The sequence below is a fragment of the Homo sapiens genome, chromosome 1 (genome assembly GCF_000001405.40).
Source record: "Homo sapiens chromosome 1, GRCh38.p14 Primary Assembly".
Classification (NCBI taxonomy): Eukaryota; Metazoa; Chordata; class Mammalia; order Primates; family Hominidae; genus Homo; species Homo sapiens.
The window spans coordinates 151466279-151588174 of record NC_000001.11 but is presented as its reverse complement, the minus strand read 5'-3'; the positions used below and the strand labels follow the sequence as shown (position 1 = coordinate 151588174).

Sequence of the window (121896 nt, the reverse complement as noted above, 5' to 3'; positions counted from 1 at the left end):
CTCGGCCTCCCAGGGTGCTGGGATTACAGGCATGAGCCACCGCGCCCAGCCTTTTCCCAAATTTTTAACCAACTGTTCAAATACCTTTTTCCCCGTTAAGTTGCAATGCTGCTTTTATCCTTTTTAAATGCTTATACTGTATAATTGAGTCTATTTCTGCCTAGCTAGTCTCTTAAATTGATGTATAAGCTATATAATGTTTTGCTATTTGCCAAGGCTAATAATCCTCCCAAATTAGCTCTGCCTTCCAAATTTTCTTTACCATTTTCCCATTTATTCTTCCAGATGAAATTTTAAAATAATTATATCCAGTTCTAAAAAGACTCTATTGAATTACAATGTAACTCACTGTAATTACACAAAGCCTAAAAATAAAGAATTGACATCTTTACAATTTTAATTTTCCATCCAGGAAAATTTTTCTTCATTGTTTTCCCATCTTTCTCCACAAAATGTGGTCATTTTCTTCACATAGGTCATTGACATTTCAAATGAAGCTTATGCCTAGGTATTTTCTATCTCTTGTTATATTTTATGTTGTTTTCTAATTGAGATACTGCTGGTGTGTGTAGGAAAACTTGCTACTTGCCAAGACAGCCCACCCTCCTCGAATTGTCAATGGATTCTTTTGTTTCTTGGCTATCTCCCTGCAACCACCCCACACCATCCAGATTCTGCCCTCTGGAGCAAAACTGCTGCTGCTCCTCCCAAGAGACCAACCTTCATCTTTTTGGAAACTGCTATCATCCTCCTTTTGTCCTGGCTAAATAGCCCTGACTGACAGAAAGAACACTGCATTCCAGGAAGATTCAAATGACAGTGGTGGGGAGGGTAGATGTGGGGCAGGTAAGAGGCTAGAGGTAGAGATCAGCAAGGACTGGCTTCAGTGGTCATCTAGGCTTCAAGAGATGAGTTGAGACTGTCAACATGGGAAGGCACACTTCTGAAATATATTCTTTTTTTTTTTTTTTTTTTTTTTTTTAGCAGAGTCTCGCTCTGTCTCCCAGGCTGGAATGCAATGGCGCAATCTCAGCTCACTCCTGGGTTCAAGCGATTGTCCTACTTCAGCCTCCAAAGTAGCTGGGATTACAGGCGTGCGCCATCACACCCAGTTAATTTTTGTATTTTTAGTAGAGATGGGGTTTCGCTGTGTTGGTCAGGCTGGTCTTGAACTCCTGACCTTAGGTGATCTGCCCGCCTTGGCCTCCCAAAGTGCTGGGATTACAGGCATGAGCCACCACGCCCAGCCCCTGAGAGATATTTCAACAGAGGAAACGTGAGGACCTGTTGACAAACTGGATATAAGGGATAAAGGGACAGGGAGCAGTTTGGAAGGAAGTCCATTTTGGACCTCGATCCTGAGATTACAATACAGCCAAGGACAGAGGTCTGTCCTCTAAGCCAGTGTTCTTCAGATTTGTTCCCACAGTAAGAAATATATTGTACATAGCAGGCCAGTTCACACACAAGCACATATGGACAGATATAAAACAGACACAGGGCCGGGCGTCATGGCTCACACCTGTAATCCCAGCGCTTTGGGAGGCCGAGGAGGGCAGCTCACCTGAGGCCAGGAGTTCAAGGCCAGTCTGGCCAACAGGGTGAAACCGTGTTTCTACTAAAAATACAAAAATCAGCCAGGCATTGTGGCACACACCTGTAGTCCTGGCTACTTGGGAGGCTGAGGCAGGAGAATTGGTTGAACCTGGATAGCAGAGGTTGCAGTGAGCCAAGATCATGCCACTGCACTCTAGCCTGGGTGACAGAGTGAGACTCTGTCTCAAAAAAATAAATAAAATAAAAACAAAACATACATAGGAGGATAAAATTCCTGCAGACATATACAAGTTTGGGCCTGGAATCCTAGTGGGAGGAAGGGCTGGGTGTGTAATCAGCACTGAATTGATAGATTAAGTCACGAGTACTCATGACTTCCTTTCCCTCAGCTGTCTGAGGTCCTGTGGTCTAAGACTTGGCGACCAACACCTTTTAGGAAATTAATTATCCTGCTACTATCTACCCTCAATTCTGTGTCTCAGGGGGCTCCAGGAGAAGAGAAATTCCAGCAGAAAGGCCACACACATTTTGTGTTTAAAGTAGGTCTCACTGCTACAGAGCATGCTGTGCTAGAAATTACCTTTAAGAAACATCTTTATCTTCAGCCTGGGTATGGATTTTCCTTGGAGAAAGAGGGAATAGAGAATATTTAGGTCTCCAACTTTGGAGTTTCAAGGCCATCCTGCTTAGAACTTGGACAGGGAAGACAGGAAACAATTTCTCCTTGCAAAGCTAAAGTCTTAAACTGAAATATGAAAAAAGAGGCCAAGGGCCCTAGGCTAACACCTGTTGTTGAGTCATAGCCTGAAGGAGCTCAGGCCCAAGCGCAGTGATGCTTGGCTCTCAGGAATGAGGAAGCCAGGGGATTATTAGAGGCCCTGCAGAAAACAGCAACACACACTAAAAAGCTGGTTAAAGAGGGAAAGCTGCTTGCTTTTCCAACCCAAAGGCTGTTACCCTCCTCAAATTAAGTTGCTTTTCTTTTGTGTGTGTGTGTGTGACGGAGTCTTGCTCTGTCGCCCAGGCTGGAGTGCAGTGGGCGATCTCTGCTCACTGCAACCTACGCCTCTGGGGTTTAAGAGATTCTCCTGCCTCAGCCTTCTGAGTAGATGGGACTACAGGCACCCGACACCACACCTGGCTAATTTTTTTATTTTTTGGTAGAGACGGGGTTTCACTGTGTTGGCCAGGCTGGTCTCAAAACTCCTGGCCTCAAGTGATCCGCCCACCTCAGCCTCCCAAAGTGCTGGGATACCAGGCGTGAGCCACTGCGCCCAGCCTAATTAAGTTGCTTTAACTCCTGCCATGTCAGAGCACCTTTCCTTTCCAAAGTGGAAACACTTCCTAGTGGGACATATCATAGCAAAAGGTACGTTTAAATAGAGATGAAAATGAGCCAATCAATTCTTGGCCTTAGAAATTTAGTTTGAAAAAGGTTCCAATGCACCATTTGGTTGAAATACTGTGTCACTGCCAGGCTTTTTTCTGTGCAGGGGAAAGAACAGACGAAGATGGGGAAGATGGGGCAGTTGTTCGGCAGGCAGGGTGCTGCTGCTTCTTTTCCCGTGCTGGGCTGACGCTCCAGGTTTACAGGACGCTGTTGATGACGGCTGCATGTCTGAGCAGCTCTCAACACCCAGCTCAAAGAAACAGGCCTTCATGGCAGAGGTCCCAGGGAATCAGACTCTATCCTCCCTCCACAAAATATTAAGGCAGCACAGAGGAGTTGGCTTAAAAATGACAAAACATAGGCAATAAACAGGCCACTAAAGCCAAGAGCCTTACTCGCCACACCTTTTCTTTAGGCCCTGAACACCATCTCATTCTCCTCCAGTTCCCCATTCTCCGTCTCTAATTGACAAGATCACCAAGATACAAACTGTATTTCCCTGACTACATTCCCTTTCCAAACCTGTGCCCCCCGCTCCCCTGTGTCATGCCCCTACTCTCTTTGGTTGTGGCATAACTAAACTCTAGGAAATATACACCAGTGGCATGTTTTTGTCCAAGGACTCTCTTAGACCCCTGGTTCGAGTCTCTGGAATGCCTCCAGACTGCTCCATTATCTGCAACCCAAATCTTGGTTCCTCCCACTGAGCACAGGAGGCCCGGCGGGAGCCTCCCTTTCATGTATGGCAGCACACTCACTCCAGTATTCCTCCAGCCCTGTGAGTCTTCTTGGCACCTTGGTCAACCCCGCCCTGCTTCCACCCTGTTAATATTCTAAGAGCAAGTACAGTCTAGATCTAGCCATGCCAAACAAGACTGCCAGAGAAAGAAGAGAGCCACGGGTGTCAGAAGACAAATCCGGGTCTGCAAAGGAAAGAGGTTTCCAATGTGTTTGAAGCCTGTGGTGTGAATTGGCTGAGAAGCAGGAGAAGGGGGAAGAAATCAGAGAAAAATGTACACTCTTTCAATTGAAGAAGAGAAATGGGAGCTAGAAAGGAAACAAGCCAGGGATGAGGGGTTGTTGTGTTTCTGGTTTCTTTGGCCCAGAGAAGATTCATGTAAATTCAGCTATGTCCCCATTTGGCCCTGCAGTCAACTGCCTTCTTGGCAGAAAGGAAAAAAAAAATCATGAGACTAATTGAATGATGCCCAGAGACAGCCAGAAACGAACCCCCTTGAACAGCTGCAGTCAGCATTTCCAGAGTGCTTTTCATTTCTGCAGAAGGCATGCAGTTACTCATCTACCTCCAGTGCTGCTGTTCTATCTCTATGTAATCACAGGACTCTACCTCTATCTCTTCCAAATGAGACACAATGCGGCCAGGCTTAGGGATCCTACAAGGCCATTGCTCCAGAGAGGGTCAAAGCTAAAGTTAGGGGCTGCCTCCTACAATCACGACTCAGAGCACGGAGGTGAGCTTCTTCTAATACCTCTATAAATGCCACAAAGTCCTCATATCATGGCATTTGGGATGTTTGGACCACACCTCCCACATGTGGATAACAGGGTGCCCATCTTCCAAGAAGCACTAAAATGTTCTTCTTTCATCCTCCCTGAAAAGTGAAAGGAAACCAGACCAGGAGGTCAAAGAGACACATTAATATAATTTATTAAATTCGCCATACAAAGAATATGCCACAGACAACAATATCAGAAAGGGAAGAAACATGGATATCACCTGCTCTGACCCCCTCATTTTACAAATGAGGGAACTCCCTGAAATCCCAGAGCATTGTTATGGACAAAGCCAGAATGTGAGCCCAGTCTTGAGACACAGAAACACACAGACTTAAGGATTCTGGCTGCGTGAGCCACATAGAGCCTAAACACTTAATCCACATTTGTTTTGAATTTTTCTGATTCCTATAGTACCATACTCTGATGCCTATCTACTTCTCAAGGTTGTAGGAAGAGCCCTAAAGAAAAACACCATGGGCCGGGCGCAGTAGCTCAAGCCTATAATCCTAGCACTTTGGGAAGCCGAGGTGGGTGGATCACCTGAGGTCAGGAATTCGAGACCAGCCTAGCCAGTATGGTGAAACCCCATCTCTACTAAAAATACAAAAATCAGCCAGGCGTGGTGGCACACCTGTAGTCCCAGCTACTCGGGAGGCTGAGGCAGAAGAATCGCTTAAATCCGGGAGGCAGAGGTTGCAGTGAGCTGAGATCGCGCCACTGCACTCCAGCCTGGGTGACAGAGTGAGACTCTGTCTCAGAAAAAAAAAAAAACAATAAAAAAAGAAAACCATGATGACCTGCAGGGTCATTCAGAGCCAGGATAAAAGACCAATTATGGAGCAAGGGGTTCAGAAGGGCTAGTGAAGAACTCATCTGGGTCCCAGAAGAGTCCTGATTGCCCTCTTTCTCCAAACAACATATACTCTGACCCCAAAGCCTCAGGGAAAGTAGACTCACCTTCCTTAGCTGCAGAGCAAGTTTGAAGGAGAAAGAGAGAAGAAACAGGCAGAGGAAAGGGAGAGAAAGATTCATAATAGTGTCACTCTGACATTAACAAGCCTAATGGGAACAGTTTTCCCGGTTTCAAGCAAATCCAAATACTGCAAGAGAAGGCTATAGAACTTTGGTATTATATCAATCATGAGATGTAAGCAAAACCACCAATAACTTAGCAAAATAAATACAAAGAGGATTTTGCTGGGACTGGTGGAACCCAGTGAAAACAGTTTTCAGGCTCTGGGTCAAGAAGACTGAGGTGTGCCTGGTGGTACACCTTAGGGAAAATCCCTAAAGAGACTCTGGGAGTTTTCACAGCAGAGAGAAGTCACACATGACTGTCTGTAGCCCTAGAGAATTTTTCCGCAAAAGGCTACTCCCTGAATGTACATTCCCTCCTCCCCAGAAAGACAAGGCCACCCAGTCAAAGCTTAGGTTCACTGGCTCTCACCAGGCCTTGCCAGGTAACCCCACTATCTGTCTGCAGGAGGCCAGGGCAGCGTAGGCTGCAGATGGAGCAAGTAGAAAAACAAACAGTTTGTTGCTAAGAACTGAGCTGTGTTTGTGGAAGGAACTTCATTCCCCCAGGACATTCTCCAATCACTCTGGACATCTGTGTCTCCAGCTTTTAGGGCTGAGGCAAATCTTGTCACCTCTCCCAATCTGATGAAGGCCTGGCTTATGGCACAGCCAGAGTCCAGTCTACAACAGAAGGGAGGCTCTCTACAGAGAAAAATAGTCACTGTAGGAATATAGATATTGCCCTGGCTCCTGCTTGCAGGACAATGTCTTCCAAAGGGCTGCAGTGCCTTGAATAGGTGCTCGTGCTCCGTCTGCCCAGCTTAGAGTGGCCAGGGGCTTGGGAATGGTGAGACACAGGAGCCCGAAGTCCTGGGTGCAGCCAGGGGACAGTCAGGAAGTCAAAGGCAGTGTTAACAGCCAACAGGGGCAGTGGGCTTCTCCGAGGCAGAGGCAGCAGCAATGGCAGCAACCATCTCCAGGCAGCTCAGGTTTCCACCACTCGGATGACAGGCATGGGCTTCGGGCTAGGCGGCTTGGATATCCTAATACTGAAAAGAAGGTTGGAAACACTGAGTTGTGCTGGGAACAGCTGTGTTGTGGCCCACCCTTCACAGAGCCCCTGGAATCTTCACATTGGCCTCTGGAATCTTACACTGCAGTGCTGGCTGATCACTTGGGTTCCAAGTGCTTTAAAACAGTAATTATCAGTGACAACTAGGGGAAGATTTGGGGCATGATACATGTGTCTTGTAGCAAGGGTGAAGAAAAGAGAGGGGCAGTTAAACAACTGAGAAGTGGATATAGCTGTGATTCTCGATTTTGTCAAGATCATGGGTCCTTTTCTGAATCTCTTAGAGGCAAAATACCCTCTCCCTAGAAATATGCAAACATTATAACTAAATTTTTCCTACCATTTCAGGTGGTTCATACATCTCTAGAAGCCATTCATGGACCTCCCTGGGCTTGTGTTAACAGGTTCTACTCTAATTGGGCTAGAAAATGGTTCCGGCAAACAGTGGGTCAGACTGAGGGAGGAAAGTTGGATTTAAAGGAGCCTTGTTCTTGCCTTAGCACTAAAGGTTCTACAGAGCTCTGTCCCTCCTTCTCCCCTCCTCCCTGGCCCCATTCTATCTACACACGCTCACTCACCTGCCCGGGTTCTCTGTCTTGGCCCGGGCCTGGGTGCTGAAGTTGCCATGACTGATTTGTTTTTCTATCAGGTGTTCCATCCGGTCATGCATCTCTAAATTCTGTAACACAAGCTTAGGGGTTAGAGTTGGCCTTTTTCTGGCTTCCCGGGTGCCACGTTCAGCTAGTGCATTCTGGTCTCTCTGCCTGTGTTTATGCTGCTGTTGCCTCTACCCCCACCATGCGTGCCACCACCTGGATACCCACTTGCCTCATCTTCATTACCATAGATTGCGCTTATCCTCCAATACCTGCTCCTCCATAACTCTGTACAACACTGACAGACTGATGGTTTCCTATATGTCCTCTACATACAGTTCTTTTTTTTTTTTTTTTTTTTTTGAGATAGGGTCTCACTCTGTTGCCCAGGCTGGAGTGCAGTGGCGTGATTATAGCTCACTGCAGCCTCGACCTCCTGGGTTCAAGTGATCCTCTCCTTTAAGTCTCCCAAGTAACTGGACTACAGATGCATGCCACCACATCTGGTTAATTAAAAAAATTTTTTCTTTTTCAGAGACAAAGTCTCACTATGTTGCCTAGGTCTTGAACTCCTGGCCTCGAGCAATCCTACCGCCTCAACCTCCCTAAGTGCTGGGATTACAGGCATGAGCCACTGCACCTGGCCCCTATATATAATTTTTTGTCCTCAGTTGAGATACTCACTTGCCTTTGTTGATACGCTATTCTATAAAGCATTCTTTGGTCTTTTTAAAAATACACATTTTATCTCTGACTATAGACTGCAAACTCTCTAAAGATAACCCTTTCTCCCATTTTTCTCCCTCACTACAGGGGATCTTCACAGAGCGTTCGCAAAGTGATCTTCAGGTAGTCAACAGACAGGTAGGGCCCTGTGGCAAAGTGGAAATTAGACTAGGAAGGCAACTCGTTACGTAATCTAGCCCTGGAAAAGGCTCCATCTGTATGAATGCCTCCTCCTCCTTCACAGCCCAGCACCACTGCCAGCTCCTTTGCAAAGCCTGGAGGGTCAGAATTAGCCGTGTGCAGCCATGGCATGTGGCTTGCACCATGATGACATGTCCGTTGAAGGTGGGGCCAGGGGGGTGGTCATCTCATCATTGTTAGCAGCTTCCTGAAGGTTCTCAGAAAATGTTTATTCAGCTGAACTGAAAGTCAACCAACCACCCTAGGTATTCACTTCAGAGCAACAGCAAGACATGACAAAGACCCCTCCCATAACCTCTGTCTCCCTTATGTCCACCTTCTCTTCAAGAGTCCTGTTCCCCTGCTGGGCTGCCCAGCACACACACCTCTGCCTCCAGATAGGCGATTTTCTCCTTGAGCTCCTGGATGGTGGCGTCCTTTGACTGGATCACAGCTTTTGAATTCTGGAGCTGCAAAGGTGTGGGAGACACTGGAGCTCATTTTGCAATGACTCATTACACACTCACCAGACTTCACCCCAGCTGCTGGGGAAGGCAGCAGAGCCCTGCAACTCCATATGACTTCATTAGCTTTTCTACAAAGGCCTCCTTTCAGTCAATATTAGACTCTTGATTATCCCAGGGGTGGGAGTGAGGAGTGTGTGAGGGGAATACCACCCTGAGAATCCAAAATAATGAATGACAAAACCCATTCCATATGGCTTTGGAAAATACAAATTATTTTTTCATTCAAGACATATTTATTGAGTACTTACTATATGACTGACTCTGTTCGAGATAATGGAAAACAGCACTAAATAAAACAGACACTAATGGAGCTGACATGAAGCACATACAGCCTCCCAGTTATGGGGCCTTAGGCTCTCAAAACAATTCTGCAAATAGACAAATCCTAAGTATGCTACCCTCAAGCTCAGGTGGGGTAAGGCAGGAAAGCAGCCATGAGGCTCAAAGACTGATAATCTGCACAGATAACAGAGTTTATTATGACTCAACTACTCATTTACCCACACTCTTCACAGAGTATATGACAAATTAACCTTTTCCTTCCTTTCCTATTGGAAAGCAGAGGCCAAATGGCAAACAAACAAACAAAACAGTAGGGGAAAGATGGGAGAAAAGCAAATCCTAATAACCTGAACCTGGTAATTGGTAGCTATAAATGTTTGACATGGGAAATGCATGAATATAAGTCAAGCTCCCTAGGAAACAAATAAGAGCATAGACTTGGGGTGACTCCCCGAGGGCAGGTTACAAACCAGCCCAACTTACCTGCTCTATCATTTGCCGGACTTTCCGCTGCTGGCTCTTGAGCATGTCATCCAAGTGGTGGATCTTCTCCCGCAACCCGGCCACTTCCTTTTCCAGGGTAGCAGCCCTGGGGATAAAGACCAGAAGGCTGAGGCAATGGAACAAGATCACTTATTTACCCAGTCACAGGAAGAGCCTTGAGCTTGGGAGGTTCCCATTAATATGATTCCCTTTGCCTGATTCCCTGGTAGGCTGCTCTGAAGAGTAGGTGGTGGGTACCTTAGAATATCACATTGGAAGCACTGAGGTCAGGAGTTCAAGACCAGCCTGGCCAACATAGTGAAACCCCACCTCTACTAAGAATACTAAAATTAGCCAAGTGTGGTGGCGTGTGCCTGTAGTCCCAGCTACTCAGGAGGCTGAGGCACAAGAATCGCTTGAACCCAGGAGGCAGAGGTGGCAGTGAGCCAAGATGGCGCCACTGCACTCCAGCCTGGGTGACAGAGCAAGACTTTGTCTCACAAAAAAAAAGAATATTACATTGGAAGCATCATCAGGGATCACCTAGTCTAAGAGAGGAAACTGAGGCTCGGAAAGGTTAGAAGGGATAAGTCATTCTGGATAACTCTGGAGGGTAAATCTAGAAGCAACAGGTAGATGGTTCCAGGGAAGCTGTTTTTATATTAACACAGGAAAGACTTTCTTAGTATTAAAGCTGTCAGAAAGTGGCCAGTCTCATGTGTAATGAACTCCTCGTTACTGGAAAGATTCAAGTAGAAGCTAGGATTTCCCTCTCCGACCTTTTCTTTTTTTTTTTTTCCGGAGACAGGGTCTCACTCTGTAGCCCAGGCTGGAGTGCAATAATGCAAACATGGCTCACTGCCAGGTTGACCTCCTGGGCTCAAGCAATCCTCCTACCTCAGTCTCCCATGTAGCTGGGACTACAGGCACATGCCACCACATCTGGCTAACTAAAAAAAAATTTTTTTTGTAGAGACAGTCTCAGCATGTTGGCCAGGCTGATCTCGAACTCTTAAACCCAAGCAATCCTCCTGTCCCGGCCTCCCAAAGTGCTAGGATTACAGGTGTGAGCCGCCATGCCCAGTTGGAGCTGGGATTATTATACTCAACACCATCAAGCTGTTGGCAGGGATTTGGAGGAGAAAGACAGAATTTGAGGCTCCTTAAAGCCTCTTCACACAATTTTGTTTCTAGGTCTCCTGATTCCCAAACCACTGTTGCTTCCTTTGCATCTTCTAAGCAAACTGAGCCAAGATCCCCCAAAGGGCAGTGTAAAATAATAAGAAATATATAATGGGTCTCTGTCCCGGTTCCTGACATACAGCACCTATGTTTTGTTATATTTGGTCACATTCCCTGGTTCCTGAGCCTTTGCATCTCCAAGACTGATGAGTGTCTTTTTGTATGCTAATGATGACTGGTGGCTGGGGTCCCTAGATAGCTTCAGGATGGGGCTAGTGAAAAGACCAAGGCATGATTAAAGGGTTGAAACTTTCAGCCCCACAACTCCCCCTAGCCTCTGGGAAAGGGACAGGGGATAGGAGCTAGAGACTAAACTAATCACCAGTGGCCAATAATTTAATCAATCATGCCAATGTAATGAACCGCCACAAGAACCCTAAACAAAGGGGTTCAGAGCTTCCAGCTTGGTTAATGCATCCACCTGCTGACCTTGCCCTATGTACCTCATCTGTTTGTTCATTTGAATCCTTTATATTATCCTTTATCATAAGCCAGTAATAAGTGAAATGTTGGCCAGGGGCAGTGGCTCATGAATATAATCCCAGCACTTTAGGAAGGCGAGGTGGGAGGATTGCTTGAGCCCAGGAGTTCGAGACCAGCCTGGGCAACATGGCAAGACCCTGTGTCAATGAAAAACTTTTTAAATTAAAAAAATAAGTAGTCCAGGCGCGGTGGCTCATGCCTGTAATCCCAGCACTTTGGGAGGTCAAGGCGGGCAGATTGCTTGAGGTCAGGATTTCAAGACCAACCTGGCCGACATGGTGAAACCCCATCTCTACTAAAAATACACAAAATTAGCCGGGTGTGGTGGCACACGCCTGTAGTCCTAGCTACCTCCTGGGAGGCTGAGGCTGAACCCAGGAGGCGGAGGTTGCAGTGAGCCGAGATTGCACCACTGCACTCCAGCCTGGGCGACAGAGTGAGACTCCGTCTCGAAAAATAAATAAATAAATACGGAAAATGTTTACCTGAGTTCTATGACAGCAAACCCATTACAGCAAGTTAACAAACCTGAAAAGAGGATATGGGAACCCCCAATTTATAGCCAAGTTGGACAGAAGTGTAGGTACCCTAGACCCCACTACTTGTGACTGGCATCTGAAGCAGGGGCAGTCTTGCAGGACTGGCCCTTAATCTGTGGTTCTGCACTAACTCTGGGTCGTCTCAGAATTGAATTAAAGTGTAGGGTGCCCAGCTGGTATCAATTGAGAATTGGAGAAGTGCTTGGTATGGAAAACCCACATATTTGGTGTAAGAAGTGTTAGGAGTAGAGGAACAGTCTTCTTCTAGTCAGGCTACTTGGGAGAGTATCCTGGGGTTTGGGCCCCTGAAGAATCCATCACTCCCCAGTTCTGCCTGAGGAAGCTGACAAGCGCATGCTGCTTGGGGTACAATGCAACATGAGCTACCCCTTATCCTTCCTAAACTCCAAGCATTCTAAATTTCCACCTTCAGCTCTCCAATGCCCTACTTCTCAGTCTCCTTTTAGGTAGAAAATCAGCACGTACATGGCACAGCTGTCACTGCCATTCCCAAACCCTGGCTTCCGATTATCTAGTCCTTTTGGTCTCTCTTGCTCTGCCCATGCGCACCTACCCACCGAGGAAGGAGTGCTGACTAATTCTGATATTAATTCTGATATAAAGTCCAGTCAGAAAGGAGGCTACAATATGACACGTGTATTTTCCATGCCAGGAAGGTCAAATCTAGGTTATCCTAAAGGAGAGAAAATGCCTCCAAGACTGAGGGGCCCTGAAGGGCAAGAATTGTGTCTGTTCATCTTGGAATTCCTTAAAAGGCCCTTCAGATAATGTCTTGTTGAACTAAAAAAGGTCCACCTTACACAATGAAGATCAAACCAAATATGCTGATGTTAAATGTGATTTACCATTTGAGGTCTTATTTATTAATTGCCAACAGCATAACTTCCAAATTCCTGAAGTTCTAGAAGGCACAATCTTTGCTCTGTAGGCTTCATTGGTTGTCTGGGGCCTCTGATTTCCTCTGATCAGAGGGAATTTGCAAAACCCTCTCACCTTGGAGGTAGAAAGGATCTCAGTGATCACCTACGGGACCCTGCTGACAGGTGGTTCTCAGTTTCTATCTGCATTGCTTCAAGTAACAGGAAGTTCAGTATCTCCTCATGAAGCTGCTCATTCCATTTTTCATCAGCATGACTGTTAATCAATTTTACCCTCAAACAGTTTACAGTCAATTTTTGTTTCGGTGGGGAGGAAACGAAGGCATAACATATCCACTGCACTAATCTGTGGAATGACACACAGCAACAGCAGATGCTCCACCAGCTCTTGCTTGCCCTTGGCTCTAAAACTGTGAAAGCCTTTTCTTTAGGTTATTACCCCATGGAAAATGAACTCCCTGGAGATGGCGGCCTCCCAAATGGTATCTCTTGGGTGGGGCTCCACCCTGAGCAAGCTCACGGTGAGTCAGAGCTGGAAGATCTGACATCAGCACCAGCTTCCTCCCCAGACCAGGCCACCACAGGAGCAACAGGCTGTATGGCCTGCCCTCCCCTCCCTGCAACCCAACTTCACCGTGAACAAGAGCCAAGCCCTTACTTTTCTCGTTCTGCTTGGCAGTCAGCATTGTTGCTCCGAAGTTCCTCTAGGGCCACCTCCCCTTCCCTCACTTTCGCCAGTAAGGCCTGATGCTCCTGGGTGGGCCACAAAAGAAAATCTAGGATGAGAAGATGGCAACAGTTTCTGCGTTTGGGCTAAGATGGGCGCCAGGCTGGGACTCAGCCCCTACTGGGCCTGGACAGCTGCCAAAGAGCAGCAAGATGAGCTGGTTTGATGGGGAGCCATCCCTTGATGAGGAGAACCCTTCCCACTCTCACTCAGCCTCACCCAGCTGCCCTGAGGCAGAACCCAGCCCTGCATCATGCAGGCCCACTCGCCAGCTATGGCTGCCAGTCCCTGAGAAACCAGGACTTCAAAAGGGGCATCTGTACAGGAATCTAATGTGGAAATAGGATCAACTCTAGTTAGGGGGAGGCTAATTCCTTGAAGGCTAAAATGTATTCCAAGGGATCTGCCAAAGGAAGGTGCGAAGTGTGCTTTTCTGGAGAGGCTTGGAAAAGAAGGGTCTCGGCAACCGTTTCGATCCACCTGCAGGCCCCTTCCAGCCCAGGAGTCCAGGCACTGACAAGCAAGATCCCCCGGTTACCGTCTCCATCCCTAGCAAGCGCCTCTGCAGCTCTCCGACTTCTGCCTCTTTCTGCTCCACTCTGTCCTCCTCTCTCTGAAGGGCCACATTACTTTGTTCTGCTTCCCTCTGGTACCGGCTGAGTGTGACCTAAAACACGGAGCAGGAATATGTTAAATGGTGTGGAAAAAAGAGCAAACATGGAAAAAAACCTTAGAAAAGAACCCAGGAACCTGGGCGGCTCTGGAGCCATGACGGGAGAAAGGTGGTGACACTGATGGGCTCACCACCACCTCCCCTTCACTGCACAGGACCACCTCAGCACTCCAGCAGGGTGTCTATTTCCAGGGTTAACTGGCTCACAGTTGATTGAGGTCCACTTTAAAGTGACACCTGGAACCCACAAGCACCACTTTTCAGATAGGTGACTCCTTCAACATCCCCATGAACCCTCCACCACCACCCAAGCTTAACCCAATGTTGTGGCTTTCCTACAAATTCAAAAGCAAATAATCCCAGGGAGGATACCTCCAGTTCCTTTCTTCTGTCTCCTCAACACCTCCCCTCTCACTTCCAGCAATAGAGCCCACACACAACAGCCAAAATGGCACCTGGAAGGGCTACTAAGCATCAGGAAGAATTTGTCTTATTTATTTATTATTATTATTTTTTTTTGAGACAGAGTTTCACTCTTGTTGCCCAGGCTGGAGTGCAATGGCACGATCTTGGCTCAATGCAACCTTTGCCTCCTGGGTTCAAGTGATTCTCCTGCCTCAGCCTCCCGAGTAGCTGGGATTACAGGCATGTGCCACCACGCCCAGCTAATTTTGTATTTTTAGTAGAGACGGGGTTTATCCATGTTGGTCAGGCTGCTCTCGAACTCCTGACCTCAGGTGATCCGCCCGCCTTGGCCTCCTAAAGTGCTGGGATTACAGGAGTGAGCCTTTTATCAGAGATGAGAAACCAATTTAGAGGATAGAAGCAGAATGTTAGAATGAGAAAGCAAAGAACTTGCCTCCTTTCTTCCAACTTGCATCTTTCCAACTCCTACTCATCCTCCAGGTCTCACTTAGATGCCCCTTCTTCCAGAGAGCCTTCAGAGCCTGGGGGAGGAGCCCTTCCTTTGTGTGTCCAGGGAGAGGACATACAAGGAACACACGGCCTTCCCTCTCATAGCATTGAACAGATTTTGCCCAGTCACTCTGTGCACCCCGAAGTAGACTGTCAGTGTCCTGATGGCACAGACCTGAGCACCATTACACTTCCAGAGCTCCCACAGTACCTCATATGCAGTAACTACTCAATAAAATAATGAGTGGAACTGACGTTCTTCTAATCCAACCCTCTCCTTTAACAAGTAAAGGTCAACTGACCTAGTCAAGGTTACACAGCTAGTGAATGACAGCCAGTGCTAGCACCCAGATACTTCACCATCCATTTCAGTGCTTCCCAGGTGCCTCACACTGACTGCTCATCATTTATTAAAAAAGAATCCAGGTAACTTCTGGAAAGCCTAGCAGCCAGCCCTGGGAAAACAGAACATCAGCAGCCAGTTCGTCCAGCCCCTCCCAAGGTCAGAACTGGGGAGGAGAAAGTACGGCACAGGTGATGTGTGATGGGACGTGTCCATGCTACACACCAGCCATGTCCAGAGCAAACTCACTCTCACTGCAAATCCTTCTTGACAGCAAGCAGCCAGTAGAACAGGAAACCCATGCTTAATGGCAAGTTATTTTCATGGTAATTGATCATCTTGCCTTTCCTACCCATAGGTTCAGAAAAGTAGACCAAGGAGTCCAATTCACTAGGAGAGACTGAGACAAGCCTTCATATGACCCATATTAACCTGAAATAGGCCATCCCCATAGGCAGGAACTTAAAAGTAAGGCCTTTTAAAAAAATTTTATTTATGTACATTTATTTATGTTTATTTATGTACATTTCTGTACATAAATAAACACTGCACCTAGGTTGATGTGAGCTCAAGCACAGTGTTAATAAGGCCATGGTCTGATTCTTGCACCCCACTGTCGGAGCAAAAGGTTAAAAAAAATAGACTCCCCTTCCACATTTGACTCTGTAGCTCCAGCCAACCCTGCCCGCAAGGGAACCTCTTAATTATAAAAAGGTGTGCCAACCTAGCCCAACAGTGGGAATGACCCGAGGAGCACCTCCTTTTTTAAAAAAAAAATTATTTATGTACCATATTTATTATTTTTTAGACAAAGTCTCAATCTGTTGCCCAGGCTAGAGTGCAGTGGCACAATCATAGCTCACTGCAGCCTCCACCTCCTGGGCTCCAAAAATTCTCCCACCTCAGCCTTCCAAGTAGCTGGAACCACAGGCATGCTCCACCACACCAGGCTAATTTTTTTATTTTTGTAGAGATGAGATCTATGCTGGCCAGGCTGGTCTCAAACTCCTGGGCTCAAGGATCCTCCTGCCTTGGCCTCCTGAGGCCTCCTGAGGCCTCCTGGCTCACAGGTGTGAGCCACAGCGCCCAGCAAGAAGAAGCATCTCCTACTGCTGCAGGTGGTCCTGCATACTATGGGGTTAAGAAAAATAACCCCTTCTAAATTCTGGGCAGTGGGCTATAGCTGTCAGGGCACTTTTGCTCAGGCTCTGAAATCCAGAGCGGCAGACTCCTCCATGTGTGATTAAAACCAGCAAATATTTCTATAATTTCCACAACTTCATAATGTCTCTCAGTGCAGAAATTTTTTTCCAAAATTCACAACCTGGTCAGTGCTAGAGCCTCAACCTTCCTTTCTTCCTGTTTTGTTTGGAAAAGGTAGGAAACTGCTGGTCACCAACTGATACATCACCAACTAAATTATACAAATTGTGGAATCTGAAATAGATGCAACATACCTCTTCACCACACAGCTACTTTGTTCTGAGATGACAAACTAATTTTAATATTACCCTAAGTCCAAGCTATTAAAATAGGAAAATCTCCTTGTTAAACTGATTGCTAAGAAAAATATAGACTATTTTATATTTCTAAAACCCTTCAGAATAATAAAGTGCCCTCACATATATTACCTCACTCGATCTACACAACAAACTTGTAAGGTGTATTTCATTAACCCTTTTTCCAAAAGTTGAAACAGATGCTTGGAGAGGTTAAACTACTTGTTCAAATAATACTTCGGCTAACATAGAAGCAGTTTATCATCCTTGGTGCCCTTCCTCCTCACCGCCAAGCCTCTTCTCAAAAATTCTCCTTCTCAGTTCCATGAAAATGAAGAGTTCAAGCTGGCCTTTCTCTTTTTACCAGCTCCTAGCATGCCTAGGCAGGCTATAACCCTATCATAACATATTTATAACACAAAGAATACATTACTTGTGGAAGAACAAAAGCAGGTAACAGATGGTTAACCTCACACAGAGCAGTTGGAAAACTGCCCATGGGCCAGGTGTGGTGGCTCATGCCTGTAATCCCCACATTTTGGGAGGCTAAGGCACGCAGACTGCTTGAGCCTTGGAGTTTGAGACCAGCCTGGGCAACATGGCAAGACCCTGTCTCTACAAAAAACACAAAAATTAGCCAGGCATGGTGGTGTGCACCTGTTGTCCCAGCTACTCAGGAGGCTGAAGTGGGAGATGGCTTGAGTCCGGGAGATGGAGGTTGCATTGAGCCAAGATCATGCCACTGCACTCAAGCCTGGCAATAGAGTGAGACCCTGTCTCCAAAGACAGAAAGAAAACTGCCCATGTACCTTGTTTTATACTCAAAGAATTTTCTAGAAAATATGGAAGACCTCACATATAGTAGGGGGCTTTTACTCTCCATTTATAGATTTCTGTATTATAACAATAATTAATATACTCATTCCAGGCCGGGCATGGTGGCTCGTGCCTGTAATCCCAGCACTTTGGGAGGCTGAGGCAGGTGGATCACAAGGTCAGGAGATCGAGACCATCCTGGCCAACATGGTGAAACCCCGTCTCTTCTAAAAACACAAAAATTAGTTGGGCATGGTGGCGCATGCCTGTAGTACCAGCTACTCGGGAGGCTGAGGCAGGAGAATTGCTTGAATCCGGGAGGCAGAAGTTGCAGTGAGCCAAGATTGCGCCACTGCACTCCAGCTTGGCAGCAGAGTGAAAAAAAGATACTCATTCCAGACCACAAAGCTCTGCATAGCAAAGCTGAGTTTAGAGCCCAAATCCTCCAACTCGATGGGTACAGTTCTTTCTACAACAACACAGATTTAGTCACTCATCCAGTCCACGTTTATGAAGCACCTATCTAATACCAGGTATTGCACCAGACACTGGAGACTCGGGGGTGACATGTCAGCAGCAGTCCTTGCCTGCACGGAGTCTCAAGAGCCCAGGGATTCTTACCACGACACAGACAGAAATGACTTCTGAATCACCGGCTGCCCCAGATGGGCACCACCCTCAAACTCATCAGAGCAGAGAATCCCGAGCTGACCTTTGAACTATGGGCTGGCCTTGGACAGTAAACAGTGTAAACGTCCAGGAGAGGGAAAAGCAGACAAGCGTTCCAGGCTTCACAGCCTTGCCTTTCCAGTTTGTGGCACTCAGCCAGAAAGACAGGAAGTCCAAGCTGAGACATCACTGGCACCTGTGTTCAGTAGCCCATCCCTTAGGGCACCTTCTCCCCAAATCCCAAATCTCACCTCAAAAGCCACACAGTCTGACTGGTGTTGCCGCTTGGCCTCCTGAAGCTTGGCCAGCAAGTCCTGCACCGTCTTCCTCAAGCTCTCAACATCCTCATTTATACAGGTGTCCACCTACAGCCAGAACAAGGAAGGGAAGGGGAAGCCCTCAAGTTTCTGACTCAGTAAGAAAAGGTCCCCCCTCCCAGGCACACACTGGTTTGGACCATCTCGTCCAGACCACCCTCAAAAAAGAACTGTCATCACACAAGGGGAGAGTTACCTTAGGCAGCCAGGAATTCTGAGTTATTCAATGAAACATTGTCCCTTCATACCCTAAAGAACCCTGCTAGCCTCAAAACACCCAATTATTTTAGGACATGCTCAGTAATATTTCATGTATGTATCCACTAATCGATTTCTTGGTGAATATGTGGATGCTGTCTGTAGGTGTGCATCCTGCTTCCCTCTATCTGCCTACAGCTCTCTGAGAGCAGAGACCATGTTCCCCTTTGGACTAGAGTTCCCACAGGACAGGGACTATGTCGCGCCCATCACAAAGGGAGTGGTCCAAAAGCACATCCTTTACCATTCTCAGCTTTTGGCACTGACAGCAGCATATAAAGGGTTACTGATGGATGGACAGGTTTAGGGCAAAAGCATGCAATGAGTCCACGAATCTGATTCGATGTGGAAAAAGGTGTCTCATCGAGGTAACTGCTCAGTCTCTCCCAGACACACCCAACTGTGGGCTGGTGGTTAGAGATGAGCTAACATGTAGGGTCTCACCCCCGTCTCTGCTGCACAGGCACCAGACACTGGAGGAAGACAGTGTCCCAGTCTCTGCATCATCATCCTGTGGGTGATAATGAAGAAGTGAAGTCCTGTGGGCCTTCATTTCTTTATCTGTGAGGCAGTCAGTACACTCCCTACCACACCCTGCCTTACAGGCTGCCTCAAAACTAGGTAAGATAACATCCGGTACAGCTTTGAGCTTGTGAGAAGAAAGAGGCCAAACAGATATTACCAGGTGTTATTATAATTTGTTGCCAACAATGTATTTGCCAAATATGGTGATTCAAAAGAAGGAGAAAGTCCAAGCTGCCCATCTAAAGCAAGTGGTTAGAATCACAGCATTCCAAATCTAGATGTCATGAGTTATCCAGTCAATTTCCCTAAATCCTCACCTGAGCCAATGGCCTTTAAAAGGTTCCTGGAACACAGCTATTATGCACTTATTTCAAAGAGTGTTCTCATAAGACTGTTTAATGACATGGAAAACTTTCATGAAAATATTATTTCATCATATGATATAACATGAAGCAAAAAAGTAAGTTATAAAAGTACATGTAGGAGGCAGAAGCAATGAACTAGATTTTAATACAGCAATGTAGATAGATCCTAAAAAACACGGTACCAGGGAAAACAAGAACAAAGAGGGAAGAAGATATAGCACAAGTTCATCATGTATACTGAACATTTTACAGGCATATTTAAAGCCATATATTGAATTCATTAGAGTGAGTTTCTCTTGCAGGAGGTGGAGAGGCAAAAAAAACAAAAAACAAAAAACTGAAACCAGTGAGAGGCCTTGACAGGACCCATGAGGATGATGTGTCATGAACTAATGGGTGGGTCTGATTCAACCTATACTTGAGGGCCAAAAACACCGAATGCAAAAACATACCCAACTAAAGAAACAAAAAAAAAATTATAAAGAAATGCTACATACTGTACAATGTATTCACATGGTAAATATATATTTGCATTCGGGGAAAGATGAAATTTCACTGTGGTTTTTCTCTGAGTAGATTACAAGTGATATTTGTTTCTTCTTTCACTTTCCTGTGTTTCTGAATTTTCCAAATTTTCTACAATATGAATGTTTTGTATTGTATAATCACAAAAAAACATAATAACACACTTTTTAAAAATACAGTAATGGTGGCGGGGTGCAGTGGCTCACGCCTGTAATCCTAACACTTTGGGAGGCCAAGGTGGGAGGATCACCTGAGGTCAGGAGTTCGAGACCAGCTTGGCCAACATGGTGAAACCCCATCTCTACTAAAAATACAAAAATTAGCCAGGCGTGGTGGCTCACGCCAGTAGTCCCAGCTACTCAGTACGCTGAGGCACGAGAATTGCTTGAACCCAGGAGGTGGAGGTTGCAGCGAGCCAAGATCATACCACTGCACTGTACCCTGGGTGACAGAGCGAGACTCCATCTCAAAAAATAACAAATAAAGTACAGTCATGGAGGCCAAGCATAGTAGCTCATGACTATAATCCCAAAACTTTGGGAGGCCGAGGTGGGCAGATCACTTAAGCCCAGGAGTTTGAGATGAGCCTGGGAAACATGATGAGACCCTGTCTTTACAAAAAATACAAAAATTAGCCAGGTGTGGTGGCACGTGTCTATAGTCCCAGCCACTATAGTGGCTGCCACAGTCCCTCCCAGGCTGAGGCAGGAGGACTACCTGAGCCCAAGAGGTTGAGAATATAATGAGCCATGACTGCACCACTGCACTCCAGCTCAGATGACATAGGGAGACCCTGTCCCAAAAAATAATAATTATAAAAATTTAAAAAGTAGGCTAGGCACAGTGGCTCATGCCTATAATCCCAGCACTCTGGGAGGCGAGGCAAGCAGATCACTTGAGCCCAAGAATTCAAGAGCAGCCTGGGCAACCCCATCTCTACAAAAATTAGCCAGGCATAATGGCGCGTGCCCTATAGTCCCAGCTATTGGGTAGGCTGAGGTGGGAGGATTGCTTGAACCCCGGGGGTCGAGGCTGCAGTGAGCCATGATTGCCACTGCACTCCAGCCTGGGTGACAGGGTGAGACTCTGTCAGTCAGTCAATCAATCAATCAATCAGTCAATCAATCAAGTACAGCCATGGAAGGAAATACTATGTAGTTATTCAAAAGAATGAGGTAGATCTATATGTACTGACATGGAAAGAAGGTTATAATATACTCTTTAGTTAAGAAAAAAAAAGCAAGCAAAGAATAATGTATTTACCATGATCTTATAGTTGAGAAAAGCACATGTATATTATATACATATATTTATCATGTATATATGGTGTGTATATAACATATACATGATATTTAAATATGGTTGTCTATGTATATAAAAATATTCTAGAATACTGGCACTCAACTTTAGCTAAACATTAGTATCACCTGAAGAGCTCTTAAAAGTCCTGATGCCCAGGCCACCTATTGGAACAATGAAATGACAAGCTCTAGGGATGGGACCCAGGCATCATATCCTTTAACGCTTGCAAGGCCATTCCAATGAACAGCTGAGGCTGAGAAGCACTGCCCTAGAAAGATCCACCCACTTCAATCTGTTAACAGTGGATACTCGCAAGGAGAGAGATTGGGGAAGGAGAATTTCTACTCTTTGTATTTCTCTGTGTTTGAATTTTTATGTCAACTACTACTCTTGTATTTAATGAGAGAGAGAGAGAGAGAGAAAGCAATAAACAAAAGGATGGGGAGGAGGCAATCCTGCCCCTGGCTAAGCGGAGCCACCATGGTGTCCTCTGTTACCTACCTCAGGTGGGCTGCTGTACAGGGCTGTGGGACTCTGACTAAAGCCATTTGGCTTTTCTAGCACCACCTGTTCAAAGAAAAATAAAATTGGTAGTTAAAACAGATGAAAGCAACCAACTTTGAAACATTATTCTCCTAACACTCAAATCTTAGAAAGAGAAGGACAGGGAGAGGGAGAGGAAGGTGAAAGGGAGGGGGAGGGAGAGAGAAAAAGAAAGGGAGGGAGAAAAAGGAAGGAATGAAGAAAGGAGAAGAGGAAGAAGGAACGAAGCGAAAGAAGAAAAGATTTCTAGCGTTCCATGAGAAAATAGAAACAAGAGGGGGTGGAGAGATGTTATGCGGCCTTGAAAGGGCCTTGAAAGTCTTGTAGGGAGGATGAAAAAAACCTCAGGCTAAAATCTTTCAGCAGATGGAAAAGTATGTGTAGCCCATTCTTCTTAGCCAGGGAATACATGCAGCTGCCTGCCACAAACAAAGAGCTTCCCTTGCCCCCAGGGATCCTGATAAAGTTTGACAAAGCAAAAATTACAAAGGGAAGATCTTTTTCAATTATTTCTGACCCAAAGCCTGATTATTCATCATATGACAGCCGGTTTGTGCAAACAAGGGGGCTGGACTTTGGGCCAGTCTCTGCACACATTAGGTTCTTCTGATACCTGACAAAGTAGCTCCCACCAGCCAGATGTGAGCTCAAGCACTGAAAGACCTACCTTCAGCCAAAGCAAAAATTAGGTAATTTCCACCACACAAGTGCATGCCCAAGACAAAGAACTTTCCTTGCACCAGCTGCTGGGCCACTGTTCCCCTCAAGGGAATGAAGGCAGGGGCTGCTGCTGGAGCAAGACTCTGCCTGAACCAAAATGCAAATCAAGGATACAACTCAGAATCTAAAGGATGAGGGCGAAGTCACAAAGAGACAGCTCTGCTCTCCTGAGGACATTTCTGTCCTCGAGTTTTGGAAAAACTGAAAAGCAGGATCCCAGGATTATCCCTCCCAGGAAAGACTTACCCAATCTGTTCAGTCTAACAAACATTTACTGATGCCTTCTACATCCCAGACCTGGGGGGAATGGGAGGGTGAGGATACAGACACGAGGTGGGGTGGGGTGGGGTGAACTCCTAACCTTGAGGAACTTCCCATCCCAGGTTAGACATAACTATATACAAGATTAATAACAGGCTAGGGCACGGACTTCAATTTACGCTACAGGTATCACCCAAACTAAGCAAGATCAGCTTATGAGAAGTGTGGATTTACAGGTGATTGTCTGCTTTACAAAATTCTATTATTATAAGAAGCTTGATCACAGAATCCTTATAGATAAGAGGTTTGCTAACAACTGATGATATTTAATTTATATAAGTTCAATTTCTGTACAGTGTTTCAGGAGCAGGTGTACTTATGTTTAAGCTGACATGTGTAAATGTAAGTGCTCATCGGCTGGAGAGTCCTAACCAGATTGTGAGTGCTCCAGAGAAGCCAGCATCACCTCTATTTTCTCCATTCCTGGCAGGGATGCTAGATTTAGCACACACTGGGTAATTGGTAAATGAGACTGCCTGGCACAACCCCACCTCCTCGGTGGGGACCCAACCATGGACCATTTCCTATTACCTGTATCTCCTGTCGATGGAGAGAATCTCCTAGGTTCCTGTCAAGCTTGCTACTTATATCCTCCCGGAGCTTCTGTAGGCAGTTCCTGGCCTGGGAGGGGAGGGGAAGAAACTTGAGCTTTAGGGTAGAGAAAGAGAGCATGCCAACTCACCCAACTCTGTGCCCCATCCCTGGCCTGTACTGCGAGTCAGGCACTGTCCTAACGACTGGCTGCAGGATGGAGGGAGGGACCTTGGTCAAGTGGAGCTACAGCTGACATTCTTGTTGGGGAGACACAAGACACAAAAGACAAATAAGTAAAATGTGTAATATGTTATATGGGCATAAGTGCCAACGAGAAACACGAGCCAGGAAGGGAGTTAAGAAATGCTGTGAAAAGTGGCTGGTAATTTTCGATAGGTGGCTGGGACAGTGCTGGGCCCATAGTACTTAAGTATTTGTGGATTAATGGATCAGGTATGGTCAAAAGTTATATATTTGACACACGGGAGGGCATGGTGGCATTTCAGAGACATAAAGGAAAAAGAAGGGGAAAAACCAGAATCCACAAAAGAAGACAGTCACAAAAAATGTGAGATTTAGAGAAATGACCTAGGCACTGCGTGAGAGGTAAGGGGTGCCCACCTCCTGGATGTACTGGACCTCACTCTTCAGCTGGTTAATATTCTTCTCGTGAATCATCTTGTCTCCAGACCTCCCCTTCAAGTACACCTGAAATAAGAACACCATTTAGTTAAGAAACCTCAAATTAAATTAACTATACAAAAATAGGCAGCTTCATATAGTGCTGGTGGGAGGGTAAATTGTTACCACCAATTTACTGGGTGGAATTTGGTGATTCGGATCAGAAGACCTAAAAATATATTTACTTTTTGGTCTATCAGTTCTACTTCTGGAAATTTACCCTAATGCAATAAATTTAGCTCAATGCTATATAGCTGTATTGGCATAAACACTCACATATATACAGTCATGCATCACTTAATCATAGGAATACATTCTGAGGGATGCATCATTAGGCAATTTCATCCTTGTACAAACATCACAGAGTGTACACACACAAACCTAGATGGCATGGCCTCCTACACCCCTAGGCTGTATGGTGTACCCTATTGCTCCTAGGCTACAAACAAACCTGCACAGCATGTTACTGTACTGAATACTGTAGGTGATCGTCACACAATGGTAATGTATCTAAACCCAGAAAAAATACAGTAAAAATGGAGTATAATAATCTTATGGGACCACTGTTGTCTACGCAGTCCATCACTGACCAAAACGTTGTTATGCAGTTTTGTTATGCACTGACCAAAACTGTAACTGAGTCAATCATGTGGTATGGGATTTATATCTAAAAAAGCTGTTTTATAAAAAAAAAGAGAGAGAGAAATAACAAAAATCATTTTATTTTTTAAAAAATAAGTTCCATCAGCCAGGTGGGCTGGTGCACGCCTATAATACCAGCATTTTGGGAGGCTGAGACAGGACGATTGCTCGAGCCCAGGATTTGGAGACCAGCCCAGGGAACAAGGCGAGACTGTCTCTACAAAACTAAAAATATATAAATAAATAAATAAGTTCCATCAGGATGAACCCATTATAGGAAAACATAAGTTCCATAAACACACCTCCTACCTGTCTCCACAACCTCTAGCAGCAAAACATGGTCAGTGGATAGGCCCCTAGTAAGGTCATCCAGTCCATCCCCTTGCCTGGGGCCAGGCTGCACCAAAGTTGCTAACAGGCAGACTGTAGTCTCCTGGTATTAATTAAGATATTTCTAGGAGATTGCCAGGAACTAGCAGCTCAGGTCTGGTTCCTTCCATCAAACCACAAGCTCCCTTTGGCAACAACATCAACTGCTCCTTCTCATATACGTGCAGGGAGGAAGAGGACAGGGAGAAAAGTTGGAGGTGAACTAAGCTTACCTTAATGATCTCCTCATGTCCATCATGGGACTCCACCAGTTCTGAAGCCAGAGAATGACCAGCTGAGTGGCTGGACACCATGGCATAGGTCTTCCTGCCCGCCTGGCCAAAGAGAGATGAGAGAGAGAGAGAGAGAGAGAGATGGCTCAGACACCACATGGCAAGCCCAGAACTCCTGCCCCTCAGCTAATGCAGAAGACCTGTTTCTCAAAAGACTTGAAGGATTAGTCTGACTTTCCTCTCCAAAAATTCGTTTCCGAACTTCTAACAGAAGCCACACAGCAGCAAGAACACCGGCCAGGGAGAATGGACAGAAGTAGCAGTTTAGTTTTAATTTTAGTGGGGGACTCCTCCTGCCCCAAAGCAGTGCAGAAGGCTGAGGCAAGCTGGATGTTGCTGAAAGGAGGGGCTCCCACGCTCGCATCACCAGAGTCGGCTCCAGGCAGTACTTGGGTAAGAGGCCAGCAGCAAGGAAGCACTGGTGTGGGGAGGGGGCCTTGCCCACCAGAATTCCGCAGTACCTTCTGGGCTATGTGTTCAAGTTCATCTCCTGTCAGTTCACCCTGGAGAGTCAGCCTGAGAATGTCCACGCTGCCCTAATAATGACAATGACAGCAACAATAACCCCTCAACTTTACAGTCTACAGGTACAAACTGCTACCAGTACAGGGGTGCTTCTGCCAGCTCTGTGGAGCGGGTCTTATCATCACCACTTCACAGACTAGGAAAACTGAAGTCCAGGGAGGCAGCATTACCTTGCCCAAGATCAGGTGTTTGGGGTGGTGACTCTGGGACCACCCAACAGTTTTTTCTTTCACAACAAAGATTACCTGGCACATGGCTCTGTAGAGCTCCAGCAGGGCTACCCTGGTTCTTGGACTACAGGGAACACATTGCATGCATTCTTCTTTCTCTAGTTGTAGAGAGGTCATTCCTGGACTGCTCATCCTCAATCCAGAATTTCTGCTCCTGACAACCAGCCAGCAAGTTATTGATGCACTTTACAAGACTAGCATATTCTTCCTGAACTAAACTATAGGAAAGTACCTGAATTCAAACTCCCATTTCTATGAGCCACATGGAAATTATCCAAGTGAAAACAGGCAAGATAATAGGTATTCATCTAGAGATCAACCTAATTTCAAAGAATGAAGCAGGTTTTCTTTCATAAGTCAAAGAAGTGTGTGTGTGTGTGTGTGTGTGTGTGTGTGTGCGCGCGCGCGCGCATGACTGCAGCCTCAACCTCCCAGGCTTAAGTGATCCACCCACCTCAGCCTCCCAAGTAGCTGGGACTACAGGCGCACCAATATGCCCATCTAATTTTTGTATTTTTTGTAGACATGAGGTTTTGCCATGTTGCCCGGGCTTCAAAGAAGATTTTTTTAAAAAGGCCGGGCACGGTGGCTCACGCCTGTAATCCCAGCACTTTGGGAGGCCAAGGCAGGTGGATCACGAGGTCAGGAGATCGAGACCATCCTGGCTAACACAGTGAAACCCCGTCTCTACTAAAAAATACAAAAACAAAATCAGCCTGGCGTGGTGGCAGGCGCCTGTAGTCCCAGCTACTCGGGAGGCTGAGGCAGCAGAATGGCGTGAACCCGGGAGGCGGAGCTTGTAGTGAGCCAAGATTGTGCCACTGCACTCCAGCCTGGGTGACAGAGCAAGACTCCGTCTCAAACACTCACACACACACACACACACACACACACACACACACACACACACACACAATACTTTGCAGGGAAAATTAAAAACCTGAAAGGAAAAACGTGGTAGGAGGGAAAAGTAAGGGCCTGTAGATTGGGAAGATGATAACGTTGAGAGAAGGCTAACAAGGCAGAGTAAATCACCTGCACTATGCATGGAAGTGAATGAGGGGCTTAGCCACTATGGATCTCTGGTTCCCACTGGAAAAATAAGGAAGTTGGACCAAGTATATCTCAGGCTCCTTCTGGATTCCATTCTGTGACAGCGTGAGGATGGAGTATATGCCTCTCCCAGACAATGAAGAGAAATAGGTGCTGGGCTATCCAAGAATGAAAGTGATCTTGAGGTCATCTGGTCATCCCCTGCCTTGAGGCCCAGCTGCATAAATGACATCTTACTGGTAACAGGTTTTAAGGAACCCTCTTAACCTTCCAAATGTCTAGAGAAGATAACGTTCCAACTTGGTGGAGAAGAAATCAGTCTTTGGTGAGATACTTAACTCTTGATGTTTTTATCTGTAAAAGGGGTATATTACCATCCAACTGAGGGTTTTTTGTTTGTTTGAGATGGAGTCTTGCTCTTGTCTCCCAGGCTGGAGTGCAGTGACACGATCTTGGCTCACTGCAGCCTCCGTCTCCTGGGCTCAAGCAATTCTCCTGCCTCAGCCTCCCAAGTAGCTGGGATTACAGGCATCTGCCACCACACCTGGCTAATTTTTGTATTTTTAGTAGAGACGGGGTTTCGCCACATTGGCCAGGCTGGTCTCGAACTCCTGACTTTGTGATCCTCCCGCCTCAGCCTCCCAAAGCGCTGGGATTACAGGCGTGAGCCACCGCACCCGGCCCCCAACTGAGGGTTTTTTTGTTGAATATTACTTAAAAATATTGCCGGTGTGCTGGCTCATGCCTGTAATCCCAGCACTTTGGGAGGCCGAGGTGGGAGGATCACCTGAGGTCAGGAGTTCGAGACCAGCCTGGCCAACATGGTGAAACCCCATCTCTACCAAAAATACAAAAAAATTAGCCAGGCGTGGTGGTGGGCGCCTGTAATCCCAGCTGCTCAGGAGACTGAGGCAGGAGAATCGCTTGAACCAGGGAGGCGGAGGTTAAAGTGAGCTGAGATCGCGCCACTGCACTCCAGCCTGGACGACAGAGTGAGATGCTGTCTCAAAAAGAAAAAGAAAATGAGAAAATGTATGGAGGTTACTCTCTGCCACACAGGAGGGTGGCACTGAAACATCAGCATCCTCCCACTTTTTGGATTGGGAAGACAGAAGACACTGTCACAATGGCCCTTAAACCTTCCCAACCCTAGCAAAGTAGCTGGTTTTATGAAAACACTTAATTCCTATGAAATAAAAGCCACATCCTTAGAGTGGCATGCAAGGCTTTCCACAGTCTGGGTAAACTCACACCTCTTGCTACCATCTCTCAGTGCCCTATCCAATACATTCCATGGTTTCCAACTTCAGTGCCTTTGCTCCCATCATTTCCTGTGCCTTAAATATCTATTCTTCCCATTTTCACCTAAGGCGTCTCCAAGTTCCTCAAGTTCATGTTCAAATGCCTCATCTTCCAAGATGCTACCCCGCATCCTGTGGGAAACACATCTTCCCCTCCTTGAGCTCCCACAGCGTCACAAGGCCTCCCATGGCATCTGCCTCTCAGTTATTTGTGTTTTGTGAAGAATTACCCCTTCTGTTAACTCCTCAAGAGCTGTTGTATGCCACAGCCCTTAGCAAAGGTATTTTCTGAATGCACAGAGAATGCTCCATGACATCTAGGTCAAGAAAATATTACAAAAGAAAAAAGAGGAAATGATTTCAAAATAGCCAGAATGGCTGCCAAATTCTTCCTTCCCAGGACATACCTGCACTTTTATTAAAACAGTATCTCGACCAGGGGCAGTGGCTCATGCCTGTAAACCCAGCACTTTAGGAGGCCAAGGTGGGTGGATCACCTGAGGTCAGGAGTTTGAGACCAGCCTGGCCAACATGGTGAAACCCCGTCTCTACTGAAAATATAAAACTCAGCTGGCTGTGGTGGCAGGCACCTGTAATCCCAGCTACTAGGGAGGCTGAGGCAGGAGAATCGCTTGAACCTAGGAGGTGGAGGTTCCAGGGAGCCAAGATCATACCACTGCACTCCCGCCTGGGCAACAGAGCAAGACTCCGTCTCAAAAAGAAAAAAAAAAAAAAAGGACACTATCTCCCCATAGTGTTCTATGGAGGCAGGCTGGGAAAAGGCAGGGCATCCTTCAGTCAGAACAAAGGGGTTATTAGCTAATGAAGGTCAAGTCTGGTCTGTTTCATAAACCTACGCATTCCAATTGGAAGAGCATAGACAACTAGGCTGGGTTGGGGCACTGAGAGATGATTCCATCCAGCCATCAGAATTCCAGGTAGAGAGGAGAAAGAGGGTCAGTTGAAAATGTTCTCAAAGAAATAATGACCAAAAATTTTCAAAATTTGGCAAAAGACACAAATCTATAGATTCAAGAAGCCAAGCAAACTTCAAACAGAATAAACATGAAATTCATGCCATGATAGATCATAATTAAATTTCTGATAACTAAAGACAAAGAAAAAGTCTTGAAAGCAGAGAAAATAACCTTTGAGGGGATCCCTCAAAGGTTATTTTCTCTTCGGAAATGACAGAGAGTAGAAGGAAGTGGCATACTATTTTTCAAATGCTGAAAGAGAAGAACGGTCAATTCAGAATTGACAAAGGAAAATATCCTGTAACAAAGGAAAATATCCTTCAGAAATGAGGGGGAAATCAAGACATTCTCAGATGAAGGAAAACTAAGAGAATTTCTCACCAGCAGACCTACACTAAAAGAATGGCTTAAAAAGTTCTCTAAACAGAAAGGAAATTATTTTTTAAAAAAAGGAAACTTGAAATAATGGGAAGAAAGAAACATGAGTTGAAAAAAGATGGGTAAATACAACAAGATTTCCTTCCCCTCTTAGGTTTTCTTTTTTTTTTTTTAAGTTTTTTTGCTGTAAGTTTATTCAATGCAAAATAATCCTCTCCAATTTTACTGAGGTGGCTGACCACATCCTCAACCAAATCCACCTCTAAACTGGAATTCGGTTGCTGACCCAGCCCCAGCCTCAGCTTTGCTGTCGGCACCAGGCGGCACAGCACTCCGTCTGTAGGTTATCTCTGTCCGCTTTCCCTCTTGTGAGTCTTGCAGGTCGCTCACCCTTCAGACCTTTAGGCTGAGGACTTCCAGTCTCTGGACGGCTGCAGCATAGAGTGGCAGGCACAATCTCCGGGGCAGATGAAGGTAATCACGGAGATACTGGATGCCCTCATTGGTAACGTACCAGTGGAAATGTCTCCAGGCAAACTGTTCCTTCACGTAGCCTCGGGACTTGAGAGGCTGCATGGCCTTCATGACATGAAGATTGGGCACATCCTTGTCTGCCAGCTCCCGGTGCTTAGGCATGTGGACATCCTTCTTGGCCACCATGACTCCCTCCTTAAAAAGGAGTTCATAAATGGCAATCCGGTTCTTAGGCATCAACATCTCGGTGGCTGTAGGGGCCGGGGCTGGGGCTGGAAAGCCCCTCTTAGGTTTTCTAAGTTACATTTGATGATTAAAGCAAAAAGTATAACAATGTCTGATGTGGTTCTAAATGTATGCAGAGAAAATATTTAAATATGATAATATTATACTATTAAATATTTAGTATCATAAATGGGAGAAGGTAAAGGGATGTAAAGGAAGGAAAGGTTTCTCTTCTTCACTCAAACTAGTAAAATGCCAACACCAGGAGACTGTGATAACCTATGTATACATAATGTATAATACCTAGAGTAACCACTAAAAAGTCTATACAAAGAGATAACACTCAAAAACATTATAAATGAATAAAAATGGAATCCTAAAAAGTGTTCAGTTAATCCACAGGAAGGCAGGAAAAAGAAAACAGATAAATGAAAAACAGAACCGGGCATCATAGCTCACATCTGTAATCTCAGCATTTTGTTTGGTTTTTGAGACTAATTCTGTTTCTGTCACCCAGGCTGGAGTACAGTGACGCAATCTCGGCTCACTGCAACCTCTGCCTCCCAGGTTCAAGCAATTCTCCTACCTCAGCCTCCCACGTAACTGAACTGGGATTACAAGCTCCCGTGACAATGCCTGGCTAATTTTTATATGTTAATATAGAGGGGGCTTCACCATGTTGGCCAGGCTGGTCTCGAACTCCTGACCTCAAGTGATCCATCTGCCTTGGTCTCCCAAAGTGCTGGGATTACAGGCGTGAGTCACTGTGTCCGGCCTGTAATCTCAGCATTTTGGGAGGCCAAGGTGGGAGGATTGCTTGAGGCCAGGAGCTTGAGACCAGACTGGGCAACAAAGTTGCCCCTCTCTTCAAAAAAACATGTTTTTTTCTTATCCAGGCATGGTGTTGTGTGCCTGTTGTCCCAGAAACTCAGGAGGTTGAGGTGGGAGGATTACTTGAGCTGGGGAGGTTGAGGCTGTAGCTAGCTGCTATCATACCACAGCACTCCAGCCTGGGCTACGGAGTAGGACCCTGAGGAGAGGAGCTGGGGGGTGGGAAGGGAGGAGACGGGGAGGGGGAGGAGAAAGGAAGGGAAGGGAAGGCAGGGAGGGAAAGGGAAAAGGAAGGAAAGGGAAGGGAAGGGGAAAGGGGAAAGGAAAGGGAAAAAGCAGCTTTATTTGTAACAGCCAAAAACTAGAAACAACCCAGATGCCTTCAGTAGAGAAATGGTTAAACAAACTGTGGCACATCTGTTATTGTGGAATACTACTCAGCAATAAAAAGGATCAAACTATTGATACATGCAACAACACTCTCCAGAGAATTTGCTGAGTGAAAAAAGCCAATCACAAAAGTTTACATGCTCTATAATTTCACTTGTGTAACATTTTTTAAATAACAAAGTTATAGAAATGGGAAAAGGACTGGTGGTTACTAGGAGTTAAGAAGAAAGTGGGGGGGAGGAGGGAAATGAGTGTGGCTCTCAAAGGGCAACATGAGGGGTGCTTTTGGTGATGGAAATGTTCCATAGCTTGACTGTATCAATGCCAATATCCTGGTTGTGATAGAGTACCACAGTTTTGCAAGATGTTACCACTGGAAAAAATGGAATAAAGGATATGGGGGAATTCTATTATTTCTTATAACTGCATGTGAATCTATAATTATCTTTTTTTTTTTTTTTTTTTTGAGACGGAGTCTCACCTTGTCACCCAGGCTGGAGTGCAATGGCACCATCTCAGCTCACTGCAACCTCTGCCTCCTGGGTTCAAACGATTCTCCTGCCTCAGCTTCCCAAGTAGCTGGGACTATAGGCACCCACCACAACGTCCGGCTAATTTTTGTATTTTTAGTAGAGAAGGGGTTTCACCATGTTGGCCAGGTTGGTCTCAAACTCCTGACCTCGTGATCTGCCTGCCTCGGCCTCCCAAAGTGCTTGGATTACAGGTGTGAGCCACCATGCCCGACCTATAATTATCTTTTTTGTTAAAAAAAAAAAAAAGGAATTAATATTCCTTCAAGTACTTGCAGGGACAAAAAGAATATACTGAAGAAAATAAGCATTTATAATCCTGCCACCCAGAAACAGCCACTATTAAAATGTTAGTGTATGCCTTATAATTTTTTTTTTTTTTTTGAGAGGGAGTCTCATTCTGTTACCCAGGCTGGAATGCAATGGCACAATCTTGGCTCACCACACCCTCTGACTCCCCAGTTCAAGCAATCCTCCTACCTCAGCCTCCTGAGTAGCTGGGATTACAGGTGTGCACCACCATAGCTGGCTAAGTTTTTGTATTTTTGATAGAGACATGGTTTCGCCATGTTGCCCAGGCTGGTCTTGAACTCCTGACCTCATGTGATCCACCCGCCTCGGCCTCCCAAAGTGCTGGGATTACAGGAGTGAGCCACCATGCCCGGCCTTAAAATTTAGAACTTTTATTCATCAAAAGACACTGCTAAGAGGGCTGGTGTGGTGGCTCACACCTGTAACCCCAGCACTTTGGGAGGCCGAGGTGGGTGGATCACCTGAGGTCAGGAGTTCAAGACCAGCCTGGCCAACATGCTGAAACCCTGTCTCTACTGAAAATACAAAAATTACCCAGGAGTGGTGGCACATGCCTGTAGTCCCAGCTACTCAGGAGGCTGAGGCAGGAGGATCGCTTGAACTCTGGAGGCAGAGGTTGCAGTGAGCCAAGACTGTGCTATTGCACTCCAGTCTGGGCAACGGAGTGAGACTCTGTCTCAAAAAAAAAAAAAAAAAAAAAAAAAAGGGGGCCGGGCACAGTGGTTCACAGTCCCAGCACTTTGGGGAGGCCAAGGTAGGTAGATCACGAGGTCAGGAGTTCGAGACCAGCCTGGCCAACATGTTGAAACCCCATCTCTACTAAAAATACAAAAATTAGCCGGGTGTGGTAGCACGTGCCTGTAGTCCCAGCTACTCAGGAGGCTGAGACGGGAGAATTGCCTGAACCCGGGAGGCAGAGGTTGCAGTGAGCCAAGATCGTGCCACTGCACTCCGACCTGGGCAACAGAGCAAGACTCTGTCTCAATAACAATAAAATAAAATTTAAAAAAACACTGCATGGCAACCCACAGAGCAAAAGAAATTCACTATATGTATATCTGACAAAAGATGTCCAGAATATATAAAGAATTCCTACTAAACAAAATGATTAACATGGGATCCTGGACTGAATCCTGGATCAGAAAAAAGATATTAGTGGAAAAAGTGGTGAAACCCAGATAGTCTACAACTTTGTTAACAGCATTGTACCAACATTAATTTCTTTATATGACAAACGTGCCATGGTGACATAAGATGTTAACATTGTGGGAAAACTGGATGAAGGGTATATAAGAGTTCTCTGTACTACTTTGCAACTTTTCTGTAAATTTAAAATTATTTCAAAATAAAATGTTTACTTAAAGAAAGAAAGGGAGACAGCCAGCCAGACATGCAGCCCAATAGAAAAACAGGCAGAAGATGCCAACAGACACATCATTGTGAGGATACCCAAACAGTCATTAAACATATGACAAGGGGTTCAACTTCATTAGGCATTATCAAAGAGCTGGAAAGTAAAACCACAAAACAATGCCACAAAATACCTATCAGAATGACTAACATGAAATGGATAAAAAAAAAATACGAAGTGTTCAGCAGATGTGGAACAACCGACACTCTGAGACACTGATGCTGGGATTGCGCAGCAACACAATCGCTGGAAAATTCAGAAGCATGGACCAAAGATAAACACAAAAGTACTCTAAGGCACAGCAATTCCACCACTAGTTACTCTACCCAACAGAAATGCAAATGTAGGATCTCAGAATATGATACCCCAAAATGAAGACCTCGGAAGAAAAAAGTTTTCTCTGACTTTCTCCTGACCTCTTTTCTGGCCTTTCATTCCTCCCCTCCCCATCCCGGGGCTAGCCATAGAAACTAGAATCCCTCTTCTCAAGGTGGGTCATAGAAACCAGAACCCCTTTTCCCCAAAGCCAGCCATAAAACCTAAAAATATTACTCTGACTTTCCACCTCTCTTTCTATTAAAAGCTAGCTATAAAGAAATTATCTGGCCGGGTGCAGTGGCTCATGCCTGTAATCTCAGCACTTTGGGAGGCGTGGGCAGATCACGAGGTCAGGAGTTCGAGACCAGCCTGGCCAACATGGCGAAACCCCATCTCTACTACAAATAGAAAAATTAGCCAGGCGTGGTGTCAGGTGCCTGTAGTCCCAGCTACTCAGGAGGCTGAGGCAGGAGAATTGCTTGAACCTGGGAGGTGGAGGTTGCTGTGAGCCAAGATCGTGCCACTGCACTCCAGCCTGGGGACAAGAGCAAGACTCCATCTAAAAAAAAAAAAATTATCTGACCCACCTTGCTTGATCTGAAGTCATAAGACCCCCATTCCAGAGAGGGCCCTGTCTCACACCTGGAAGGAATGCTTAGAGAGGTCAAGAAGAATCTAGACAGACAGGCCTTGCTGGGTTTCCCCATTTAGTCTCTCAGCATTAGATCATACCCTTTTTGTCCAATCATATTTCTACACAGCTGCCTATACTTTTTCAAATCTAAGAATGGACTGCTTCTGATTCAGTAAGGCTAGCTTTTAAAAAATAATAAAAATTGAAAATTTAAAAATAATGGACGTTTTCCTCTGTATATTTGGGTCTTCATTCAGAAGGTTCCTATGTCACCTAAAACTATGATCAAATAAATCTGTATGCCTTTTTTTTTTTTTTTTTTTTTTTTTTGAGACAGAGTCCCTCTCGCTCTGTCGGCCAGGCTGGAGTGCAGTGGCACGATCTCGGCTCACTGCAACCTCCACCTCCCGGGCTCAAGCAATTCTCCTGCCTCAGCCTCCCAAGTAGCTGGGATTACCGGCGTGTCCCACCACACCCAGCTAATTTTTGTATTTTTAGTAGAGATGGGGTTTCACCATGTTGGGCAGGCTGCTCTCGAACTCCTGACCTCAGGTAATCCACCCGCCTCGGCTTCCCAAAGTGCTGGGATTAAAGGCGTGAGCCACCGCGCCCGGGCCTTTTTCCCTATTTTCTTTTGTCAGTGATTTTCAGCAAAACTTCCGAGGGTGAAGGAGAGGCTTTCCCTTTGCCCTGGCACATACATATGTTTCCCATAAAAGCATGTATACTAGAAAGTTCACAGTAGCATTTTTCAAAATAGCCTCAAACCAGAAATTACCCACATGTTCAGCAAGAGTAGAATAAATTGTAATATATTCATACAATGGAACTTTGTACAACAATGAAAAAGAATGAAGCACTGTACATGCAACATCAGTAAATCTCACAAAGATGTTAAGCAAAAGAATCCAGACACAAAAGTATACTGTATGATTCCACTTATATAAAAAGCACAAAAATAAGCAAAACTAATATAATTTGCACTTTAGAAGTCAGGATAGTGGTTACCCTTGAGGTGGAGGTAGGTGGTAATTAGAAGGGGACATGAGGGGGCTTCTGCAGTGCCCGTAATGATTTGTTTCTTGATCTGGGTGCTGCTCACAGGAATGTGTCTAGTTTGTGAAAATTACTTGACTGGACATTTGTGATGTACATATTTTTCTGTATATATGTTACTATTAAATGTTTTTAAAAACAAAAAGTCAAAAACTCCTTATTATGGTATTAGAGTCCCCTTATGATCAGGACCATCACAGTTTATACCACATAAAATGTTTTGACTCCCTCCAGTACCCCAATGTACCCTGCACTCTATCCCCAACTTTTTCCTGATCCAATTGTAGAAGGCATCCAAAGCCAAGTCTGTTTCTGCTAACGGGTCTTCCAGTGCAATACGTGCTCCCACCTCCCCAGAGGTGCGCATGTTGCTTTCTCCGACCGGGGTATCCTCTCCTCCCTTGCCTCCTTGGAGAATTCCTGCTCAGCCTTCAAGGTATCTCCTCTCTGAGGGTCCGACCCTTATCCCAGCACTCCTCCCTCAGTCAGAGCACCTACTGCAACCTACATATCCTGCACTTTAACAAGGAGCCCATTCTTTTGTAACAATTCATTCATCTCCCCCGAGAAAATCATAAGCTCCTTGAAGACATGGATAGCTTATTTAGTACAATGGCTGGCCTAGAATAGGTTCTCAAAAAAATATGTTGTTGCATGAGTTCCAGGTGATATGTTCAGGGATTTTCCCAATTCCCTTTGAGAAACTCCAGCTCTTCAGTTTAGAGAAGCAGTATGGAATACTAGAAAAAGCAGACACAGAAAAGTAGCAGAGGAAGGTCAAGGAAAAACTGAGCAAAGACTAAGAAGGCAACTCTAAAAAGAAATAACAAGTGGCTAATGGAATAGGAAAGATGCTCAACCTCACCAGTAAAGGAAAAGGCAAATTAAAATGCTAATGAGCTATTTTGGGGGGATTTCATTACACTTATAGAAATATAAAGATAAGACATGTAGAAATATGTTCACAGTAGCATTGCATGCAATGGCAAAATACCAGAAACCACCCAGATGGCCCACTGACAAGAAAACAAATTTTTAAATTATATATTATTTTTGAGACAGGGTCTCACTGTGTTACCCAGGCGGGAGTGCAGTGGCATGATCATGCCTCACTGCAGCCTTGACCTCCCAGGCTCAATTGATCCTCTCATCTCAGCTTCCTAAGCAGCTGGACTACAGGCGTGCACCACCGTGCCTGGCTAATTAGAAAATGAATGAATAAACCCTGACATATTAGTACAATGAACTACTATTCAGCTGTGAAAATAAATGAACTATGAAACATGCATTGACATGAATAAATCTCAAAATAAGTGTTAAGTGAAAAAGCAAGCTGGGGCCAGGTGTGGTGGCTCACGCCTGTAATCCCAGCACTTTGGAAGGCCGAGGCAGGCAGATCACTTGAGGTCTGGAGTTTGAGACCAACCTGGTCAACATGGTGAAACCCCGTCTCCACTGAAAATATAAAAATTAGCTGGGCCTGGTGGTGCATGCTTGTAATCCCAGCTACTCGGGAAACTGAGGTGGGAGAATCGCTTAAACCCAAGGGGCGGAGGCTGCAGTGAGCCAAGATCACGCCATTGCACTCCAGCCTGGGTGACAGAGTGAGACTCTGTCTCAAAAAAACAAACAAACGAAAAAACTATTTGGGCCAGGCACAGTGGCTCACGCCTATAATCCCAGAACTTTGGGAGGCCAAAGCAGGTGGATCACCAGAGGTCAGGAGTTCAAGGCCAGCCTGGCCAACATGGTGAAACCCCGTCTCTACTAAAAATACAAAACACTGGCCAGGTGTGGTGGTGGGCACCTGTAATCCCAGTTGCCTGGGAGGCTGAGGCAGGAGAATCGCTTGAACCTGGGAGGCAGAGGCCCCAGGGAGATAAGGAGAGAGGTGCAGTGAGCCCTGTGACACTCCTATAATAAAACATATAAAGAGAAGGAAAGAAAAAGTACTAAACTTGGCTAGGCATGTTGGCTCACGCCTGTAATCCCAGCACTTTGGGAGGCCCAGGAGGGCAGATCACCTGAGTCCAGGAGTTTGAGACCAGCCTGGGCAACATAATGAGACCCTGTCTCTACAAAAAGTACAAAAATTAGCCTGGTGTGGTGGTGCACACCTGCAGTCCCAGCTACTAGGGAAGCTGAGGTGAGAGGATCAATTGAGCTCATAAGGTCAAGGCGGCAGTGAGCCAAGACTGTGCCATGCACTCCAACCCAGGTGACAGAGCGAGACTCTGTTTCAAAACAAAGTACTAAACTTGAAGTCAGAGGCAGGATGTCTGAGTCCTGATTGATGACCATTAATCCTTGAGCAAATCACTTAATCTCTCTGGGCCTCAGTTTTCTGTCTGTAAAATGAGGGTGATAATTTCACAACCGACATTTTAGGAAGAGTAGATAGATGTGCAAGAATGATGTAAAAGTGATTTGCAAACCATACATCTCTTCACAAGGGTGAAGCAGCATTACTTTCCCAAGTAGCTCTGGAAAGTCTGCAAGGGAAGAGGGTGGATGAGGTAAATTGTCTAATGGAGCTGATGAAAAACTTAGGGCTCTCTCTGGCACCTCATCCTCCAGAACTGGAGAATGCATCTTAGTCAGCAAGGCCACAGACCTCGGCCTGCACCCCCAACCCAGAGTCAAGGAGCAAATCCTGGGGCTCCTCTCTGCCTGGTGCACTTAGTTGTTTTCTAGAGCAGGCTTGCATTTCCTCAGGACTATGAGCAGGCTCCAGGGAGCTTTAGGAACACCCCAAAAATATCCGGCAGGGGGGTCTCTACTGGGTACTCTAAAAGGCAAGATGAGAAGTGGAGCCTTCTTCTCTAGGGAAAAAGGAGCAGTACTAATCACAAGGTAAGCAGCCTCTAACCTCATAAACATTTTTGGGAGAAGCCCAGCTACCTCCAAATTATAGGCAGCCTCACCACTCTGTTCAAACAAATCTCCAACCCTGACTCACTCCTCAAAGCAGGGAGGGGGTAAACACATAGCTGAGGGGTTAGAGATCAAGACGCCACAGCAGAGATAAGGAGATAAACAGGGAGGCCCCAGGGAAATAAGGAGAGAGGTGCAGAGTTCTCACACCACAGGCTCATGTGAATAGGGAAAAGCCTGCGTTCCCCCAGCTCTCACTCCCCAGGTTTTACAGGGGTCACTAGGACTGGGTAGGAGTCAAGTGTAAGGTTCTTTCTAAGAGGAAGTAAAGGAAGTGGAGATTGCCCCTGAGCTGGAAACCAGCAACCTTAATTCATCTTCACCCTGTATCCCACTCTTCCCTCACTTTGCCCCTCAATCCCACCCACTTTCCCACCCCAAGTGTACATGGCCTCTCAAGCTGCTGGAGGAGCAGTCACTTCAGTTTCCCCACTTTGAAAAATGGGAGGCTGGGCACGGAGGCTCAAGCCTGTAATCCCAGCACTTTGGGAGGCCAAGGCAGGCGAATCACGAGGTTAAGAGATTGAGATCATCCTGGCCAACAGGATGAAACCCCATCTCTACTAAAAATACAAAAATTAGCTGGGCGTGGTGGCGCACGCCTGTAGCTCCAGCTACTTGGGAGGCTGAGGCAGGAGAATCACTTGAACCTGGGAGGTGGAGGCTGCAGTGAGCCAAGATTGGGCCACTGTACTCCAGCCTGGTGACAGAGCAAGACTCCGTCTCAAAAAAAAAAAAAAAAGAAAAGAAAAAGAAAAAAGAAAAGTAGGAATAGCCAGCCCCTTGTAACAATGGCACCCAAGTGATCAGGATGAAGGAAGTCCCATAAACTCAAAGAACAGAGCCGGATGGGATAGGTGGGTACCTACCCTCTCTACCCTCTCCTTGAGTGAGGCTCGCACCCGACTCAGCTCATCAGTCTCAGGTACATGGTCCTGCCTTCTGCAGTGCTGCCTAGGCCAGAGATGGCCCTTTGTGGAGTATGACACAAAGAATCACTCCCTTTCTTCCTCCCCAGATTAGCCAACAAAACAGGTGTTTGATTTTTATGTGGCTGCCTACCCAGAGGCATGGGCTGGACAGGCACTATGTAGAGGGCTCACCAGGGTTACTGTGAGGTGAAATGAGAAAAAGGATTTGAGGTGGCACCCTACATGGGGCAGCCTTTCTCATTACTTGGAGCCCTAACAAAGGAAAACACTAGGGCCTAGCAGTGACAGTGTGTCTGTAGAGGGAAGTGAGCTCCTGAACCAACTCTGAAGGAGACACCCACTTGCTAAGCCAGTCTCACTCTAGGACACCTGCCTAGCGACCAGCAAACCTGGAATGAAAGGGCAAGTTCCTCAGTGCCCCCTCTGCATCAAAGGGAGTGGCTCTGCCCTCTCTAGTCTCTGACTACCTGCTTAGTGATTTTTGCTTCTGTGCTCCCAGACCCAAGAAAACCACGTCTCTTTTCTTCCTTCATCGACTCATCCCCTTCTTACCCTATATTGTCTCCTCCACTTCCTGCCTCTGCTGGCCAGGCTTAAATCTGGGCCACCAGCCTTCCTGGCACATACCTATTTCCGCAACTGAACCTTCCCAACCCCTAGAAAACAAAGGTATTTCACAAGCCTCTGCACCTTGACCCAAAGAGGCATGCACCATAATTACTAGCAGGCAAGGAAGCTCATCCCACCTCTCTGAGCACACGTGTCTGGAACTGAAACCATCTGGGTGCACGCCCCCCTCCACCCTGGAGAACTATGGGCAAATGTTAGTGCCAAATGCCTGATGATGAGGTAACTCTCCTCGCTCAGAGGAGATCCCTCCTTCTCTGGCAAAGCCCAGCATTCCCCAAATTCCTGGCAGCCTTGGTGACATCAGAAAAATGCAGTGCTCCTGAAAGTAAGAACCTGGCAATAAATGGGAGAGATGGGATGGTGTGAGGAGAAATTTATGGGCTGAGTTTAGGACAAGTTTCATGAGTAGAAGGAACAGGCAGCCACCAAACTTGAAAGGCTCCTCTGCCCAGCAGTTTTTCCCCACACTCAGATGTCACAGAACCAGGACTTCCACATTTTAGAATACATTCAGTCCTCTGGAGTAAGCAGCAATGGCTACAGATGAATCCTCCTTTAAAATGCAAATATTCTGACCCAGCAATCCCACTCCTAGGTATTCCTCTCCAAGAGAAATGAAAATATATTTCCACACAAAAACTTGTACACCAAAGTTCGTAGCAGCATTATAAATGATAGCCAAAAAGTAGAAAGAACCCAAATGTCCACCAACATTTATCCATGACGAACACAGTTGTAATACATCTAAATAATGGAATATTATTCAGCCATAAAAAGGAATGAAGTACTGATTCACATTACAACATGGATGAACCTTGAAAACATCATTCTAATAAAAGATGCCAGTCACAAAGGATCACATACCGATGATTACATTTATATTAAATATCCACAATAGGTAAATCCATAGAGAAAAAAAGTAGACTGGTGGCTGCCTAGGGCTGAGAGAGATTGGGGGGAAATGGGGAGTGACTGCTAATGGGTCAGGATTTCTTTATAAGGTAAGGAAATGTTCTAAAATTGATTTATTGATGATTGCACAACTCTGTGAATGTACTAAAAACCACTGAGTTACATACTTTAAATGGGGTATATGAATTATATCTCAATAAAGCTGTTCATAAAAAATTATATGAAGCTCATGGTAAGGCTTCAATAAATCACAATTCTAATTTAAAAAATAAAAGAGAGTGAGGCTCTGGAAAGACTTGGCATTAAACTACTTGAGCTTCTGAGGTCCTAAAGGAATGTCACCTATTCCACAGTAAAGACAAGTCTTCAGATTGCAGCTGATAAAAAAATTCCAAGTCCACCCGGGTGTTGGAGAACCTCTCTGGCCAAGACAAATCCAAAAAAAGAAAAAGAAAAAGAGAGAGAGGATGAAAAAAATGCAAATAGTTCCCAATTAATGTAGATAAATTTTAAAATGCATTAAAGTAATGGTAAAGACAATAAAAAGATGCTGTAGAAAAAAAAAAAAAAGAAAAAAATGCAAATATTCGAAAGAAAGATAAAACTGATATATTACTTAAAGAAACCAGAGCAGCAGGGGACACCAGCTGCCTTGGTCATGAGGTCTAAAAAAGAAGAGGAAAGATGCCCAGAGAGAGATGCCAAAATATGAACCCTGACCCATCACCAGTCTAAGACCAGTACTGGCTGAGTCAGGACTAGCAAAGGTTACTCAGGTCTTCACCCTGGGTCTATCTGTAGGCCTTCCTCTCACCCCTGGGACTCTCCACTGGTTGAGGGACCTGGATCATCAAGGAAACGAGAAAGAAACAGGAATAAACAAAAGTCAGCATAATGAGGAGGAGCAAACCTTGCCCAAACCAGAGAGTTCCCAGACTCTTCCTCCATCCCTTGGCTGGTTGCTTATAGGAGGTTAAAACAGTCTAGTCTAAGCCAGTAGAAATAGAAAATAATAGCTAACCTCTGAGTACTTACCACATGCCAGGCACTGTGCTTCATATTTTATGTGTATTATCTAATTTAATCCTCACAACTACCTTATGAGAAGGGTGCAATTATTATCCCAGTTTTACAAGTGAGAAAACTAAGAATGAAGAAATTAAGTAATTTGCCTAAGTGAGCTTGGGCAAAGCAGACATCAAAGCCTGATTAGAGCCCACCTTAGTCAGATTCCCAGAGCCATGCTCTTTTTTTTGTTTGTTTGAGACGGAGTTTCACTCTTGTTGCCCAGGCTGGAGTGCAATGGCGTGATCTCGGCTCACTGCAACCGCCACCTCCTGGGTACATATGATTCTCCTGCCTCAGTCTCCCAAGTAGCTGGGATTATAGGTGCGCACCACCACACCTGGCTAATTTTGTATTTTTAGTAGAGATGGGGTTTTGCCATGTTGGTCAGGCTGGTCTCGAACTCCTGATCTCAGGTGATCCACCTGCCTCAGCCTCCCAAAGTGCTGGGATTACAGACGTGAGCCACTGCACTCAGCCCAGAGCCATGCTCTTGACCACAATGCTATTAACAGAAACTAGTTTATTACATTACCAAAAATTGTAATACAATTACACTGGGAGGATGGGAAGGAAGCATGTCAGGGGTGGGAGTATAGATTTTCCTATAATTCCTACAACAGAAGTCAATAGATGTCTAAAACTGATAAATCAATTAAAATCACTGTAAGCATATTATTTAGAAACATGGAGGTAAACACAAAACAGCTCAAAGAGTAGAAAGTGGTTACTTCCATGGAGCAGAACTTGGAGCAGGGGACTGCTATTTTCTTTTAAAAGCCTTTTGATATTATTGATACTTTGATACTTTAAAATCATGCACATATGTGATTTTAAATGTCCGAGATCACGTCGTTGCACTCCAGCCTGGGCAACAAGAGTGAAACTCCTTTGATAAAAAGTGATTTAAGAGGCCAGGCACGGTGGCTCACGCCTGTAATCCCAGTACTTTGGAAGGCCGAAGCGGGCAGATCATTTGAGGTCAGGAGTTTGAGACCAGCCTGGCCAACATGATGAAACCCCATCTCTAGTAAAAGTACAAAAATTAGCTGGGCATGGTGGCCCATGCCTGTAATCCCAGCTACTCGGGAGGCTGAGGCAGGAGAATTGCTTGAACCAGGGAGATGGAGGTTGCAGTGAGCCAAGATTGTGCCACCGCACCCCAGCCTGGGTGACAGAGTGAGACTCCATCCTCCCCCTCCCACCGCCCAAAAAAAAGGTGATTTAAGGCCAGGTGCAGTGGTGCACACCTGTAATCCCAGCACTTTGAGAGGCCGAGGCAGGAAGATTACTTTAAACCAGGAGTTCAAGACTAGCCTGGGCAACATAGTGAGAACCCATATCTACGAAAAATGAAAAATTAGCTAAACATGTTGAGTATGCCTGTGGTCCCAGCTACTTGGGAGGCTGAGGTGAAAGGATCCCTTGAGTCCAGGAGTTCAAGGCTGCAGTGAGCTATGATCACACCACTGCACTCCAGCCTGGGCAACAGAGTGAGACCCTGTCTCAAAAAAAAAAAAAAAAGTGATTTAAAGAAGGATGGAAAGAAGGAAGAGAGGGAAGGAGGGAAATGAAATCAGAGATCATCCATGGTAAAGTCTAATGTCATAGACATCTGTTCTTTTGCCACGCAGCTTCCATTCCCCTCCACTGATAACAACACTTGGGTCTTTGGAGAATCTCCTTCCATCACTGTAATCTGGGGGGGGCCTATCAGTCAAGGAACCCTGTCCTGCTCTGGACAACTGGGGGCCAAGGGACAATGGTACTCTCTCCCTGGAATCTTGAGCATAATGGTGCAGAGACCTAAAACAGCTGGAACCAATTCACCAATAGTAGTAAGCCTCCATCGTTCCACTTACCCAGGCCCCAGAACATCCTTGGTTAGGGCTTTCTAAGCTTTCCCTTAAATTCTGTGAACTGCTCTATTTCCTTCTAATAATTTCCTCATCTGCTTAGTTTAGCTGGAGTCATTCTCTGTTGTTTATAACCAAAGGAAGTTAATGGAAATATCTAGTAAAAAGGAGTTTGGTGTTTATTTGTTCTTTTATTTGCCAATATAACTTACCACAGTGGCTTGCAAAACTTTTCAATCTCAAAAACATATTTCACATCAAGACCCAGTAAACAAACACGTACATATATAATACACACACACACACACACACACACACACACACATATATATATAACTGAAATAAAAGTTCTACCAAAAATGTCTATCCTCACTAACACTCTAAGAGTGTTAATTCTATTTCTTTTTTAATACTGGTCTGACCTACTAAGTTGATCTCAGACCCACTACTGGTTATGGTCTGCAGTTCTGAAAAACACTGGCTCCTTGTACCTGCTGCATCTGCCTCCAACAATAAAAACATCCCAGAGAGTGTATTGGCCCTATGTCCATGTCCACATGTGATACGCTAAGGCACACTGCCTGGCTAGTGGGGAAACACCAACAGAGTCCCAGGGCCCTCACTCCCAGTAGGATCTCTAATCAGTTCAACTGTCTACATTCTGACTCCGGAAGAAACATCTGTTCATTTATTTATTGACTCACTTTGCACATGAATTGAGCACCCATTCAGTGGTGTGAATATATGACAGATTCCTGGGGGTTGTCCAGAGCCATAAATTCTGTCTGCAAGTTGGCTCAGAGAAGAGGAATCCAGGACAAGGCCTGTGTCCCGACTGTTCACCATCTCCTCCCCTCCCTTAAGGGCCCAGGAATGTCTCCAAGATCAGATCTGGGCAATGATTACTTCATTCCCAGCTCTGGAGTAAAATAAGTCTCAAGTTCAGCCTAGAAAAAAGGAATAAAAGGGAATTTCTGTCTCTCCCTTGCTCTAGAGGTCTCTGGTTAGCTTCAAACTAACCTATGATGGAGACCATCTGAATTCCTTGTCCATTATTTTCTCTTAGTAATTTTTTCTGCCCCACCAGACAAAGAGCAAAAACATCAAGAAAGAGTAAAAGGGGCCAGATGTAGTGGCTCATGCCTGTAATCCCAAGCCTTTGGGAGGCCAAGGTGGGCAGACTGCTTGAGCCCAGGAGTTCGAGACTAGCCTGGGCAACATGGTGAAATCCCATCTCTACCAACAGAAAAAAAAAAAAAAAATTTTAGTCAGGTGTGGTGGCATGTGCCTACAGTCTCAGCTACTTGGGGAGACTGAGGTAGGAGGATCTACTGAAACCAGGAGGTGGAGGTTGCAGTGAGCTGAGATCATGCCATTGCACTCCAGCCTGGGCAACAGAGCAAGGCCCTGTCTCAAAAAAAGAGAAAAGAAAAGAGAAAAGAAAAGAAAGGAAGAAAGAAAAAAAATAGTAGAGGTTAATGATTCATTAACACTGCCAGTGCCAACTTGGTCTTAGACTTCTTTCCGGATCTCTTTTCTATATAGCAAGCAAGCAAAAAGCAGCCCAAACATCCCTCTCCTTTATTTATCTCATACCCTTTTCCCTCAACTATTCCAAAAGAGAGAGCAAGAGCATGGAAGAGAAGCTATAGGTGGTGTGCATCTGAAGTCCCAGCTACTCAGGAGGCTGAGGCAGAAGGATTGAGGCCAGGAGTTCAAGGCTGTGGTGTGCTATGATTGCACCCGTGAAGAGCCACTGTACTGCAGCTCCGGCAACATAGCAAGACACTCGTCGCTTAAAAACAAAGAGCAGGGAGTAGGACTTGTGGCTGACACATAATGGATAGATTTCTTCCATCTCTTCAGAGTCTCATAGCTGGGGATGTGGCAGGCTACAGAAGAATGGGGTTTGGGCAACTGGGGTTGGCCAATAGCAACATCTGTATTTTAATGTGGCAAAAACACTCATAGCCCAGGCAGAAATGGAGAGGGGACTGGGAAAAGAACTAAATGACCATCTGTATTCTAAACCTGAAATGAGTTTGAAGAAGAGCCATAATCTAGCTGCAGTTGGGTTAGCTCTACCTCAAGAGCAGGATGAGGCAGGCAGAGAGTAAGGGAGTCAGATGTGGGAGGGGGGATGATACACAAGTTCCCCATCACCTTAGTTTTCATTTCACTCCCACCCACAATAGCTTGGAAATTGATGAAATAGTACACACCTAATCTGGGTTAAGTTCCCCAAAAGAGCCTAGAAACACTCAGCCACAAATTACCCTCCTCAGCCTCTGGAGAGGAAAAACCATATGGTCAGCTAGGGTGGGGAGAACTGGGACTGGGAGCCAGAGAAAGAGGAGAGAGGGGTAGACCAGCCTGCACTGGAGAACGCCCCCTTTCTCCGCAACCCTCTCCCCGTCCAGAAGCCTTCGCTTGGGTCACTTCCCTCCCCTTCTCGGCCCGGGTTCTGCATCCCCTTCCTCCACTATCCCAGGGCCTGGCGGCTGGAGACGGAAGCAAAACTAACACACCGTCCCAGGAAGCTATCGGCAGGCAGATAGAGGGAGGAAAACAAGAGAACTACAAGGGGGAAGAAGGAGAAATCCAAGACAAGAGGTGACCCCCGGGCGGAAAGCCCTATCCCTTAGCGAAAGGTAGAGTCCCTAGCCAATCTCGGAATAGTTTGAGTCCTACCGTCCCCTACTTGCCCCCCGCCCTCCAGTCCAAGCCCTGTAATTTACTCTACCATTTTTCTTGTTACTGATCATCCAAAGCACCATGATGAAATTCTTTGGAGGGCCTCGGAGGTCACCAGGACCCTCGACCCACGGGAAAGCCTAAGCCTCCTCGGCAGGACACAACGTCCAAAGGCGCTCAGGGACCCAGTCGCTTGAGCTCATTCTCTTATGACCCAATGTGGCTGCCCAAAAGACGCCTGAGACCCGCGGCCCAAGCACGGGCTCGCCGGCGCCGAGTCCCAGGCAGGAGCCGCAGTGTCCTACCAAAGGGCAGGGACGCCCCGAACCCTCCAGCCTCAAAGGAGTCTTCACCCCGCGACTCCCACTGCCCGTCGCAGGCAAAAGAATAAAAAGAGAGAAGCGCCGCGCAGGGCTGACCGCGCGAGCCGGGCACCAGGTGATGTCAGCCAACACGGCGCGGGGCACGGAAGGGGCGGACTTAGAAACCGGGAATACAAAACGGAGAAGACAGCGAGAGCGCTTTTTCTTACCGCCGCCTGGTCCTCTGGGTGCACGTCCACCAGGGTACACCAGTTCCGCGTCCCGTTCATCTTCCCTCGGGGTCGCAGCACACACGCCACTTGTCCACCCCGCTGTCTGGCTCCAACTGGGCGGGCGCGCGCGGAACCGCCCCCTTGTATAGGCCCATCAGGGGCGGGGCTGAAGATAGGCCGCGCCCCCAGTTCGCGGTTTCGCAGAGAACTAACGATAGGCGAGGAGGTGAGGTGGGCGGAGCCAATGGGTCTGGGACATGCCCCATCGGTGCTCGCATAGATTTACACAAAGGTGGGGCTTGGGAGCGACATGGGGCTGCTTTAACTGAACAGCTTTATCTGGAGTATGTGGTTGCACATTCTTCATTAATCTTGTCGCTTTCCATCTTTCCAAGATCAGTGTTGGTCAGAGGGAATCACCCTGCCTGCTCCTAGTGGATGAGGAGTTGGAACCTGCAAAAGCTTCCTTCCATACATGCTCCTCTCCCTATACGTAAGCCACCTGTAGGCTTTGTGGAGCTGAGTAAACCTTTCCTCCACCGCAGAAAGGCAGGCACCAAGGTCCAGCTCACTCAGACTGGCCTAAGCCAGTCTGGCAGGTGCACTTCCTTGGCAAGAGGCCCAGGAGGCCCAGTCAGCTTAGGCTCTGGGTGGGGCTTGTTTTGCAGAAGCTCTTTTACTGACGCTGCCCTTATATAGTTGGGAGAGGCGGGACACATTGCCTTAAAAGGAATTTGTGTTCGTGAGAAAGGATGAGCCTTGACTTTTCCAGTTGCATTTTCTCCCCAAGCCTAGGCTGGGATCTTGAGGGCCTAGAAGAGAGGGTTGGCCAAGCAGGACCCTGGAGCTTCGTCCCCGCCCAGCTGCTCTTGGCAGATGGCTTCTTCACTTGGCTGTGGTCCACAGAGACAGCAGACAGAATACTTTAGGAGGAGGTCTGACCCACTCCTGAAGGGATAGTACTCCTATACCTGGCAATAGGCTCTAGTGAAGGGCCAGCTCCCTCTTCAAGGCAACACTAGGGCAGGAACAGCAGAAATGTCCCTACCTCCCAGTTAGGGACTGGGTCCTATGTCAGTTAGGAATGAATGAGGATTTTTCTACCTGGGAAGTGAATGCTGGGGTTATCACTATGACCCAAGGGAATAAAACCCAGTTCTGGTCTGTTCTACTCTAACCCTCAAAAAGGCATTTACTGCTGGCCAGGCGCAGTGGCTTATGCCTGTAATCCCACCACTTTGGGAGGCCGAGGTGGGCGGATCACAAGGTCAGGAGTTTGAGACCAGCCTGACCAACACAGTGAAACGCCATCTCTACTAAAAATACAAAAATTAGCTGGGTGTGGAGGCACGCGCCTGTAATCCCAGCTACTCAGGAGGCTGAGGCAGGAGAATCGCTTGAACCCGGGAGGCAGAGGTTGCAGTGAGCTGAGATCATGCCATTACACTCCAGCCTGGGTGACAGAGTGAGACTCCGTCTCAAAAAAAAAAAAAAAAAAAAGGCATTTACTGTCCTTGTTCTTCCCAGAAGGTTGTTCAGGAGAGAAGAGAATGGGGCTGCTATAAACATCTCCAGGTTTCGTAGGTCCCATCTGCTCTGTTCTAAAGGGCCTCTGAAAAGTCAGGTGAAGAAAACTCCAGCTTCGGCTCCTAAGCTGTACAGTTAATATGACTTCATAAAATCTGGACCTCCAAATATGCCAAGAAAAAGAATGAGAAGACAAACCAAGGATTTCAATATAAATGTGTAATTTTAATATTTAATTTAAAATAAAACCAAGGCTGGATTGGATTGGGAAAGAACGTTTGATTTGCAGAAGAATATAGGAATTTTTTTAATCACGACATTACAAGTCATTTGTGAAAACAGCCTTCCTCCTGCCACCGGCTCCCTATACAACCTGCTTAGGAAATATGGAGGTGAATCATCCCCCTTACCTCTTCCCTACCAGGGCTTGGTTCTCCCCAAAATCCAAAGGAGAAATAAATGTCTTCCGTTGCCTCTTCCCATTTTTACAGTCAGCTTCTAACCCCTTGCAAAGCCCTGAATCAGAGCCAAGCACCTCAGAAAATGAGGGTCCCTTGGTTCTCTTATTGAAGTTGGGCACATGTGGTCAGAGAAGCCCCAAGGAAGGCCACAGGGACTGACACCTTTACTTTTGGAATTTGTGCAGCCAGTTGTCAGGGCTCCCAGGTGCAACCACCTTATAACCATATCCACAGTCACAGAGGAGGGAGAGGAGGAAGGATGAAAACCCTGAGCAGGACCAGACCCCCGCCACTTTATCATGACCCTACCAAAGTCCCTCTCCCAGGGGTCATTGGCAGAGAAACCCCAACAGCTCTCTCAATCAATCACTGGGGCAGCAGGGAAGGCTGAGGGCCCTGGCTGGGGAAAAGCTGGTCTTTGGAGAGGTATGAATGTGCAGATATAAAAAGCAAGAAGAGCATCCTTATCTCCTTGCCTTGGCTAAGGCACTGACAGGAAAAATGCAAGGTAGGAATGGCAAAGAGGGGAAAGGAAGAAGACAAAAATATAGGAACTGGAGGGGTATGGGGACTACCACATGGGCCCCATACTTGTGCAAAGAAATGGGTAGAGCCATGCCTGCATGTCTGTTACCCATAACATTCCCCTCACCCTGCTCCAGAGTGGAAGGAAAATGAGTTGCAGGAATCCAGGGAGCACAATAACATAGGGTATTTCCCTGAGCCTTAGGGTTAAGGGCTAAAGAATAAAGCTTTATACACATGGCAATTTCTATCCCTTCCTATCCTTCTCAGTCCCCATCAGCCTAATGCTGACCATCCTTCCACTATAAGAGAGATGAGGGAGGTGTCGGCACTTGAGGAAAAGGCTCAGTTGGCTTGAAATGTCCACTCCTACAGTGGAAAGTCCATCTATCAGCTTATTGCTGATGATTTTTTTTTTTTATCACCATCACTCTGACCCCTCCCTGTCTTAGGTCTGAATAATTGGGTCACCCATAGGAATGCAGAACCCAGGGTGGGCAGAGCAGAGCAGCACTTGCTGGGATAGGCCTCGAGCCTGGTTTCTGAGTCCTTGAGGACCACGAGCTAACAGGAGCTGGTCTGTAGGTTGCTCTCCGTAAGCAGTGATGCAATGGACGAGGGATCGTAGACACTGTCGAATTCCTCATCTGAGCTCAGCCCTTCGTTTTTGAGAGCTGACTCAGCAGCTGAGCGGGAAGCTTTGCGCCTGACTCAGAGAGAAGAATAATGGTTGGGGAGGGGAAAATAGAAATATTAAGACAGCCACCCTTTTTGTACAAAGGAAACCCCAATTCTTCTAAGGCCTAAAGTTTATTCACAAAATCCCCAACTAATCAGATTTGGGGAGGTACAGGATGGTGGCTGAGATACTAATAAATAAATATACTGGCTTCCAACCAGAAACAAGTGACTACACAGTACCATGTTAGAGATTCTCCTCCTTATCCAGCACAGGAGAGACCATTCCCTCCCTGCTCTAGTGTCCCTATGGAGCAAGGGCAAAAGGGTAGCCCATACCAGGAGTCCTTCTCCAGAGACTTGATCCGGGCCTGGAGCTGTTCATTGACCTCATGCTGCTCCTCCACCTCACGCTGGGCCTTCTTCCTCAGGCCGTCCAGTCGCTCAATTTCCTCTTCTGCTTCATCCACCTGACGCTTCAAAGCCTTCACCCTCAGGCTTAGCTGGGCAGGATACCAAGTCCACACATCTGAATAGCATCTACTACCATGGCCTGGGACCCTCCCCCATAACAATCTTGACAAGGTATAATTGCCGCTGGAAAAATGTGGCCTTGGGCAAGTTCCTTAACCTCACATGGTTGTCTTAGGGATTAAATGTATTAACACATGTGTAATACTTACAGAACCTAGCACATCATAAGCACTCAATATATACGCTTACCATGACTTCTCTAGTCTAGTCTTTTCAATCTAATCTCTGTCCTTATACAAGGAAAGTCTAAGTTTGGAGGACCTATAGGAGATAAGGGCCTCCCTTGGCTTTCAGGAAAACATATAATATATACCTGCCCCAGGTTGCTTGGCTCCAGGGTGCCATGTCCTCACCTGGTCTTTCTGGTCATTGACATGCTGCCGCTCGTCTTCAATCTGGATGGATAGTTCTTTAACTTTCCGCTCCAGTTTTCGATTGGTAGACTGCAGAACTGTCTTCTCCCTAAGGTGAGGTAGAAGAATGTCTATGAGTGTCCCCATTTCTAAGGGAATCCTAACTTGGCCCCCTACTGTCCCCAAGGACTCCTCTCAGCCATGAGCTCCACCATTAGACTGGGCAGGATCCAGGGCAGATTCAAAGAATGAGGGAGAGTGACGTCATTCACATTTCAGAATTTCTGCAACACTCTTTGCTCTCTATCAGGAGAAAGTGTTCCCTAAAGATCAGGCCAGGCTGGCCATATCTGAGGTGGAAGATGGAGGGAGCCACAGAGGAGAAAAGCCAAGAGGGAGGGAGGAAGAAAAGGAGGGAGGAAGGGAGGAAGGATAGGCTTATGTCACCTCTCTTCAGCCTGTAGCCGCTCCTGCAACAACTGATTCTGGGACTCAAGCTGAGAGAGGCTGGCACTAGGCTTCTGGAAGCCTTCTGAGCTGGCCAACCGGGTCTTCAGGTCCTTGTTCTGAGAGGGACAGGAAGCCTCCACAGTTAGCACTCCACTGGCCATTTTACTCACCTCCTGGGGTCCATCCCTAAGAATCCTCCCCTCCCCCATCACCTGTCTCTCCAAGGAGATTTTGTCACACTCCAGGTCCTGCCGAGCAGACCTTTCCTGCATGAGCTCTGTCCTCAGCTGATCCACCTAGTGGGGATGGGTGAGAGGACCAGACTTGGGGAGGGCTAAGGATGAACCAGCAAGCTGAACAAAGTGAGGCTGAGTCATGGGAGGATGGTCTCTGAACCCTGAATCCAAAAATTCCCAGGCAACTAAAAAATCACAGCCTATTCAAATGGGAGGGGCCAGAGAATGCAAACAGAGCCTCCTTCGTCCCTCCAGGAACTAGTATCCCTTGTAAACCAAAGAAGCCCCAATTCAGGTCAGAGAACAGCCCAGGCCACCAGGATCCCTTCCTCCATGCAAATCATTGGCTTCTTTCCACCCAAGGAAACTGGCCAACCTTTCCCAAAGCAGACAAAACCCTGAAGGAGACCCAGCCACGCACAGATTCGGCAGCCAGATGATGAAAGATGGGAGGGTAGAGTTGTTTTTGAGAGAACCAAGAGGTGATGCAGTCAGGGGTAAACAGAGATGAGGGGTGGGGGCGGTTACCTGGTCCCGGCCACGATTCACCCGATCTGTTAGCAGCTCCACGGTGTTCTTCTCCTCATCTAACTCTGTTTCCAGCCGTGAGACTTTTTCCTAGGACAGAAGAACAAGTAATTCTGTCCCAAATGCTGGACACCAGAATGCCAAACTCAGACCAGGAGCCTCTCAAACTCCAGCATTAACAGACTTTTCTCTCTTGCACATCCCAGTAACCTTTTGGTACTTGCCTGGACCCAGAGCCACTATGGAGCCAGCGCCCTCTACTGACCAGATGTGGCATCATGGGCAGGTCGGGGCCATGCTCTGGTGACGGCCCTTTGACAGAAAGGCAAACCCCAGAATCTACTCTTCATTGGAAAACCTTATTTCTCTAATGGGAAAAGAGAGAGAAACCCAAGTACCTGGGCCAAGGCTGAGGTGAAGAGACTCAGAAACTGAGGTACTGGAGGCAGTACCACGTAGAGGCTAAGAGTATGTACATGGGACCAGACTGTCCAGTCTGAAAATCAGATTTACCACTTCCTGGCAGTAGACCATGGACAAGTTCATCTCTCTGTGCCTCAGTTTCCTTCATCTGTAAAATGGAGAAAACAAGACTACCTACCCCACAGAGTTATTCTGAGGATTAAGTCTTAAGTGCCTATCACACAGCACAATATGTTTGCTGCTGCTATTATTATTATCAAATATAGCAAACTGAAGAATACTGTTCACTCTAAAGGGGAAACCCACTGCTCAGCTCCAGCCAACTGTTGCCATGCAGACTCAGGACAAGACACTCAGTATTACCATATCTGCCAAATACAAAAGAAACTAGAAATCCAAATTTTTAGGTGACCTCTATAAATTTCTAAACATTGGCAATTGATTCAAAGTTGTTGAAAATACTGCAGCCAAACAAAACTCATCAACTGTGGGCTGTCGGTTTTGACCGCTAGTACAGAAAGAGGCTTGGAAGTCCCACCCTTTTTCCACAGGTCACACCTCAGTGCCCTCACCTCGAGACCCTTCAGCTGCCGGGCCCTGTCGTCCTGGGAACGCTTCTTGTTCTCTGCCTCTTGCTCCAGCCCCTGCAGTCGCTGGGCCAGTAGCTCTTTGTCCAGCCGGGCTGTGTCCCGCTCAGCCTGGGATGCCTGCAGGGCCTGCCGCAGCCTCTGGATCTGGGCAGGGGGTAAAAATGCCACAGCTCAGTGTAGTGAGAAGGTGAGGGTTGAGGGGCAGGAGCAGTCCAGCCCAGTGGGCAGAAACATTTCATCACTGTCACTCTTTAGAATTACCAGTGGCATGATGACAATAAAAAGCAAACTGACTTTTCATCCATTTTCTTTTTTTTTCATTTTTTAGATGGAGTCTCGCTCTGTCGCCCAGGCTGGAGTACAGTGGTGCGATCTCAGCTTACAGCAATCTCCACCTCCCAGGTTCAAGTGATTCTCCTGCCTCGGCCTCCCGAGTAGCTGGGACTACAGGCATGTGCCACCACGCTTGGCTAATTTTTTGTATTTTTAGTAGAGACGGGGTTTCACCGTGTTAGCCAAGATGGTCTCAATCTCCTGACCTCGTGATCTGCCCGCCACAGCCTCCCAAAGTGCTGGGATTACAGGCAAGAGCCACTGCACCTGCCCTCATTAATTTCCTTTATTGTTTTTGTTTTTGTTTTTTGAGATGGAGTCTTGCTCTGTCGCCCAGGCTGGAATGCAGTGGCACAATCGCGGCTCACTGCAACCTCCACCTCCCAGGTTCAAGCAATTCTCCTGCCTCAGCCTCCTGAGTAGCTGGGACTACAGGCATGCACCACCACGCTCAGCTAATTTTTGTATTTTTAGTAAAGACAAGGTTTCACCATGTTGGCCAGGCTGGTCTTGAACACCTGACCTCATGATCTGCCCGCCTCAGCCTCCCAACGTGCTGGGATTACAGGCGTGAGCCACCGTCCTCAGCTTCTTTATTGTTTTTAAAGTCTCTACACAACTTGGAATCACCTGAGGAGTTTTTTTAAATTCTGATCCTGGATCCCATCCCCAGAGATGATGACTGAAGTGGTATGGGATACAGCCTGGGTGTGGGGATTTTTAAAAATCTCCTCAGGTGGCTCTAAGCTACAGAATTTGAAAATCACTGCTCTACAGACAATATATTCCTCCACCCTGCAAGTCATTAGACCTAAACCTGGGCCCCAGGGACCCTTGGCCACAGGTTCAGTTAAGAGGCAAGGACCGGGCTGGGCGCAGTGGCTCATGCCTGTTATCCTAGCATTTTGGGAGGCCGAGGAGGGCGGATCACGAGGTCAGGAGATTGAGACCATCCTGGCTAACACGGTGAAACCCCGTCTCTACTGAAAATATAAAAAATTAGCCAGGCGTGGTGGCAGGCACCTGTAGTCCCAGCTACTTGTGAGGCTGAGGCAGGAGAATGGTGTGAACCCCGGAGGCAGAGCTTGCAGTGAGCCAAGATCGCGCCACTGAACTCCAGCCTGGGCGACAGAGTGAGACTCTGTCTCGGACAAAAAAAAAAAAAAAAAAAAAGAGGCAAGGACCTTCAAACCCAAGGATATTAGACTTCTACCTCATCCTGAAGTCGGCTCAGTCCTCCAGAGGTCTTCTCAGCCTCACTGGCCCAATCCTTGGCCTGGCGCTGGGCATCTGCCACCTCCCGCCGGGCCTTTTCCTTATAATCCTCCAGCTGGGCCTGGAGCTGCTGCAGGGCTTGCTTAGAGTCCTCCCCGATCTTCTCCAACTGAAACACAGAGAAAAGGGTCTTCAGCACTGTACATAAATGACCCTCTCCAGGCCCAGACTCCCAAGACTCTCCCCTAAGGGTCTCCTTCCTGACAAGGCAGCCCTCTCTTGCTCTTTCCTGGGCCTAGGTTCCTAGTATAGCTAATAGTTATATACAGATGTCTGGGTTCAAATCCTGGCTCTACCACTTACTGGTGACCATGTGCAAGTTACTTATCTCTCTGGGTCTCAGTCCCCCATCTGTAAAATGGGATTAAAAATAGTAACTATATCACAAGGTGTTGTGAGAATTACATTAGTTAATTATGTGAAGTTCTGTACTTACAACAGTGCCTGATACAAAGTAAGCCTTAAATGACCATTTCAGCAAACCCAAGGTGCCAATGATTATACGGCGTACCACTAAGAAAAATATGCCAATTAAACTATAACATACCATAAGGTATAAGACACAACTCTATTTCAGAAATGATAAAATGTGCATTTTTCATTGACAAATGATAAGATGTGCATTTTTCATTGACAAATGATAAGATGTGCATTTTTCATTGACAAATGATAAGATGTGCATTTTTCATTGACAAATGATAAAATGTGCACTTTAGAATTGATGTAACATATTACGTGTTTGCTCTTGCTTTACAAAAAGATTGGGAGGAGAACCTTAGCAGCAAAAGCAATTTATTTCCTTTTCTTTTTTCTTTCTTTTCTCCTTCCCCTCACCCAAATTTAAAATTCTACCAATGAAGATTTTTTTTTTTGACAGGCTCTTGCTGTAGCGCAGTGGGGCAGTCACAGCTCACTGCAGCCTCAACCTCCTGGGCTCAAGCAATCCTACGTCAGCCTTCCGAGTAGCTGGGAATACAGATGTCTGGGTTCAAATCCTGGCTCTACCACTAATTAGCAACCATAGGCAAGTTACTTATCTTCTCTGGGTCTCAATTCCCCATCTATAAAGAGAAACTGAGGAACAAGCCACCACAGCAGGCTAATTTTATTTTTAAGTAGAGACAGAGTCTTATTATGTTGCCCAAGCTGGCCATTGAAGATTCTTGTATTTAGGTTTTGTAGACTCCCAAGGGAGAATCCCAGGAGATGTTCTCCAAGAATGAAGACCATAAAGGAATAGGATGTAAGGGAAAGAGCAAAAACATGGAGGGGAGGTAGGAAGGATGCCCCTTCCAGAAGATTTGGTCTTGGTCTTCCTAACAATGAACTTGAGGAAAGCAAACATCACACATTCTTTTTTTTTTTTTCTTAAGACAGAGTCTTGCTCTGTCACCCAGGCTGAAGTGCAGTGGCATGATCTCGCCTCACTGCAACCTCCACCTTCCGGGTGCAAGTGACTCTCCTGCATCACCCTCCTGAGTAGCTGGGACTACAGGCATGAGCCACCAAGCCCGGCTAATTTTTTGTATTTTTAGTAGAGACAGAGTTTTGCTATGTTGGCCAGGCTGGTCTCAAACTCCTGACCTCGGGTATCTGCCTACCTCAGCCTCTCAAAGTGCTGGAATTACAGGAGTGAGTCACCGCACCTGGCCATAATCATCACACATTCTGACTAACCCCTCTCCCCCAAGCCCCTGTCCTCTCAGGCCAGCTTCTGGATGAGCTGGGCCTCTTCCTAAAGGCCCAGAATACCCCATGCCCCACCTCCTTGTTCAGTCGGTCCACAGTCCTGTCCAGCAAACGCTTCTGCTCCTCCAGCTCAGCCTTGCCTCGCCGGAGCACCTCCCGCTGCTTCCCTTCCTCCTCCAGGGCCCGGTTCAGTGTCTGCTGCTCCTGCCCCAGGCGGGCCAGCCCCCGCTGAGCCTCCTCTAGGCGTGCCTCCAGTGCCCGCTTGGCTGCTGCCAGACTCCCCTCCTCTTCCTGGGACGCATTCAGGGCCTCCTCCAGCTGCTGTTTCTCTGCCTGGGAGGTAGGGAAGCAGGGTTGGACTGAGAAAAGGTAAAACTTGGGTTCAAGTCATTTGGAGGTGGGTAGCTGGGCAGGAGAAAGGAGGTATTTATGAAAATGATGTGCAATGAAAACAGGCTCCTAGCAAAGAAATCAGGACACATAGAGCAAGCAAAGGGTGAGAAATAAGAAACAAAACTACCAGTGCAAAGACTGAACATTGGCGCCAAAGTATACACCAGGAAATAAACCCAAGGTTAACAGAGCAGGTTTGGGGAGGCAAAACAGATGCACACTAAGGGCAAAGTGAAACTGATGGCTAACTACTTAGCATAGGAGTATTTCACCAGGGCTGAGCAGAGAGGGCTGGGAGGGCAGAACCACTGACCTCCAGCCGCTGCAGCTTGTCCCGTAGTCGTGCCTCCACCGCTTCCCCACCATCCACCAGACCTCGAGTCTCCTTCAGCTGCTGCTCCAAACCCAGGATGCGCCGGCGGAATTCGTCATTTTCCTCCTGGGTCTCCCGAAGCGTCGTCTCCACTGCGGCCCGCCGCTGCCCCAGCACTGTTGCCTCTGCCTCGGCCACCATCTTAGCCTAAGGACGGTTCAGGGGGTGGCAGCTCAGACCCCAGGGCGTGGCAGCTCAGACCCCAGGGCTTGGGGCCATTGACCACACCCAGGAAAGCCATCCCAAAGACAGCCCATAAGAATGAGGCTTAAAGAGAGCAGCTGCCACCAGCCAGACGCTTCTCTGAGAATCCCACCCCTACACAGATACAGGTATCCTCCCCCTGCCAAATCCTGGCTTCTTTGAACCACATGCCTAGGACCCAGGAGCTGGTCAGTACATACCCATGACAGGTAACTTTCCACACCCTCTGGCTCCTCAGCCCTCCAGACACCCTCAGCCTCCACCTCCTAAGCCCTGTGCCCACTCCCCTTGCCTTGGAAGCCTCTTCACAGTCCTGTCGCAGTTGCTGGAGGGTCTTTTGTAGCTGGAGGTTCTGTTCTTCCAGCTCCCGACCTCGATCAGCCTCGACCCTCAGGACCGCCAGCTGCTTCTCCAACTCCCGGTCCCGGTGTCGCCCAGCCACCTCCTGGCTCTGCCGTTCTGCCTGCAGTTCCTTAAGCTCCTCCTGTGTCCGGAGCAGCTCCTGGAAGGAAACGGGAATGGTGATGGGGCACCCAGAGCCAGACTAAGATACCTGAATGTGGAGAAGCTGAAACTCTCATACACTGCCAAGGGAATAAAAACTGATGTGGCCACTTTGGAAAGTAGTTTGGCAGTTTCTCAAAAAGTTAAACACAGATTTACCATTTATATCACCAGCAATTCCACTCTTAGGTAACCCAAGAGAACCGAAAATATGTGTTCACAAAAAAACTTATACGCGAATGTTCATAGTAGCATTATTCATTATAGCCCAGATGGATACACAACCCAGATGTCCACGAATTGATGACTGGACTAAACACGGTATACCCACAGAGTGGAATGTTATTCAGCCATAAAAAGGAATGAAGTACTCATACTTGCTACCACATGGACAAACCTTGAAAACACTATGCTAGGTGAAAGAAGCCAGACCCTTAAGGCCCATATATTATAGGATTCAATTATATTAAATATCCAGAATAGGTAAATCCAGAGACAAAAAGTAGATTAGTGGTTGCCATTGGGTGGGGGGAATTATTGCTAATGGGTTTGGCGCCTTTGAGGGGGTAATGAAAATGTTCTGTAATTAAATAGTGATGATGGTTGTACAACTTTGTTAATATAATAAAAACCACTGGGGGCCAGGCGCCAGTGGCTCATGCCTGCAGTTTGGGAGGCTGAGGCGGGTGGATCACCTGAGGTCAGGAGTTCAAAACCAGCCTGGACAACATGGTGAAACCCTGTCTCTACCAAAAATACAAAAATTAGCCGGGCGTGGTGGTGTGTGCCTGTAATCCCAGCTGCTTGGGAAGCTGAGGCAGGAGAATGGCTTGAACCAGAAGGCAGAGGTTGCAGTGAGCCGAGATTGTGCCACTGCACTCCAGCTTGGGTAGCAGAGTAAGACTCCATCTCAAAAAGAAAAAAAAAACCCATTGGATTGTACACAAAGATGACTTTTATAGCATGTAAAATATAACTCCATAAAAAAAAAAATACCATGAAGGGAGAGTACATGAAGGTATGGCTAGTAAGGCTGGTTGTTTAAAAAAAATACAGTGTGAGGCTGGGTGCGGTGGCTCACGCCTGTAATCCCGGCACTTTGGGAGGCCAAGGAGGGCGGATCACAAGGTCAGGAGATCAAGACCAACCTGGTTAACACGGTGAAACCATGTTTCACGGTGAAACACTGAGTACGTGTATTTTTTTTGTAAAAATACAAAAAAAATTAGCCGGGCGTGGTGGTGGGCGCCTGTAGTCCCAGCAACTCGGGAGGCTGAGGCAGGAGAACGGCGTGAACCCAGGAGGCGGAGCTTGCAGTGAGCCGAGATCACGCCACTGCATTCCACCCTGGGTGACAGAGTGAGACTCCGTCTCAAAAAAAAAAAAAAAAAAAAAAATATATATATATATATAGTGTGGCCATGGGATCTCCAACTGCATGCAAGAGCAACCTGGAGAGACTTTGACAGAACAGGTCAGCACAATCCCTGCAGCTGCCACTTGTCTTTCGTGTGTGTGTGTGTGTGTGTGTGTGTGTGTATAAAACCAAAATGTGTGACACAATAAATGCTGGCACAGCTCTGATTTCTTTTAAAAAGAAAATTAAAATAGGAGTTCTGGTTCTAATTATTAGCTATTAGCTACTTCTGAAATTCAGAAAGTACCATAATTAGGCTAAAGGGTTATATAATATGTAGTGAATCTTCAATGTAATACCATATACTCTGCTATTTTTCTTTTGCTAATTAGTTTTGTTACATTAGTAACCAGGCCATGCCAACACAAGTATTCCAGTCCATGTGATGATATTTCTCAATGTAAATTAATAAACTGAAATTCTAATGGTAAACATTTTTTCATAAATGTAGTTAGAGACCCCTCTGAAAGACAAAGCAGCTTTTGCCATGCTGACCAAATTAGATTTCTGAGCCTGCAAAAATCATCCTGGAGTTTCACAAATCCACCTAAATGCTGCTACCCATGACGTCTCTTGGGAGTCGGCCAGCAGCCTCTGGCTATACCCCAACCTGGGTTCTGAGAGCACTTTCCATTAGAAACCTCTATGCTCAATGAGGAGACTGGTGCTGCTGTGCTGGAAAGAGATCAAGCTGAGCAGGCAGGATGAGGCCTGGAAACCAAGCACACAGGAGATAGCCCCACTAGCAAGAAGGCCCTCATGGAGAGGTAAGGCAGGTGTTCATCACCCCTACCTACCATTCTGCCCCCCAATTCCCAAATACCTTCTTGAGCACCTCAACCTGGCGAGTATCTCCAGCACTAGCTCGGGCCTGCTCTAATTCCCTCTGCAAGACCTCTATCTTCTCTCCAAGCTCCTCTTCCATCTCCTCCTTCTCCATTCGCAGCTGCAGGAGTCTGAGCCAGGCAAGGTGAAATAAAGGGGAAAGGGAACAGAGTAAGGCCACATGCCTGGGGGAGGTTAGCATGACAATAAAAGCCACCTCTCTGGAGGCCAACACGCTGGGCACCAACTCTCAAGAGGAAGGAAGGTGAACGTGGAAAAGAGCAGTTTGAGAAATGGGAGAGTAAGAGCATACCATAGATAGAAAGGAAGTGGGCCAGGCATGGTGGCTCATGCCTGTAATCCCAGCAATTTGGGAGGCCAAGGCAGATGGATCACTTGAGCCCAGGAGTTCAAGACCAGCCTGGGCAACATAATGAAACCCCGTCTCTACAAAAAATACAAAAATTAGCCAAGTGTGGTGGTGCATGCCTATAGTCCCACCTATTCGGGAGGCTGAGGTGGGAGGATGGCTTGAGCCCAGGAGGTGGAGGTTGCAGTGAGCCCAGACTGTGCCACTGCACTCCAGCCTGGGCAACAGAGCAAGACCCTGTCTCAAAAAAAAGAAGAAAGGGACTGGGTGCAGTGGCTCACGCCTGTAATCCCAGCGTTTTGGGGGGCCGAGGTGGGAGGATCACGAAGTCAGGAGTTCAAGACCAGCCTGGCCAATATGGTGAAACCCCGTCTCTACTAAAAATACAAAAAACCCAGGCCTAGTGGCAGGCGCCTATAATCCCAGCTACTCGGGAGGCTGAGGCAGGAGAATCGCTTGAACCCAGGAGGCGGAGGCTGCAGTGAGCCAAGACTGCACCACTGCACTCTAGCCTGGGCAACAGAGTGTGACTCCATCTCAAAAAAAAAAAAAAAGGAGAAAGGGGGCCAGGCGCAGCGGCTCACACCCGTAATCCCAGTGCTTTGGGAGGCAAGGTGGACAGATCACCTGAGGTCAGGAGTTCGAGACTGGCCTGGCCAACATGGTAAAACCTCATCTCTACTAAAAATACAAAAATTAGCTGGGCGTAGTGGCATGCGCCTGTAATCCCAGCTACTTGGGAGGCTGAGGCAGGAGAATCTGTTCAACTCAGGAGGCAGAGGTTGCAGTGAGCCAAGATCGTGCCATGACACTCCAGCCTGGGAAACAAGAGCGAAACTCTGTCCCAAAAAATAAATTAAAATTAAAATTAAAATTAAAAATTAAAAAAAAGAAAGGAAGTGGCATATGAATCATGGGTATTTCTGAGAGGGCCAATGTCCTTACTCCTGCTTGGTGGCTCTAAGATCCTCCTTGTTCTTCTGGAACATACTCTGCCAATGCCCTGTCTCCTCTGAAGTCTCCTCCAGCTCCCTCTGCAGCCCTCGCACAAGGGCTGACATCTTCTGCCTCTCGGCCTCCAGCACTGCATGGTCCTAGAGAAGGGGAGAGTTGGACACCAGAAGGCTCAGAGGGAAGAGGTCACTTCAAATCAAAGTGTGAGTGTGTACAAGGAAAGGCTTAGACCCAGAGGGCACCATGCCAGGTGCACCCCCTGACACTCTTGTGGTACCTGGTACAATGCTAGCAGAGATTCTCTCCTCAAGTCACAGTCCACCCCTCTATCATCTACAGGAAACCTCCCCAGTTATTTCCCCTTGGGACTTTTTATTTTTAGGGGGACAGAGTCTCGCTGTGTTGCCCAGGGTGAAGTGCAATGGCATGATCTCGGCTCACTGCAACCTCCGCTTCCTTGGTTCAAGCGATTCTCCTGCCTTAGCCTCCCAAGTAGCTAGGACTACAAGTACGCATCACTACACCCAGCTAAGTTTTTGTATTTTTGGCAGAGATGGGGTTTCTCCATGTTACCCAGGCTGGTCTCTAACTTCCTGAGCTCAAGCAGTCCACCCGCCTCAGCCTCCCAAAGTGCTGGGATTACATGCATGAGCTACCGCACCCAGTCCCCCTTGGGACTTTTGTCACACAACCTCAAGGTACTTCTGGCCTGTACTCCCTCCCTCTGCCCCTATAGTTTTCCTGCCCAAGGTTTTCAGCAGATCTCACTGTGTCCTTTAGGAGGAGAGGGGGAGTTCCCAGTTGCAACCATGAAAAGTCCAAAAGTCCAAGATCCCAAGGCAGCCTTGTTCTCCAGCAGTGCCCTCCTCTCTCAGACCCTGCTCTTGTCACATGCCTGGGTTGCATCTTGCATGCTCCTGCGGAGCTGCTCTGTGTCTCGCTGGTACTGCTGCCGGACATGTTCCACCTCCTGGTCACGGGAGGCTACCTCCTCTTTCAGGGCCCCCTTCAGGGCTGTCAACTCCCGCTCCCGCAGCCTCAGCTGCTCCTCTACTCGCTGTTTCCCCTCCAAGACCTCTTCCAGAAGTTCCCGGGTCTCTAACAGGTCCTGGAGAAAATAAAGGAAGAAGTACAGGGGTGACCATATTAGAATCCATCTGTTTATCAATTCACTGAGTCAAAAAATATTTATCGTATTAGGCACAGTACCAGGTGCTCTAGTACCAGTACTGGAGCCCAGAATGATAGGTTTCCTTTATCCTAACTCTAGTCCCAACACACCATTGAATCTACCTGAAAGCACACTGAGTACCTGTAATCAGCCACCCACTCCTCATACTTTGGGGAAACCATGGATGAGCAGACTTGAGGATGCTCCAACTGAGAAAAAGCAGAGGCTGGGGCATATGACCCCAGACCCTACCTTCAGTAACACCTCCTTAGCAGGCTCAGGACCCTGGACATGTTTCAGCTTGTTCTGCAGCTCCATCACCTGGGTCTCCAGCCCATGTCGTAAATCTTCACCCTGGTCCAAGAGGCGCTTCATGTTCTGGAGCCTAATAATAGATAACATTATTGCACACTATGTGTCAGGCAGTTCTCTAAACGCATCATATATTTTAATTCATATTTATTAATGCATTTAAACTTCCTTCCTTCAAATCTTGATGAGGCCTCCCCTGATTTTTGCAACCTGCCCCGCTACAACCTGGCCCTCCTGATCTGCCTTACCCTGTTGTATTTACTGCCTTCTCGTGTGTTACAAATTTACTTGCAAAATATGTTTGTTTACTGTCTGTTCCCTCTCAGTAGAAACTAAGCTTCTGGAGAGCGAGCCCTTCATCTATAGGGTTCACTGATGTGTCTTGGGAACCTAGATTAATGCCTGTCACAGCATTCTTGATGAAACATCTGCTGAATGGATGACTGAATCCTTACAATGATCCTGTGAGGTAGGTACTATTATTAAGTCTATTTTATAGCTTAAGAATCTGAGACAGAGGCAAACCCAGGTAGCTTAACTCCAAATCATGCACTACCACCATTATTGATAAAGAAGGTAGAGAGAAAGGCCCTATCCTGTCCTTAAACCAACACTGCCCCTTTCAGCTTCTGGAGATTTCCTTCTGTCTCCTTCAACCCTAGGGGCAAAGAGGGAGTGGCCTCTAAACCTGGCCTAGGCCCCCAAGCAGCCCGAGGTGCGCCACCAGCTGCACTCACTCCTTGTTGCTCTGCTGGGCCTCCCCCTTCCTCCTCTCCAGCAGCTCCTGCAGTCGGCTGCACTCTTCTGTTTTCTCCTCCAGCTGCCGCTCCAGCCCAACTTGGGATGGCTCTAGCTTCTGCCGCTTCTGTAAAAGGGAATGAGAGTACAGCAGGTAGAGGGTAGGGAAAGCCTCTCAGAAAGACTCAGAATAATGGGAATGTCTAACACTCATTGGACACTTGCTGTATGATAGACACTATACTTAGGACCTTATGTGTATTATCCACATCTAATCCTCATAACTAGCCTTGGTACTTGTGATGATGTAAAATATGTTCACAAATTATCTGACATTTCTTTCAAAAGATAAAGCCTAATTCTGTTTGCCTCGAGCACGGGCTTGACTTAGGGGCTTCCTTCTAACAAACAGAAAAAGGAGGACGTGATGAGTAAATTCTGATGTTAGGTCATAAAAAGGCATTGCAGCTTTTCTCTTGGATCCCTCACTCTGGGAAAAAAATAGCTGTTATATTGTGAGGATACTCAAAAGTAGCTCTGTGAGGAAGGCCAAACAGCCAGGAACTGAGGTTTACAACCAACAGCCATTTGATTAAGCTGGGTTTTTATTATTTTTATTGATTTTTTTTTTTTCTTGGTGTTTTGTTTTGAGATGGAGTTTTGCTCTTGCCTAGGCTGGAGTGCAATGGCGAGATCTCAGCTCACCGCAACCTCCACCTCCCGGGTTCAAGCAATTCTCGTGCCTCAGCCTCCTAAGTAGCTGGGATTACAGGCATGCATCACCTCACCTGGCTAATTTTTGTATTATTAGTAGAGACAGGGTTTCTCCATGTTGGTCAGGCTGGTCTCAAACTCCCGACCTCAGGTAATCTGTCCACCTCAGCCTCCCACAGCGCCCGGCCTGGTTTTTTGTTTTTTTTGTTTGTTTGTTTTTTGAGATGGAGTCTCGCTCTGTTGCCCAAGCTGGAGTGCAGTGGCGCAATCTCGGCTCATGGCAACCTCTGCCTCCCAGGTTCAAGCAAGTCTCCCTGCCTCAGCCTCCCAAGCAGCAGGGATTACAGATGCCTGCCACCATGCCCAACTAATTTTTGTATTTTCAGTAGAGACAGGGTTTCACCATGTTGGCCAGGCTGGTCTCAAACTCCTGACCTCAGGTGATCCACCCACCTCAGCCTCCCAAAGGGCTGGGATTATGGGTGTGAGCCATTGCACCCAGCCAATTAAGCTGGTTTTGTCTATCTTATTCATTAAACTGGTTTTGTTTGCTTCATTCACTTATTTATATTTTTTTGAGACAGGGTCTTGCTCTGGCACCCAGGCTGGAGTGCAGCAGTGCAATCACAGCTCACTGCAGTCTTAACCTCCTGGGCTCAAAAAATCCTCCCACTTCAGTCTCCTAAGTAGCTGGAACTACAGGCACATGCCATCACATCTGGCTAATTTTTTGTAGAGGCGGGTTCTCACTATGTTGCCCAGGCTGGTCTCAAACTCCTGGGTTCAAGTGGTCCTCCCACCTTGCCCTCCCAAAGTGCTGGGATTATAGGCGTAAGCCACCATGCCTGGCCCTGAGTAAGCCATTTTAGAAGCAGATCCTCCAATTTACTTCTTTTGGCCACAGCCAGAAGCTGGACTGGAACCTTATAACAGGCTCAGAGCCACAATTACCCTGTTAAGCTGATCCCAGGTTCTTCATCCTCAGACTCTGGGAAATGCTTTTTTTTTGAGAAAGAGTTTCACTCTTGTTGCCCAGGCTGGAGTGCAATGGCAGGATCTCAGCTCACCACAACCTCCACCTCCCGGGTGCAAGTAATTCTCCTGCCTCAGCCTCCCAAGTAGCTGGGATTACAGGCATGTGCCACCATACCAGGCTAATTTTGTATTTTTAGTAGAGACAGGATTTCTCCATGTTGGTCAGGCTGGTCTCAAACTCCCAACCTCAGGTGATCTGCCTGCCTCAGCCTCCCAAAGGATTACAGGTGTGAGCCACTGCGCCCGGCTGGGAAATGTTTGTTTAAAGCTATTGAGTTTTGGGTAATTTGTTACACAGCAATAGTTAATTAATATAGTACTATCATAATCCCCACTTTACAATTTAGGAAACAGAGGCTTAGAACATTTAAAGAACTTGCCCAAGGTCAGTTACACAGCCAACAAGTAACAGAACCAGGATTTGAACCCAGTTAGTTTGGCTCCACAGCCAATCACTTAATCATTACACTACAGTGATTTCCAAAAGACAAGGGAAGTTACAATCCAACATTTATTGAGCACCAACTACACACAAACCAATATGATGAAAGGCAGAAGACATGTTTTTAAAAAGGGTACACTGGCTTTAGAATAAGACTGACCCGGATTTTTTCATTCCTCTCTGCAACTTACTACCATAGGCAATTTACTTAGCCTCTCTGATCTTCAGTTTTCTCATCAGAAAAGGGTCCAGAATAGGTATTCACAGGGTAACTATAATGATTACAGTACCCAGGACAGTACATACTACCAAAATTATACTCAATAAATGATAGCTACTACTATTGCCATTATTATGATAATGATAAAAAAAAATTGAGGCACAGAGAATGTAAGTAATTTTCTTAAGTTTTATATAGCTAGTAAGGGGCAGAGCCAGGATGGGAACTCCCAAAGGGAGTGGAATGGAAGGTAGGTAGATTCCTAATGTGCTCTGCCTCCCTAACCCCCACAGAACCCCAGAAGTCCTTCCTGGAATTAGTACACATTCTTGTCTCTTGTCTCATAAGACACAAACATGCTTGTTCCATTGCTTAGAAGGGTCAGCTCAGCCCATCTCCAGGCCAAGGCTTTTTCCCTGTTTTCCTTCATGCCTCCGGCACCTCTAACCTTTCCTTACCTTCACCTCTTCATCCAGCTTTCGCTGTAGCTCCTCCACTTTTCGGGTAAGCTCACCCTGCCCTGCCACGGCCTTAGTAGAACCAGAAGAAACCATCTGCCAGAGATATGGGGGGTGTGGGGGAAGGGAGTGAGTCCAAGTCTGGATCCCCTGAGGCCCTCAAAGCTCTAACCTTGACCCTTGCTCCCATCCAGAGAAGGCCACTCACCACTAGAGGCTGCATCTTCTCCAGCACCAAACTAACCTTCCTCCTCACAGAGGTTTCACTTTCTGAGCTTCTAGAGGATAAAAGGATAGAAGCAAGGGTTAGGGGAGGAAAGAGGTAGCAGAGATCAGGAAAGGGTAAAATCAGGGAAGATGGGAAACAAAGCTAGAAGAAAAAGAAGGAGGGGTATGCCTCTGTTGTTGGGGGGGCCCCCACTCACCCCTCCCTCAGGATGCCATAGATGGTGGCCTTCATATGGTCCACACTGCCTGGTGGGGCTGCCTCCTGCTGGTCTCGAAGGAGGTCTGGAGTTGATTTGAACTGTTAAAAAAAAAGAAAAAGAAAAAAAAAAGAAAGAAAGAAAGAAATAGGAAGATTAGGCCAGAAGCATGCGTGGGGTTCAGATGGAGGAGAAGTGGCAGTCTCAGGTCAAGTCCCTTCAAGCATGATGAACAATCCTGAAATGCAGCAAGGAAAACATGCTGTGGAGGCCTGAGCAACAGGCCAGGGAGAGGCCAACACAGGATGCACCTCTGCACTGTTGCTGTAAACCAGATTTTCCTCAACAAACATCTCAACCAGCTGCAAACTGTGCCACAAGTGATTTGTCACTAATGGTAGTTAACATGCTAGAGTTTATAAATAATTTACTTTTAAAACAGACTTACGTTTCTCTCAAAGTAAAGTCACTCCCTCACTTACTTACATTCCTGAGTAGGAGAGAAAGGTGTGGAATTTTGGCAAGAGCACCAAGGAAACTGCTCTTATCCTCCAAGCCCGCCTTACATATTCTGCAGACCTTGCAAATGCTGGTGACTGAGCCATAGTTAATGGTTGTGGCAATGACAACTAGGTCCAAACTTGTGAATAGTGATTTTATAGCTTGCTCCATTTTCTTTAGAATTTTACCCATGGAAATATCCTGTGCATGTGAATATCACCTATTTTGTGGACAGATACAGTAGAGAACAAAAGGCAGAGAGTTTCTGCCTAGGCTATTTGAATTAGCAAGGAGGCTCATGGCTGGTGGGTAAAAGCTGATGAGAAGGGAGAAGGGGCTGACATTTAGAAGTCAGGGAGGGGCTGGGTCTGACCTGCAGCATGGTGGGGTCCTGTGCACTCCTCCGCGGCTCCTCAAAACTCTGAAGGACCCAGTCCTGAGTCTGACGAGAACGGCTAAAGCCACTGAGAGGACTCAGGTTCTGGCTCTGGGCTGGCTGCTTCGAAGTGCCCACATGGTTGTCATATTTTGTGCTAGAGGTCCAGTGGTTGGTGGACTGGCGCTCCCGTTCCTCAAAGGTGTCCCGTGGGAGGCGGCTGTCCAGGCTCTTGCTCCGTTTGCGCTGTTCAGGGGGTAGCATCCGTGTTCGGCGGCCAGTCCGACCCCGGGCCTGGCCTCCAAGTTGACTGTCAAACTTGTTGATGAGTGAGTCCACTGAAGACAGGGGAGCAGTGTCAATGGTGCTACCTGGGGAAGCCACTTTCGGGGCTAGCTCCAGCATGCTGTTGCTTCTGTTACTAGGATCCACTGGGCCAGGGCCTGCCAGTGAGGCCTGGGAGTGGGAACGGAGTAGCTTTCCATTCCAGTAGGCCCCAGGCTCCTCATCAGATGTGCTGCTCTGCGAGGGGGCAGGAAATCCCTTGACCTGAGAGTAGGGGTTCTCAGGGAGTTCCAAATCTGAGCTCAGAGCTCCTGAGGCCCCTTGGTCATTGGCCCCCTTGATTTGGACCCCAAAGGAGTCACCGCCTTTCTCCCCACTGTTGAGCACCACAAAGGGCTGCCCAGCGATTCCCTGCACACGCACAGCAACCCCGTAGGTACTGGCTCTTGCATCCTTAGCTGGGCGTCGTCCACCTCGACGTAGAGTGCCCATCTCTGCACCACTCACTGGCTCTGTGATGAAGCGAATCTGGACTCCATGGTCTACGGGGCCCCGGGGCTCAGCCATGTTGGGTGCCTGCTCCATAAATAGGAGGAGTCCTAGAAGATGAAGAAATGAGTTTAGGCTGAGAGACTTCACTAGAAACTATGAAACTTCTACCTGCGGGCTGACTTCCCTGTCAGTTCCTACTAGATAAACCACTGATTCTCAGACTAACAGAAGGCCCCTGGAGAGCCTTTTAACATACCGGTTGCTGGACCTAACCTCCAGAGCTTCTGATTCAGTAGGTCTGGGTTAGGACTTGAGAATTTGCATTTCTAACCAAGTTCCCCAGGTGATACTGATGCTACTGGTCCAGGTACCACACTTTGAGACTCACTAACCTAAAAGAATCCACTTCCTCTGATACAGCCCTGGGGAGCTAGGCTTTGTTAAAAGTTTAAAGATTTTGCTTGATGGCCAGGAGCAGTGGCTCACACCTGTAATCCCACCACTTTGGAAGGCCAAGGCGGGTGGACTGCTTGAGCTCAGGAGTTCAAGACCAGTCCGGGCAACATGGTGAAACCCCATCTCTACAAAAAATACAAAAATAAACTGGGCCTGGTGGTGCACACCTGTAATCCCAGCTACTTGGGAGGCTGAGGTGGGAGGATCACTTGAGCTTGAGAGAGGCTGCAGTGAGCAGTGATTATGCCACTGTTCTCCAGCCTGGGTGACAGAGTGAGACCCTGTCTCAAAAAAAAAAAAAAAGATTTTACTTGATCTTCATACATACATATAATACCACCATGTGGCCAGGTACAGTGGCTCATGCCTATAATCCCAGCACTTTGGGAGGCTGAGGCAGGTGGATCACCTGAGGTCAGGAGTTCAAGACCAGCCTGACCAACACGGTGAAACCTTGTCTCTACTAATAATACAAAAACTTAGCTAGGCGTGGTGGCGCATGCCTGTAATCCCAGCTACTCAGGAGGCTGAAGCAGAAGAATTGCTTGAACCCGGGAGGTGGAGGTTGCAGTGAGCCGAGATTGCGCCACTGCACTCCAGCTTGGGTGACAAAAGCAAAACTCTATCTCCAAAAAAAAAAAAAAAAAACACTGTGTGCCTTCTTCCCTTCCTCCCACCAAGGGAAGGCAGAACCCACACCCTGCTGAGCAGATACCTCCATCTCACTGGAGAAAAGGGGGCCTTCTCTCCCAGAGCTCATTTAAAATATAGAAGACCTCAAAGTATATCATCCCACTTCTGGAAAGAAACTTAAAAACACTGATAGCAGTGATGCCTTTGAGGTGGAGGAACTGAGGACTAGGAACAGGGATGGGAGAGTTTCTATTCTCTGGAAGAGCAGAAAGGAGTGGACATTCTACTGTATATCTCTTATGTCCCTTTTGAATTTGGAACCACGTAGATGTATTATCTATTCAAGAAAAGGTTGTGTTTTTTTTGAGACAGAGTTTTGCTCTTGTTGCCCAGGCTGAAGTGCAATGGCGTGATCTTGGTTCACTGCAACCTCTGCCTCCCGAGTTTAAGCAATTCTCCTGCCTCAGCCTCCCGAGTAGCTGGGATTACAGGCACCTGCCACCATGCCCGGCTAATTTTTGTTTTTAGTAGAGATGGGGTTTCACCATATTGGCCAGGCTGGTCTCAAACTCCTGACCTCAGGTGATCTGCCCGCCTCAGCCTCCCAAAGTGCTGGGATTACAGGCATGAGCCACGCACCCAGCCAAAAATATTTAAATGTGGTTTAAAAACTGTGCCACTCGGCCGGGCATGGTGGCTCACGCCTGTAATCCCAGCATTTTCAGAGGCCAAGGCGTGTGGATCACCTGAGGTCAGGAGTTTGAGACCAGCCTGACCAACATGGTGAAACCCTGTCTCTACTAAAAATACAAAATCAGCCGGGCGTGGTAGCGGGGGCCTGTAATCCCAGCTGCTCGGGAGGCTGAGGCAGGAGAATCGCTTGAACCTGGGAGACGGAGGTTACAGTGACCCAAGATCACGCCATTGCACTCCAGCCTGGGCAACAAGAGTGAAACTCTATCTCAAAAAAAAAAAAAAAAAGTGCCACTTTAAGGGGCCCCAGGTCAGGTAAACTTGTCTCAGCTGAGAGCCAGAGCCAACACCATCCATAGGCCAGCTTCCCAGGTCCACATTGCTAAAGCTCAGAGTCAGCAAATGGAATGTATTCCAGGTATGCTCTGGCTCCAGGAACTTGGGGGAGAGATTGTCTTCCAAGCAAATAAAAAAATTCAGCTTCCCCACCCCTTCTGCTAGTCTCCACCAGAGCCTAGCACCAAACTGGAGGATGAGCCTCTAACGTGCCAGACAGAAACACAAACATACCCAACTCAACCTCCCCATGGAGTTCTGGGCCAAGGAAACTTGGCAAGGCCCCTTTCAGGGACTGTAAAGTGCTAGCAAGCCAGGGTGAGATGAGAAGGGAGGGGAAGGGATGGGAGAGGCAGAGCTACAGGTGACAAAGGGCTTGGTGGGGAAGGTCTATCTGAAGAAGAGCATTCTTAGAATTCCCAGCAATTCTCAAGAGAAAGGAACAGGGAGAGAAGAGCCCTTTATTAGGAATTGTTCTTCATCTTTTTGGCCCTGGGACTCCATGAGAAAATGATGAAAGCAATACACTCTCCCTGAGGAGACAGCACATCCAAACTTTTATCACCCCATCTTAAAAGGCTTGTGAAGGCAGACAGGTAAAGTAGTTCTCCAAACCACTCATCCAGTAGAAGAAAATGCACTGGGCTAGAGTCAGGATCTGGTCTGGAATCCTGTCTCTGCTCTTCACCTGATGTATGCAACCTGAGGCAAATCACAACTTTTCTGGTGTGGTGGCTCACGCCTGTAATCCCAGCATTTTGGGAGGCCAAGGTGTGTGGATCACTTGAACTCGGGAGTTTGAGACCAGCCTGAGCAATATGGCAAAACCCCATCTCTACAAAAAATACAAAAAACTAGCCGAGTATGGTGGTACACACCTGTAGTCCCAGCGACTTAGGAGGCTGAGGCAGGAGGATCACCTGAGCCCAGGAGGTTGAAGCTGCAGTGAGCTGTAATTGCACCACTGCACTCCAGCTTGGGCAATAGAGTAAGACTCTGTCTCAAAAACAACAACGACAACAAAAAACCCACAACTTTTCTGTGCCTCAGTTTCCTCATCTGTAAAATGGGTATAATGATAATACCCCACAAGGTTATTATCTGTGAGAATGAGATAATAAATAATTATATGGGCATATACAATGATAAAAAAGTACCAAGTTATACCCTTAAGATCTTTGTACTTTATTTAGGCCAGGCGCAGTGGCTCATGCCTGTAATCCCAACACTTTGGGAGGCTGAGATAGGCAGATCACCTGAAGTCAGAAGTTCAATAACAGCCCGGCCAACATGGTGAAACCCCACGTCTACTAAAAATACAAAAATTAGCTGTGCGTGGTGGTGCACGCCTGGAATCCCAGCTACTGGGGAGGCCGAGGCAGGAGAATTGCTTAAACCTGAGAGGCACAGGCTGCAGTGAGCCGAGATCCGCCAGCCTGGGTCACAGAGCAGGACTCCATCTCAAAAAAAAAAAAAAAGATGTTTGTACTTTATTGAACTTGGGTTCTAATTTAATAAAAAGGAGAGAAAAACAAGATATTAAACATGAAAACATTTAGCATGTGACTATCACAAAGCTGACAACAAATATCATCCTTCACACATGCTACTTTGTCCAACAGGCACTTTTGGCTTCACCTGGTTCATAGAAAGATGTCACTTCTTCAGAGAAGCCTTCCCTGACCACCACTCCCACAAACAAGGTCAGTTCTCACAAATCAGCCTCCCACAAACCAGGTCAGATCCACGTTATACGCTCTATAGTTGTCCTTCAGCAGGTTTACTCCAGTTTATATTTATACATTTATTGGAGTAATTATTTCCTGTCTGTCTCCCCTACGAGATAATAAGCTCCTGGAGGGCAAAGACCATGGCTAGCAGCTAACCACTGTGTCCCCAGGTGTTTGGACACGTGGTAGATGTCAACAAATATTTGTTAAAGGCTGTATCCTGAACTAAAGCCCACTTGCACAGCAGTGGGGAGATTTGCCCAGGACAAATCTACTTTGCCTCAGTAACAGGACCTCTTAGCAACAGGACCTCCTCCTGGTCCAGACTTGCTGCCCTATGTAGTCATGATCTTAGAACCAGAAGTGCCTAGATTGCCAGCTCTCAGAAGCCATATGATTTATTCATGATGCAGTCTACCCTGTCAGTACATCTACTGATCTTCCAGATCCAGGTCAAGGAGTTCCCAGCCTAGGCCCAGCAGAGGGCACAGACCCTTGAGCAACAGCACTAAATTATTCAGAGGCAGTGTTGAACACTCCCCCAGGTCCCAGGTTAGGTTAACTCCCTAACCTCAATCACCTTCAGTCCAAGGACATGTGGATCAGGGGCCAGGAGGGCTGAAGGGATCTTTGGGGTGGGTCAGAAAGCAGGGCTCTAAATGATTCAACATGGAAAACCCGAAACCTACCCGCCTTTGGTTACAGAGGACAGTGGGGCGGGACCAAGGCAGCAGGGCAGCTCTGAGGCCTTGCGTAAGCCCCAGAGACAGGCAGGTAAACAGTGATCAAGGGCCAGGCAACATGGAGTCCAGGGCCTGCGCCCTCACCAATGCCTGACCCTACTTTTCTCTCCCCTATCACATGTCCAGGGCTCTCCTCACCAACTGTACTCCAGGAAGAGACCAGACCACAAGTTGATTCAGGTGCATCTGTCTGCTTCTGCCTTTCCTGCCTGCAAGGAGTGGGAGAACACTCTACACCTGTACCAGACAGCCACTTCTCCCTGAGTTACTCATTAGCCTGCCCTGCCCCAATTCCATCACCTCTGGCCCAGCCATATGCATCTGGTTTCCAACTAGGAGTGACAGGGTATCTGGACTTCTGGCAGGAAGTGGGGGTGGGGTGGTTTCGGGTGTGTGGAGGAAGGACTGATTCACATAGGGCCAGGCAATATGCTTGATGCTAAATAATTGGCAGATTTAGAAAACGGGAGAACTTGAGGTATAGAGATTAGAATCCCCTCAGAGGAAACAAGGAAAGCAAATGGTCGAAATAGAAAAGGACAGCTCAGTGACCTTGATGATTTGGCACCCTTTTTCTCATAGTTAGAGATAAGAAGGTTCCCCGTGGATCCAAAAAGAATCCCCCAAGTGGACTCCTGCCCAGGTCCGCTGAAAGAGCAGAAACCTGAGAGCCAGGCTACAGCTGCTTGGCCAGTAGGGAAAAAAACACAATGAGGAACTGGGCCCCTGCAAACTGGCTGGACTGGTTTGAGAGGCAAGGGGAAGGGGAGGGCCGGGGAAACTACACTGGCAGCTTGTAAAGCAGACCAGAGAAATTCCACACCACGGAGGAGGCAGAGGGGCAAGACCACAGGCAGGGGCTCTCCAGCCTTGATGGCAAAGCCAAAGCTCTGAAGGAGAGGACAGAGGGCAGGGAGGGAACAGGCAGGAGGAGCAGATGAACAGGAACCTGGTGACAGGCCAGTATGTGACAGGGAGACTTTGTCTCCCTCCACCCCTCCCTTTGAGGTTCCCAAAGTTGCATTCCTGATCCCACACTTGCTTTGGCCACCTCCCTGGTCCTCAGTCCGCCCCTCCCTGGCACAAAGAGAAGAGCCCTACACCCCCATCACCTCCCACAAGGGGAATGGCATGCAGGCCAGCCTGGGAAACACAGGAAGGGTTCTAGGAAGCCAGAATCCTCTTAGAGTCGGGCAAATCTCTGGATTAGCAGTCCCCCAGAGCCAGCCCCCAGACTCCCAAACATCCAGGATGAAAGAAGAGATGCATAGGCATGTGTAGGCAGCCCATCTACAAACATAGCGGTTGCTAATTATTTCCCAATTACAACAACCTTCCTCAGGCAGGGCTTCAAAGGGGCCAAGCTAAGGTTGACTCTAGTTCCTTTACCTGCCTAAGGCAAAGAAATTTGCCTCCAGTCTTGTCTGGGCCCCAAGGTGCACCTTTCATCTGTCCTGGGGATTTGGAGTTGTAATTTCCCTAGTCTCGTGGTCTCCTGATGAGTCCTGCCTATTTCCTGCCCCAATAGTGCCTGCTGCCATTCTGACAGCCACCGCAGTTCAGGAGTCAGGGATGCCTGGAGGGCGTTCAGGGAGTAATGGGGATTCCTCCAGACATCAAGGAAATTGGTTGGGCTCCCAAACCTCATCCAATGGTCCCCATCTAGAACCACAGAAAAAATATGTGGGTACTTGGAGAAAGGGTTTGACATCCGCCCCCAGAAAGGGGCCTCCTGAGAAATAAGTATTAATATTTATCAATATTTTGCAGGACCAGGCAGGGCTCTTTGCTTCCTCATATCCCTCTCTTGGGGAGTACTCTCTCTCTCTCTCAAGAGGAAGAAGGAACGATTCTCCCTGGCACGAAAGCAAAGGACACAAAGTGAAAGCCTAATGGTTGTACACCTGGTGAAGAGATGAGGGTGCCCTCTCATCTGCCCCTCAGTGTCTCTGATTCGCAACTGCCTTCGGCCGGAGGTGAAGGGCTGGGGAAAAAATCCCACACCTCAGAGTCATCTCAAAGCCACCAGGGTGCTGACAACGGCCAGCTGAGACCGCAGGACGCAGGAAAGACCCTCAGGCGAGCAGCACCTGCAGATGCCCTCCCCTGGCGAGTCTGCACCTCAGGCAGCAGCAGTTCCCGACTCAGCTGGAACTAACTCCTTCCCCGCGCCACCGCTGTCTCCAAGAGAAATTCTGCCCCTAGGGCTGGCGTCTGACCTCCAGAGACATCTGGCGCTGAAACGCTTTCATGCGCTGGGAACAGCCTTCGCCCCAGGTGCCCCTCGCCTGGCACCTTCCTAGCCACCTGCATCTGGCACCTCAGGGTAGGGGTCGGCTCTTAATCAGTACCCCACCCCGCCCCAATCTCCCCTCCTCCCGTCTCCCACTCGGCACCGGTGCCCTGGAGAGGGGCATCTCACACCGCCTCGATGCCTGCCCCTCAAAGGTACCCCTGAAGGCTCGCTTTCCTCTCGGGTGCCCTGGCCCGCACCGGGTCCACTCACCCTAGCCGGGCTCCGCGCTCCCAGGCTTGCGTTCGGGCTCGGGCTCGGGCTCGGGCTCGGGCTCGGGCTCGGGCTCGGGCAAAGCAGCACGCGCAGCTCCGGCCCTCCCCCTCGTCCTCGGAGCTCCCTCCTTTCTCTCCCTCCCACCAACCTGTTACTCCGCTGCGGAGCTCCACCCCCGCGGGCCGTCAGTGCCCGCCCCGCCTTTCCCCGCTCCGGTTGGTCCGCTTCCCGTAGGGGGCGGGGCCTCCGGTGCGGGGACCGGGACCCGGGGTCTCCAGCCGCGAAGGGCGGGCCAGGTCACGTGGACCCACGGGCTGCGGAGCGTCGGGGCGGGGCGGCGAGGGGCGCGGAGGCCATTTTGGGGGCGTCGCGGATGGTCGCGAGTGACCGCCGGCCAAGATCCCGGGAGCCGTCGGCCAGAGCATCTTCTGGGCTCTGCTAGAAAACAGCCTCCTGCCTCCCGTTTACTCCAAGGGAATCGCCGGCCAGGGCCCTTTCTGTCCTTCACCTACCTCTGCAGGAACCAGAATGCTCTTTCGTCACTTTCTGCAGAAAATATCTCCGTTGTCCCCCGACGTCAGAGCCTCCTGCACCTCAGCTCGTCTCCCTTTTCCCTGACCCGAACCAGAACCCTGATCTTGGATTCTCTTTTATCTTGTGGCCTCCGCAATCATTTTGCAGCCTGACATCTTTTTCTATGTAATATTTATCACCTTCTAGTTAATAACATAATTTTAAAAATCATTTTCATCATTTTGCCTCCCGTCCTACGATAAGCTTCACCAGAGCAAGGATCTCTTGTTCTGTGCCTTGCTTCACCCCAAACGCCTACAACAGGGACTGGTACATACTACATGCTTAATAAATATTTGTTGACTGAATGAATGGAAACCGGGGACGCAAATTTACCAAAATAGGAATGACCTTCGTTCTAAACTGAAAGGGACTCAGTTGTAAATTTACCTCAGAGTTAGCCTCTCAAAAAGTAGGGATGCTGATCCCAGTTCCTAGAAAAGAGTAAAAACTAGGGGCTCTGCAAACTGCAGGACCGCTCATACCAGCTGCAGTTAAAACAACATTAAAGCTGGCATCCTAGCTGTTAACCGTTGAGATATGTAAAAAAGAGATTGACTTCGTTTACGTTGCTGGGCTCCGGATTTTGTTCTCATTTAGTTACAACAAATATTTACCCTGTATCTATTGGAGTAGAAGAGGAATCTTCGATGCAGCACAGATTCCGGTGTATTCTCGGGAGCTGGTTTCCGCCCCTCCCCAAGCCTTCAAAAGCTAGGTGTGGGTCCTACAGAGTAAAGTCCACTTACCAGCTCCTCAGCTGGGATGCAAAGTCTCTGCATTCCAGAGCAAGCTGTATATAAGGATTAGGGCCATCAAACCGGCCTGTTCCCTGGGGAGGAACAGCAAAAAACATGTAGTGGGGGTGGGGACAGAAGAGGAAATGTCCTTCCAGGAGCGCACCTCCTGAACACTGGGTGGCTTTTAAAAGACTTTTTTTTAAAAAATTTTTTCTTATTTTTCTTTTATTGTGCAGCCTCCTGAACCAGAATAGGTTCAGAGACACTCCCATGGGATGGTTTTTGGTTTGGGTTTTTTTTGTTGTTTTTTTTTTTTAAGACGGAGTCTTGCTCTATCGCCCAGGCTAAAGTCCAGTGGCGCAATCTCGGCTCACTGCAACCTCCGCCTCCCAGATTCAATTGATTTCCGGCTAATATTTTGTATTTTTTAATAAAGACAGGGTTTCACCAGGCTGGTCTTGAACTCCTGTCCTTAAGTGATCTGCCCACCTTGGCCTCCCAAAGGGCTAGGATTACAGGCGTGAGCCACCACACCCAGCCTGTTTTGGGTTTTTTTGTTTTTGTTTTTGCTTTAGTTTTGTTTTTTTCATTGAGACGGAGTCTCACTCTGTCACCCGGGCTGGAGTGCAGTGGTGCAATCTCTGCTTACTGCAGCCTCAGCCTCCAAAGCTCAAGCGATCCTCCCACCTCAGCCTCCTGAGTGGCTGGAACTTCAGGCGCCCACCACCACACCGGGCTAATTTTGGCATTTTTAGTAGAGATGGGGTTTCCATGTTGTCCAGGCTGGTCTTGAACTCCTGAACTCAAGCGAACCGCCTGCCTCGACCTCTCAAAGTACTGGGACTACAGGAGTGAGCCACCACGCTCGCCCCCACCAAGTGTTTGTAAGGAGATTTTTTTTTTTAATGTGGGATATTAAATTGACTCAGATATTGGAAAGGCGGAAGCGCCTAAACTCCCCTAGATAACACCTTAGCAATTAGGATACTTAGTATATTTGTAGTAAATACCAATTTGGGTGGTTACCCAGCACCATGAACACGAATTACAAGGATAAGTGGGAGCCTCTGAGTCACCGCCTTCGTCATCTGTTCTTCAAGGAAGCACTCAGTCTGAGAGGTACATCCAGGCACAAGTGACAAAGGCGACACCCTGGTCTTTTTCCAGAGTTCAGAAGACAGGTGATCCCTCTCCTTAAGAAATGCTACAGGGCCAGGCGTGATGACTCATGCCTCTAATCCCAGCACTTTGGGAGGCCAAAACAGGAGGATAGCTTGAGCCCTGGAGTTGGATCGCTTGAACCCAGGAATTCAAGACCAGCCTGGGCAACACAGTGAGACCCCATCTTTATAAAAAATAATAATAATAAAATTTTTTCAAAAAAGAAATGGCAAAATTGGCCAGTTTATAAATACAGCAAAAACAGAATTTATAGCAAATATAATACCCAGAAAGAAGAAATAACACTGATAGATGTTAAAGAGAGAAGTTTTATTTTATGAAATGGGATAATAGAGAAAGTTTTAGGTAAATTGCAGGTTTCATCAAAGAAGTGGATTTGCCATCCTCGCTAACATGGTGAAACCCCGTCTCTACTAAAAATACAAAAAATTAGCTGGGTGTGGTGGTGGGCGCCTGTAGTCCCAGCTACTTGGGAGGCTGAGGCAGGAGAATGGCCTGAACCCAGGAGGCGGAGCTTGCAGTGAGCTGAGATCTAGCCACAGCACTCCAGCCTGGGCGACAGAGCGAGACTCCATCTCAAAAAAAAAAAAAAAAAAAAGTGGATTTGGAACCAAATTCCTCTCCTGCAATTCTTTCCTGAATTCTCCAAGATTCACTGATACCACTAGCAACTCTACTGAATTGTTCTCTCAAAGATCACCCGTTTAAGGCCGGGCACGGTGGCTCATGCCTGTAATCCCAGCATTTTGGGAGGCCAAGACAGGCGGATCACGTGAGGTCAGGAGTTCGAGACCAGCCTGGCCAACATGGTGAAACCCTGTCTCTACTAAAAATACAAAAATTAGCCGGGCATGGTGGTACATGCTTGTAATCCCAGCTACTCGGGAGGCTGAGGCAGGAGAATCGCTTGAACCCAGGAGGCTGAGGTTTCAATGAGCCGAGATTGTGCCATTGCACTCCAGCCTGGGCAACAAGAGTGAAACTCTGTCTCGAAATAATAATAATAATAATAATAATGGAAATGAGGTGATGCCACTAGCTGAAATGGAAAGGACAAGAGACAGGAAGGATTTGAGGAGGACCTAGAAGAAGAGTATGATAAATTAACTCTGGAACCTGATATTTTAAAGAAGCATGTGATGCCGGGCGCGGTGGCTCACGCCTGTAATCCCAGCACTTTGGGAGGCTGAGGCGGGCGGATCAACAGAGGTCAGGAGTTCAAGACCAGCCTGACCAACATGGAGAAACCCTGTCTCTACTAAAAATACAAAAATTAGCCGGGCGTGGTGGCACACGCCTATAATCCCAGCTACTCGGGAGGCTGAGGCAGGAGAATCACTTGAACCCGGAAGGCAGGGATTGCGGTGAACAGAGATCACGCCACTGTGCTCCAGCCTGGTCAACCAGAGCAAAACTCCGTCTCAAAAAAAATTTTAAAAAAGCATGTGGTAAATCCACACACACATACAAATGTCTAGCAAACAACTGGAAATGAAGCCTAGAAAAGAAATCAGGGCTAGAGACAGAGCTAAGAATCATCCTCATAGATGAAAGTTTGCTAAGAGGACTACAGAACAAACTGTGAGAAATAAAGGACAGATGAGGAGTAAAAACGGGATCATTGTGGGGTTATTGAGAAAGGTAAGTAAAGAAGTTCATGCAAGAGAGGTATTCAAGTAGGAGAAGAGACTGGAATTTGGCATTTCGAAGTTATGGGTGATCTTCCAGACGTCAGTTTCAGCAGTGTGATAGGCTTTCAACTCAGAATGCAATATAAGAAGTGTATCAATAAAAAGGAAAGAGAGAGGGTACCTTGACTTAAAGGAAAACAGGGTAAAAGAAAGGGCAACTTCTATGTTTGGTTTTGGGGTTTTGTGGGGAGACTGGTGGGGGGGTGTTTGGTTTTTTTTGAGACAGGGTCTCACTGTCACGCAGGCTGGAGTGTAGTGGTGCAGTCACGGCTCACTGCAGCCTCAACTCCTTGGGCTCAAGCGATCCTCCCACCTCAGCCTCCTGAGTAGTTGGGACTACAGGTGCACATCACCACACCCAGCTAATTTTTGTATTTTTTGTAGAGAAGGGGTTTTGCCATATTGTCCAGGCTGGTCTTGAACTCCTGAGCTCAAGTGATCCACCCGCCTCGGCCTCCAAAGTGTTGGGATTACAGGCATTTGCCACTGTGCCCAGCTGGTTTCATTTTTAAGAGGGAGAGACTGGCTGGGCGCAGTGGCTGACACCTGTAATCCCAGCATTTTGGAAGGCCAAGACGGGCAGATCACGTGAGGTCAGGAGTTCAAGACCAGTCTGGCCAACATGGTAAAACCCCGCCTCTACTAAAAATACAAAAATTAGCTGAGTGTGGTGGCACATACCTGTAATCCTAGCTGCTTGGGAGGCTGAGGTAGGATAATTGCTTGAACCTGGAAGGCGGAAGTTTCAGCGAACCGAGATTGTGCCATTGCACTCCAGCCTGGGCAACAAGAGCGAAACTCCATCTCAAAAAAAAGAAAGGAGAAGAAGAAGAGACTTGGTTATGTTTTAATAAGAAGCTAGAAAAGGAGACAAGATTCAAGAACTAAGATGAGATGGGAGAAAGAGGAAAAGAGAAAAAGAGAACAGCCAAATAGTCAAAACTTGGAACTTAGAGGAGAAGGTGAAGTCTCTGTTCTGGAACTTAAATTGGAAGAACAGATGTGAAAGAGTGAGGAGTTGAGAAAGTTGAGGCAGGTAACTAGTTCACCAGATTACTGGACCTGCCAAAGAGAAGTGATTCTCAGGGCTGGAGAATTTGTTAAAAGGTTTTGGAACTGCTGGTATTATCTACAAGCCTAAGGAAGAATATGATAAATGCCAAATCAATGGCACAAATGAAGTGTTACTGGAAAGCTTCCCTTTCAACTAGAATAGAGTGATTTATAATCTGGGCCTTGAAAAAACAGGCAGGGGAAAGGAAGGAAGAAAGACAGCAAGAAAACGTGCAAAGGCCCTAGGGGCAGAAAAGCATCATGTCAGTTTAGCGAACTGGAAGGTTAGCCTGTAGAGCAAAGGGACAGAGAATAGTGGTAAATAAGATGATAGGTAAATTCTGGGGTAGATTGTATAAAGCCTAGAATATCAGAATAAGAAATGTGGGCTTTCGGCTGGGCTCGGTGGCTCACACCTGTAATCCTAGCACTTTGGGAAGCTGAGGCAGGTGGATCACCTGAGATCAGGAGTTCAAGACCAGTCTGGCCAACATGGTGAAACTCTGTCTCTACAAAAATACAAAAAAATTAGCCAGGCATGATGGCGGGTGCCTGTAATCCCAGCTACTCAGGAGGCTGAAGCAGGAGAATCGCTTGAACCCGGGAGGCAGAGGTTGCTGTGAGCTGACATCGCTCCATTGCACCATTGCACTCCAGCCTGGGTGACAAAGAGAAAAGAAAAGAAATGTGGGCTTTCACAGTATTCTAGCCTGAGCAACAGAGCTACACTATGTTTCTTTAAGAAAAAAAAAAAAGAAAGAAGTAAAAAGAAATGTGGGCTTTATTGGTAGGTAATGGAGAGCTATTAAATGTTCTTGAGCAGGAAAGAGGCAGTACTTCAGAAAGTCTCTATGATAAATGCAATGGTAAGGCTTGATTGAGGTAAACCCTAAAAACCACAGTGGTGGCCGGGCGCAGTGGTTCACATCTGTAACCCCAGCCCTTTGGGAGGCTGAGGCAGGCAGATTACCTGAGGTCAGGAGTTCAACAACATGGTGGCCTGGCCAACATGGTGAAACCCCGTCTCTACTAAAAATACAAAAAATAGCTGGGCATGGTGGTGGGCGCCTGTAATCCCAGCTACTCGGGAGGCTGAGGCAGGAGAATCGTTTGAACCCAGGAGGCGGAGGTTGCAGTGAGCCAAGGTCGTGCCATTGCACTCCAGCCTGGGCAACAGGGCAAGACTCTGTCTCAAAAAAAAAAAAAAAAACCACAGTGGTGGCAAAAGGAGGGAAAAGCAAGGACCACTCACCCTGATGCTCTTTTAGCGTATTACTCATCATTTCTCTCTTGAGCTTTGTTTACAAATACTTTGCTCTTCAACAGCAATAATAATATGTAATTATACTAACACTTGGGGCTTTTCCTGGCTAAGTACAATTTCTATTCTGGTTAGGGAAGATAAGAAATGGTCACTGCATATACTCACTTTATATACATGTCCAATCTTTGAGTACAGGACTTCCAAGAGTCCCCAAAAGATATTTCATTCTTTGTGACCCATGTCGTCCACTCTTTTCTCAGTTTGACTAGGGAGGCAGAGCTACAGAGATTTCATGAATGGACATCACTGAGGTAGCGTACCAAGTCAGGAGTCAAGATATCTGTATTCTAATTTTACTTCTGGGAAAGCTGTACTCCTAGCCAAGTCTTCAAAATATTTGGGGCTCTGTTTTCTCTGAGAATTATGAAGATGATCCCAGATTTCATAACTGTATTGTTTCCTTTGGGTTTCTTGAAGAGGAAAAAGTCATGTTCTGCCTCCCACCTCTTCCTTTTGTTATCAGCTAGGAACGTGAGTAAGTGTAGCCAAATCTAGTACATAAAGGATAATTGTTTGGGACAAAGCATTCCAAGCAACTTTTTTCAGTTTAATCAGAGTCACTCCCCGACAAGGGAAAGACTCATTTCCAAGTTCCTTGTATCTCACCACACCCTGTAGCCCCTATTGTCCTAGCTGCGCATCTCTAACTCTCTGAGCAGCTAAATTCCAGTAAGTTCAAAGTCTCTAGTATATATTCATTTTTTTGTTTGTTTTTTAAATAGTAGAAATGGGGTTTCCCTATGTTGGCCAGGCTGCTCCTGAACTCCTGGGATCAAGCAATCCACCCACCTTGGCCTCCCAAGATGCTGGAATTACAGGCGTGAGCCATAGCACCTGGCCTTCAGTCTACATTCAAAATAAGAATATCATTTAAAAGGAAAAAAAAAAAAAGAGCAAGACAGGCCATATATTTCCAATTCCCAGGCCAGGCATGGTGGCTCAAGCCTGTAATCCTAGCACTTTGGGAGGCTGAGGCAGGTGGATCACCTGAAGTCAGGAGTTCGAGACCAGCCTGGCCAACATGGTGAAATCTCGTCTCTACTAAAAATAAAGAAAAAAAATTAGCTGGGCATGGTGGCATGTGCCTGTAATCCCAGCTACTTGGGAGGCTGAGGCACGAGAATCGCTTGAATCCGGGAGGCAGAGGTTGCTGTGAGCCGAGATCGCACCACTGCACTCCAGCCTGGTCAACAGAGCAAGACACCATCTCAAAAAACAACAACAAAAAAAGAAATTAAAAGGAACAGATTCCTTCGTGTAATTCTTTTTCTGGGTTGTTAAAACGCCATTCTGAGGAGAGAGCCAGTTTTCCTCCACACACCCAAACAACAGCTGATTCTACTTCCCATCTCGCTTTCCTCCTCTCATCAATGAAGGGGACAGAAGCTTGGCAGCTCAAACCTATACACACATCCCGCAAGCCCTGAGACTCCTCCAGTTCTCTCACAGTCCACTGTGGCAAAGAGTTTTAGCAGAATCCCATTAATTGCTGATTTGCTCAGGTTTTTTATCTGAATCTTTTTCAAAGTATAAGTCTCATAATACAGAGGCAAAATGACATATGGAAATAGCACTGAACTCCAAGACAAAAATACCTGATGTGGCAGCCATGACATCCCTTAGAAAGAATCTGCCATTCAACTGCCAGAAAGCAATTCACTGTCAGCCCACAGCTGCATCACCTTTGGGATCCACTACCATGTCAGAGCTAAGGCCACACTCTTCCTGAACAGCCCCAAGCCAATGACTGACAGTGTGGTTACTGGGACCTGGCCGTTTCTGCCCACTGTTGATTTCTCTATGTGATAACCTTTGCCCTGGTGCTTTCCACTGGGTAGACTGCCACTTGGAAGGATCTGCACCACAGCTTGAGGTTTTTCTTGCCCGATTTTGCTTCTGCCTTCCTTTACTTTATCAGGATAGGGAAGCCTATCCAAAGTCTTTCTCTGCCCATTCCTGCCTCCTTCTTTATCTTTCACAGGTGTTGCCAGCCAGTAAGCCTCTTGCACTCCTAACTTTGTCTCAGTATCTGCTCCCCAGACCACCTGAACTGACTCAGGTGACCACTCCAGAAGTGGTCTGAAAAAGCGAGCAGTAAGATAGGTTTAGGGAACTGCAGTACTCACTGCCTGGCTGGCAACAAGAACCCCTCCTGGATGTTGTGGGGTACAGGTAGTCTCTGGAACAAGATGGTAGCCAAGTTGCTAAATTTTCACTGATGTGAAATGAGAGAATGCTCCTGTGGTGGAACAGTTCAGGCATAGGGGGTAGGCGGAGGGACAGCAGTGAGTATAGGGACAATGGAATTGGCTGGCTGTTATTAAGTTGCACTGGGCCCTGCCAGGAGAAAATGAAAAGCTGAGAGTAGTTAACAAACGTTGGAAATTAACTGTGAAGGTCAGAGGGCCTTTCTGATGGCTTACAAAGAGGCCCTTATCTATAGCAGTGAGAGAGCAAAAAAATCTGAAGACCAAACTCGAGGACTTCAATAGAGCTCCCAGAGGCAGATCTGCAATCAAGGTCAGGACTCTGCTTGGGAAAACCTGGGACCCTAATACGTGGAATAGAAATATCTGGGCAGGTCCCCCCAAAGATTCTGGCTTTCTGCACTCCTCTGAACCCTCAGAGCCTTAAGACACTGCAGAGGCCTCTCCCCTCCCATGATCTCCTGACTGTGAAGATCTTAATCTTAAACTCTCATGGGTTAAATTACAGCATAGTCTGGTAGCTAAGGACATACTAGGCCTAATAAGGAAAGAAAGGGACTATAACCCAAAGTATCCTGCAAGAACTGGCCAACGTTTAGTGGTAAGAGTAGGGAAGTACCCATGGGATTGGATTTTGACAGTGCTTAATCAAGGGGATGAAATATAAAAGTGGATTAAGGGCAAGTTTTTTAACTTGGGGACCACTTTCTTGGGATAGAATATAACTTCCTGGCCGGGCACCGTGGCTCACACCTGTAATCCTAGCACTTTGGGAGGCCGAGGTGGGCGGACCACCTGAGGTCGGGAGTTCGAGACCAGCCTGACTCACATGGAGAAACCCCGTCTCTACTAAAAGTACAAAATTAGCCAGGTGTGGTGGCGCATGCCTGTAATCCCAGCTACTCAGGAGGCTGAGGCAGGAGAATTGCTTGAACCCGGGAGGCGGAGGTTGCGGTGAGCCAAGATCGTGCCATTGCAGTCCAACCTGAGCAACGAGAATGAAACTCCGTCTCAAAAAAAATAAAAATAAAAAGGAATTTAACTTCCTGGTAAGGACCTGCCCCTAGTGGCTCCTAGGAGCATGGAGGAAATGATAATGGTTGCTGAGTGAAGGTCAAATGTCTGTATTGCCAGAGCAACTGGGGGAAGAAAAGATTAAATGGCTCAGCAAAACGGGCATGATAGAGTGAATTCTAAGAATGCTCCATAGAAGGCCCGGAGGAATCCCTTTTTTTTTGAGATGGAGTCTCGCTCTGTCACCCAGGTTGGAGTGCAGTGGTGCAATCTCAGCTCACTGTAACCTCTGCCTCCCGCGTTCAAGTGATTCTCCTGCTTCACCCTCCCCAGTAGCTGGGATTACATACGCCACCACGCCCGGCTAATTTTTGTATTATTATTATTATTATTTTTGAGATGGAGTCTCGCTCTGTCACCCAGGCTGGAGTGTAGTGGCGCCATCTTGGCTCACTGCAACCTCCGCCTCCCAGGTTCAAGCAATTCTCCTGTCTCAGCCTCCCGAGTAGCTAGGACTACAGGCGCATGCCACCACGCCCGGCTAATTTTTTTTTTTTTGTATTTTTAGTAGAGACAGGGTTTCACTGTGTTAGCCAGGATGGTCTCGATCTCCTGACCTCATGATCCACCTGTCTCAGCCTCCCAAAGTGCTGGGATTACAGGCATGAGCCACCGCGCCCGGCCTAATTTTGTATTTTTAGTAGAGACAGGGTTTCACCATGTTTGCCAGGCTGGACTCAAACTCCTGACCTCAGGTGATCTGCCTGCCTTGGCCTTCAAAGTGCTGGGATTACAGGTGTGAGCCACTGCACCAGCCAGGAATCCCATTTACCAAGGCCATCAAAAATGTGCTGGTGAAAGTGCCAGCATCACACAGAAGCTTAGTTGTGGCTTTCTTCTACAAGCCAGTGCTAACAGGAGGAGACACTGTCACAAGCTTGGCTCTGTTATAGTGACAAGGATGATGGGTGTACTGAGGTAGTAGAGGCTGGTGGCAGCACTTAATTGCCAGAAGCCGTGGGATGGGGGTTACAAGTATCAGAGAGACTGGCAAGGGGCTTGACATGAAGAGTTGTATCGATGGTTAATAAAACATGCTATCCTTAGGGGGCAAAATGGATGTGCAGTCAAAACAAGGATATTGCTGAAGATGTGTAATTAACAGAGAGCAAGAATGGATGAGCAGGAACCTGAGGATGGAGCTCTCAGTTAAAAAGCATGCTCCTTTGTCTGGTTCCAGAACCTAAGTCAGTTTTCAGACCCAAAACTCATTGACTATAGAGGTACACTGGTCCCCAAAGACTGGCAACACCATGGTAATTATATACTATAATGATTCCCCAGTCCTTCCAAAAGGGGACTTGTAAGTATTTATTCAGGTGACTGTGCACAGATGACTGTTGGGCACAGGATCTGAACTGACATTGAAACATAGTCCCAAAGTGTCATCTTCACTCCCCTATTGGAGTGGGAGCTTATAAGAGCTGGATAAAAGAGTACTAGCCAAAGTCCAGCTTACAGTGGATCCACCCCATCTAGTCAGAAGCAATCTAGACTGTTCAGACATCCTGCAGAACATCACTTTGATCCATTATATCAATGACATCATGCCTGTCAGTCAGGATGAGCAAGAGTAGCTAGCATACTAGAGGCTTTGGTAAGACACATGTCCTCCAGATCATGGAAGAGATCCCTAAGATTCAGAGGATGATCACCTCAGTCGGTGTTTTAGGAGTTTGGTGTTTAAGGGACATGCCAGGACATCCTTTCTAAAGTAAAAGACAAATTGCTGCATCTTGCATCCCCTACCACAAAGACGGAATCGAAGTACCTGGCAGGTCTCTTCAGGTTCTGAAGGCAACACTTTCCACACTAGAAACACTGCTTAGACTCATATACTAGGTGGCACGAAAGACTGCCTGCTCTGAGTGACATCTGGAGCAGAAAAAGTATAGCCCCACTTATCATCGCTCTCAGTAACCCACTGAGGGACTTTATGCTTCCTATTCTGCAGCTCTGGGCTCCGCATGGTGAGACATTCTGATCCCCAAAGGGCCATACTCTTCCAGGAAAGGTCACATTAAGTTACATGGTATGGCTACCACTTGTGCACTTTGAACTCCTTGTATTCAGGAATCACCAAGTAAGAAGAGAAATTATCATTATCATATTGCCAGTGTAATTGACCCTGATCAGGGAAGAGGTGGGGCTGCTGTTTTACAATTGGGGCAGGGAAGAATATGTGTGGTGACTCACTTGGGCATTTCTTTCTTCTTTTTTTTTTTTTAGATGGAGTTTCACTCTTGTTGCCCAGACCGGAGTGCAATGGCGCCATTTGGCTCACTGCAACCTCCGCCTCCCAGGTTCAAGTGATTCTCCTGCCTCAGCCTCCCAAATAGCTGGGATTACGGGCATGCGCCACTACACCCTGCTAATTTTTTGTATTTAGTAGAGATGGGGTTTCACCATGTTGGTCAGGCTGGTCTCGAACTCCTGACCTCAGGTCATCCGTCCGCCTCAGCCTCTCAAAGGGCTGAGATTACAGGCATGCGCCACTGCGACTTGGGCATTTCTTGGTACTCCTTTGCTTAGTTATGACTATGAATGATAAATGCAGCAACCCTGGCCTGAGAAAGGGGCCTCAGACCCCTGAGGAATTAGGGTTTGGGCCACAGCATCAGTAAGCCACTGAGACTAGTAGAAGTGATAGCTGAGGGCAAGAGGGATTTAGAGTAGAAGAAGGAAACAATGAGTACCTGTTGCACCTCCAAGAACAACTGCAGCAATGGGGGCTGTATATTATTCCACTAATCACGCTCATCTAAGTTTTTCACAGGAAGAGAAGCCCTGCCCAATTATGTCTGGAGAAGTGAATCCACATGATACAAAGGGTAGACTGGAGCAGCCATGGAGGTACCCCATTTGGATTCCTTTCACAAAAGAACTTTCTGTTCAGCTGTAGGAGTGCAGTTATCTCACAGCTTCCAGCTACAGCAACTTCAGGATTCACGATCATGTTCATGTTAAGACCACACTCTTCCCAGGCAGCCTCCAGACAACGATTGAGCATGGTGTGCATGCTAAAGCCTGGCCATTTCTGCCCAACTTTGCCCCTCGTCTCCCGCGGAGTTGACTGAGACTTTGTCAGATCCGCATCATGACTTGAGGCTCTCCCTATCCATCCTGCTTCCTCTCCCTATATCCTTCACAGGCATTACCCCCAATAAACCTCTTCTGCTCCTAACTTTGAGCATCTCCTTCTCAGAGAATCCAAACCAATGTACTGGGTGATAAAATAATATTGAACAGAGAAAATGAAAACTGTATATATATGCACATATAAGGTTTCTGTAGTTTATATATAGTTATATATATGCATATATTTACACATACACCATATAGTTATAATTTTTTTTTTTTTTTTTTGAGATGGAGTCTCACCTTGTCACCCAGGCTGGTGTGCAATGGTGCGATCTCGGCTCACCGCAACCTCTGCCTCCCAGGTTCAAGCGATTCTCCCGCCTCAACCTCCTGAGTAGCTGGGACTACAGGTGAGTGCCACCACACCCGGCTAATTTTTAAATTTTTAGTAGAGATGGGGGTTCACTATGTTGGCCAGGCTGGTCTCGAACTCTTGACCTCGTGATCTGCCCACCTCGGCCTCCCAGAGTGCTGGGATTACAGGCATGAGCCACTGCACCTGGCCATATTTTTTTTTTTTTAAGACGGCGTCTCACTCTGTCGCCCAGGCTGGAATGCAGTGGCACCATCTCGGCTCACTGCAGGCTCTGCCCCCCGGGTTCACGCCATTCTCCTGCCTCAACCTCCCGAGTAGCTAGGACTACAGGTGTCCGCCACCCAGCAAATTTTTTGTATTTTTAGTAGAGACGGCGTTTCACTGTGTTAGCCAGGATGGTCTCGATCTCCTGACCTCATGATCTGCCTGCCTCCGCCTCCCAGAGAGCTGGGATTACAGGCATGAGCCACTGCGCCTGGCCCCTTTTTTTTTTTTTTTTTTTTTTTTGAGACGGAGTCTTGCTCTGTCACCCAGGCTAGAGTACAGTGGCGCAATCTCAGCTCACTGCAACCTCCACCTCCCTGGTTCAAGCAATTCTCCTGCCTCAGCCTCCCAAGTAGCTGGGACTACAGGCACCCACCACCACACTCGGCTAATTTTTGTATTTTTAGTAGAGACGGGGTTTCACCATGTTGGCCAGGCTGGTCTTGAACTCCTGACCTAAGGTGATCCGCCTGCCTCAGCCTCCCAAAGTGCTGGGATTACAGGCATGAGCCACCGCACCTGGCATAAATTTTTTTTTTTTTTTTTTTTTTTGAGACGGAGTCTCGCTCTCTCGCCCAGGCTGGAGTGCAGTGGCGCGATCTCAGCTCACTGCAAGCTCCGCCTCCCAGGTTCATGCCATTCTCCTGCCTCAGCCTCCTGAGTAGCTGGGACTACAGGCGCCCGCCACCATGCCCGGCTAATTTTTATTGTATTTTTAGTAGAGATGGGGTTTCACGGTGTTAGCCAGGATGGTCTCCATCTCCTGACCTCGTGATCCACCCGTCTTGGCCTCCCAAAGTGCTGGGATTACAGGCGTGAGCCACCGCACCTGGCCTGGCATAAATATTTTTAATGTGTATTTGTATGGATGAGACCTTGAAGACATGGAAAAATAAAACTGGTTGATCTATTAAATAGAGTCAAAGGATTGTGAGTGATTTTTTTTACATGTCATTTATTGTTGACACAATGTCATTAAAAGAGAAAACTAGGATGTCAGTTCTAAATCTACTTTTTGCTTCTTAAAATATATGGGATTTCAGCCGGGAGTGGTGGCTCACATCTGTAATCCCAGCACTTTGGGAGGCCAAGGCGGGTGGATCACCTGAGGTCAGGAGTTCAAGGTCAGCCTGGCTAACATGGTGAAACCCCATCCCTACTGAAAATAACAAAAATTAGCTGGGCATGGTGGCTGGCACCTGTAATCCCAGCTACTTGGGAGGCTGAGGCAGGAGAATCACTTGGACCCAGGAGGCAGAGGTTGCAGTGAGCTAAGATCATGCCACTGTACTCCAGCCTGGGTGACAGAGCGAGACTGTCTCAAAAAAAAAAAAAAAAAAATACATATATATATATATATATATATATATATATATATATATATATATATATGACTTTGGGCAATTGATTTTCCATTTCCTTATCTATAAAGTAAGGCTAATAAGTGTGACAACAAAATGAGATTAAGAATTTAAACACATTTTGCTATTGTGAAGGTTTTTAGTTTTTTGTGTGTGTGTTTTGTTTTTTTTTTTGAGATGGAGTCTCACTCTGTCGCCCAGGCTGGGGTGCAGTGGCACGATCTCGGCTCACTGAAACCTCTGCCTCCTGGGTTCAAGCAATTCTCCTGCCTCAGCCTCCCAAGTAGCTGGGACTACAGGCGCCCGCCACCATGTCCAGCTAATTTTTTGTAATTATAGTAGATATGGGGTTTCACCCTGTTAGCCAGGATGGTCTGCTTCTCCTGACCTCGTGATCCACCCGCCTTGGCCTCCCAAAGTGCTGGGATTACAGGCGTGAGCCACTGCTCCTGGCGTGAAGTATTATTTTTATTATTGGCTGAAGTACCAGATATAAGTTGGTCAAGTAACAAATGCTTATTGATTATCTACTGTGTGTCAGGTAACGTTTGTATTAGTTTCTATGGCTGCTATAACAAAGTACCACAAATTTAGTGGCTTAAAAAACACAAATTTATGCCTGAGTGCAGTGGCTCATGCATGTAATCCCAGAACTTGGGAGGTCAAGGTGCAGGGATTGCTTAAGGTCAGGAGTTTAAGACCATTCTGGGCAACGTAGTGAGACCCCATCTCTACAAAAAGTACAAAAAGTAGCCGGGCATGGTGGCATGTGCCTGTATCATTTTAGAATAAGGGAGTTGAGAGACTTGATAGATTTGTGTCTCTCAAGTTTTGTAGCACATCAGGGGGACTAAGAAATAGAAGCCTCGGGCCAGCAGAGTGGCAGAACAACTGGCTTCCCTAGGAGAAAGTTGTCTTTCTCTCTATAGGAGAGGGAGGATTTCCTGTAGATTGAAGCGGAGAAGGAAAGGCTGGTCTCAAGGAGAAAGTCAACTAGATAAACAAAGAATTACAAAAAGCTTACAAAAGAATGCAACATTCTCACTCCAGCTAAGCAAAGACTTTTTCCTCATTTCTCCCCTCAGGAGTGGGAGAGGCTAGTTTATTCTGGTGTGTGGCTAGAAATTCTACAATGACACTCTTTGTATCTAGTCTCCCTAGGCTGTCCTTTGTTTTCCCCAAAATGATTATTCAGTTTTTTTTTTTCTAGAAATGACTTTCTCTTTGACTGCAAAGATGAATTAGATAAATTTATATGTGCAAGTTAATAAATTAAGTATCCAAACTCTGTGATTATAAAAAGTTTACATATAAGATTTTTCCTTTTCATAAACAGCCCTACTGAGGTGTAACTGACAAACAGTAAACTGCACAAATGTAAAGTGTGCAATTTGATAGTTCTGACATATGTATGCATCCATGAAATTTTTACCACAATCAAGATAATGAGCATATCCATCTACCAGAAACTGGGTGTTGGAGAGTGGGGGTGGATATGTTCTCCTTAGGTTTTGACCTCTTATTACCAGCTCACAAATTTGTACTCTGAGTAATGAGACAAGATGAGTCATTCATAAAAAATTTTTTCTACAGAAGTGGGCAGAAAAAAAAAAAAACTTCCCACCCACTTGGCAGGTGATCAGTAGCTCATTAACCTAAATCATGTCACCACACTGTCACTCTTTCTTCATTGTATACAGGCTGGAATGCAAACGGCTGGGAAAAGCACCCAGCTGGTGTCCCAGGCCAGCTCTTGGCTGCCTATATGGAAGCAGGAGGGGATTTCTGACCTCAGTCCCCTAACAGGCCTGCCCTCCAATAGTCTAAACTCACTGGGTACCATAGCATTCAGCCCAGAGCTAGCAGGCCTAAGTCTCTTCCTTACCTCTAGCTCATAAATCTTCCTCATGGTCTAAAAGAAAGAGATACTTATCCCTAATTCTATTTTTTAAAAATATATTTGCCAGATGTGGTGGCTTATGCCTGTAATCCCAGCACTTTGGGAGGCTGAGGCAGGTGGATCACTTGAGGTCAGGAGTTCGAGACCAGCCTGGCCAACATGGCAAAACCCTGTATACTAAAACTACAAAAATTAGCTGGACATGGTGGCGTGCACCTGTAATCCCAGCTACTCAGGAGGCTGAGGTGGGAGAATCACCTGAACTCGGAGGCAGAGGTTGCAGTGAGCCAAGATCGTGCCACTGCACAACAGAGTGAGACTCTATTTCAAAAAAAAGAAAATTATATAGATAAAAAATGTTTTTAGTTTTTTTGTTTTTTTTTTGGTACAGATGGGGGCTCATTATGTTGCTCAGGCTGATCCCGAACTCCTGGCCTTAAGTGATCTTCCCACCTCGGCCTCCCAAAGTGCTAGGATTACAGGTATGAGCCACCACACCCAGTGTATCCTTATTCTACAGCCAGCCTCTCTTCCTAGTGTCTAGACTTAATTCCTGAGCTCTATTATTCAGCAATATTTATCGAACACCTACCAGGTACCAGGCACTGTTCTAGGCTCTTGGAATATAGCAGAAGTCAACAATAGGCAGCAATCCCTGCCTTCATGAGCTTACTTCCTACTGAGTGAGGAAACTAAAGGCCAACATCTTAATTCCACCTTCTGGAAGTAACATCTGAGTTACCTTCTGCCCTCAAAAAGGTGTAGAGAAGAATCTTATCCTTATCCTAACCCTTTTGCAACTTGTAACTTGTAGCTGCTCTGCTTTTTTTTTTTTTTTTTTTTTTTTTTTTTGAGACAGAGTCTTGCTCCGTCGCCCAGGCTGGAGTGCAGTGGCGCAATCTTGGCCCACCTCCTGGGTTCAAGAGATTCTCCTACCTCAGCCTCCCAAGTAGCTGGGACTACAGGTGTGTGCCATCACACCCGGCTAACTTTTGTATTTTTGGTAGAGATGATGTTTCATCATGTTGTCCAGGCTGGTCTTGAACTCCTGACCTCAGGAGATCTGCCCGCCTCAGCCTCCCAAAGTGCCGGAATTACAGGTGTGAGTCACCGCACCTGGCCATATTTCTTTCCTTTCTATTCACCATCTTCAAGCAGTTTATATGCAGTAATTCCAAGTTCCCTTGTCCCTCACCTGCAGTTGAGCTTGGAAACTGAAGGCTTTTCTGAGTCCTCCTTCTACCGGATGTCTCTTGTGCTTCTGCTCCCTATTTTTTCACACTCTTTTCTCCTTGGATTTCTATACCACTGCTCTATTATTTTCTACAGCTCTAGCCCTCCCCTGTCCCTGTGGGTACTTTTTTCCTTTCTCAGCTATTCCCCATAGCTGTGAAAAAGCTCTTTCCTTTCCTCTGCCCTCCACTCTTCCCCTTCAGTGGCTCATTCACTCTCATGCTTTCTCCTGCCACCTCCAAAAGCAGACAACTTTCAAATCTCCATTTTAAACACCGACCTCTCATCCATGTACTGAATCAGTATTTAACTTTCTCCAGAACTTTTGCACTTGTACGTCTCATCTCTACTTAGGACACAGACAAACCAAGCAAAGTAACTTCCCCCGTATACCAGCACTCCTTCTCAAATTCCCTGTCTTTACTTTTTGCAGCCCCCAATATATATATATATTTTTGAGACGCAGTCTCACTCTGTTGCCCAGGCTGGAGTGCAGTGGCGTGATCTCGGCTCACTGCAAGCTCCACCTCCCGGGTTCACACCATCCTCCTGCCTCAGCCTCCTGAGTAGCTGGGACTACAGGCACCCACCACCACGCCTGGCTAATTTTTTGTATTTTTAGTAGAGACGGGGTTTCACCGTGTTAGCAGGATGGTCTCATTCTCCTGACCTTGTGATCTGCCCGCCTTGGCCTCCCAAAGTGTTGGGATTACAGGCGTGAGCCACCGCGCCCGGCCTGCAGTCCCCAGTATTAGAAGGAGCAACTTCTTGCTTAGAGTTGCACTGGAGACTCGGTACTAATAATACCTGCCAGCTACCCTAAATAGGAAAGAAATTTAAATAAATTAATAGATACAAAACAAGTTTATGGCCATAGGTGGGGGTAATCTCAACCTTTGGCAAGCAAGGCTAGAAAGTAGCATCAGACTTCAAAGAAAACTTACCATTGTTAGGTTCAAGTCAGAGGGCAAAGAAGGAAAGTGCAGGACACTGGAGGGGATATAGGAGGTGGGAGGGCATCTGAGAACCTCAGAGAAGGAAGACTGAAGCAGGAGGGAGAATGGAGATAGGGATCTTGTGTGTGGGAAAACACACAAACTCAGAGTGTTTGTTCCTGTTATCTCACTCAACAGTAACAATCAACACAGACAGAAGACTCCTGTGACCAAATATGGAGGATTTCTCCCCACCAGCAAACAAGCAATCAGTTCTGCAGCAGACACCAGCTGGGTGTCCTCTAATTCGATTCTGACACCATCTACCAAGAGGCCACAGGTTGAGGGCTCAAACCCCAAAACTGCCCCCACCCACCCCATTCAGACACCAGTCAAAACCCAAGACTCCAGAATTTCTGACCCAGCAGATTCAAGTTGGGGCTCCTACAGCCCCCTCTTTGGACTCAATTCATTTGCTAGAGCAGCTCACAGAACTAAGGGAGACACTTCGTTTACCAGCTTATTAGAAAGGATATGACAGAGGATGTGAATGGAGAGATGCATGTCTGTTAGATTCTTCTTGGTCTCTCTATGCAGCCTTCCTTCCTCCAGGCTACGGGGTAGGACCCTCTCTGCAATCAGGGTCTTATGACTCACAATCAGATTAGAGTCCTGCATCTGGCAGGTGCAATGAGAACAGGAAGGCCCGGTGTGGTGGCTCATGCCTGTAATTCCCACACTTTGGAAGGCCGAAGCAGGTGGATTGCTTGAGCTCATGAGTTTAAGACCAGCCTGGGCAACATAGGGAGAGTGTCTCTACAAAAAATAAAAAATTAGCCGGACATGGTGGTGCACACTTGTAGTCCCAGCTACTCAGGAGCCTGAGGTGGGAGGATTGATTGAGTACAGGAGATCAAAGCTGCAGTGAGCAGTGATTACACCAATGCACTTCAACCTGGGCAACAGAGTGAGACATTATCTCAAAACATAAATAAATGAATAAATAAATAAGAGCGGGAGAAAGTCAGATAGCAAGAAAGTCTGCTTTCTGAGGCCGGCCTCTGAATCCTAAAGTGTCCTAACATTATAACAAAAGACTGTAGGCCGGGCACGGTGGCTCACGCCTGTAATCCCAGCACTTTGGGAGGCCAAGGCAGGTGGATCACCTGAGGTCGGGAGTTCAAGACCAGCCTGACCAACATGGAGAAACCCCGTCTCTACTAAAAATACAAAATTAGCCGGGCGTGGTGACGTATGTCTGTAATCCCAGCTACTTGGGAGGCTGAGGCAGGAGAATCACTTGAACCCAGGAGGCGGAGGTTGCAGTGAGCCAAGATTGCGTCATTGCACTCCAGCCTGGGCAACAAAAGTGAAACTCCATCTCAAAAAAAAAAAAAAAAAGAAAAAGAAAAAGAAAAAAAAAAAGACTGTAACAGGGGCATTGAGAGATATGAGCCAGGAGCTGTGGCCACATAGACTTCACATATCTACACTTAACTATTAATATTTGCTGATTCTGTATACTGTGCATGGTTAGCTCAGATAGAGTTTTGCTCCCATTAGTCAGTGAATTGACGTGGGATGACGATGATAAAAAGCGGAAACAACTGCTACAGTCAAGAAGAGCCTAAGAAGACACTATGAATAAATATAATGTGGTGTATCCTGGATGGGATCCTGGAATAGAAAAAGGATACGAAATTTAAAACTAAGGAAATCTGATAAAGTATGGTCTTCAGTTAATAATAATGTGTCGTTACTGGTTCATTAACTGTGACAAATGTACCACACTAATGTAAGATGTTAATAATAGGAGAAACTGGTCGGACACGGTGGCTTACACCTGTAATCCCAGCACTTTGGGAGGCTGAGACAGGTGGATCACCTGAGGTCAGGAGTTCAAGACCAGCCTGCTCAACATGGTGAAACCCTGTCTCTACTAAAAATACAAAAATTAGCCAGGCGTGGTGGCGGGTGCCTGTAATCCTAGCTACTTGGGAAGCTGAGGCAGGAGAATTGCTTGAACCTGGAAGGCGGAGGTTGCATTTAGCTGAGATCACACCATTCCACTCCAGCCTGAGAAACAAGAGCAAAACCCCATCTAAAAACGAAAACAAAGTAATAGGCGAAACTGGGTTCTGGGTATATGAGAACCCTCTGGACTATCTGTGCAACTTTTCTGTAAATCTGAAACTATTTTTTTTTTTTTTTGAGACAAAGTCTCTGTCGCCCAGGCTGGAGTGCAGTGGCGTGATCTTGGCTCACTGCAACCTCCGCCTCCCAGGTTCAAGCAATTCTCCTGCCTCAGCCTCCCAAGTAGCTGAGTTTACAGACGTGCATCACCACACCTGGCTAATTTTTGCATTTTTAGTAGAGATGGGATTTCACCATGTTGACCAGGCTGGTCTCAGACTCTCGACCTCAGGTGATCCACCCGCCTCGGCCTCCCAAAGTGCTGGGATTACAGGCGTGAGCTGCCTGAAACTATTATTTTTTTTTTTTTTGAGATGGAGTTTCACTCTTGTTGTGCAATGGCACGATCTTGGCTCATTGCAACCTCCACCTCCCAGGTTCAAGCGATTCTCCTGCCTCAGCCTCCCGAGTAGCTGGGATTACAGGCACGCACCACCAAAGCCAGCTAATTTTTTGTATTTTTAGTAGAGACGGGGTTTCACCATGGCCAGGCTGGTCTTGAACTCCTGACCTCAGGTGATCCTCCTGCCTCGGCCTCCCAGAGTGCTGGGATTACAGGTGTGAGCCACCACGCCCAGCCCTGAAACTATTCTTAAATCATTCATTAAAACCTGCAGGCATGATGGCCCACTCCTGTAGTCCCAGCTACTTGGGAAGCTGAGGCAGGACCATCCCTCGAACACCAGTGTTCCAGGCTGTAGTGAGCTATTAGCATGACTGTGAATAGCCACTGCACTCCACGCTGGGCAACATAGTGAGACCCTGTCTCTAAAAATAAATACATAAATAAATAAGCAATAAACAGTAATGAATTATTGATTCTGAAACTTTGGCTCCCTAAACTCACCAGGAAGGACCTATCACTGGGAGGATCCCTGCTGGAGAAGCCTTGTAAGGACACTACTATTATTCCCTAGAAACCTTGGGGTTCCTTTTGATGACTTCCTCTCCCAGGTCCTCTATATCTAAGCTGTCATTAAGGGCTGTTGATTGAAATTTAAAATATCGTTCATCTAGAGTTTTCAGTTTATAAACCTAAAAGCTTGTTTTCTTTTTTTTTTTTTTTTTTTTTTGAGATGGATTCTCGCTCTGTCGCCCAGGCTGGAGTGCAGTGGTGCGATCTCGGCTCACTGTAACATCTGCCTCCCAGGTTCAAGTGATTATCCTGCCTCAGCCTCCGGAATAGCTGAGATTACAGGCGCGTGCCACTGCACCCAGCTAATTTTTTGTATTTTTAGTAGAGACAGGGTTTCCCTATGTTGGCAAGGCTGGTCTTGAACTCCTGACCTCAAGTGATCTGCTTGCCTCAGCCTCCCAAAGTGCTGGGATTACAGGCGTGAGCCAACACGCCTGGCCTAAAAGCTTTATTTCTGTATAGGAAAAAATGCTGCAAATAAAATCAAAAGATTCATAAATTGTGGGTATTATTTATAACTCATATGATAAGCATAGGGCTAATTGCATTAATTTATGTAAAGAAATATTAGGACCAGGCGTAGTGGCTCACATCTATAATCCCTATGCTCCAGGAGGTCAAGGAGCTCAAGACCAGCCTGGGCAACATAGTGAGACCCCGTCTCTACAAAATAAAATGCTTTTAATAAGCTGGCATAGTGGTGAGCACCTGTAGTTCTAGCTACTTGGAAGGCTGAACTGGAAGGATCACTTGAACCCAGAACTTGAGGTTACAGTGAGCTATAACTACATCACTGCACTCCAGCCCGGGCAACAGAGCAAGACCGTCTCCAAAAATAAAAATGAAAAAAGAAATAGTAAAGACAAACAACCTAATAAGGAAATGAACAAAGGATAGAAACAGGCAGTTCACAAAAAGAAAACAAGAAAATGACCAAATACATAGGGAAAATGTTCACACATACTAAATAGATGCAAATTAAATAGATGTAAATTATAGGCCGGGGGCAGTGGCTCAAGCCTGTAACCCCAGCACTTTGGGAGGCTGAGGCAGGAGGATCACTTGAACCCAGGAGTTCAAGACCAGCCTGGGCAACATAGCAAGACTCTACAAAAAGTTTTAAAATTAGCCAGATATGGTGGTGCATACCTGTAGTTCCAGCTACTTGGGAGGCTGAGGTGAGAGGCTCCCTTGAGCCTGGGAGGTCAAGGCTGCAGTGAACCATGATTGTGCCACTGCACTCCAGCCTGGGAGACAGACAAAGACTCTGTCTCAAAACAAAGCAAAAAATTAAAATGACTACAAGATATCATTTTTTGCCTATCAGACTGGCAAATTTTTTAAGGTTTGGAAATTCCTGGAGTTGACACCTGTGAGAAAATAGGCACTCTCAAATATTCTTTATAGGAGCAAAAATCAGTACAAACTTTTTGGAGAGCAACTATGCAGTAACTATTATTTGAAATACAATTATCAGCCAGGCACGGTGGCTCACACCTGTAATCCCAGCACTTTGGGAGGCTGAGGTGGGCAGATCACGAGGTCAAGAGATCGAGATCATCATAGCCAACTTGGTGAAACCCTGTCTCTACTAAAAATACAAAAATTAGCCGGGCGTGGTGGCGGGCACCTGTAATCCCAGGTACTCAGGAGGCTGAGGCAGGAGAATCGCTTGAACCCAGGAGGTGGAGCTTGCCGTGAACTGAGATCACTCCACTGCACTCCCGCCTGGACAACAGAGTGAGACTCCATCTCAAAAACAAACAAACAAACAAAACAAAACAAAAAAACAGATATCCTGGCTAGGCTCAGTGGCTCACGCCTGTAATCCTAGGACTTTGGGAGGCCAAAGCAGGTGGATTGCTTGAGCTCAGGAGTTGGAGATCAGCCTGGGCAATGTGGTGAAATCCTGTCTCTACAAAAAATATAAAAATTAGCCAAGTGTGGTGGCATGCATTTGTAGTCCCAGCTATTCAGGAGGCTGAGGTAGGAGGATCACTTGAGCCTGGAAGGTTGAGGCTGCAGTAAGCAAAGATCACGCCACTATACTCCATCCTGGATGACAAAGTGAGACCCTGCCCAAAAAAAAAAAAAAAAAGAAAGAAAGAAAGGAAGGAGGGAAGGAAGAAAGAAAAGAAAAGAAAAGAAAAGAGGGAGGGAAGGAGGGAGGGAGGGAGGTAAGGGAGGAAGGAGGGAGGGAGGGAGGGAAAGAGAAAGGAAGGAAGGAAGGAGAGAGAGAAAGGAAGGAAGGAAGGAAGGAAAAAAATAAAAGAATACTCAAGGTGCTTTCATGGTCATCCACAGACATGCAGAGAGCAGCAAAAGAAATTTTGCTGGGACTACAGGCACGTGCCAAAACACCTGGCTAATTTTTGTATTTTTTGTAGAGATGGGATTTTGCCATGTAGCCCAGGCTGGCCTTGAACTCCTGGACTCAAGCAATCCATTCGCTTCGGCCTTCCAAAGTACTGGGATTACAAGTGTGAGCCACTGTGACCACCCAAAACTTCCCTTTCATCATGTCATTTCCCTCTGGAAAATCTCAACAATTCTCCATTGCCTATTACAGCAAATCTAACTTTCAAAGTCTTACATAATCAGGTCTCCACCTATGTCTCCCTACTCTCCAATTCCAGTCCTATTGGCTAGCATTCCTTCTCACTCTCCACCTTATCTGGCCCCAGCCATGCCAGTTGCTGCCTCCATACTTTTGCCTGTTGATCCCCAGATCTAGGCCACACCTCTGTGGCTACTCAAATCCTACCAATTGCTCAGTTTCACTACTTCAGTGAAACCCTTCTTGATTTCTTTTTTTCTATAATTTTTTCCAATTATAAATTCTTATGAGGCTAAACCACAAGATGAATGTTTCACTTATATGTTATTTATAAATTATAACTGTAAATTTATAATTGTTTTGTATATATTTATTTAAAAGCACTTTAGCACTTACTATTACTATTTTAATTACTTTACAAATATTACCTCATTTGATTTTCATAATGACCTTATGAAGTATTATCATTTCCATTTTAAGTGAGGAAATCAAAGTGCAGAGATGTTAAGTAACTTGCCCAAGGTCATACAGTAAGTAGCAGGATTCACACCCTGACAGTCTGACTCTAGAATCATGCTTATAGTCATGCATGTAATAAGAATATACAGTTCTGCCTTTTGATTGCTTAAATGGATTAATTATATGATGAGGTCCTTGGGAGGGGATTCCCATTTCTTCTCTTGAGAGCCTCATATCATGTACTTAAAAGTCTTATCAACTGCCTGGAGTTTTCTAGGTTTCATTTTCATGGGAGGCTGATACTTCTAGCTCTGGGAATGGACTTGCGATTAGGATGCTGGGCATTAAGCCAAGCATGGTTCCCTTGAATTTGCTAGCTGTCTCCTTTCTATTTGAATTCCCCATCTTTCTTCCATAGATGGGCCATGCCAAGCCCTTTGCTCCCCTCTGGCTTCCCTCACTGATTGCCAGGAGCTCACAGTGAGTCCTATGGCCATGAGAGGGCGAGATGGACCTCAGCGCCTCCATTGGGAAGACTCACCGAGTTACACAGGAGCAAAAGGCAGTATTTCATTTACCCATCCCAGCTCTAGTCCCTCCACCCTGCAGTTGACCCACATTGAGTCCTTCACAGGTACAATGGGGAAATGCACAGTTTTAAAAGTCAGACGGCTCTGGGTTTGAATCTTGGCCCTACCACTTAGTATGTCACCACTTAAACAAATTACTAAAGCTTTCTGAGCTATAATAGGCCTCTGAATATCATTGCGTTATTGCAAATACAATAATGGCTAACACTGAGCACTTACCATGTGGCAAACACAATTCTGAATACTTTACCTACATGAACTTGTCCAATCTTCACAGTTCTAGAGGAGATGCTATATTGTCTTCATTTTACAGATGGGGAAATAGAGGCACAGAAAGGTGAAGTAACTTACCTAATGACACATAGCTAGCAAGGTGTAATCTGGCCAATTTTTGTAGCACTGTCATGAAGATAAAAAGCAGTATATGTATAAAATACCTAAAATATGGAGTTACTCTGTTAATATTCCCCTTGTATTAATTAGGATTTGGTTTGGCTTCATAAAACAGAAAATTTGGCTGGGCACGGGGGCTCATGCTTGTAATCCCAGCACTTTGGGAGGCTGAGGCAGGTGGATCACTTGAGGTCAGGAGTTCAAGACCAGCCTGACCAACATGGTGAAACCCCATCTTCACACACACACAAAAAAATAGCCGGGCATGGTGGTATACACCTGTTGTCCCAGCCACAGGGGAGGCTGAGGCAGGAGGATCCCTTGAGCCCAGGAGGTCAAAACTGTTCACACCACTCTACTCCAGCTTATATTTCTCGCCGTTAGACTATGAGCAAATGAGGCCTGAGAACATTTTCTTTTTTCTTTTTTTTTTTTTTTTTTTGAGACAGAGTCTCACCCTGCCGCCCAGGCTGGAGTGCAATGGTGTGATCTCAGCTCACTGCAACCTCCACCTCCCAGGTTCAAGCAATTCTCGTGCCTCAGCCTCCCGAATAGCTGGGATTACAGGCCCACACCACCATGCTCAGCTAATTTTTTGTATTTTTAGTAGAGAAGGGATTTCGCCATGTTGCCCAGGCTAGCCTTGAACTCCTGAGCTCAGACAATCCGCCTGCCTTGGCCTCCCAAAGTGCTAGGATTACAGGAGTGAGCCACCGTGCCCAGCCTGAAGACATGTTTTTTTATTGGTGTATCTCAAGTGTGTCATGTGGTTTCTGGCCAATAATTGATACTCAGTGAATAGTTGTCAGGTAATAAATGAATTGTTTTCAACTTTTAGACTATCAGGAGAGTAGAGACTTTCTTTCTTGTCTATCCCCTGACAATAAAAGGTTTGAGAAAGGCTGGCGCAGTGGCTCATGCCTGTAATCTCAGCACTTTGGGAGGCCAAGATGGGCCCAAACTCCTGGGCCCAAGTGATCCTCCCGCCTTAGCCTCCCAAAGTGCTGGGATTACAGGCATGATCCACTGTGCCCAGCCTAGAGATAGCTATTCTTTACCCAACAATTATGATGCTTGTGGAGGAAGGGGTGCTTCACCAAACAAAGGAGAATCAAGAAAGCTTTCACAAATGAAGAAACATTAAATGGAGAGCTAAAAGACTAGTGGGAATAAATCCAGTGAGGACTCACAAGTCCAAAGCAAGGAAGCATGGCAGTGCATGGAGTGCTAAGGGGGTGGTGAGGAGGTCTGCAAGACTAGGGCATGGGATGCCAATGGCACAGTGGGGAGGCGAGGCCTAGGAGGTGGCAAGGGACTAGATTGTGAATGGTCTTACAGGCTTTCTATGACAAAAGTTTAACTCAATCCTGTAAGTGATATGGAACTATTGAAGAGTAACATGGTGAGAGTCACAGGCTACATGGAGGTGGATGATGTGAAGTTAACGGTAGGGTCCCCTGTTATGAGGCTACTTTGATGCTTAAGTAGGAAATGGTAAACTAAGGCATGGTGGGGAGGATAGAAAGAAAAGCCAGAATGTGAGAGAAATGAGCACAGTAAATACAGACAACATTTGTCCTCCTGGCTTTTGCAGCCAAAGCCTTCTGGACGGTAACTAATACCAGCAGCTGGCAATCTTCTCCAGGCTGGATGAAAGTAGCATGGATATACCTCCTGCAGCTCAACCTCCCCTTGGGCACTTAGTCCTCTCTCTTCCATTTCACACATTATGCTGTGCTTGTGAGTGTGCAACCTAAGCATGCCAGAGACTTCTAGCGTTCACCAAGTTCTGTGTTCTTCTCTTTTCCCATTGCATATAGCTAGATCACATTTCCAGTTTCTGCTACAGTTAGATGTGACCATGAGATTGAGTTCTAGCAGAACAAATATGAAGGAATGTAACATATACTAGTGCTTCTCAAACCGTATGTGGTGAGGAACAAGATTTTTTTCCTTGTAATGCATTATGGGCCAACATTTTTGTAAAATACGCAAAAATTAGTTACTAGAACTACAAAATAAAATAAAATAAAATAAAGACATTAAAAAACAAAGCCCAAATTGCTTTTTCAATTTTTTTTTTTTTTTTTTTTTTTTAGACAGGGTCTTGCTCTGTCACCCAGGCTGGAGTGTAGTGGTGTGATCTCAGCTTACTGCAACCTCTGCCTCCCAGGCTTAAGCCTCTGGAGTAGCTGGGACTATAGGCATGTGCCACCATGCCTGGCTGATTTTTTTTTTTTTTTTTTTTTTGAGACAGAGTCTCGCTTTGTCACTCAGGTTGGAGTGCAATGGTGTGATCTTGGCTCATTGTTTTGTTTTTTTTTTTTTTTTTGAGACGGAGTTTCACTCTGTCACCCAGCCTGGAGTGCAGTGGCACGATCTCGGCTCACTGCAACCTCCACCCTCCGGGTTCAAATGATTCTCCTTCCTCAGCCTCCTGAGTGGCTGGGACTACAGACGCCTGCCACTGCGCCCAGCTAATTTTTTGTATTTTTTTTTAGTAGAGATGGGGGTTTCACCATCTTGGCCAGGCTGGTCTTGAACTTCTGACCTCGTGATCCGCCCGCCTCGGCCTCCCAAAGTGCTGGGATTACAGGCGTGAGCCACTGCGCCTGGCCGATCTTGACTCATCGTAACCTCTGCTTCCCGTGTTCAAGCCATTCTCCTGCCTCACCCTCCCAAGTAGCTGGGATTACAGGTGCTTGCCACCATGCCCGGCTAATTTTTGTATTTTTAGTAGAGACTGGGTTTCACCATGTTGGTCAGGCTGGTCTCTAACTTCCTGAACTCAAGCAATGCACCCGCCTCAGCCTCCCAAAGTGCTGGGATTACAGGCATGAACCACCGCGCCTGGACAGAGCCACCGCGCCCGGTCAGAGCCACCGCGCCCAGCCAAAATGTTTATATTTTTTGTAGAGATGGGGTTTTGCCATGTTGTCCAGGCTGGTCTTGAACTCCTGAGCTCAGGTGATCTGCCCTCCTTGGCCTCCCAACGTGCTAGGATTACAAGCATGAGCCACTGCACCCAACCAAGAATTTTTAGTGAAGAATTTCTGAAATTGAGACTTTGGTAGAAGAGAAATCAAGGTAGCAGGGCCCTGTCCCACTAGCCAGATGGCTTTGGTGACCAAGAAGATCTAAACTCCTGATAGTCATCTCCTATCGAGTAGTAGCAGGATACTTAGCAGTGTTGGGGTTAAACCTTCCTTGCCTTCAAGTTTGTTCTCTCCAATGTTAGCAGGCTCAACTTAGTCTTCAGTGATTTGAAATAGCATCTCTGACATCCTTTTTCAGAAACAGTAATGGGGGAAATATTTTGGACCAAGCTGAGGTACTGTCCATAGGAAAGTAAAAAATTTTTTCAGACTAAGGCAGGCCTGAATCAATTTCTTTTTTTTTTTTTTTTTTTTTTGCCCACTCCCCTTTTTTTTCTTTTTAAAGTCAGGGTCTCACCATGTTTCTCAGGCTGGCCTTGAATTCCTGGACTTAAGCAATCCTCTTGCCTCGGCCTCCCAAAGTGTTGGGATTACAGGTGTGACCCACCATGCCCATCCAATTAACTACTTTTAAATAAAATTGTAAAATGATGCTGAATTAGATAGAAACAATGTTGAAAATCCTATAATTTAGAACAGTAAAAAGTGTCTTTTGATTATCTGACTTTTTTTTTTTTTTGAGAAAGAGTCTCATTCTGTTACCCAGGCTGGAGTGCAGTGGTGCAATCTTGGCTCACTGCAACCTCCGCATCCTGGATTCAAAAGATTCTCCTGCTTTAGTCTCCCGAGTAGCTGGGATTACAGGTGCTTGTCACCATGCCCAGCTAATTTTTGTATTTTTAATAGAGACGCGGTTTTCACCATGTTGGCCAGGTTGGTCTCAAACTCCTGACCTTAGGTGATCTGCCCACCTCAGCCTCCCAAAGTGCTGGGATTACAAGCATGAGCCACCACACCTAGTCAAGATTACCTGACTTTTTAAGCTGAATGATGAAGAATCATAAACAGAGAAAAAGAAAAAAGGAAATTTAATTGACTTTTTACATTACCATAGGGAAAAAAATTACCCTGTTTACAGAGTTGGTCCTGTGGCCAGATCATATTTAAGGGAAGAGTGAGTTATTTATTTATTTATTTATTTGAGTTGGAGTCACACTCTGTCGCCCAGGCTGGAGTGCAATGATGCAATCTCGGCTCACTGCAACCTCCACCTCCGAGGTTCAAGCAATTCTCCTGCCTCAGCCTCCCGAGTAGCTGGGATTACAGGCACCCACCACCACGCCTGGCTAGTTTTTGTATTTTTAGGAGAGACAGGCTTTCACCATATTGGCCAGGCTGGTCTCTTGGCCAGGCTGGTCTCAAACTCCTGACCTTGTGATTTACCCACCTCAGCCTCCCAAAGTGCTGGGATTATAGGCATGAGCCACCATGCCCGGCGGGAAGAGTTATTTAATATAATGTTCTCTTAGTCCCTGCTTTCCAAGTTGTACTTAATTTCCAGGCCCCTTCCAAGAAAAAGGTGATGAATTTTGGGTAGGGTGGTTGCCCTCATCTCTTAAAATTGTCAATGCTGTTCTCTGTGCTGCTCCTGTCTTTTCCTCTGATTGCACTGTTTGTTAACACAGTTTGAAACATTTCATCTATCATCTTTGCCTCATTTCTGGGGGTTCTGAATCAGAGTTTTTTAGTGCTGGTTCCTGAGAACTAAAGGTCTTTTAAATTCTTGTTGTCTTCTTAATATCAGGGCATCTATTTCCTTTGTCATAAAAACTTTATGACCCTTTACCAATGGTGAGTTCAATTTTTTTTCCTTATATTCTTACAGTCCAAAGGCAGTGAGTTCAGTTTTTTTATATTTTTTTAAAATATAAAATGTTAATTATAAAAAAAAAAGAAAATTAAGCCATATATATAAAGTCTCACTCTGTCACCCAGGCTGGAGTGCAGTGGCATGATCTCAGCTCACTGCAACCTCCACCTCCTGGGTTCACTGTCTCAGCCTCTTGAGTAGCTGGGATTACAGGTGGCTACCACCATGCCCAGCTAATTTTTGTAATTTTAGTAGAGACGAGGTTTCACCATGTTGGCCAAGCTGGTCTCGAACTCCTGGCCTCAAGTGATCTGCCTTCCTCGGCCTCCTAAAGTGCTGGGATTACAGGCATGAGCCACCGCACCCAGCCCCAATTTTTAAATTTTAGATTCAACAGATAATTACTGTATCAAAATTGCTATAAAACTTTTTTTTTTTTTGAGGCGAAGTTTTGATATTGTTGCCCAGGCTGGAGTACAGTGGAGTGATCTTGGCTCACTGCAACCTGCGTCTCCTGGGTTCAAAGCGATTCTCCTGCCTCAGCCTCCTGAGTACCTGGTACTATAGGCGCACACCACCATGCCCGGCTAATTTTGTATTTTTAGTAGAGACGGGGTTTCACCATGTTGGCCAGGCTGGTCTTGAACTCCTGACCTCAAGTGATCCGCCTGCCTCGGCCTCCCAAAGTGCTGGGATTACAGGCATGAGCCACCGCGCCTGGCCCCAGATTGCTATAAAGCTTTCTAAAGGTTTACTTTCCATTTCTATTCTTATATTGTCAAGTACCAGTAACAAACTATTTGCAAACCAACACCAATCTGTGGAGCCCATTTCGACGGATATACCCTACTTCTAGGCCCATAAAATTTTCCCACATATGCTCTTCCATGCCTTTTGCATGGCAGGCCTTCATATCCTGAATTCCTGAAATAGCTGTATGGAGGAGAAGTGCCCTGCCACCCAAAGGGCAAGAAATAAATGTCTATTGTATCTGAGTCATTATTCTTTTTTCTTTTTTTAGAAACAGAGTCTTGCTCTGTCACCTAGACTGGAGTGCAGTGGCGCGATCTCAGCTCACTGTAACCTCAACCTCCTGGGTTCAAGTGATTCTCCTGCCTCAGTTTCCCGAGTAGCTGGGATTACAGGTGCCAGCCACCATGCCAGCTATTTTTTTTGGATTTTTAGTAGAGATGGGGGTTTCACCATACTGGCCAGGCTGTTCTCAAACTCCTGACCTCAAGTGATCCTCCCACCTTGGCTTCCCAAAGTGCTGGGATTACAGGCGTGAGCCACCACACCTGGGCAAGCCATTATTCTTATTTGGGTCTATGTGTTATAGCAATTAGTCTATCCTAACTAATATAACATGCTGCTACTGTTTCTTTCACAAGAGTAATTCTATTCAGAAAGAGCTCAGTAAATCTCTGAAGTGAGAGATTAAGAACAAGCTGTTGGAATGGAATGTGGTAAACAGGCTCTGGATGTTCACAGAGCAATGGTCAAAGCTAGGAAAAATGTTTCAGCGTGGGTGGCACCTTAATACTAAAGTGTTTCTGTAGTTGGTTTAAGTCTACAGAGTCTCATTTCAAGATAAGACTTCATTTGGGAAAACATTGGAAGGCTTCTCTTAGATTAAAATGGTATAGAAGAAGATGTATATGGAGCTGTCTTGTATGCAGTATCTGCTCAACAAATGTTAGTGGATTCTGAATGTGAACGCCCAAGCCTTACCGGAGGGAGGCCCTCCTTTGGGCCAGACCTGGGATGGGGGGGCGGGGGGGGTCTTTTTTCCACAGAGACATATTTTCTAGGCTAAAATCCTCCCTCATTTGTTTTGTATTGGTGCTACTGTGCCTTGGCAGCAAGAAGTCCTTCTTGAATTGTAACTTCCTTTCTTCCTTCTGTAATTTCAGGATGTCTCCTTGCTTTCAGTGGAGGTAGGAGTGCTGGCACCTGGCAGAGTTGTCTATGTCAGAGACAGAAACAGAAAGATGAGTACACAGAGGGTCATAAATCCACCTTCTCAGAACTAGAAGGAAACAGCCCATATGGCTAGATTGGCTGTTCTTTCAAGGAAGAGAACTGGTCCTCCAAAGGAAATGTGTTAAGTTAAGGAAACTGCCTGCTCTCAGCACTCCAAAAATTTATTTAATTAGGTATTTCATTTATTTATTGACCTCCACAAACACTGAATAATTAACTTGCCTCACTGCTCTACTGCCAGGAGGCAGAAATTTGCCTAAGAGAGGAAGGGCTGTGGCGAGAGCCTGGGTTCTTCTGACTTGTTTCAAATCACCACCACATGACCCTTTCTAAGTGACTGCACCATTTTCTCCCTATAAAATGTGAAGGGGATTGCTTTCCTCCTTCTGGGAAACTATATGCATTTTTCTAAAGAAGCTCTCCAACCTACAAAAAAAATTAACTGAAGACCATGCTGAAGTAAAAAGCATCTTAATTTAATCCTGATAAAAGGTCAAGTTTTTTGTTTGTTTGTTTGTTTGTTTGTTTGTTTGTTTGTTTTTGACAGAGTCTCACTCTGTCACTCAGGCTGGAGTGCAGTGGTGTGATCTTGGCTCACTGCAACCTCTGCCTCCCAGGTTCAAGTGATTCTCCTGCCTCAGCCTCCTCAGTAGCTGGGACTACAGGTGTGCACCACCACACCTGGCTAATTTTTGTATTTTTAGTGGAAACGGGTTTTCACCACGTTAGCCAGGCCAGTCTGGTCTTGAACTCCTGACCTCAAGTGATCCACCCACCTTGGCCTCCCAAAATGCTGGAATTATAGGTGTGACCCACCACACCTGGCCAAGCTCTTTTTATTATTTTTATTTTTATTTATGTATTTATTTATTTTGAAACGGAGTCTCGCTCTTGTCCCCCAGGCTGGAGTGCAATGGTGCAATCTCGGCTCACTGCAACCGCCACCTCCTGGGTTCAAGCGATTCTCCTGCCTCAGCCTCCTGAGTAGCTGGGATTACAGGCCCCTGCCACCACGCCTGGCTAATTTTTGTATTTTAAGTAGAGACAGGTTTTCACCATGTTGGCCAAGCTGGTCTCGAACTCCTGACCTCAGGTGATCCGCCCACCTCGGCCTCCCAAAGTGCTGGGATTACAGGCGTGAGCCACAGTGCCCAGTACTCTTTTGATTTTTAAATGAAGAGCTTGGAACTCAGAAGTAAATAATTAAAGAATGAATTTCTAAATCTATTTAAATTCTATATTAAAATAAACTAAAGCAGAAAGGAGAGAAAGTAAAGATGGAAGAAAAAAATGGAAAGCAAGTGAGAAGGAAGAAAGAAAAAAGAAATTCAGATGATAAGAGACTGATAGGTGATAAGAGGAAGGAGCTGGGGAGGAAAGTAAGAGGAAGAAAAAAGAGAGTGAAAGGAAGAAACGAGGAGAACTAAACTCAGTGAGCAGAACCTTTGGGCTGGGCGCTTTATGTACATCATCTCACACTTGTCCAATGTGTTCATCATATATTTAAGGTTTTAAACAGAGGAATGACATGATCTGATGGGCGTTTTTAAAAGCTCACTTTATCTGCAAACAGGGGCAGGGATAGATGCAGGTAGACAATTTCGGAAGCTGTTGTGCAAGTCTAGGAGAGAGATAATCTGGCTTAGATTAGAGTCGTGGCAGGCAGGATGCAGAGAAGCAGAGAGAATTATGAGATTTTAGGAGGAAAAACTGGAGGAACTAAGCCCCTTTTCTATGCTTTCATTGTATGATGAGTGTACTTTTCTCATCATAGCCTTTATTACATTTAATTAAAATTATCTAGTCTGGGTAACATGATGAAAACCTATCTCTATAAAAATTAGTTGGACATGGTGGTACCCACCTGTAGTCCCAGCTGCTGGGGTGGGGAGTTGGGGAGGTTAGCTGGGAGGATCGCTTGAGCCCAGGGGGTGGAGGCTGCACTGAGCCTCTGCACTCCGGCCTGGGAGAGTGAGAATTTGTCTCAAAAAAAAAAGAAAAATAGAAAAAGAAAAGAAATTATCTGTTTACCTGTTTACAAATTACACATCTGTATTTCTCTCTAGACATGGACTGCCCAGTATGGTAACCATTAATCACATGTAGTTTTTTAGTACCTGAAATGTGGCTAGTGCAATGTGAGATTTGCTGTAAGTAAATTCGAGAAACTTAATTCAAAACGAAGAATGTAAAATAATTTGTTAATAATTTCTAGTGGCTCATGCCTGTAATCCCTGCACTTCAGGAGACCAAGGCGGGTGGATCGCGTGAGCCCAGGAGTTGGAGACCAGCCTGGGCAACATGGGAAATCCTGTCTCTACAAAAAAATACAAAAAATTAGCTGGTGGCAAATGCCTGTGGTCTCAGCTACTCACGAGGCTGAGGTGGGAGGAGCATCTGAGCCCAGAAGGTTGAGGCTGCAATGAACCATGATTGTGTCACTGCACTCCAGCCTGGGTGACAGAGTGAGACCCTGTCCCCAAAAAAAAAAAAAAAACAAAAAAAAAAAACCAATAAAAGTATATTAATTACATATTAGGATAATATTTTAGATATATTTTTAGATATATTTGGTGAAATAAAATATATTAATATTAACATTAATTTTATCAGTTTCTTTTTAATTTTTTAATGTGGCTACTAGAAAATTGTAAATTATATATGTGGCTCTCATTACATTCCTATGGAATGGCACTGTTACAGACTATAAGAACTGAGGAAACTCTAAGGCCTTGTACTCAATAAATACGCATTAAGTGAATAAATAAATTGCAATCAGCCAGGGCACATTCAATTTCTGACTACATGTATACATTAATGATATCTTTTCACTTCAATGTTGCTATTTTCATAAAACAGAATGTACTTTCTGTACCAGCTAGACTCAAACATTCCCCAAAATCTGGCCAAAAATTTTAGAGTACTTCCACAATTCATCTACAAATGTCTCTACAGGGATATTTGTTTTCTTATAGGTATAGTCACTTTCAGCTAAGTTACTTGCTCTAGAAATGGCGTGGCATAGATATAGCATGATAACTGAGAACCATCTTAAGGCATGCATTCTAAAAGCAACAGCTAAAACGTGAAACAATACCTACACATCAAAATCAGTGAAGCTCTTCCAAAATTGTGACTTCATTTTCACCAAGTAGTTCAGCACCTTGTGAAAGTCTGTGCTTCTACTGAGCTCATGGTGCTTAAGCAAAAGGAAATGAGTCCAGTGCCTGGCTGACTCAGTTGTCATGGCCAGTTCTCATCTGAACACCTGCATGTCTTAGAACACATCAGCACTGCTCTTGTATTACTCCCCAGCAGTTTCACATATACTGTGCTCAGCTATCACATCATATCAGTAAGAAAGTACACTCTTAGAGTCAGTAGGGGTCTGGCATGTTGTATCTCTCAGAACCCTGTTAATTAATTCTCTAAAGTCTTCAATCTAAGGAAACAGCTCAGTAAATCTCTTCAACAAGTTTCCACCATTTAGCTGTCTGACAGCATTAAAATAAACTAGATCTTCATGTTCTGCTTCAGCCTTTTCCAAACATACTAAAAACTGAATATGGCCAAGGGCAGACACACAAGAAACCCAGTCTCAATGCCTCCATCAAATCATGTGATTTGCAGAGCTCCCAGCACACATTTTCCTAATGAATGATGTAATGGAAGCTGGGGCCCCCTAATCGCTTTTGACGTGAATAACTTGAATAACATGCAGAAATCTTTCTTCCCGTGATCTGTGTCAAGTGAGCTTAGCTTTTCCATACTTAGACAAACTTCTCAAGTTCCATCTTGACAAGAGGTTAGGCCCTACTAGCTAATTAGGCACACTTTTTCCCCTGAAAATTTTAAGTGGTCCACAATCCAAGGTCAAGGGAGCCTGCATCTGGTAAAAGGGCTGCAGGAGGGACACTTCCACACAAAGCTTCACTGATGAAATGAAATCACTGTGCTAGTGTCCCCATCCTGGTCTTTTCTCTGTGTATATCACAGTATGGGCATGGCACCTTCATTCATTCAACCAATATTTCTTAGTGTTAGCCATGTGCAAAGCCCTTTGGAAGATACCAAGATAAATAATACTAACAGCTATCATTTAATGAGCCTCTTACATCCGAGATCCTTCTAAATGCACAACACCAAAAGATTAACTCCCTTTCGCTGAAGAATAAAACTGGGTCCCTATATTTAAGGAGTTTATATTTACAAAGATTTCTGATATATAGCATGGTACAGACTATATGTATATGAAATCCTAACTGCTGTTTGTAATGAAATTAACAAGTACATCAGATTGTTTAATTTGTAGTACTCAACAGCATTCTGATCTAAGCACTTCTCAAATGTTTGTTGACAGGGCCAACTAGGAGACAGTGACAGGTTGTTTTCTATCTACACTAGGAACACAGCAAAAAAATACTTAAAATGCATGCGCAATAAAGCAAAATTTCCTAAATCTTAATAAAGAGAAGCTCGTAAATTACTTGCCACTGAAATTTTTTAAATAATCTGAATTAAACCTGGGCTGAGCTAGGTATAATTTTACCCACTTGAAGCAGGGACATGTATTAGAATGAAGTAAAACAAAAACTCCACGTCATCACCTACAGAAATGTTCATCATGCACCACGGTGATGTTTTGGGGAGTAGGCCTCCATTTGGCAAAATTACTAGCACACCAAAATCTTATTCTGGTGTCAAGTGAGACCAGCAGCCAGAGCCTAGGAGCCTGATGTTGGGCCCTGTTAAAATGTTATTTACATCTAAATTAATTTGAGAGAGAAAAAGAAAGTAGGAAAAACTATATTTTAAATATCACATTTTTTTTTCCTCCACTTCATTTTCTGCACTCCTACTATGGCTCCCTTAACTCAGTCTGAGGCCAAGAGATTATGATGACAAAAGAGAAATGATCAATAAGAAAAGGCGGCTCCTGAAAACCCAAGCCCACTCGAGGGTTCAGACCTCGAATCCCACCCTTCGGAGCCTCGCCGCTCCCTCCCGGGTTGCGGGCGCCAGCAGAGGAGCGCAGGGCGGACACTGCCCTTTTCTGGACTTCGGTGCTCTTCACCCCGCTTCCCAGTGCCTCCTGCCGCCCCGCGGCCTCCACACCCACGCGCCGCGGGCCCCCGCGCCTTCGCGGCTCCAGCTGTCCCCTCCCGGTATACCCACCCACCCGCACGTCCAACGCCCTTTTTTCCCCCCCCGAAAACTTTCTAGACGGTAGGGACTATTTTCTTCTAATGTAACCTTCCACCAAACTGGAGGGAAAAGTTACCCGAGGCCAGAGAAGGGCTGGGGACGTGGGAGGGACTCACAAGATCCCTGGTTCTAAAAACAGAGGTCTCTTTCCATGAAAGTGAGTAACTGGGCCCCCAAGCCAGAGTTTTGTTTGTTGGATTAATTGGTCAAGGTGCACGTTGAAGCTAAATATCTTAAATGGAGATTTTTAAAAAATGGATATAAAATAGACTCCACTAGACAAATGGTTCTTGTCTTCAGACCTTGCAGTTCTTTCTATTGATTCTCATGTTATCTGTCCCTCCCTACCCCGGGCTCCCACGTCATGAGGTTCACGTATAGGGAAATCCAGGTCACTTCAGTATGATGACTTCATAAACCCTAGAGGAAGAAGTCAAATCTAGAAACTGCTCTTTGAGGCAGTTTGCTGAATTCTATTCTGTATTCTGGAAAGGTAAGCTAACCTGCAGAAATAGTTAATGATTGGGATAATCCTCTAGACCTTCTTTTTCAAACTGGGTGGCAAAATCAGTTTGACAAGCAGTATTAAGAAGGAAGGAGAGGACGGAATGATGGAAGAAAGGGCTGGGCACAGTGGCCCAAGCTGTAATCCCTGCACTTTGGGAGGCCGAGGCAGGGGGAACACTTGAGGCCCCAGGTTGGAGACCAGACTGGGCAACATAGGGAGATCCCATCTCTACAAATAAAAATAAAACTAGCCGGGTGTGGTGGTGCACTTCTGTGGTCCCAGCTACTCCAGAGGCTGAGGCAGGAGGATTGCATGAGCCCAGGAGTTCAAGGCTGCAGTGAGCCATGTTTTATAAGCCACTGCACTCCAGCTTGGGCAACGGAGCAAGACACTGTCTCAAAAAAAAAAAAAAAAAAAAAAGAGGTGTAATAAAAGAGAATAGAAAGCTATCACATAGTGAATATCAGTAGTCTTTCATACAATCTGAATCATGAAAAGTACTGTGTGTTTGTGTGTAGCCAGTCAAGATGTAGAATATGCTTTTTACTGTGGGTGGCTGTCAAAAAATGTTTAAAAACCACTGTGCTAGACAGTGGAACTTTTTAAGGATGCTTAGATTGGAAAGGTTGAAAAGTCATCTAATTTATTCCTCTATACTTAGACAGTATTTCATTTTAAGAATAGTACAGACTTTAATTACCTTTCTTGCTTATCATCTCATCTCAACATTTCCTACTAATGATTTGTGAATAATTTGTCTCTTTAAAGCTATTATTTCAGTAAAGAAAGCTATAACTTTCTTTACTGAAAGAAAGTTATACAAAGGCAATTCTGCCAAGTTCCCTTTTTTTCTATGGCTCTTCTATCCTGTCCCCTGGGCAGTGGACATATTACAAATGTGCCTGAAAGATCTGTCTCCAGTGGAGTCCCAGAGAAATCTGAGTTGCTGGAATATCATGTCATCAGATACCCCCATGGATCTATTTTACTTTATTTTAAAATTTGAATTTTTATTTATCTTTTTTCCCCTTATTATTTATTTCTAAAATTTCATCCACCCATATAGGTTATATGAAAGCCTGAAGGTCTTTGTTTGTTTGTTTGTTTGTTTTGAGATGGAGTCTTGCTCTGTTGCCCAGGCTGGAGTGCAGTGGCGCAATCTCAGCTCACTGCAACCTCTGCGTCCTGGGTTCAAGCAATCCTCCTGTCTCAGACTCCTTAGTAGCTGGATTTACAGGCGCACACCACCACGCCCGGCTAATTTTTGTATTTTCAGTAGAGACGGGGTTTCACCATTTTGGTCAAGCTGTTCTCGAACTCCTGATCTCAGGTGATCCACCTGCCTTGGCCTCCCAAAGTGTTGAGATTATAGGCATGAGCCACCGCATCCAGCCAGAAAGCCCAAAGGTCTTGAATTGACTTTGTCCCTTCTCAAGTAGGGGAGCTCTCTGTCATGCTAACAAGTTTGTGACTGAAACTTTCTATCTTTACACCCATTTCTTCCCCCCATTACACACACTCCAATCTGGCCACTTTCAGTAGCTTAACGTTTGGATTAAAACGCCCAAATTGGGCCCGGTGCGGTGGCTCATGCCAGTAATCCCAGCACTTTGGGAGGCCGAGGCAGGTGGATCACTTGAGGTCAGGAGTTCAAGACCAGCCTGGCCAACATGGCAAAAGGGGTTTAATACAGATGGGGTCTCTATTAAAAGTAAAAAAGTTAGCTAGGCGTGGTGGTGGGCACTTGTAATCCTAGCTACTGGGTACTCGGGAGGCTGAGGCAGGAGAATCACTTGAACCTGGGAGGCAGAGGTTGCAGTGAGCCGAGATGGTGCCATTGCACTCCAGCCTGGGTAATGAGCGAAACTCCATCTTAAAAAAAAAAAAAAAAGTAGCCCAAGTGTATGTGTGGGTGAGAGTGTTGATGGTTGGGAAACACTCCCCATTGTCAATAGCGGCCCACTTACCCACTAAGGATATTAATAATAACAAAAATGATAAAACAATAATAATATAACTAAAATAATAATTATTGACAGTTCTTTTTCTTTTTTTTTGAGATGGAGTTTTGCTCTTGTTGCCCAGGCTGGAGCGCAATGGTGCGATCTTCGCTCACCACAACCTCTGCCTCCTGGGTTCAAGCAATTCTCCTGCCTCAGTCTTCCGAGTAGCTGGGATTACAGGCATGCGCCACCACTCCTGGTGGCATGCGCCACCACACTAGGCATGCCTTGTACCCTCCTGTGGCGCAGCACATCAGATAAAAGTGTGAGTGAACTACAGTCTGGCAGAAGGGGACCCTGAGGCCCCGCTTTCCTGGGGTGCTATGAGGGAGAGCCACAGTGGCTGAGAAGCTTGCTGGAGGAGGCAGCCTTAGTAGGGCAAGGTGACACTGCAGTGAGGACTGCAGAGTGAACCACCCCAAGTTCAGGGCCAAAGGGGCCCCTCAGACAAACTTAGAGGGACCCGTAGAGCCAGAGAGTTGAAAGGAGGTTGAGGGAGAGCCACGAGGCCTGGGCAACCTGGGTGGGACCAGCTCACAAGTTGTACCCACACGGTCTTGAACCACAAATTTCAACCGCGAACACCAGTAGGGCAAGCAGTGGGCAGATGGAGAAGGGGCATTGTCCCAGAGGCCAGAAGAGTTAAAGAACATTCCACTTGGGGTCTCTGGATTCTTCTTCTTTATTTTTTTATTTTTATTATTATGTTTTAAGATGGAGTTTCACTCTTGTTGCCCAGGCTGGAGTGCAATAGCAGGATCTGGGCTCATTGCAACCTCCACCTCCCAGGTTCAAGCGATTCTCCTGCCTCAGCCTCCCAAGTAGCTGGGACTACAGGTGCGCTCCACCATGCCCAGCTAATTTTGTATTTTTAGTAGAGATGGGGTTTCACCATGTTGGACAGGCTGGTCTCGAACTCCTAACCTCATATGATCCACCCGCCTCAGCCTCCCAAAGTGCTGGGATTACAGACGTGAGCCACCACACTCGGCCCTCTGGATTCTTCTTTATCATAATGTTGCACAAGCCATGCTTGTCGCCAATACAATTGGACACCACACTGGAGAAAAGCTAGAGAAAAGGATGAATGTCTGAGGATGTTGAGAAAACCAGGTGTTATTTTCCTGATGAGAATAAGCATTACGTAAAGAGATTGTTTAAATTATTTGATGAGACTTAACTCTTTTTTTGCTAATGTTTAAATTATTTTAAAAAGATGATTATGAAATATTTAAAACCACAAGAAAATTAAGAATATAAGGAATCTATAAACCTACCACTCAGTATAAAAAATAAAACATTACCAATACGGTTGAAACTTCCAGAGTATCACTCCGCAAATGCTGCTTTTATTAGGTCAAATGATATGAAACTGCTGATATTAGATTGTTTTTGACCCACAAAAAAAACCAGTAATTTTTCTTGATTCAATCTAATATTTTAGGTGTTTTTTTTTTATTTTTTTGTTTTTTTCTGAAACAGAGTCTCTTTCTGTTGCCCAGGCTAGGGTGCAGTGGCACAATCTCAGCTCACTGCAACCTCTGCCTCCCGGATTCAAGTGATTCTCCTCCCTCAGCCTCCCGAGTAGCTGAGATTACAGGCGCACACCACTATGCCTCGCTAATTTTTGTATTTTTAGTAGAAACAGGGTTTCACCATGTTAGCCAGGCTGGTCTTGAACTCCCGACCTCGTGATCCGCCCACCTTGGCCTCCCAAAGTGCTGGGATTACAGGCGTGAGCCACCACATCCGGCCTCTTTGTTGGTTTTATCAGTAACTTTATTAATCTGCTGCCCACGTGGAATGCCTTTCTTCTTTTCCCTCATTTATCTACATCCTGCCCCTTCTTTAAGACAAGGTCTGAGCCCACTCCTTTCAAGAATTTTTCACCGAAGACTTGAGCCTGCACAGATCTTTCCTATCTCTTGCCAGAAGGTACTGTCTGTCTCATACATTTAACATCATTTTATATGTCATATTCTTTAATTGCCTGGGCCACACAAATTAACACTTGGCAATATTACGTTACCTATTTTGTTAATTAACATGTGGAAGAAATAGTAGGGTTTTACTAAATGCTTGACTGATTAAGAACAATAACTACGTATTTCTTGGAAGTTATTACTTCAAGCAATTTTATAAAAGATGCTTGAGCCCAAGACCCAAAGTATTTAGAAGAGATACCTTAAGGTAAGAAATCTCGGGAAGAATCAGAATAGGGAGCCTGTCATCCATGAGTATAGTCAAATGTTATCATGTCCCATAAAATATTTATATCTTAAGAATTATTGGTAAAAACTATCATTTATGGAGTAACTACTGTAAAGTATTGGCCTAGACATTTTATATATTATATCTCTAATATAACAACCCTGCAATGTAACTAATATCAGGCTCTATCCAGTTCACCATGTTGTCTCTCATTCTTTTTTGTTGTGTTTTGTTTTGTTTAGAGACAGGTCTCACACTGCCACCCAGGCTGGAGTGCAATGGCACAATCGTAGCTCACTGCAGCCTCAAAATCCTGGGCTCCAGCAGCCTTCCCGCCTCAGCCTCTCCAGTGGCTGGGACTACAGGCACGCACTACCACACCCAACTAACTTTTTACTTTTTGTAGAGATAGGGTTTCATTACGTTGCCCAGGCTGCTCTTGAACTTTTGGACTCAAACAATCCTCCCTCCTTGGCCTCCCAAAGTTCTGGGATTACAGGCGTGAGCTACTGCACCTGGCCTTGTCTCACATTCTTAACCATAAAAGTGTCCTGGGAACTTCTTATTTTTTCAGTCCAACCTTTATACCCGTTTATTAGTCAGTATAATTAGGCTATCCTACATTAACAAATTAATCCTGGAATCTCAGTGATTTAGCACAATAAATTTTTTTTGTTGTTATTCTGGTAAAGTCTGATGTATTCTGGGCAACTCACTAGTTCAACTCTACTTCATGGGGTGACTCAGGAATCTAGGATGCTTCCATACTCTGGTTCTACCATCCCATTTGATGGGAAAAGAGGAGGCATGTCAACCTTTAAATTGAAGGGCAATTGATGGATTACTTCTGGCCCAGAACATTCTTGAGGTCAGGAGTTCGAGACCAGCCTGGCCAATATGGTGAAACCCCATTTCTACTAAAAAATGCAAAAAAAAGGTTAAGAGATCACGAGGTCAGGAGATCGAGACCATCCTGGCTAACATGGTGAAAACCCGTCTCTACTAAAAATACAAAAAATTAGCCGGATGTGGTGGCGGGCTGAAATCACACCACTGCACTCCAGCCTGGGTGACAGAGAGAGACTTTGTCTCATAAAAAAAAAAAAAAAAAAAAAGGTTAAGATTCACTTTCTAGGCTAGGAATAACATTCTGGGCCAGAAGTAATCCATCAATTGCACTTACATTCCCATTTACAAGGACTCAATCTTGAGGCCCTGATACAGCTACAAGAGAGGCTGGGAAATGAGAGTACATGAATATTCAGTGAGCCACAGTCAATATAGTAAAGGCAGGCATCCCAGGAGAGCCACTATTCTTGCAAGGTTGGAGAATCAAAATAACCTCCTTAATGCCAATTATATCAACTCAACTGGCTGAAGTAACTAGACTATCTGATCATCTATGGGGTTCTAGAGGTTCCTGGACTTTCCTACATGTCGAAGAACATCTTGGGCAAAGATAAAGGAAGAAGTAAAATAATAATAATAATGGCCGGGTACAGTGGCTCACGCCTGTAATCCCAGCACTTTAGGAGGCCAAGGCGGGCGGATCATGAGGTCAGGGCTTCGAGACCAGCCTGGCCACTATGGTGAAACCCCGTCTCTACTAAAAATACAAAAATTAGCCAGGTGTGGTGGCACGCGGGTGTAGTCCCAGCTACTCAGGAGGCTGAGGCAGAAAAATTGCCTGAACCCAGGAGGCGGAGGTTGCAGTGAGCTGAGATCGTACCACTGCACTCCAACCTGGGTAACACAGTGAGACTCCATCTCAAAAATAATAATAATAACAGTAATATAGTAATAGTAATATAATAATAGTAAGCCACATGTTAGAGTGAGAAGAAACTCTAGTTCTTTGGGCACATATGTTCATATAGGATTATTGAGAAATGTATCATTTCTCTAGGAAGATAGGGAATGAAGCATAACTTTTTTTTTTTTTTTTTTTCTCGAGACAGAGTCTTGCTCTGTCACCCAGGGAGGAGCGCAGTGGCACAATCTCAGCTCACTGCAACCTTCGCCTCCCATGCTTCAGCCTCAGGAGTAGCTGGAATTACAGACCTGCACCCCCATGCCCGGCTAATTTTTGTATTTTTAGTAGAGATGGGATTTCGCCATATTGGCCACGCTAGTCTTGAACTCCTGACCTCAAGTGATCCACCCACCTTGGCCTCCCAAAGTGCTGGGATTACAGGTGTGATCCACCATGACTGGCCAGAAGCATCTTGTCCACTGGGGTTCATGAACAAGCCCAGAAACAGGATTCAAGTCTGAAAGTGCTTGCAAAATGTTGTGTATATGTACAAATGTGCATTTTTCTGGGGGAGATAATTCATAGCTTTTATAGAGATTTTTGAGGGGGTCATGATGCAGAAAAGTTTAAGACTCACTTTTCTAGGCTAGGAATAAGATCTCT

The 121896-nt window shown here is 46.3% G+C and overlaps 2 protein-coding genes, 2 non-coding genes and 1 pseudogene across 11 annotated transcripts, besides 16 other annotated features; 1 reads left to right on the top strand and 4 right to left on the bottom strand.

Annotated features, from left to right (window-relative positions):
- Nucleotides 1-4591: 4591 nt before the first annotated feature.
- Nucleotides 4592-47866, bottom strand: TUFT1 (tuftelin 1). Of its 6 annotated transcripts, NM_001301317.2 has the most exons (14): nt 47749-47866; nt 26319-26457; nt 26010-26084; nt 25489-25590; nt 24185-24271; nt 23561-23650; nt 21947-22012; nt 18405-18518; nt 13777-13905; nt 13170-13264; nt 9349-9454; nt 8443-8526; nt 7133-7233; nt 4592-6531 (listed from the first exon to the last, which is right to left on the bottom strand). In NM_001301317.2, the coding sequence occupies exons 2-14, from the start codon at nt 26433-26435 to the stop codon at nt 6468-6470; spliced, it is 1230 nt and encodes a 409-aa protein (NP_001288246.1). In that variant the 5' UTR covers nt 26436-26457; nt 47749-47866; the 3' UTR covers nt 4592-6467. The 6 variants fall into 6 exon arrangements, with proteins under 6 accessions (NP_001288246.1, XP_016857712.1, NP_064512.1 ...); XM_017002223.3 differs by lacking the exon at nt 26319-26457 and having other exon boundaries at nt 47266-47866; NM_020127.3 differs by lacking the exon at nt 26319-26457.
- Nucleotides 12511-13710: an enhancer, noted in NCBI's record as "MED14-independent group 3 enhancer chr1:151546941-151548140 (GRCh37/hg19 assembly coordinates)". NCBI's record gives its function as "activates an origin of replication core promoter dependent on BRD2, BRD4, P300/CBP and CDK7 cofactors, and independent of MED14, by STARR-seq in HCT116 cells {active_cell/tissue: HCT116}" and the evidence as "EXISTENCE:reporter gene assay evidence [ECO:0000049][PMID:35650434]".
- Nucleotides 19108-19402: a silencer, noted in NCBI's record as "tiled region #12940; HepG2 Repressive non-DNase unmatched - State 15:Elon". NCBI's record gives its function as "represses a minimal TATA promoter and a strong SV40 promoter by Sharpr-MPRA in HepG2 cells {active_cell/tissue: HepG2}" and the evidence as "EXISTENCE:reporter gene assay evidence [ECO:0000049][PMID:27701403]".
- Nucleotides 30184-30766, bottom strand: RPS10P6 (ribosomal protein S10 pseudogene 6; annotated as a pseudogene).
- Nucleotides 40729-41247: an enhancer, noted in NCBI's record as "H3K27ac hESC enhancer chr1:151519404-151519922 (GRCh37/hg19 assembly coordinates)". NCBI's record gives its function as "activates a minimal SCP1, AML or CMV promoter by ChIP-STARR-seq in naive H9 embryonic stem cells {active_cell/tissue: H9 hESC(naive)}" and the evidence as "EXISTENCE:reporter gene assay evidence [ECO:0000049][PMID:30033119]".
- Nucleotides 42284-42379, bottom strand: MIR554 (microRNA 554). Its single transcript, NR_030280.1, has one exon. It is a non-coding gene; the product is annotated as a microRNA 554 (primary transcript).
- Nucleotides 47059-47573: an enhancer, noted in NCBI's record as "H3K27ac hESC enhancer chr1:151513078-151513592 (GRCh37/hg19 assembly coordinates)". NCBI's record gives its function as "activates a minimal SCP1, AML or CMV promoter by ChIP-STARR-seq in primed H9 embryonic stem cells {active_cell/tissue: H9 hESC(primed)}" and the evidence as "EXISTENCE:reporter gene assay evidence [ECO:0000049][PMID:30033119]".
- Nucleotides 47574-48089: an enhancer, noted in NCBI's record as "H3K27ac-H3K4me1 hESC enhancer chr1:151512562-151513077 (GRCh37/hg19 assembly coordinates)". NCBI's record gives its function as "activates a minimal SCP1, AML or CMV promoter by ChIP-STARR-seq in primed H9 embryonic stem cells {active_cell/tissue: H9 hESC(primed)}" and the evidence as "EXISTENCE:reporter gene assay evidence [ECO:0000049][PMID:30033119]".
- Nucleotides 48605-49121: an enhancer, noted in NCBI's record as "H3K27ac-H3K4me1 hESC enhancer chr1:151511530-151512046 (GRCh37/hg19 assembly coordinates)". NCBI's record gives its function as "activates a minimal SCP1, AML or CMV promoter by ChIP-STARR-seq in naive H9 embryonic stem cells {active_cell/tissue: H9 hESC(naive)}" and the evidence as "EXISTENCE:reporter gene assay evidence [ECO:0000049][PMID:30033119]".
- CGN (cingulin) lies at nt 49483-78005 on the bottom strand. Of its 3 annotated transcripts, none has more exons than XM_005245365.6 (21): nt 77175-78005; nt 68783-69669; nt 67909-68009; nt 67692-67761; nt 67484-67579; nt 64614-64741; nt 63817-63949; nt 63289-63501; nt 62385-62533; nt 61068-61200; nt 58616-58825; nt 58060-58266; nt 57429-57686; nt 55603-55773; nt 54039-54200; nt 53044-53133; nt 52492-52575; nt 52277-52395; nt 51830-51938; nt 51282-51445; nt 49483-50970 (listed from the first exon to the last, which is right to left on the bottom strand). In XM_005245365.6, exons 2-21 carry the CDS (start codon nt 69653-69655, stop codon nt 50829-50831), a joined length of 3612 nt encoding a protein of 1203 aa, XP_005245422.1. In that variant the 5' UTR covers nt 69656-69669; nt 77175-78005; the 3' UTR covers nt 49483-50828. The 3 variants fall into 3 exon arrangements, 2 of the variants coding, with proteins under 2 accessions (XP_005245422.1, NP_065821.1); NM_020770.3 differs by lacking the exon at nt 77175-78005 and adding an exon at nt 76660-76788; XR_921902.3 differs by lacking the exons at nt 49483-50970; nt 51282-51445; nt 51830-51938; ... (4 more) ...; nt 55603-55773; nt 77175-78005 and adding an exon at nt 76660-76788 and having other exon boundaries at nt 57594-57686; nt 58611-58825.
- Nucleotides 60237-60344, top strand: LOC124900437 (small nucleolar RNA SNORA44). Its single transcript, XR_007067392.1, has one exon. It is a non-coding gene; the product is annotated as a small nucleolar RNA SNORA44 (small nucleolar RNA).
- Nucleotides 63462-64661: an enhancer, noted in NCBI's record as "BRD4-independent group 4 enhancer chr1:151495990-151497189 (GRCh37/hg19 assembly coordinates)". NCBI's record gives its function as "activates an origin of replication core promoter dependent on BRD2, P300/CBP, MED14 and CDK7 cofactors, and independent of BRD4, by STARR-seq in HCT116 cells {active_cell/tissue: HCT116}" and the evidence as "EXISTENCE:reporter gene assay evidence [ECO:0000049][PMID:35650434]".
- Nucleotides 64616-65151: an enhancer, noted in NCBI's record as "H3K4me1 hESC enhancer chr1:151495500-151496035 (GRCh37/hg19 assembly coordinates)". NCBI's record gives its function as "activates a minimal SCP1, AML or CMV promoter by ChIP-STARR-seq in naive H9 embryonic stem cells {active_cell/tissue: H9 hESC(naive)}" and the evidence as "EXISTENCE:reporter gene assay evidence [ECO:0000049][PMID:30033119]".
- Nucleotides 74253-74828: an enhancer, noted in NCBI's record as "H3K27ac-H3K4me1 hESC enhancer chr1:151485823-151486398 (GRCh37/hg19 assembly coordinates)". NCBI's record gives its function as "activates a minimal SCP1, AML or CMV promoter by ChIP-STARR-seq in primed H9 embryonic stem cells {active_cell/tissue: H9 hESC(primed)}" and the evidence as "EXISTENCE:reporter gene assay evidence [ECO:0000049][PMID:30033119]".
- Nucleotides 74829-75405: an enhancer, noted in NCBI's record as "H3K27ac-H3K4me1 hESC enhancer chr1:151485246-151485822 (GRCh37/hg19 assembly coordinates)". NCBI's record gives its function as "activates a minimal SCP1, AML or CMV promoter by ChIP-STARR-seq in primed H9 embryonic stem cells {active_cell/tissue: H9 hESC(primed)}" and the evidence as "EXISTENCE:reporter gene assay evidence [ECO:0000049][PMID:30033119]".
- Nucleotides 76268-76407: an enhancer, noted in NCBI's record as "active region_1722". NCBI's record gives its function as "activates an Ori minimal core promoter by ATAC-STARR-seq in GM12878 lymphoblastoid cells {active_cell/tissue: GM12878}" and the evidence as "EXISTENCE:reporter gene assay evidence [ECO:0000049][PMID:35858748]".
- Nucleotides 76559-77134: an enhancer, noted in NCBI's record as "H3K27ac-H3K4me1 hESC enhancer chr1:151483517-151484092 (GRCh37/hg19 assembly coordinates)". NCBI's record gives its function as "activates a minimal SCP1, AML or CMV promoter by ChIP-STARR-seq in primed H9 embryonic stem cells {active_cell/tissue: H9 hESC(primed)}" and the evidence as "EXISTENCE:reporter gene assay evidence [ECO:0000049][PMID:30033119]".
- Nucleotides 76559-77137: a biological region, named in NCBI's record as "H3K27ac-H3K4me1 hESC enhancer GRCh37_chr1:151483517-151484092".
- Nucleotides 76738-77137: a silencer, noted in NCBI's record as "silent region_1323". NCBI's record gives its function as "represses an Ori minimal core promoter by ATAC-STARR-seq in GM12878 lymphoblastoid cells {active_cell/tissue: GM12878}" and the evidence as "EXISTENCE:reporter gene assay evidence [ECO:0000049][PMID:35858748]".
- Nucleotides 77135-77711: an enhancer, noted in NCBI's record as "H3K27ac hESC enhancer chr1:151482940-151483516 (GRCh37/hg19 assembly coordinates)". NCBI's record gives its function as "activates a minimal SCP1, AML or CMV promoter by ChIP-STARR-seq in primed H9 embryonic stem cells {active_cell/tissue: H9 hESC(primed)}" and the evidence as "EXISTENCE:reporter gene assay evidence [ECO:0000049][PMID:30033119]".
- Nucleotides 83784-84284: an enhancer, noted in NCBI's record as "H3K4me1 hESC enhancer chr1:151476367-151476867 (GRCh37/hg19 assembly coordinates)". NCBI's record gives its function as "activates a minimal SCP1, AML or CMV promoter by ChIP-STARR-seq in primed H9 embryonic stem cells {active_cell/tissue: H9 hESC(primed)}" and the evidence as "EXISTENCE:reporter gene assay evidence [ECO:0000049][PMID:30033119]".

Coding starts and splice junctions, on each gene's coding strand:
- CGN (XM_005245365.6), bottom strand. CDS start 69,655: ATGGAGCAGGCACCCAACATGGCTGAGCCCCGGGGCCCCGTAGACCAT. Junction 61,201..62,384: donor CTTAGAGCCACCAAGCAGGA/GTAAGGACATTG, acceptor TGCCTGGCTCAG/ACTCCTGCAGCTGCGAATGG. Junction 52,396..52,491: donor AAATCTCCTTGGAGAGACAG/GTGATGGGGGAG, acceptor TGTCCCTCTCAG/AACAAGGACCTGAAGACCCG.
- TUFT1 (NM_001301317.2), bottom strand. CDS start 26,435: ATGAGCAGTCCAGGAATGACCTCTCTACAACTAGAGAAAGAAGAATGC. Junction 24,272..25,488: donor GACATGAGGAGATCATTAAG/GTAAGCTTAGTT, acceptor TTCTTATTTCAG/GTGTACTTGAAGGGGAGGTC. Junction 18,519..21,946: donor TGTACAGCAGCCCACCTGAG/GTAGGTAACAGA, acceptor TTCTGGCTGTAG/GTGGACACCTGTATAAATGA.